This window comes from Amphiprion ocellaris, chromosome 4 (genome assembly GCF_022539595.1).
Source record: "Amphiprion ocellaris isolate individual 3 ecotype Okinawa chromosome 4, ASM2253959v1, whole genome shotgun sequence".
NCBI lineage: Eukaryota > Metazoa > Chordata > Actinopteri > Pomacentridae > Amphiprion > Amphiprion ocellaris.
In genome coordinates this window covers 8,708,743-8,832,641 of record NC_072769.1, presented here as the reverse complement: position 1 = coordinate 8,832,641, position 123,899 = coordinate 8,708,743, and the positions used below count along the sequence as shown (strand labels likewise).

General features: G+C 39.0%; 4 protein-coding genes across 12 annotated transcripts; all 4 read left to right on the top strand.

Moving 5' to 3' along the window:
* The first annotated feature begins 26,248 nt into the window (after positions 1–26,248).
* Positions 26,249–28,673, top strand: LOC111583513 (homeobox protein MSH-C-like). Its single transcript, XM_023292658.3, has 2 exons — positions 26,249–26,769; positions 27,321–28,673. Exons 1-2 carry the CDS (start codon positions 26,349–26,351, stop codon positions 27,731–27,733), a joined length of 834 nt encoding a protein of 277 aa, XP_023148426.2. The 5' UTR covers positions 26,249–26,348; the 3' UTR covers positions 27,734–28,673.
* A 1,149-nt stretch (positions 28,674–29,822) lies between these two features.
* On the top strand, positions 29,823–33,681 carry LOC111583510 (ATP synthase subunit d, mitochondrial-like). The gene is made up of 6 exons (XM_023292656.2): positions 29,823–29,957; positions 31,587–31,717; positions 32,307–32,403; positions 32,984–33,055; positions 33,330–33,392; positions 33,498–33,681. The coding sequence occupies exons 1-6, from the start codon at positions 29,829–29,831 to the stop codon at positions 33,627–33,629; spliced, it is 624 nt and encodes a 207-aa protein (XP_023148424.2). The 5' UTR covers positions 29,823–29,828; the 3' UTR covers positions 33,630–33,681.
* A 692-nt stretch (positions 33,682–34,373) lies between these two features.
* On the top strand, positions 34,374–66,201 carry pnpla6 (patatin-like phospholipase domain containing 6). 6 transcript variants are annotated; one of them, XM_055009741.1, is made up of 37 exons: positions 34,374–34,444; positions 39,454–39,542; positions 41,030–41,083; positions 41,395–41,482; positions 41,569–41,651; positions 41,797–41,888; positions 42,025–42,165; positions 42,857–43,016; positions 43,539–43,619; positions 44,069–44,197; positions 44,412–44,492; positions 46,862–46,997; positions 47,144–47,212; positions 48,365–48,465; positions 48,747–48,926; positions 49,331–49,408; positions 49,641–49,846; positions 50,135–50,266; positions 50,452–50,575; positions 50,942–51,055; positions 51,133–51,208; positions 51,327–51,476; positions 51,663–51,726; positions 52,015–52,183; positions 52,279–52,461; positions 52,550–52,668; positions 52,960–53,116; positions 53,322–53,438; positions 53,551–53,620; positions 56,388–56,504; positions 58,237–58,353; positions 60,242–60,390; positions 60,611–60,763; positions 62,610–62,726; positions 62,848–62,935; positions 63,275–63,417; positions 64,349–66,201. In XM_055009741.1, the coding sequence occupies exons 2-37, from the start codon at positions 39,495–39,497 to the stop codon at positions 64,421–64,423; spliced, it is 4,161 nt and encodes a 1,386-aa protein (XP_054865716.1). In that variant the 5' UTR covers positions 34,374–34,444; positions 39,454–39,494; the 3' UTR covers positions 64,424–66,201. The 6 variants fall into 6 exon arrangements, with proteins under 6 accessions (XP_054865716.1, XP_054865715.1, XP_023148412.2 ...); XM_055009740.1 differs by having other exon boundaries at positions 63,272–63,417; XM_023292644.3 differs by lacking the exon at positions 56,388–56,504 and having other exon boundaries at positions 63,272–63,417.
* A 139-nt stretch (positions 66,202–66,340) lies between these two features.
* Positions 66,341–86,683, top strand: LOC111583502 (ependymin-like). Of its 4 annotated transcripts, none has more exons than XR_008601387.1 (7): positions 66,341–71,088; positions 71,662–71,696; positions 71,801–71,932; positions 73,971–74,154; positions 74,689–74,776; positions 77,031–77,189; positions 83,202–83,340. XR_008601387.1 is itself a non-coding variant. In XM_055009744.1 (6 exons), the coding sequence occupies exons 1-6, from the start codon at positions 71,013–71,015 to the stop codon at positions 86,370–86,372; spliced, it is 666 nt and encodes a 221-aa protein (XP_054865719.1). In that variant the 5' UTR covers positions 66,341–71,012; the 3' UTR covers positions 86,373–86,683. The 4 variants fall into 4 exon arrangements, 2 of the variants coding, with proteins under 2 accessions (XP_054865719.1, XP_054865718.1); XR_008601386.1 differs by lacking the exon at positions 83,202–83,340 and adding an exon at positions 78,103–78,740; XM_055009744.1 differs by lacking the exons at positions 77,031–77,189; positions 83,202–83,340 and adding an exon at positions 86,222–86,683.
* The last annotated feature ends 37,216 nt before the right edge of the window (positions 86,684–123,899 follow it).

Sequence of the window (123,899 nt, the reverse complement as noted above, 5' to 3'; positions counted from 1 at the left end):
GACTTGGCAGACTCACACTTGGAGCAGCTAAAAGTTCGTCCTGCGAGACAATCGGAGTTGCAACGAGTCTGAACGGAGGAGGATGAAGTTCAAGGAGGATGTGCACGTCAACCTGTCGAGGTGAGCAAGAGGAGGGAAGCATTATGGCAGAAATGTCAGTTTACTTTCTGAAAATATCACCTTAAGTCAGAACCAAAAACAAATGTTCAGCTGGAACAAGAGGAACATTGTGTAATTCTGTACTAACAAACAAGCACAGAGGTAACTTATCTGGGATTTTAAAAAGCTTAAATCTATTCCCCACAGGTGCATAGATATTACTTAAACTGTATTAGTGGCATTTTGTGTTTATGATGCACAATGCTTTAAGTACTGGGCAATTTTATGTATGATACCGTCCAGTTTGTTGCACCAAAAGCTCACTAAGGTAAGTTCAGCTATAAATGATCTCTCAAATTTAAACAAAATATATTACTGTTAAATAGACGGTAGAAAAAAAATCTTTTATTTGCACATCTTTTCACTCTCCTTTCCCCTCAACCGGTCAGAAGCAGCCACCCACCCTCAGTGTGTTTCAGTTGGTTTATTCCCATAAAAAGGAGGTTTTCCTCCTCACTGCCACCAAAGAGCTGCTCAGGGGGAGGTTTGCTTAATTTCTCTCTATATTACTCTAGGTTTTGATCTTCCAGTATTATATATAGTGATGAAAATGCACTAAAATGACATATGGTATGAGTTAGCTCTTTAAACCTTAAATTGTCTGTTGTCGTCTATCTACAGATAAACCTATAGCTGGTTTAAGAAAGAAAGAATATATTTCTAACTGGTAACCATTTACATCTTCAGTAAAAAATAAACTCACACTGGATTTGCTGACAACAAGAAGAATACCATCAACCTCAATCCTCAATAGCACAAAAATTAGACTGAATAATCATGAATAGTAACATAGCTGCTGTCTCAACAGTTTGATTTTCAACTTCAAGCCCAAAATCTATGCAGTTATTTTTGAGGCGACTCCTGCTGCAAACACAGAAGCTTTTGTTAATGCTGCCGTGTCGCCCGGGTCGACGGTACAGAGGGTCACTTTTTCTTCTTCTTCTTCTTCTTCTTCTCTGCTCATCTCCCGGGGCAGCGCAATCATTCAGCTGATCAGCAGAGGAGATGTCTAATTCTCCACAGTGACGCTCGGCGCGGTGCTATTGTGTTGCTGTGCGCTAATGTGTGTGAGTGTGTGTATACGTGGGGGTATTACTACCATAGCACTGTCATTTGGTCCTGCTGACATGGCAGAAAACCGTCTGGGTCACAGAGTCAGCTGGCACCAGAGCTAATGGGCCTGGCCTCCGTGTGCATGTGTGTGAATGTGGACACACCAAGGCCTTGTGTGTGTGCGTGCATGCATGTGTGTGTGTGTGTGTGTGTGTGTGTGTGTGAGTCCCTGCTCGGCCCCCCAGCTCTGCTCTCCATCCACAATGAGCCTCGCTCTGTAACGTGGAGCCGTATGATGACAGGCCGATCGGCGGGAGACAATGTGCTGTAATTTGTGAGGGGCCTTGCCGCGACAGGAATGATGGGTAATTAAGAGGAAGACACTGAGAGACGCGGCGGGGGCTCGGTTACAGGCAACAGGCCATTGGCTGTATGTACCGACAAGCCAACAAACCCTTCTCTGGTTCTCCAATAACATGCTGCTCTCCTGCTCTGCTTAATGCATCCACACACACTCAGGCTCCATCCCTGCTGTCCCCACTACATACTGACAGCTGAGTGCATTATGTGTTTATTGTGATAAAAATGAAACATATATAAGAGTTTATTCATTGCATATTTTAAGTGTACCTAAAGGGTCATTCAATTTCTTGCAACTTCTGCTTCATTTTCAAAGTTTTGTCCATCTTTTGTACCAGTTATGATGAAATTAGTACATCGCTATTACAAAGTTCAGTTGGACAACTAACAGATTCAGAGGGAGGACTGGTCAAATCAGACAGATTGGAAACAAGCGTGATTTTTTATTTATTTATTTATTTTTGTCCATCTCAGTGAAGGGGAAGTTTTTTTGTTTCTTCCCACTGTCGCCAAGTGTTTGCTCAAAGCAAATCCAAAGGAAACAATGTAAGGTCTTATCCTTCATAGTGCTATGAAGGTGATTTATGTTGGGTATATAAATAAAACTGAGCTGAACTGAAGTTTGTTATTTGGATGTAACTACAAGTGAGAGCTGTGAGCAGTAAGTAAATACAGATAGTGGATGTTTTACATTAGATAGTTTGGAAAATAACTCATTTACCAAAACTGACAATTAGTTTCAGTTTCCATTTCAAATAATAAACATGATGCTTGTATGATCTCCACACTACTGATGCTTCCATTTAGGATTGCCTCCACTGCTCAAGATCCCATTAAAGTGAGTACAATGACCAATAAGAGCGATAGCAACGACAGCAAAAATGAGGCAAGTGTTGCAATAAACTTAAGTCGATGTGAGAATTTTTTTGTGGTGGTGACAAGTTGGGTGAAGCTGAAAATACATTCAGTTGCCAGTTTTTTAGGTTTGTTATAGCTAAAACTGATCTAACAATCCTGCAATCATTTCCACTTTCAGTAATGACAGTATAATGTGATGTGTTATTGTTACAAACTGCTTTATAGAGATGTTAATTCACTTTTATGGTCATTTTTGAGGCTGCAGTTTGTGGTTCAGTTGAGCTACAATATGTAGTGGGAGGTTATTGTGAATGTTTTGTAACCAGTAACAAGGGACAGTTGACGATTTGAGTCCAACTTTGGGAATAAGTAAAAGGTCAGATAAATCTTCTGTTGTCAGTTTCATTTTCAAACTGTGAATAACAGTCATTTCATTTAAAAAGTGCACTTTTATATAGTGTTGACATTGAACTGGAGGCCATTATTTCGCCCTCTCTGTCTCTCCCTGTGGGTGAGACAGTGCCAAGCCAAGGCCTTTGTTAGTGAACCTGAATGAAGATGATGACAGAGGAAGCAGTGATATGTTATGTATCAAATGATATGAAGCCACGTGCTCTCTGTGCTGGTAGTGAAACATAAAATACACTTACTTACATACTCTGAACAGATCTCCAGGTCTGACAGCAACATGCTGCGTGCTACTGTAGAGAACAATAAGTAACACCTGTGAGTGTGAACAAATCCGGTCTCTGGGAAATGTGTGTGTGTTAATGCATGTTGAAACGTAAAAAGCCTGGACACACAGAATTTTCATATTTGATATTAGAAGATAAATGAACCACCTGGCTAAGTTTTTATTCACATTTTTTATTTTTTATTTCTAGTACATCATGGCAATTTAAAAATATAGTTATTTTGGAAATGCAGTAAAAAGTTCTGCTTGGATGAAGAAAAATATTTGGCACATTGATAAACTGAGGAACATAAGATTACTTAAATAAGTTGCAGTGTTTGCAGGTTTGTGGTTGCCTCCAAAAAAAAAAGCATTATTTTTTTTTTAGCATGAATTGTCACCTGTCGTCAGGAAAATTCTTCAGTGGAGTCCTGACTTCTCCAAATTAATACTCAGTCGTCTCTCAAGTCAAAGTTTTACTTGCGCAAGGAATCAACATGCACAGAACATAGATATAGAAAAACAGAAAATGGCACAGCTTTTATACAGACACATAAACATGAGTTACACATCTTGGTGTTATCTCTAGGTGGCTACAGAGAGGCGGTTAGCGACTGGTTTCTTGTCCTTCAAACTTCTGTGTGAGCAGCTTGTGTCCTTGTTCCTCTTTTAGCACACATCACACAGCATTACAGTGAATGAGAACATTCAGTCATCAGGTACAATAATTTTCAGCTGTCAAGTATACCGCGTGATGCAGTGGCTTCAAGCTTCGAACATCTAAATCTGATAATGTGAGCTCTTTCTTGTGCTCCATTCTCCCTTTTTTCCTTTGAAAACTTACTTTCCTCAAGCTGAGAAGCTTCTGATTCAACTGCATTTTGCTAGAAAATGCATGAAGAACCCCGTTTTTAGGGTTCTTTTTTTACCAGGAAAGATTTGCTCACAATTTTTGCACAGTCGTTTCAGAGGATGACTTTTTCAGAATTCTGAGCGACAATCCATTGAAAAACATGCATGAAAATATGTTTTGAAAACAAGTTTTGCCCCACATAATTATCTTGTTTCTGCTGTATTGCAGCTTAAGTCCAAATTAATATAAGCACGTTTTCTAAGGTACATTTATGCCTCTTTAACTGTTTCAGGCAAATGTCATCACAACCATTAGGTTTTTTAAGCTAGTAAGCACACTTAAGGAAATATATCCATGTAACATCTTATCATATGCATTTGGTCATTTAAAGCCAACTTAAATCCAAACTAAATCATTCATAACCATTTCTGACGATGTCATGGTGATTGCATTTTTTTCCTTTGTAAGCAAAATCCAAAATAAATACTCAACATTTATGCCTTCTGTTCTTGTTTTTTTTTTCATCTTAAAACATTTTCATACGATATCACAGGACTGTGACTCTTGCAGAAAAAAATGTGGTGGTTGAAATTCAATCCATATGAAAAGAAGCATTTAGCTGTTTAGAAAATCTCAAACATTTTCTCTTTCCTTTGCATTTCTTCTCTTCCTCTGCAAACCTTTTCATCTTCTGGAGGTTTCACCGCATTACTACAGAGACCTGAAACCACAGGACCAAATCCTCAAGGTACACAGTGCAAAGGTTCCCACAGACCTAAAAAAACCCAACATATCAGCCCATGTCTGCACATCTCTCCTTTACATCTCCCTCACAGCCTGTAAATCACCAAAACTCATTCCTGGCCTCATTAAATAAATGTGCTGGAGTCGCTGACTAATTGATGGCGTTACAATGTGAACTGCTTCATAGTGGCGCTAAATTGAAAACAGCGGGGGAGGAAGACGGGGATGTTGGTGGTGCAGAGAAGAAGGGAAGGACTGCGAGGAGGGAGACCCAGAACAGAGAGACTGATGGGAGGAGACAGAGGGAAGGAGAGGAAGAGGTTTAGATGAGGAGACAGAAGAGGAGGAGATGATGGGGAAAAGAGGGTATTGATCACAGCCAACATCTGGTGAGGAGTCCACAGAAACTGGCAGGTTGTTCTACAGAATTCAAGATTGTTGACCTTTTAAAACTGCTGCTACTGCCCCTATAGCCTTAAAATAGTCTGAATCATGAGACTTTGTATTTTCACATAATGTGCAAGTGAAGCCAATACTAAATAGAACACAGGAGCAGATGGTCTTTGTAAAGCTGAATTTACTTCCTTTTAAGGAAAACATGTTGATTCTAATTTGATTAAAATTTTTGAGAAATTCTCAGACTTTAATCTGTAACCCTGCAAGCCTCAAAAAATTAACTGCTCAACTTGTCGTTCAAAATTGCCCTTAAATGTGATTTCATCCCTCAAAAACCAAAGTAAGATTATTTCTCAGTTCCTTCCAAACGTAACAGTTTTCGGAGTTCCTCCTCTGTTATAAAAGTTTGGGTCCAGGGCTTTTACATCTAAACAAACGCCAACAGAGGTAAATTTCTATATTTCTGGAGACTGGAGTTTTAAATTTTATTTCTGTCCTACACTGGGTCATCAATCTGATGCATTTCACGCCCACCAGCAATGATTGGTTTGCAACTCTAGCAACACAGACTGGCAGCTACAGCAAATAGGAGTGTAGCTTAAAAACCTCGTCAATGTACGGGAAAAGGTTCTGATGCTCCATATTCCAGAAATGGAAGGATTACACTCTAAAAAAGAAAAAAATATCAGAGATATAGCATAAGTCACAAGTACACACACATACAGTGAAAGACTGTCAGTTAAATGGTAAAATGAATATGTTGACTGGTTAAGCTGGTCAGCTATCTTCAGAAAGTTAAGGCTAGATAGGTTGAGAACATCAGAACTGATGTTTTTTTTTTTTTTTTAATTTATCTCAGAATATGGCATGAGCATCTTACTAGCATTAGTTGTTTCTTCTATAGTGGCGATCAAACTGCCAAAATCAGAAGAAGGTATTATCGTCTAACAAGACAAGCAATCAGTGCCGCGGTTTAAGTCACAAGCACACATCAATGCCATTTATGCAATTACTCTCACTGCCAGAAGGGGGAGACAAAAGATACACAGTCCAGGTTAAAGTGAAAGGATTGTGACAGTTACACGGTTGCAAAAAAATATAAACTAGTTCTACTGGTAAAGCTAGCTATCTTTTACATGCTTAACAGGTTGATAGCATTAGCTCTGATGCTAAGTTTTTTGTTCATGTTATTTGCAAAACTTGTGGTGAGCATCTAACTAGCTAACTCTGACCGTCTTTCTTACAGTGGTGACTAAAATGTCAGAATCCTAGGCAAGTTGTGTAGTCTGTACGTTACACTGTGATTTAATTCATGAAACAGATCAGGTGCCTTTGCAGCAACAAGATTTCTGGCCTGGACCCAACAGTTACTGCTGAATGTTGAGCAGAAAAGTAAATATTAACTTAAATGTCTTATTGGTCGTTATAGTTCTGCTCAAATGAGTGAAGATAGACATTAAGGAAATATATGTGTTGATTTCTTATCAAAATGGATTTCATTTCGGTTTGGCTTTAAAGTCTGGACATGCTCTTAGAGGATTTAGACAGAGGCGGAGAGAGAGAAAGACAGAGAGGTGGATGTGGAGGAGGAGGAGGGAGTGTTGTCTTTGATCTCAGTGCATGTCTGCCGTGCTGTTTTCCTTCAAGGCTTCCTGGTAAGTTTCAGTAGACACCAACGAGTCCACTCTCAGGGATCGGACACTAATGGATCAGTTAAAGGGGCCTATTCTTTATGGCCGGGCTAAGTGTTATCATCTGGGGTTAAAGACACTGACCACGGAGCACACTCCTGCCAGATAGCCGCTCCTCTGGGGGATTACTGTAGGCCCTTTGCCAAAGTAAATCCGATTGAGAGAAAGTGGTTCTCATTCTTTGTTTTGTTTTGGTTCATTTATCTCACTTAGATCTCTCTCTTCATCTCATTTTTCTCCTTTTTCCTCCTCTCCCCTTTGTTTCTCTTCACTTTCCTCTTGTTCTTTCTGCAGACACACATCAGGGAATACCTCTCTAAAGCCCCCTGAATGCTGTTTGAGACCATTTGTCAGCTGCGCAAGACAGAAAGCTGACGATGGATTCCAGAGGTTGAGGTGACCCCTTTCATACAGCGGTTTATCCGTGGGACCTGTCAGGGCCGACTGGTTCAAATATGATGCAGGGCCCGTCAGATAAGGATCACAAAGACAGATACGTGCCTCCTAAAGTGATCATTCTCCGCCTGCGTTTTGGTTTAATGAGCGAGCCGAGGGCTGGATTGACAGCTCATTGACTCCCTCTAATTGAATATGATAGCTTCAGTCATTAAGTTAATTGGCAGCTGGTTTTGATCAGGACCTGTCACACTCACTCAAAGATTTTATGGCATAATTTTTGTAGTCAATTTCAAAAAAGCTCCGTCTCTCTGTGAATACCAGGCCTGTGAGAGGAGGCCACACTTTTCACTTGTGCCTTTTCATCACGTCACGTTAACAGTGTTGTACCAAAGTGTCACTACTGACCTAAAAGTAACACAGATGCATATTTTCACAATCTGTGAATCAGGTAAAGGATTATTTAAATTCTTTGTTAACTACATGTTTGGTTTTTAAATATACGCCATAGTCTGTACGAGTTATCTGTTTGCAAGTAAGCTGCAACTGAACTTAGTCTTTTTTAAAAAAAAAAAAAAAAAACGAATAAAAATCACCAGAAAAGTAGAAAAGACCCCAAAACTTAGCAAATCGCACCAACAAGTTTGGTGATATTTCTCTCAGAGATCAAAAAAACGAGGAGAAAAACTAAACCAAACCAACAATAATGTGATCTTATTAATCACCTGTAGACAAAGTCTGATTTCATTGATCCCTTTGTGTCATAAAGCTTAATTGTTATCCACAAACTAATTTAAAAAAAAAAAAAAAAACTAAAACATTTGTAATCGTTACACTGGATGACATAATTTAATTTCAGTGTAGGTGGACAGCTATAAGTACAAGAATCCCCAGTGTGTAGTAATCTGTAGCGTAAAAGTGACACTACAGGATATGATTGTGAGCTATTTTTAAAGAATTCTGAATATCCCCTCCCCTATCCCCTAACAAATGACTGACACAGTAGCCATAACATATTTACATCTGCATTTTTTAAATAACACATCAGAAAAAAAGTTAATGGGAACGACAAAATTTAAAGTCTAAATTACACTTGCTTGTGATGCTTTTGGACTTTTTTTGAGAAGAGTGTTGCAAGAAATTGTGAAATAGCCTGCATTTAACTCACAACCAATCAACTGTTTCTATTGAACCATGGCCAATACCAGCCAACATGAAATATAATTACAACTTTCCCTATTTGGGAACTGTTCCTGAAGACTTCTTTCCATTTTTCTTTCCAAACTGTTAAAGTTTTGTTTGTTTCTTCTTCTACTTTGAAGGTTTTAGTGGTTCTCTGGCAGCTGGTTTTCTATGTCTGTCTTCTTCTACTCTGTTTATTACAACCATGTGTGATGTGGCCTATAGCGCCACCTTCTGATGACACCATGCAGCCTAGTTGATTTGATCTAAAGCAGTTGATAGAAACAAGCCTATCTCACATTTTTCTTTCTTTGCTTGATAAATATATGGAAGCACGTCTAGTGTCACTATAACAGCAGCAGAATGTGCAAAATACTGCTACAAAAAGTTAAGATAAGACAAGATATGATATGACAAGACAAGATGAACTCTGCTTATCACACATCAGGAAAATTCACATTGTTCAGCAGTGAAGTATATTAAAGATAAACATACAGATTTAAAAAAAAGGTAAAGATAAAAAAAAATAAAAACTACAAAGTTAATTTCAACAAAAACAGAAATAGGTTTTTTTTTTATTTAAAGGGCAGTTTCACTTTTATTACAAAAAACCATCATTTTAGATTTATCCATTCTAAAATAAATGATGATGTTTAATTTTTTTGCAATAATTTATATATTTAACATAAAGTGTGTTGAGCATGAAAAGCTGCAGCAAAAAACACCTTATACCTGAATACCTTACCATTTTAATTTAGGTAAACCACTGCCTGAAGGTAAAAGAAGATAATTTTGAAAGTAAGTTTTCCCAGCACTTGTCAGAAGTAAGATGATCTGATGCACTGAAAATACTTGCAAGTCACACTTTCTTTTCTCTTCCATCGTTTCTATTCGGCCTGTCAATCAGATTGTGCTGCCGTCTGAAGCTGAGGACGTCCGTCTTTTACGCCAAAACATCTCAGTTGAGCAGAAGTGGGGACCTGTTGTAAAATAGCCAATAACACGTGTTTCAAATTGGCCATTGGTTATAGATTGGTTTACAAGGCTGGCTGGTTATCGGCCCAGTGGCATTTCCCTGTGTTGATAAAGCACCAGGGAGTTGTGGGTCAATTAGTTTGCCAGAGCAGAAATTCCTGCAGACAGCCAATTAAAGCTGCTGGCCTGTAGTCATGAAGCACGCTCTTCCTGTTGACGGCTCACGCAGTTATTCTGAGCCCCCGGCAGCTCCTCGCTCTGCCAGTGTAAAACCTTATTCTAAGTCCAGTGCTATTACGAGAGAGCGCTTTAGGAGATCTCCATAGTTAGCTAAAATTACTTTGAAAAAAAAAAGTTAAAGCATGTGTGTTTATGAGCGGCCTGCAGACAGCACAATGCAGTGATTGAGCTCCTTTATTTTGTGCTTTTAAGTCGCTGCAAGTGTATGCGTGAAGATAAACAGAACATATAAGGAAATAAACAAAATCAAATGGGGTTAGAACAAGTTCATGCGTTCAAAGGAGCATTGTGTATGGTGGATGATTGGAGTGAAGGCCAGAGTGGTGCAAAAAGACGGCAGGAGATGATTGCAGGGAATCAGTTTTCCATTCTGCTCCGGCTTTTCTTTGTCACAATGACCTCAGAGAGCAAACCTATCTTCTGCAACAAGGAAGATAAACTCTTAATTTTTTTTTCCATTTGCTTTTTGAGTGAAAAAAAAATGGAGCTCTCTGTCACAAGCTTTTATTATGAAGCCTTTTGTTCGGACTGCAAACTGTTGTTTTTGTGACGTGACGCAAACTGAGCGTAACGGTAAACATTGGTCCATTGTGGGATGTCGGTGGAGGTTTTGGAGATCATCGGCGTCTTTGTGAAGGGCAAGAAGAGCAGCAGCTGAGTCAGAGAATGTGCAAATAGCAACAGGCGCTTTTTTTCCTGCAGTTTTTGTTTTAATCATCAGCATCATAACTAAAACTTGAAAAAAAAAAAACACGTAACTGTGCATTTTTTTGTGCACATTTTACCACGACGAACACCAGTTCTGCAGAACGTGTAAAACTTCAAAGATGAACCGTATAATGTGGTCAGACTCAGTCACACACCATATGAGCAGCGTGTCCGTCCGTGTGTCTGTCTGTGTGCCAGGGGCCTCAAATAAAAGAGGGGATCACTGTCATCCCTGCAGCTACGACGACATACATAACCACTTATGATCACTGATAACTAGTCTGTGGACACGGCGGGCGTCAGCTGATCCACGCCGACAGGCACAAGAAGCGGCAACCCGGGAGACTACCCCTTTAAAACCCAATTATCCCGTGGAGCCGGTGTCCTTTCAAAGGCCAACAGTAGAAGATGTTGGCCCCCGATAAGGGACACATGTGTTCCATCACACTTAATTGAAGCAGGGTTTCCTGAAAAAGAAACAACCCTGCAGCAATATGACAAAACAAACAGATTTAAGGACATAACAACTGTATTTGTAATAGGAACATTTTTCATGGTGCATGGAAATTGCTTTTTGTGGGGTGTATTTCTTTTTTAGAAAGACCTTTTCTCATAGTCTAGCACAGCATGATGAGTGTGCGAGCGCATTTTGACTTTTTTTTTTTTTTTTTTTTTTTTTTTACTGGACATCATTCTGTCTTGGAGAGCACACCATGACGATAGGTTTCCAAACCTTCTCAAATTTGATTACAGGTCTGCAAAAACCTCAAACAATGCCGTGGCAAGCATGTCACATACGGTCGCAAGCCAAAGTCCTTCTCTGCTTTATTTTTCCTTCTCTCCATTTTCTTTTCATCCTTATAATCTGAAGTTAAGAATAAAGATGTAAATCATGTGTTTTAACAGAAAACACGCAAAACAAATTTACAGAAAAGAGGAAAAAAAAGAGTTAAGCTGCTTTGGAGGAAAAACATTGATTCAGATTTATGTGTAATGTCAACAAAAAGAGTAAGCAGCATATTGTGGCTTTAATTTTGGGAAACGTTAGAGCAGCAGGAGCAAACCCATGTTTAGAAATGTTATAATCTTTTTGTGCATTTATAACTTAATATTTAGAAATCATTTGTAGGAAGGAAAGTGAGAAAAGAAAGACTGATGTCAGACATTCTTGTGCATTTCTCTCCACGTATCCTTTGTAAAAAAGAAATACAGAAGTCTTCTGTATCCCACTGCACAGTGTTGCTCCACAGTCTTTTCCCATCATCTGTAGAGTGTATTTTGCATTTACAATTTCTCATTTACAGGGATATTATTACCTCTCTGGCACGGAGCCCCGTTTTTGGAATCTGTCCCTTTAATGTTAAATCATGTGGACATTAAAGTCTTTCCTTGACTTACAAGACATGACATGTCTGGAAACATACAACCCAGGTCAAAGATGGAGCTCATTAAAGGATTGCACACGACCACAAATTCACTGAGCGAAAAGAGGATAAAGAGAAAAAATGTTTGGTTAAGTCAGACTTCAGTCAACTGGGGGGGAAGCTCGGCTTTGTAACTGGCCGCTGGAGATGAGAGACAAAGACAGTTTTGTGCAGACGGCTCGATGAGGCTCCCCTGTCTTACTCAGTTTATCACAGGAAAATTGTGTTTGTTATCAACAATGGCTTCTAACAAGCACCACAAGCAACGAGGGGATATGACTATGAGGAGATAAAACCGCAAAATAATGCACAGTGTACTTTCCTTCCTCTGATGTTAAATGAAGACCACGTTTTTTGAAAAGGTCAGATATGATTAAAAGCCGGTGCAGCTATGTGATCACAAACTATTTTCTGCTGCTCTAACTGATGGAATATTAACTGTTTTCTCGTTCTTTTAATCAAGAAAATCATCCTTTTTTCCCCCTCATGGCTTAGGTATTCATACTCTACCTTCAATCCCTGCTAAACAAACTAATCTAAAACACGCCAGAGAGCCAATGAGTCTCACCTACAGAGTACAAAGATGTCTCAAATTGACTTGTTTAGCATCTACAGCCAACAGTCAGCCGGGGATAATTACAGCTAACTATTTGTCTCATTAACTGCCGTTTGTATCCCATTAAACCAAGCCAGGGAGACACTTAATGACCCCACAGACGAGCAAATTACAGAGTTAATATTGCAAACTTTAATTAGACGTTACTAGCTGCCTTCAGATTTTGGAAAGTTATTTTAAAGTCTCCTTTTTCCCCAAAGAAATTCAACAGACAAGGCTTAGCTCCTCGAGACTACTTTACACATCCCATAACTGGTCAATAATCCCATTTGCTTCATTTGCAGAGTGTTTTTTCCCCCCCTCTTCTGAATTGCCCAACATCATGATGCAATTTGGGTTTTTAATCACCACTTTAGCAGTTACAACGCGGCTGTCCGATTTCCTGCAACAAAAGTGTGTAGTGCCATTAGTGCGAGTAATTCCACACAGCAGGCCTCCAGTTGTGGATGTGATCGGAGCAGAAGAAAACAACAAGCCTCACAATGGAAAACCTGAGCTAATGTCCTCGATCGTCCCACCTTGTTGTGGTTGTTTTCTCGGGCAATTACATTCTTTCAACATTATGGAAGCAGAAATACCCGCAGATGGGATATAATCCTTCAGCTCTGTTGTTCTCTGCAGTGTGTGTGTTTATGCGGACTGTTTTTCAGGTGTGTTTAGTGTTATACCATGTCATACTGAGATGTGTGTCCCTTAAGATTTGCCTAAATGGGTCTAGAGTAGCGCCGGGAAGTTATTGCAAGGTCAGTGGTGAGTCATGGAGCTGATGGCAGACCACTGGGGAGTGTGGTGCAGCGCTGGGATACTTTGCTACTGTGTCACTGTTACATTAAGAGACGTCAAGGTCTGACTTTTTAAGCACTTCTACAAAGAATCCCCTATTCTCTCACACAAGTCACTTTGTGGGCAGCCGCGCATCTGTAGTTAAGTGTATTTTTACATATACCCAGTGCCGTATGCCTGTTGGGTATGTAACACAAGCAGTCCTTACTTGATTTCTTTACTTTATTTCAAGCCAACGAATAGCATGGAACAAACCTGCTAGCAGGGTCCTCATTTCAGCAGCGCTCTTGCCCTGCTCTCCTTCCTGCTCACTCTGTCCTCGAGCGCCCTCAGGTGGTTAGGCGAGACACCACATATCCCCCTTAATTAAGCCACCATTATATCTATATGAACATTTTAGCTGTGAAGGTGAATGAATTACAAATGTTATTCGTAACTGGCATTAGTATTTAGAAATGAACTTAACTCATGCTCTAATGTTCATAAAATCAGTGAACCCTTCTTAAAGTCTGCATAAAGAACATGAATAAAGTAACAGTAACTTTGCAGTCTATAAGTTTCTAACATTATCCTGAGCAGTTAACTATTCGTTTTGTTCAACGCACAAAGTCTTTAGTCCACTCAGGCAATCGTCTGAGCCTGACTGGTCTGGTCGAGGGTGTAGGTGTCACTGGTGGTGTTGGTGGTGTGTTCACAAAGTCCAGTGGCGGTAGTTGACCATTACTACCCTTCTCCGGACATGAAGCAGGCGCAAGGTAAGATGCGTTCCAGGATCTTCCGTCTGACAGCAGGTAAGTATACTGTCCTTTTTGCTCCATTACTCTGAGTGGTTTGGAAAACTTGCTCTGGGTTTTAGGAATAATGCCAGGTTTTCTGACCCGGACATATGATCCACATTTGAAAGACACTGCTGTTGCTCCTCGCTTTCTATCCGTGTACTCTTTGCTCTTCTTTTGCATTTCACTCACTCTGCGAGCCACCTGTTCTGATGACTGTGTTTTATTGGTGGTCAGTGGACGTCCAGCCACGTTCAGTTTTGTGCGCATGGGTCGACCATGTAACAGTTCAGCAGGCGAACATTGGGTTGTAGAGTGAGGAGTTGCACGATAGACATGTAGAAATTCCCTCATAAACTCCTTCCAGGGTCTTCCTTCGAGCACGGCTGTCTGCAGAGTGTCTTTAAGGCTGCGATTGAAGCGCTCAATCTCACCATTAGCTCTCGGATAATAAACTGAAGATTTCCTGTGTATGATGCCTCTGTCACAGAGAAATGATTCAAACTCTTGGGACACGAACTGGGAACCATTGTCCGAGACTAGCTCCTTGGGGTCACCTTCCCTGCTGAAGACTGCAGATAAAAACTGGATAACAGTTCTTGAGGTAACCTGTGGGACAAAGGTTAGTTCTGGCCACTTACTGTAGTAGTCAATAAGTGTTATTGCAAAACGACAGTCTATAGGTGCTCTATCAAAAGGCCCCACCACATCAATGGCTACCTTTTCCCAAGCTCCATCTGGATATGGCACAGGTTGTAGAGGAGTATTGTGTGTGACTGCGGACTTGTCGTGTGACTGGCATGTAATACATGCTTTGATGGCTGCTTCGACTTGTACATCCATTTTTGGCCACCAATATGCTTCTCTGAGTCTCTGCTTAGTTCTCACAATACCCTGATGAGTGTCATGTGCCAGTGAAATCATTTTTGGTTGAAGACTGTCAGGTACCACTAGTCTGTGCGTGCCACGCACGATTAAGTCATTTTGTAGGGAAAGTTCATGTCGCAACTTGTGAAATGGTTGGATATCAGGCGTTAAGTTTTTTCCTGACTTTGGCCATTTGGAAGTAAGCAGTTCACGCAGTTTTGTCTGTACAGGACATGCAATACAAGCAGCTTTAAAAGCAGAGTCAGAAATGGCCGTCAATGTAGAGGTAAGTGCAACCTCTGTGTCCTCCTCTGAAGTTGGTTCTGAGCTTGGCAGTGGGAGTCGAGACAAACAGTCTGCAGTCACGTTTTCTCGTCCCGGTTTATACTGAATATCATAGTTGAATGATAACAGTCTAGAGGACCATCTGGCTATCCGCATACCTGCTCGTCCTTGTCCTTTTGATGCGAGAAGTGTGGTGAGAGGGCTGTGATCAGTACGTAATGTGAAATGTCTCCCCCACAAATACGTTCTCCATCTTTCCGTTGCCCACACACACCCCAGGGCCTCCTTTTCAACAGTAGAGTATTTCCTCTCCGCCTGGGTGAGTGTACGGGATGCAAAAGCAACTGATTTTTCTGATCCATCTTTATGAATCTGGGTGAGTACTGCTCCAAGTCCGTAATCTGATGCATCTGTAGTGACCAAAGTAGGTAGTTCTGGGTTAAACAGAGAAAGTGCAGGACTGTTCACTATGAGCTTTTTTACAGTCTCAAAACTCTCTTGGGCTTCTGGTGTCCATGTGAATGTGTCTGCTCCCCGTAACAGCGCTCGAAGTGGCTCGACAACAGCGGCATATCCTGGTATGAATTTAGAATACCAGGATGTGAGTCCAAGAAACGACCTCAACTTGGGCAGGTCTGTAGGAGGAGGAGCTTGAGAGACTGCAGTCACATGTGAGGCATCAGGCTGTAATCCTTTACCTGATACTGTGTGCCCTAAGAAAGATAGTTCTGTTTGCCTGAAGTTGCATTTTCTGTGATTTAGTTTAAGTCCAGCTTCATGTATACGACGAAGTACAACTGAGAGTCTTTTGTCATGCTCCTCAGTCGTTGTTCCCGAGACGATAATGTCATCAAGGTAGCATTGGACACCTGGTAAACCTTTGAGGATGGTGGACATCATCCGTTGAAAGCAGCTGGGCGCAGATGCCAGTCCGAATGGCACCCGCTTAAAACGGAATAAACCGTCATGTGTGATGAAAGTTGTTAAACTACGGCTGTCCTCGTGTAGTGGCATTTGATGGTACGCACTCTGAAGGTCCAATGTGGAAAACAGTGTTGCACCTCTCAGCTCTGCAAACATTTCCTCCATATGAGGTAATGGAAAGCCATCAATGACAACAGACTTATTTGGTTCTCTTAAGTCTACACAAAGTCTTGGCTCAGGTCTGTCTTTTCTTGTAGTGACTACTATGGGTGAAATCCATTCTGATGAGTCCACTGGTTCTATAACATCCTGGTCCACAAGTTTCTTTAGTTCTTTAGACACTGCTTCTCTCACAGAGAAAGGTAATCTGCGTAGTTTTTGTTGTACTGGTGGTACATCTGGTCGAACTTTAACTTTATGGACAAAAGCTTTGGCACATCCTATTTCTTCAGCTTTCACATTTGCTACTGTAGTTTTATTGGTATCAGTAGTGACTTTTCCTCCAGCGACTTGCATCTTTAGTACATTGAACAGGTTTCTGCCTAGGACTGCTGAACCTTTCTTAACAATGTAGAGTACAGTGTTTGCACTTAGGTCACCAAATGTCACATTAGCTTGTAGACAACCCTTCACAGGAATAGAATTTCCACCATAATCCTTCAATCTTAGTTTTGGTTCTGTGAGGGAGGATGCAGGGAAGTACTCAGTGACCATAGATTCTGGTAGGATGGATACTGCTGAGCCTGTGTCTAGTATTAGCTCAATATCCTGACTCTCAGATTCTGCAGTACTTACTTTAACTGTACACATTATGACATTAGAGCCTACACTATTCACATTCAAAATAGTCACTTCTGGGACAGCGTCAACCTCACTCACATGCTTGTTTCCTCGGCAAACTTTGGCGAAGTGCCCCTTCTTTTTGCAGGAATTGCAGTGTGCCTCTTTTGCAGCACATCCTTTGAAATTTGCAGTGTGTTGGGTTGAGCCACATCTGTAGCATGATTTCTGTAGTCCCGTTTGTGATATTTGTGGTGTAGGTTTTCCTCTTTTAAACTTTCTGTTTTGTTGTGGTCCTTGATGAACAGCTTGGACAGCGTTGTCTGTTGCTCCAGTGCACACAGTCATAGCTTTAGCTTCTGCCACCGCAGTTTCAATTTGGCGCGCAATGGTCAAAGCTTTGGCGAGTGTAAGGGGAACTTCCAGTAGTAGCCGCTCCCTGAGGCGGGCTGAATTAGTCTTTTCAATGATTTGGTCCCTTATCATCTCTTCTTCCATGTTCCCGAACTGACATGTTGTGACCAGTTCTTTCAAAGCGGCAACAAACTGATCCGTAGTTTCCCCCGGGCGCTGGCTACGTTGCCTGAAACGGTAGCGCTCCGCAACCACATTCACAGTTGGGGTGAAAAAGTCTGTGAGGGCCTGCAGTGCTGTGTCATATTTATCATCAGCTACTGTCAATGTATAAAAGAGTCTTTGTCCTTCTGCCCCCAGACAATGTATTAGTAGAGCTCTCTTACGTGCCTCCTTCAGATCAGCGTCTGACAGTGCTAGTAGGTAGTTTTCAAAAGTACGAATCCATGCTTTGAATGGGACCGGCGGTTCCCCGACATTTTGTAGAAAAGGGGCCGGCTGGCTCAGGTTCAGGGCCGTCATCCTCGTCGCCAATATGTTGGGTATGTAACACAAGCAGTCCTTACTTGATTTCTTTACTTTATTTCAAGCCAACGAATAGCATGGAACAAACCTGCTAGCAGGGTCCTCATTTCAGCAGCGCTCTTGCCCTGCTCTCCTTCCTGCTCACTCTGTCCTCGAGCGCCCTCAGGTGGTTAGGCGAGACACCACAATGCCCTGCAACACGGATGCTACCCTCACCGTCGCGGCCCGCTACACATTTCAGCCCCGACGCAAGAAGTCAAACAAGCAAAGCCACGCAGCAGGTTACATATTGAAAATCGTGCACTTACAGAGCCTAAAAACAAAACAGCGAGAATTCTTGTCCTGTTTTAAACTTTGTCTTATATAAACGTAGCCAGGGCTGGGGTGATATCTGATAAAATAGATCAGAATTACATTATTGGCTTTTATAGCCCACTGAAAACATAGCCCAAAGGTATGCTATTTGGCAGAGAGCAGCTCGTAATATGTCTAAGAATTGTTACCATCTGGCTTGACTGCAGGGAATGCTTCTCTCTTAAAAACCTCAAAGTCAAAATGATACAAGTAAAACGCAGCATTCATAACCAGGCTGGCTTTTTATGGATGCCTGTCCACATTGATTTGGCTCCACTGTGTCTTGAAGATAACTTGCGCTATTTAGAGGTAATCATTTCTCCTTCTAAAAGTGGGCTAGGCCTTCTCTGTGGTACTCAGTGTATAAGATTCATGTGACAATTCCTGCTTCAAGGAGGCGGAATTTGCTATTTTTGTTCTAAAAAGTGGACATCACTTTTTAGTAATCCTCTTAGTACCAACATGCTGTGAAGATAAGGAAAAGAACCGAGCACCAATACAGGCTTCCAAAAACAAAACCTTACAATACGCAACCCCTCTGCCTGGACAAGAAAATGCTATCCCCTGACATTTTAACCTTTTTTCCCTGAGCTACACCCTTCTAATCGCACTCCTGTACACAGTTTCAACCCTCCATTACCTTATTATGAGATTACAATGTCAATGTGGTCAGAATTGTGACAATTACAGTAAGTGGTGGAGTAATTTTCGGCATTAAATGGGGCCTTTGTGTGTTATGTTGCCGTATATTTCCGCGGCCTGTCATTGGTTGAAAGGAGGCGAGTCCCATACATTCTCATATGTACAATGAGGTGAGCAGGTATAAGGATGCATGTGTGTGTTTATGTACGGGAGCGTATACGTTACTCATTCATATTAGCAAACACACATGCAGAGTGGCACTGACAAGCTGCCGTGGAGCAGGAATGCATGTGAGTGTGTGCGTGAGGCCTGTGGCATATGAAACATGAGTCCCTGTTTAGCAGTGTGAACCGTGGGGGAGAGAGAAGGGGGGAGGCTGTTTTCTCAATGCCTCCTTGACCTGTCACTATTGATGATGTGTGCGCGGTTGGTGTATGCGTGTGCGTGTGAGTGTGTGAGCATCCAGCAGACATCTACGGGGGGAACAGCCATCCCTTCCTCCTCCTTCCCCCCCCCATCGCTGCCGATATCCTCTCATGCCACCCCCCCCTTCCCCACCTCTCAGCCTCCTCTCCTCCCCTCTCCTGGCGCCCTGGTATGAGAGAGAAAGCTGTTGTTAATAAAAAGTTTTCAAAGAATGGGATGAAAAGGGAGGTGAAATTGAGCGGCCCTGGCCGTATTATTTCTTCTCCGTATGGGAGCTGGCCTCTCGCGGTCTCTCCGACGCTCTCGGACCGGGAGGGGGTCGCTAGCTCGGTGACCATTACTGCCCCGGGGCCAAAGCAAATGATTTGCCTCTCTGAGGCTTCAAAGGGGAGCAATTACACTTAAGTAACCAAATGAATAGATAGCCCAGCTTGGCAGCAGTTTGGGGGAAACAGTGGAGGCCTTTGAGGGAAGAGGCACCACACCTTAGGAGTAATATGTAACAGCTCGCATCTCAGAGAGAGGAAAAAAAAAAGATGAAAAAAAATAAACAAGTAAATATTCTGCCACTGAATTCAGAAGACAGAAGGTGCTGAAACCTGCCCAAACCAAAACAACAACATCCTTCAGAGTGGCTCACCAACCAGGCCAATAGCTTTTAAAGTAATTGTGCCTTGCAGAAATAGAGACCTGACCATTGGCCACTTTGGCTAGAATGTCACATAAACGCATATTCACAGCAGCACCATATCATGGCAAATTTGGGAGAAATTTCATAAGAAAGTAGTTTTTGGTCGTCATTGTTCTTCAAGTGTGCTGTATGTATATCCACTGATTTGTTTTTGTAAATTGTTTATCTGAAAAAAGCCTCAGAAAAGGTCCAGTCTCTTTACCACAGGCACAGTGTGTTTTGCATGATGCTTGTTTGTTTATGGGTGTTGCAATTAGCATACAGGCAAACATCAGAGAGGCTTGTGTCCAAATGTGCCCGAAGAGACGACGCTAAAACAAGATATAAATCATCCGGATGCTGAATTGAACTGCGTGTGTTACACAATGAATAACATTAATTGCAATCTTGAGAGCCATGAATTGCAGTTGTGTGAGTGGCACACACATAAAGTCAGCCTCTCCCCACTGATAAAAGACTTGAAAAAAGGCCCTATTGAGTGAAGTGGAGACTGGGAGTTTGGTAGGGGAGCTCACCTGTGGAGAGGAGTCTATAGCTGCATAGAAGGCCCAACAGCTGCCAGGGTTGTAAGTCTAGGCACCTAGCAGAGCTGCAGAATGGGAAATGCAAGAAGCTCTTTCAATGCACTGCCACTTAGTAACAGAAGGCATGTGCCAAACTTGCAGAATGAGAATGAAAACTCCCCCTTCGGAGTTCACTAAATATCAGCAGAGACTCTCTTTTTATCCCCTCCCCTCTTCTCCCCCCTCCTCCCTTTCTCTTTTCTCCTTCTCCTTTAGTCTATTATAATTCCTCCATAAAAGAACAATGGTTGACTGAAAGACCCCCAAACCACAGAGATATACCAACAATCGGCAAGGAGAAGGAAAAAGGGGGGACTCGGCTGAAGTGTGGAAGCCATCAATTACTGAGGGCCTAAAGTTAACATCCCAGCAGGATATGTGCATTAGAATGCAGATATAAGCAGGCAGCAGATGCCAAGCGGAGCGGTCAAAAGAGCATCTCCAAGCTCATAGGAGGACATATGCAATGTGGGAGACTCTCGCCTCCGCTGCCTCGCCTTGGAATCTACAGAAGAATAGAAAATTAAATTGAATGATGATTGTAGTAGTGGCTCAAAAGGGGCCATTGTGTGGAACTAACTGGAATTATGGGTTTGAAATGTGACAAACAACTGACATCGCGCATAATGGATGCCAGTGCACATGGCTGTGGTGCAGTCTCAATAAATCTCACACATCAGCAGCGAGATCGTACCACTGCAACAAGTGGCCCTCCTTCCTGTGAGCTCCAGTCGAGTCGAAAACGCACCGTGATTCCTCCACATGCACTGCCCTAACAGGATTTTCCCCTCTCGCTGCATCTCTCTATTCTGGCTGCTCAGCAAGACTCAGCCCTCCAGGCTTCCTCGCACGGCTAATTTACAGTAGCCTGCAGGCTACCTTCACAGTCAGGACAGTGCAATTGTATTTTAAGGGTCATTAAGCAATAGCAGGGAAAAAAATGGGGGAGCTCTTACCCCCCATCTACTTTCCCGTCCACACTCTGTTCAGAGAGAAAAGAAGGGGAGACATAAAAGGTGGGATAAAGAAATGGAGTAAAATTATAGTTGTGAGGCTATATGAGGTTGTTTGTGTTTACTACATCAGTTTGTTTGGGAGCTGAGGAGGAGGAGGAGGAGGATGAGAGCCTGCACAGTCGCTGCTCTCAATCTGCTGAGAACCAATCCGGCTGCTCGGTAGCAGCTCTATTCAGGATCGACCCATGCTTGTTTATTTGAAAGAGATCCCGCTTTTTTAACTTCCCACCCTCTCCATTGTTCCACTTCTCATGGGGAGGACTTTGAAATTGTAATCTCAGGATATTCAAACACACACATTTGTTCTGACCTTTGGTGCCTGCAATAACATTATTACTCGGAGACAAGCGGTGCCGTGTGTATTCAGCAAGTTTTCACTCAAGAACTTTTTATTGACTTATAAAGATTTTTTATAATCAGGGGTTTTGGTAAGAGAGTGATAAACAAAATTGTCATTAAAATAATTAAAAGAAGGAATCTTAAATTAAATACAGAGAAAGATTAGCTTGTTTGAATAACCAAGAAAATTAGCACTGACTGCCAGAAAAGAGCTCCAAGGAATTTGCTTTTTTAGTGAATTTATAGAAGAACTGATAAAGCACAGATTTTTATTCTAACGCTTGTTTTTAAAAATCTTTTTCTGAAATTGCTGCCACTATTATGATTATGATTGACTGAGTTATTATGATGACTATTATGATTGTTATTTTCCAAAATGATAAAATGTGCTACATCTACAAATTAGACATCTTGCATTATGATTTGACTGCATGAGTTCAGCTATAAATAGTAAATGATCATCCCAGTTGTAGGCACTTAAAATTAATAAAATAAAATAAACCAAAATAAGAAAACTGGTTGAAGGAGTTAAATAATATTCACCCTGTTTAAATGTCAGCTAATGCTTTTTTTAAATTACGTGAACGAGAAAATATAAAATCGACCAAATTGCTGTAATTTATACAATAGTTACTGGTTTTGGCCTTGCTGGGATTTGAAGCCAGCAGTAAAAGAGAAAATTGATGCTGCTGCCTTGGTTTTCTTTTTCCTCAGATATACTGCATCACAGCTTTGGCTGCTAAGAGCGTATGAGATTGTGGTGACATTCTTCGGTTTGTGAATGAGACCACAGAGTAGCCACACAAAGTTCCTCGTCCCCAGTGCTCAACCTAACTCGCCCACTCGCATTGTCTCGAGACTTTCCTCAAGAATGTGGATTTCTATGGCCGATGGCAAGCCAGATGAAATTGCCGATGCATTGTCACCTCTTGCGGTTTTTCTCCTTAACAATCTCTATTGGCGATAGAGGTGAAGAGGAACCCTCTCAATGAAAATATCTGTTTTTGGAGATACTGTAGCGGTAGACAGTGCTAAAGATGTTGCTTAAAAGAATTTATCTAGTATCTGCATATGAAGAGACGTTATTTAAAAATTAAGTTCCCACCACTGCTGACGAAAGAGAGCAGCCCTGTCGTGTTTGAGTCAAAAAAAAAGGAGCAACCATAGAACCGCAGGACACTCCATCACCCTGATTGCTTTTTTACGGCCCCAAAAAGAAGCCATGATAAATGCAATTTGCTTCCTTTACTTTAGCACGGCAAGAATATTTCCCTCATTACCCAACGTTCAAACACGGGGCACTCCGATGCCACAAGAGGAAGTGGCTTTGGCAGAAAATGTCAAACCAACGTTTAAGTGCAGCATTGAAGCCAGTCTGATGTGGACTGGATCAACTTGTTAAGTCAAATGAAAGGTCAGAGATATTTTCCACTGCAGTGGGCAACACAAATAACTGCCACTTTAAGCTGCTGGTAAATACAGCGTGCCATGCTGGTCACCTTATGTGAGGAACAAATTGAAATGTAAAAGTTAAAATGTTACCTCTTGCTTCTTGCAGAAATGATGGCTACATTTCCCGACAGAATATTCCTCTCTTACATCTAACATCCACTTACTTGAGGTGGGGATCTCTGGCACAATATTTCACCCTTCACTTGCCAATTTTAGACGAGAAAAGTGTGAGTAAAGTGTTGCGATGTCGCTCAGAGTAGCTCTCGCTTGTCCCCATCGACGCTCTGTCATGTCAGCAAAGTGTCCATCCAGTTGAGGCCTGTAGCTGCAGGTCTTTGTGCTGCCTTTGACACATCTCACAGGGATTGGGTTCCACAGCCCACTCACTCCTCTAAATAATGTGTTTGTTTGTCAGAGGGCCTGTCTACAGTGGGGGAATTCACATAATGTTGATGGAAGACGAACATCAGCTCACCTGGAATCACAAAAGCTCAAGAAAACTCAAAAATTTGGCTTCCGAGTGCCTCTGAGCTAAAAATGTGCCACCTCAGAATCTTCTTTAAAGCCTAAAAGTCCTTTTTTTTTACATAGCTTACTGTGCCACCACTTTGCCCTTTTGCACTTTCTGGTTTCATCGAAGCATGAGTGTACTGGAAATGGCCTTGCACTTGCATGTGAAAAAAAAAGTTTTCATTTCTGGTGCCAGCTGAGGGGAAAGTGCTTCCCATCGCGCTCGCATCGACCTTGAAGAGCAGATCTGCTTTCAAACTCACTAACACCTTCTGACACAGTTCACTCGCCTGCATGCTGTTACAGAAATGTCTTTTGTGGCAGGGGAGAGGGAGGCCCAGAGCTAAATACACTGCACCAAAACACCAGGGGAGGAGAGGTAATTGTGCTTCTCGTGTAGATTTATCTCTGGGTGTACCTGTATCAGATGAATCTCTGTATGAGTCCGTGCACTCTGCAGCCCCGGCTCTCATCCCCTTCTTGCACGGCAGCATGGAGATGAGATAGAGTAAAGGGGTGCACATTCATTGGGGTTTAAACACAAACCAGCTGGGTGACGAGAGGCGTGTGAGGAGACAGAGGGCCAGTTTTGTCAGATAGGAAATGAAGGAGCGGACTCAACATCAGGATTTACTCAAGTCAAATCATCAACCAAAAAAAGTCATGCCTCTTACCTGATGAGAGGTAAATTGCTCTTTGCACCTGAGGGCTTTTGAGAGGGCCAAACATCAGTGATCTCAATAAAGAATTTTGTCAATCACACACTGTTTGTCCTCCAGTTGCATGACAGTCATGCTCAGTCATATGAGGTACAGCTGTAAAACACAACCAATTATGTATGGTTCCTTAACAAGGCAAGTCTAATAGATGAATTATTAATGGTTTCACCCAGTTAGGTGATTAATAGTGAAGGGGGCTAGTAAAGTAATTTGATGGAAAAATTCTCAGTCCATCTTGTCACTAATCCGCCTCTTGTGTATCTGATAGCGTTGATGACTGTGGAGTTCTCAGTGGGGTCTTGTGTTGGGTTGGAGGCCGCAGTGTGTCGCTGACACATTTAATGAGATCTCAGCTTGTTGAGAGAGAACAATTCAGATGATAAACTTTCTTAAATTCGAGGAAGTTTTGCATCTCCTGTTGCAAAATTGTAAGCGTCCCACAAGGAGATAGATACACGTATATTTGCTCAACTATATGTATAATTTGGGTGTTTTGTGCTCTGAGTGCTTTAGTTGCAAAACAAATCTCTAAAGTGAGATTTATCATATAGCTAACTGTCTAAATGTCTAGTTAACGCTGCCTATGTGCTCATTCAACTGTAATAGTTCTAATGATGTAATAACTGTGATAAAATGAGATCTTTATGCAACTATTTTTGACACTTTAACACAAAACGTGCAGGACATTTACTTGGAAGAGACTGGTTTTTAAACTGTGGTTGACACTAAATCAAAGAATCTACACGCTGACTGACTTTATGAACTTTCATAAAGTCGCAAATTGTCAGAAAAGTGACCTCTAGTCATTCCAGCAGCTCATCATCAAGTGCTGCATAATAATGGCATATCTGGAGAAAAAAAAATCCCTTGATTATTTACAATTAACATGATTACATTAAATTACCTTTACCTTTAAAAAAAATGTCCTGCTCTTTTTCTGAATCCAGAACAGTATGATGTGACGTTATTGCTGCTGCAGATGTTACAATCACACAATAAAATACGTCCACATGAACTAAATTAAACGTCATCAGCTTTAACCGTACACATGAAACAGTTAACTGTCAGCGCCTGCTTCCTCCTTCCAGCTTCTACGCTGCGGACTATGAAATATTCGGAGGACAATTGGTTAAGTGGAGTTAACCGTTGCCATTTCTCCCCGAGGTATCTTCCTTTTTGATCCTGCCGAGCCTGGCGCCTTGCAAAACACAACTTGTCTGGCTTATTAAATAGTATGACCTGGAGAAAAGAAAAACGCCTGTTGCTTCTCCGCTGAGGCCATTGTGAAGGAGAAGAGCTCATGACAGGCCTTAAATTGCTGTGACGCTGTGTGACCAACAGTCATACCTAATCAATTTCTATCCTGACTGCGCACGTTTTCTTATCGGATGCGATTTTCTTTATAGCTGATTTGCTCGTTTGATTCTATATTCATTTATTTCCTTTTACTTCTACTGTTTATTTACTTACAGATGCAGTTCCCCGTGTTGAATTTCATTATCCGGATTAACGATTTTTAAAATCTTTCTCACATCTCCTCTAAAAGTATTAATTTGGTATTTGCATGTAACTCCTCAGCTACTGCTCAGCTTTACAGTAGGACAGCAACTCACGGGACAGAACCGATGGAAGTGCCCTGCTAATGGATGTAAATGGTCAAGAGAGTCCTCCCCACTGGTTAATTGCGCTAAAATTGGTCTAAGCTACTTTGTGAGAGCCATCAATGGCCCCGCACCGCATGGGGTCTGTATGATTAACGTCTCCTTCCTTTCAAAGGCCTCTTGATGTTCCCTTGGAAGGCAGCGGGCCAATCAAAACCACACCAGGAGACGTCACGGGACCAACTCCAGGAGCTGATTGGTGGGAGCAGGTAGCGAGAACAGCCTCTGCCCTTTTATAGACGATCCCTTCCAGCGCGTAAAAGCTACTGGGCACCGCTGACAGCGCAGAGACGCACATTGGACACTGTACACCTCAGCCACACGATTCCTCTGAACGGGCCACACGGAGGTGCATGGCCCCATCCCCTTGTATCAGGATGAATCCTGTGCAGGGGTCGCCGTCCCAAGACGCCAAACAGCTTCATCAAAAGGAAGAGACGGATACGGAAGGCGAGGAGCTTCAGCCCAAAGACATGACAACTGAGAAAGGATACAAACTCCAGCGGAGCAGCCTCCCGTTTAGCGTCGAGTCGCTGATTTCCAAGAAGACCACCTGTCGGACTTCTTACTCTCCCGCAGATTTAACTGTGGTGCTGCCGAAGCCCGTGGCCGGGCAGGGCGCACAGTTCTCTCCAAGGACTTTTTACGCGGAGAGGAAGGCTTCCGCGGAGAGCTCGCAGGGTGTTTCCAGTAACTCCAGTGAGGACAGTCCGCAGTTTTGTGAGAAAGATCAGAGCACTTGGTTCCAGACGTCCTCCTTTTCTACACCTCCTCGTAAGTCCGTCCCTCCGCTGTTATCAGACACAAGAATACACTGATTTATTAGTTGTACTCGAGGCTAAAATAATATAAAGTTCAACTACAACTGAAGTTCACTGTAATATCATTTTTATCGTATAGCGTCATAGACTGTGCGTACAATTGCTGTTTCTTACAATGAGTCCTGTGCCACTTTGTCCTGTGCCACTTATTTGGTTGTTGACTTTACTCTTTGTCATATTTGTTGTTGTATTTTTATATATGTCTTAATATATTTATACGGAACTAATATGTAGAAGCTGAAATTTAAAAGCTGTGGATAATACGCAATTAAACGTTCAAACTTGTATCTGCAGGACGCAATGTGATGTCTGTGATGCAGCTAGACACAGAAGGTCAATTTGTCAACAAAAAAATATTAAAACCTATTTATTGACGTGTGTTTGCCTGCGTTTAGTTTCTGTTTGCTCGCCAAAGCTCATGTGTTCACCTGCTGTGATAATCCTCAGCTGAAGCTTCAATCTAATCTAACAAATGTTGTTTTCTTTGCAATCTTTCTGTAACAGGGAGCTCAAGTCCAACTCAGTGTACTTTAAGGAAACACAAAAACAACAGAAAACCTCGCACGCCCTTCACTACCTCCCAGCTGCTGGCGCTGGAACGCAAGTTTCGCCAGAAGCAGTACCTCTCCATCGCCGAGAGAGCCGAGTTCTCCAACTCGCTCAACCTGACGGAGACTCAGGTCAAAATATGGTTTCAAAACAGGAGGGCCAAAGCCAAGAGACTGCAGGAGGCCGAGCTGGAAAAGTTTAAACTGGCCTCCAAACCCGTCCTGCCCGCCTTCGCGCTGCCTTTCCCCCTCGGAGCGCACATGGGCTCCCCAACGTGGGGCCAGTCGAACGCGTTCCCGAGGCCCGGTCTGCCGGTCCCAGGACTGTTCAGTGGACCCGTCACTTATGGGATGTACTATTTGTCTTAGTATTCCTGTACGTGCATGTGCGTGTGTGTGTGAGAGAGACTCAGACCATGGTTGCAATACACTTATGAATGAGGATGGCGCGTCTTGTGGCCCATATCTCGGAAAAATAAACATCTTTATTTTCACTTTGGAATTCTTGATTTTTCTCAAAACTCCAATGTGAAGATAAAATTTCCTCTGAACTCTGAACTCCGAAACTGAAGTAATTTAAACACGTGCCTTCACATTATACTGTATAAATGTGTGCGTAATCCAAGTCCGCTCACTTGCTCTCCTCATTTCTGTCCAATTCTGTGGATTGTGGATTCACAGGCATAAATTACTTCTCCAGAAGTAAATATCAGGTTTTAAATGGCATGCCTTAAACTCTCCATTCTGGTCCATTCACAGTCCACACACACTGGACATTTAAAAGTGTCCGGGCATGAAGGCAATAATCCACTGAAGCGGAGGAAGGATCCTTAAAAGCAACAGAAAAGTACTTAATCGGTGCCTTAAGACCACGCAGTGTCTTTATTATCACTTGAAGTATTTCTCTTCATCCGGCTTTGACTGTTTTCTGTAATTCTCGGGTAAAAAAAAAAAATGCAGTTTCCCTGCGTTATTAATGTTTCCTCACAGCAGTTCGATTTCTATATTTTGTAAAAAGGGGACAAAATTATATTTTAGAATAATACATGTATTAGCGTTTTTTTGTTTTATTTTTTACTCTCACAACGTGGCCTTTAAGGGAGTGGTATTAGATATTTTTGAGGAATTTTGCTGTAAATGTAAATAAAATGTTTAGTGTTCACAAAAGCCTGCAGCCTCTGAAGAGCAGGAAAAGTGGTATTTATTGAATATCTTTGTATCTGTACTGTGTACATACATCAATCTATCTAAATGTTCAGTTACTTGTAAAAACTGATTTTAGTAAATAAACATTATACAAGACCTGAAAGTGGCTGACTCTTTGTATAACCTTTTCTCACTGTTTTTCCATTTTTTTATATAATAATCTCTTACAGTTTGGCCTTATGTATTATTAGTTTGCACAGATTGATTGTGGTATTATTTACAGCAAAAAAAAAAACTGTATTAAAGGTTGCCCATCCAGATAATATTAGATTATTGTTTTTTTTTTCTTGTGTATTTGCATGACAAACATTAATTTGCCAAAAACCTCACAGCCTGACCTACATTTCCTACTTAATTGTTAGGATCTAATTTGAGAATTGCTAAATAATACTGTGTTTTTTCCAGTCTGGTGCCTTTTGCTTCACCTACTTTCATTAAAATATATAATCTGTGGTATGAATTACGTATTTAACACTCTGAAGGGAAATTTTCAGGTATGTCTCAACTGGAACCTAATATTCAACCCACAATTCTGTTCAACTCTTAGCTCTTCCTGCTTGTCTTCTTGGGACAGTTCACATTAATTTTTTACATCATTCTTTTAAAAATTAAATGAAAAACACATTTTATCCAACTTATTTTGTCATTTAACAAATTTAACAGACAGCGCAAATATTTATAAATAGTGCAACACGAACACATGCCAACACACATGCACACCTCTCAGGTAAAATATGAAACAATTTCACAATTAATTTATTAATTTATTTAAAATAACGTTCATGTAATGTACTTGTGAGATCATTTGCATCCTTGCATTTCTGTGTTTCAGTTAAGCAGCATAAATATTGTAAGAGGAACACAAATTACCTGCTTCATTATGCTGCAGAAAATAACCTTTTAATGGCAATTCCTATTTTGGAAAGTGGTGCGTTTTGTTTATTTGCAATTATTGCCGGTTGTTCCGCACTTTAAATTTGCATTGTACGCGAATTATATCAAGATAAGCAAATGCTTAAATCAAAATTGTCTTATTTTTAAAAGAATAATAGTAACGCTCCAGTTTTCTTTCAATTTTTACATTTCTTCATGTTATTCCACCTCCAATTAAAGCAACCCGGTGTCTTCATCTTCAGTAAAATCCCGTGACTTTTGGTTGGTGGAATTTAGTAAAACCTATAGCCTATTTGGTTTTTATTTACCATTAAAGCACTGAGATGCAGATATCGACCCACAGAGCTGAACTGCGGAGCTTTCGATGAATGAACGCCGGCAGTGTGAATCTTCGGGTTGGCCGGCAGGTGGCGGTGGCGCCTCTGTGCTGCTACTGCTAAGAAAGAAGAAGAAGAACTTCCTCCGTCCTGTCACAGACGACTCTTGCAGCGAGGTGAGTACAGCAGCACACCGGGTTATTGAATGAAAGAAACTCTCCTGAAAATACTGTGTTAAATACTAATTTGTTGAGCCGACACATGTGTCATTTTCCACAACATGCCAAAGTGAATTTAGCTGTTGGCTCCGTGTTTCGTGAAAATAGCGGCGTCAGAGAATTCTCTGACCTTGGCTAGCAGGCTAACAGAGCTAGCTAACGTTAGCTAGTCCTGCAGCGGTCTGAAGTTGGAACAAAATGTCAAGGACGGTGTTATTGATGGCTTTCAGACAATTCTTTATTTTATTAGCCTTATTAACGATCCTTAAATGCTTTATCTTTTAGCATATGCGTTTAGAAGGCCTTTATTGGCACTCTGTGTAAAGTGACAGCACTAGCTTGATTTCTGCCTGCGTTATTTATCACTGTGGTTTAACCTAAATGTGTTATTTTCTCATCATGACACAGAAATCCTGTGATAAGGCATCAAAAATGAACTTGACTTGAGGCAGTGCGTTATGATTGACATTTGAGTGCACAGAAACCTGGAGATGACCGTGTTTTTGATTGTGTCTAAGCCCAAAGTGGACTTCATTTAGTGAATAAAGAGTATTCCCAGGTTTCAGCACCATGCAAATGTCCTTTCGTGCAAGTCTGTATATTTAACATAAAAAACACAGTGTATATCCAAAGGTCAACCGGAGTGGCTACACATACATATGTGGTCGTGGAAACAATAGTTGCATTTTCTTTGACCACATAAGATCAATTTCCAATTTAAGTATGAAGGCTAATTGAACGGCACTGTAAGAATAAACAACAGCATCTAGAATCATCATGAAGGTAAAAAGACAGCTCCCTGTATACCGAGTGTTTGTGCTGGTTTAATCTTGGTAAAAATGGTTGACATAAAAATCTTGTAAGCTAACTCAATAAGCAAGCAAGTGAAGTTAGAGTGAGTTCTGTTTTGCTTGCGTGAAAACAATTTGTGCCTAATATGTTTTTTTTGGTAAAGAAGTTAAACTACCCAGCTCGAAATTAATTACGTTATGTTTGTGCCTCCTGTGCTAATAATTTTATATTTTAAAAGTTTTTTTATTGCATATATATATCTATATATATATGCAATAAATAAACTTTTAAAATATAGAATTATTAGCACATATATATGTATGTATATATATGTATGTATGTGTATATAAATGTGTGTGTGCACATATATGTGTATGTATGTGTGTGTGTGTATATATATATATATATATATATATATATATATATACACACACACAAACAAAAAGTTTGCTCAGTGGAGGTTTAAGTTTGCAAATCATACTGCTTTAAGTTGCCCCAGGATGGGTAGAGTAGGCAACTAAACTAAATGGCAGCTATACTGGGTGTTTAGTTGTGATGCCACATATCATGCTTGATAGTACACACCATAAATTTGTCACTTTCAGCTGTTTTATGAAATTATCCATCTACTGTCAAACTGAACATACATCATCCTATAGAGTGAAACTCAAAGAAATTAAATGAGGTAACATTGACCAAGACACATTTTTGATTTGAGGGTTTCTCTACAAAAACCTTTTCACCTTTGTGCCCAAGGGTTCATTTGGACTAAAGAAGATTTCCTTCTATTTTCAGACAGTGAAGATGGCAGGCCGTCGTGTAGCCCTGAAGGCCATTGACTGGGTGGCTTTTGCCGAACGGGTTCCACCCAACCAGCGTGGCATGTTCAACGCACTGAAGACCCGCAGTGATGCCATCGCTGCCAAGTATGTTACACACGCCCTGCATTGTTTAGAAGTGAATGGTTGGCATTGGTCATATTCAGTTATATTGTGAAAACTGATTTTCCTGTTTCCTTTTGTGTCAAGTCGACAAATAGTGCTTTTACATATCAAGAGTTTATAGTGGAGGATGTGTTTTGTTGCTGATTAACAAAACAACATTGACCTGATGTTTTACAGTAGTGTGATATGAATTTTGTATGTGCAATGAGAGAATGACACATGTGGGATACAAAGCCAATGTGTCCACTGTTTTCCTGGCTGAGAAGGTTTACAAGATGCTGGAAGGACAGTCAGACTTAAATGCACAAACAAGTGTTTGCACACATCCTGTTTTTATTCACAATGTGCAGCACTTCTTTGTATTTAGATTTTCTTTTCTGACATATCAGGGCTGTAGTCAGCATTTAATTACTTCAAGATTTTTCCTTTCACACAATCACCTACCTACATAGCCAATTTCCTCACTCTTGATGAATTTTTGTATTCATATATTTGTTTAGTGTACATCTTTTGTTTGCCCATTGTACCTCCATTGCCATCTGTCAGCTTGAATTTTCTATCTTTCCACCAGACTGAACTCCCTGCCAGAGACTCCTGCAGCCATCGACTGGAGTTACTACAAGAGCGCAGTGGCCAAAGCTGGGATGGTTGATGAGTTTGAGAAGAAGGTGAGCTTTACTCAACAGGTCATGAGGCCTAAGTATGCTTCTGATTAGGCATGTGTGAGAATCCTTGTTTTGACATAGCAAATCTCTCCTGGAGTTGTATGTAAATGCTGTAACTTAACAGATGTAGCGGACAAATGTTAGTTTGTCACTCTTAGAAGTATGTTTTTGTCAGAAAATTTGTGCATGAAGATAAACGTCATTGCAGCTCCTCAAAAGTTAAGCCAAAATATCTGGCTTATGGGCAACTGCCACTATGCCCTGCTGACATGATTTATAAGCATAGTTTGCACAATATTAACTTAGAGAACAAAAAGATGCATCTGTCCCCCTCTTTTGTACAATGGGAGGAAGTGGTGATGCTTTGTCCATCTTTTTATGCAGTCTGTGGTCTGAACACTTCTGAGAATTACTGTGCTACTGAATAGCACATAGCAAGTAAACCATAGCTTAAATTGCCTTGTTGTGAGTCTGCAAGATTATGCCTTCCTTTTAGCAGGTGGATGTTCAGTTGAGTCATAATTTTATAATTTTGCTGATTTTTATTACAGTGGTAACACATTAATGTTCGTCCTACACACAGTTCAAAGCACTGCAGATCCCTGAACCCGTTGACACACAGACAAGCGCCATCACTGCCCAGGAGGCTGAGGCTGTAAGTAGTTACACCAAAAACATCATGTACTGCGTGCATTTTAGCTTGAACTTTGGCAACTGAACTTATGCTGACATTTTAGAAATGTTTTAGCATTTTAGCAACACTTGGAATGTTGAAACAAGATTTCACAATCACATTGAATGTGTAGTTTTTCTAACTATGGGGGAATTTTGATACCGATCCCCCATCTGGAATTAAGCAGACTGCAGAGATTAGATATGCAGCTATTGTTTCACTTTTTCAGATGTATGATATCACTTTTCTCTAACAGAACAAAAGTGCATCAGCCTACATTGAAGGATCAAAGGCCCGCATTGCTCAGTATGAAAAGGAGGTGAGACACAAGTTGTATTTGTTGCTTAAACACCAAATAAACATCTTGAGGGAATTTGTAAACATGCTACTATTTTTCTAACTTTTCTGCTTTGCGTGTTCACAGCTGGATAAGTTTAAGAACATGATCCCCTTCGATCAGATGACCATCGAGGACCTCAACGACACCTTCCCTGAGACCAAGCTGGACAAGGTCAAACACCCTTACTGGCCTCACAAGCCCATTGCGGATCTGTAAACCTGTTTCTGGACACTCACCTCACAATAAAGACTATGTATTTTAAAGAGAACTGTTTGACTTCATTATTTTATACATGTGTGAAAGGAATATTGCAGCAGAGTTGCTTAATAGTAGTTTGTGAAGTTATAGGTCGCGCCCACAAGGAGGCATTGTTGCTCTAATTTTAATTCAACCAAAAGGTTTAAACAATAGTTTTCTAACATGCTGTTACGCCTTACAACGTTGCCATTAATCGTCGTTTCTTTTTGATTAATGACATTACCTTTAAGTGCTGACCGAGGCTAATGCTTCTGTAGATATAAAATCAAACCTGTAAGACCTGAAACGTTTTCTGTTTCAGGTAGTGGCTGATTCAAGATACAGTTGAGTTTAAATGTAAAGTATGTAAATGACAGAATTGTCGTAATCTCATCATTAAAATTAGTAATAAGGCTTCAATGGTGCATTAACATATTGCTCACGTATTTACTCATCTCAAAGTTACTGCAGTGTGCAGACGCTTTACGGTCCTGTGTCGAAGTCCAATTACAGGTTAACTTAATGTCAATCATTCGTAATGTTGCCCAATCATGGATCGCCTTGTTGTTTCGTTCAACGCTGATTGGACGCCGGGTATTTATTTACATAGAAATGGGCGGGACATCGAGGCTTCACCCCAGCATCGGATTTTAATTGGTCCAGCTTTACAGAATTTCATTTGTTGATTGGTCAGAGTTCTTGTGGAAGTAAATCAGGAGGGGCTTCACGGAAGATGATTTCCGTTGTATTTTACATGACAGTCAGCGGCTATTGACGGTAGTCCATCAGCTCAGGTAAATGGCCCTTTTTAATAACCCAATCTATAATTTGATGACTTGTCGTTAGTGTATATTTTAGCACACGGCTGTGAAAGAGTTTTCCTCTGGTGTCGGTGAGAAACCGGAGGTGAAAACAGGAGCTATCTGCTCAAGTGTGTCAATAACCGTTAGGGCTGTTGTCAGATTGCTCGTGTGGAGGTCAAAAAGGGAGGGCAGAAAACATTCGGAACTCGTTTTCACTGTTGCATTTCTGATATTTAAAAGTTGTGTTACTTGCATGTCCGTGACAGTGACCACAGTAAATCGCTGTTAGTAGCATCGACAGCTAGCTAGCCAGTGACACTGTTAGCCTTCAGATTACGGTATAGATGGGAGAGTCAGTCAGGTGCCCTCTGCTCCGAAAGATGGAAAGATGTTCATTTTGACGTTCTTACTTCATTAAACTTTAAGAAACATTTAGCATTTGTGGCGATTTTCATATATTAGTTACATTCGACAAGCTCATTGTCTTTAGTATAATCAACGAGGCCTAACTGTTATTTTATCTATTCAGCCACTACTGTATAGGTTTCATATGACGGTACACTACTGCGACAAAAAAAAAAAACAAACTACACTCTACTGGTGTCAACTAGCTAGTTAAATGTCGAACGAGCTTACTGAAAGAAAACATGGTTTTCTCGTATTCTGCTAATAGCATTCACACCGGCCTAGTTTGTTTACAACAAACAATTCTGCCAAGGGATTCACCAGAGGTCAGTAAGCCAACGCCTGTGTGGGTGCAAATTATGCAAAACTATTTTGGCTGGAGGGAAATATGAGCTGATGTCGTCCTCAGAGTTCACCTTGGTCACTACTTTGCTGCTGTTTGTGTCAGGGCTATTGGAATATTTATTATATTTTAGGTTCCCATTTGTGCAAACCTTAAAACCCCATCATTTTTTTTTTTTTTTGTAAAGGCGTAGTGTGAGGTGAAATTTAAAAGCTTGGCTTGTCTACCAGGTTTAAAGGTGACAGACCCGCTTGTGTGTATATATATATGTACATATATATAAACACATAATTTATACATAAAAGAATGTGAGATATTAACTGAATTCTGTACCTGAGCCGGAACCAATTCAGCGTACTCAATTCTATATATGAAATAGATTAATGAAGAATATTTTTTCTTTATATTCAACTATATAGTCTGGAGTAGCCCATGGCGAAATGTCTCCTGTCTTCCTTACATAGTCTACTCCATGAAGCCAGCTAAAAAATTCATGCTACAAATTGGTTTCCACCCATTATTTAACCAATACTTCATTTTCATGTGCAATATTTCATTATTATTTTCTTCACTACTGCAGCAGTATTGCCACTTTTACTTGCAGCTCAGTTCAATTAAAGTTTTTAATCATCTATAGTATTTATGTCTTAATACTTTTCTATGAGGCACTGCATTCATTCTCATGTTATTGTAATTTTCTCCGAGCAATATCTGGCACATAAACTACTGTTGGGAGTTTCAAGTTCTATCTTGTCTTTACTTATCTTTTTAAGTGCATTTAACATCGATCTTAAGCTTTTTTTTTTCTTGCTTATGTTGTCTTAAGCACAATATTCCTGTTTAAATACACGTGCCACATACAGTAACTCATGATTCGCTACTGCCTGGTCGAGACATGGATAGTGCCTCTGCTCTAAACATTCTGTCTACATATCTGGTGGAAAAACAGGCTTAAATTTTAGCTTTCGTAAATGCAATGACTGGAATTGTTTATTTTGCAGGTTTGCTTGTCACATGGGAGTAAAAGATGGGAACTTTATGTATTACTTTCCAGCATTGTCTCAGCAACTAGGTGACAACTTGCTTAAAGTCAGCGCTCAACAGAGTCAGTGACAGCAGAATTAATGGAAAGAGAAGATTTATGCATTATGTTCTGTTCAAATAAGCTTTCATTTTCATATATGCTGATACAAATGTATATCTGTGATAGGCCTCAATATGCCAATGAATCATCAGGCTCCACATGTAAACTTGTTTCTTGTTTCACTGCAGCTTTCTGCGTCCAACTTTCTGTCATTCAGATGTGATTTCAGTGCAGAGTCACATCACTTTGCAGTGTTTTTAAGATGGTTTCCAGCTATTCATCGTCTAAATGTGCCTTATGATGTGTAAGGCCTTGTGAACCTACATCCTTGTTATTGTTATTTTGAATCTCATGGCCTAAAATGCGTATTGTGTGAGGTGACAACAGACATAGTTGTGCGAGTAGTCGGCCCAGGTCTGACCCTGGACAGTGGAGTCAACAGTAGCTCCATTGTTCATAAAGGACAATGGGAGTAGGTCTGCATGGAGGGAGGCACTGCTAGGAGGCTAGAGGCTGGTTAGTGTCTCATCCCTACCGGACTGCAATCCTGTGCTTTTCTTGTAGTGTTGTTAGCAAACACAAAGCTATGTTGAAAGAAAAAAGAAATCTGAAGTCATGTGTCACATGTAGCAACAAGTTTTCAATCTGGAATGATGGAAGGTTTGTTACAGCAGCTGCTGCACCACAAAGTAAGAAATGGTTTTTCACACTAGGGATAACAGCATCCTATGTCGGTCCATAAAGTTACTTGTCCTTGACATTTAGATGTAGCAATATGAGATCACAGTTTCAACTATTTGTATTGAATTTATTAGTTTTGAGTAATAGTATTCAAATTTTCATTTACAGTTTCTGTTGAAATGAAAACCCCTTTTGTTACAGATAGATACATATAGGGGAGATCATTATTATTTTCAAGTGTTGAATGGTCAGCATAGATGCTACAGATTTTCTTTTGTAATATTGTGGCCCTGAAACTGTTTGTCCTTCACAGCAGCATCCTACAGTGTTTGTTTGAGTCGCAAGGTTGCTTCATGTAACATGACACTCCATCCTCAGCTTTTCACTGATTGAATTTCATCTATACAGCAGTTCAGCCACCGTCTCCCAGTCACTGATGGCATAGATTAAGCAGGAAATGCACCAGACCAAAGCTGCAGCTGATGCCAGTTCATGTTGTCACTTCATATATTGCCACGACAATCTTGCAACATTGTTGGTATGATTGACCCATATGTTGTGCAAATATTAGCGGTCAGTATTGGCACAAAACATAGTCATTGTTATTTCTAACCAACCTTCATCCTTGAATTGAAAAACATTGATTGATGAAATGATATGAAATGAAAAACAACTAATGGTTGCTTTACAAGTTCATTTATAATTTTAGTCCTTTATCAAGCAGAAATAGTGAATGGTTGTGAGGGGAAGATAATAGTGGAATAATAATTCAAATAATAATTAGTTACTGCTGTCAGACCAGGAAAAGAGTAAACAAAAGGTTTTGTTGTTGCCTTTATTTATTTATTCTGCAGTAGAACAATATGCAGTATAATGAATTATATTGAATTAGTAATTTTGATTTAATTGCATAACAGTTTATTATCAGATTAAATGGGATTTTCCCCCCTCTTCACCCAACACTGACATGCATTCAGGTGTCCTTTAGATGAAAGATGTTAGAACACAGAAAAAAGGGCCTATTTGTATCCCATGGCTATTGTCCTGTCTTTTCTTAGCCATGTGACAGTTGCTTGTTTATAGGCTTCTTCATGCAAGTGCAGTAGCCTACTTTGTATGCCCTCAGCAAACATAGAGTCTGTGTTGTTCGCCAGCTTGTTTTCCCTTCAGCTTCACTTTCTGCTGGAGTTGCCAGAGTAGGAGTGGGAAATCGGTTGACCTCAGTGAGCTAAGCTAGTATAGCTGTTTATTTGTCTGTAGACGGTGAATGAAGCTTGTTGTCCCTGCTTTAGCATGTATGCCTGTGTCAGCTGAATTAGTTTGTATTGACAGACGTGGGCAGTGATGGTGGTATGCAGCCAGCCTGGATGAACTTTAGGAATTATTGCTTCTGTGCATTACCTCACTGTGTATCTCCCAGGGTAGGTATATTGCACTAATTCATAATGACATTAACTGACAGGCACATCCAACAAAAGAAACTGTATTGAGACACTATGCCAACAGACTCTTTTTTTTTTTCCAACCTGATTTAGTTTCATCATATTGTGATGCCTTAAATATCCTGTCTAAATCCCTAGTAGAGATGGGACAACAAGGAGATCATCTCTTTTGGGGTGAATGGGCAGGGATGGATAAAACGAGGGGAAGGGGTTACCATCTGGATAGGTTTTTATCTGTTATCTTGAGAGCCTGCTGTGTTTGTGTGTGACAGAGACAAAAGCCTGGCTCAGTGTCCTCAGCAGTATGCTGTTGTAGGATGCAATAATTTGATCCCTCTCTGTCTGCAGTGCACAGTTAAAGTGATTTTGAAGGAGAGATTAACTATGGTTGTTACAACCAGACAGTTAAGAATTCAAACAGTTTAGTCAGGGACATCCATACTGTCTGCCCGAAGGCTATGCTAACAACATCTCTCTTTAACCAGATTTTCTGGTTTCTCCTGACTGGTTTTGCTGAATCTTAGAACAATTTCTTCATCTGCGTGCGTGTCCACAGTAACAGCAAGGAATGTTCTTGATTGTATAAACTGCAGTGTGGTAGGAGATGTCCCTGAAATAGCTGTGATAGCTAGGTGTTTGTTCACATTTGTGGGCTGCAGCTCACACAAACTCTGCTGAGTCCTGACATTTCAGTGGATGTTTGATGATATTGAATCCCTGCAGTTAAGGTGATATCCTTCCATTAATGCAGTTGTAAAGTCAAGACCAGGATATTATTTTTCTTTATGTGTTTGTGCATTAGTAAGCATGAGAACATGCATGGTTTCTCAGATTTTTTCCACAGCAGACATTCTAGCTTGTATTAGCAGGGAGCATACAGGCCTTACTAATTGAAGTATGATTGACCGTGATGCACAGTAATGCTCCCCTGAAGCAGCTTAATTGAATTCAGTCACCATTAATTTAATTCTTTACTCTCGTACTTTTCATGCTGTGACATGTCAAAAAGCTTTTTGTTGACAATACATATCTGTCTTTTTTCCAGTGGCCGTTGATGGACCATCCCTATGAAGAAACAGGCTTACAATGGGACAGAGTACCTCGGAACAAGAGGTCCAAGGAGACATTCCAGAGGTTGCTTTGTTTACTATATTTATTTTCATATATATCAAACACATGGGGTCAAGTGATAAAACCTTGGTGTTCAAGTAAATACATCCCTGAATTATCAGTGTGGCATGTGGGCTGACAAGAAGGAGTGTTAGAAAAATGCAGAAGCGTTGTCCATCATGCCAGTTTTACAAGTTCGACCCCAGATTATGCTTTCGCAGAGAAATGCTTACTTTAGTAAACAAAAAGTCTCACAAACAAAAACATAATGTGGGAACAGCCATCGTGCCAGCACAAAAAACTATGTGGTAGCTTGTAACAGCCAGTATCTCTAAGGGTACATGTTTAGGGACATAAGCAGAACTAAAATGGCAGCCAGTTAGCAGCACAGGATGCAACAGCAGGTGATAATAACAATGCATCTTGCAACTTTTAAAGTCAGTATTAAGCTCAACTTTTCCCAACATTGGTCAGATAAACATGGCTTTTAAATTTAGACGTTCTTGAGTTCAAGCAGCCACAGTCGCAGGTCATCATAGACCCACAGCGAAGCAGAATTCCCACAGTCACTGGGGATTTTGAGCGGCTGTGCCCTCTTTGTTTCTGTGTTTTCCAGACACGCATTGTTTCTTATGCATGCACTGTATGATTTTTTCTTCTTGTCAATTTGTTGTAGACATCGCTTTCAGACAATTGTGCACGCGTATACACTTACCACACTTATACTTTGATTTTCAGGCTCCATTGTTTGTACTTGAAGTTTCCAGCTGAAGTGCATTTCCGTGTGAACATATTTTCTATACTCTCACCATTTGTCAGCCCCACTGTCAATATCCCCTGAGTCCAGCTTAGGCCTTTTACTGCCAAACAACCCTTAGCTCATCACACTAATCAATAACCACGGATAACAGATATGTAGTCTCATTGGCTGTCAGCCAGAGCACTAAAAACCTATCAGTCTTGCTCTTACAATACTGTATCTGATGGTTAGTCAAGCACACGTTTACACACACATAAACACACACACTAATAAAAATAAGTCTGTTCAGCCGGCAGGATCTTTGCACTCCCTGCACTGACAGTGTTGGTTTGAATAGTAAAAACATGCTTAGTTTTATGTATTATAACATTAGTGATAAATGCCTGCTGGGCTTTTTGTTGCCTGTGAGCTCAGCAACTTTGCAGCTGGAGCCCCGTGTCTATAAATCCTGGGGTGAGCTCGGAAGTTCCGTGTAATGTTCTGTTTTTAATATTGTGAAAAATGGAAGTAAATGTTAAGTAAAGTGTTGAGAAGATCTGATGAGATGTTACATTCTTGTCCCCCTCTCCTAGCCAGACATTAATGCCTCCAGGACAAATTCCCACATTCCATTACACTTCAGTGAAATTGAAGCCTTTGGGCTCCAGCTTCATACAGCTCTGTTTCAGCAGTTAGCATGCTGATTGTACAAGTTATGACATTTTTTCTTTCAGATTAGTAATATGTCTCTGCAATTTTCTTGTTACATTAGGACGGGTTTAATAACATCAAGACATTTGTGGAGGAAGAACTACAGACGAGCATGGTGAGTGTGCAAAGAGGTTTCACTGGGATTGTTTCTCTTTTCTCATTGCCCTCATTTAGCTGCTGTTTGGATACCCCAGCAGGGAATAGCATTACCACCATACATGTCTCGCCTTAGTTAAAGTCAGAAAACAAGGGAAGACATTTTTGCTCACTAATACTTAGATAACACGGATAGATTAAATAATAATAATGCAATATTAGACATTAAAGTTGATAAGGTATATGCACTGAAACAGTGGACATAAATTCAGTATATTGTTTAATTATACGCACATATTCAACTTACTTCTTTTGGTCCTCTCTGCTCAGATGGTGGGCATGGTGATTGGTGCAGGCATCGCCATAGTACTCATCGCTATCCTCATCTTCTTCATTTTGCGGCGGATCCAGCTTCGAAGTTAGTAACTAAGAAGCATGTACTGAGAAGACATCAATTAGTTTTATGTAGTTCAAGCCTAACTTTTCATTTATCTCATTTCACAGACCTAGAAGCTCAGGAGGCACCCAAATACCGCTTTCGCAAGAGGGACAAGGTCATGTTCTACGGTCGAAAGATCATGCGTAAAGTAAGTGTGCGACTGAAATTGATCATTTAAAAAGCCAATTCGCAGCTGGAGTCACATGTCAGACTTTTCCACCATTCCAGTATAGAACATAACGCAGAACTAATACAAAGAGAATAACATTTAAACTACAACTGTTTCCCAACAGGTTTCCCAGTCTACCTCCTCCCTGGTGGGTACGTCCTCCTCCTCTCGGCCACGCCTAAAGAAGAAGCAGAAGATGCTGAACATTGCCAAAAAGTACACTAGACAGCTCACAACAGCCAACAGCCATAAGACTTTTTCACTTCACTGACATGTTGATAGCTAGCAGTTCACCTTCATCCCCATCTATTAATCTCTCTCTATCTCATTGTTTCCCTGTTTACTTGTTTAGGATCCTGCGCTTTAAGAAGGAGGTGCCCACCCTTCAGGCCAAGGAGCCTCCACCCTCAGTGCTGGAAGCAGACCTTACTGAATTTGATGTGGCCAACTCCCACCTCCCCTCTGAGGTGCTCTACATGCTCAAAAATGTCCGGTAGGTTTGTCGTCTGTATGTCTTTGTACTTGTGTTATTATGAACTATAAAATGTGTTCAAAATGCCAGCTTGTTTATATATTACAGTATACAATTATATTGAGATGATTTGCATGATTCGTTACTATTAAACATGAGCAAGTTTTCCTATTGGAAAGCCTTTGAGGTGTGTGGTTCTGCTATGAAGCAACAGCTGAGCCGGATTTGAAAATCGCTGTTCACTCACAGTCCATGTGCGATCTGACAGTTTTACAAAAGTGAATGGAGTAAAATTGCAGTGTCCAGTTTTGCAGGGCTGATTGGAACCTTGTCTACACAGTCTTATTGATCTAATTGTGGACAAAGGTGCATCTACTAAATACTGACATGAAGGGGATGAATACTTATGCAGTCACTTATTTTACGTTATATATTTTAATTCATTCACATTACTTTGTAGAAATTTGTTTTCACATTGATATAAAAAAAAAAATCTCTTTTTGTAGACTCTTGTCAATGAAAGCCAAGTGATCATGATTCAATGCCGAAAAGCAATTAAAAAAGGAAAACTTTTCTGAATGCTTTGTATGGGCATTGTAAATACACAACTAAACTCAGACAGACCACAATACTGTTTACTGCTTATTTGTACAGACCAGGTAGTTGCAGGTATGTGTGCACCTCCTAACCTGTCTTTTGTCCTCCACTGCAGTGTGCTGGGCCACTTTGAGAAGCCCCTCTTCCTGGAGCTCTGCAAACACATGGTGTTTGTGCAATTCCAACAAGGGGAGTATGTCTTCAGGCCAGGCCAGCCCGACAGCAGCATCTATGTGGTTCAGGATGGAAAACTAGAATTGTGCCTTAATGGAACGGTACACATGTATATCCTTTTTACTCTTTTTACCTGTAAATTTAATGTATATTTGTAACCTAATATAAGCACTCTCTCTCTCTCTCTCTGTCTCTCTCTCTCTCTCTTTCTCTCTCTCTCTCTCTATCACACACGCACACACACACACACACACACACACACACACACACACACACACACACACACACACACACACACACACACACACACACACACACACACACACACACACACACACACACACACAGGAGAGTAAATCTACTTAGGTGCTTAACAAACGGGAGTTTTAGCTTTAGCAACTCACTGATGCTAAAATCTGACTTGGACAATCTCTTGCTCTCTAAGTATTGTAAAGCCAGTATTATTTAATTTCAAGGCTATTTATCAAGTCTTACCTGGGATTTTTGCTCCGTCTAAGATACTGTTACAGGCTTTATCTATAGCTAGAACACTATAATACCCCCCAAAACACCAACTGGTTGATGTGTACACCAATATGAATGTCTTATTACTTTACTTCCAGGATGGCAAAGAAAGTGTGGTGAAGGAGGTTTACCCAGGAGACAGTGTCCATAGCCTCCTCAGCATTCTGGATGTCATCACAGTAGGTCACACCCACTTCTTGCCACACTCACAAAGCTGCACAAGCAAAGGTGATGCGCCACACCTATGGGCTTCCTCACTACACACACCTACACATAATTTGCATATTGTCATATGAGACACATGCTTTTACGTCACTGTGTTTGACCCTACCCACTTTCTGCCAGATTCTTTCATCCTCTGATGACTCAACAAACCATTTCCACTGCTATGGATATGGCTAACACGTTGATCAGCAGTTGTAATTTAGTTATAATTCAGTGTTTAACCATTGATTACATAGTCTATCTGAAATGTAGAGTGCTGCTATAATATTACCCCTGAAGACTTCCCTTTTTTCAAATGTGTACGGACACAATTACTATAAGAAGCAAAATCCCATTTAGGATCTTCTTTAACTATAGGTAAATTCAGAAAATGTAAGGTGTTTTTTGGGATCTTTGTGTGCAGGGCCACCAGAAGCCTTACAGAACAGTGTCAGCACGGGCTGCAGAGGTTTCCACTATTCTCCGTTTACCTGTAGAGGCCTTCCTGTCAATATTTGAGAAGTACCCTGAGAGCTTAGTGCGAGTAGTACAGGTGAGTTGTGTTTGCTTTGTATTCATTTCCCAATATTTACTCTAGTTTTCACTTAGTAGATGAACTAGACTCCTACATATGGATTCATGTTCATCATAGTGTACTGTAGACTAGAAACCTATGCTCTCAAAGACATGATATGGCTTTAAATGAAAGCATCTGCCTGTTTTCATTTGGTACATTAAATCACTCATTTCCTGTTGTATCTGCTCAGATTATCATGGTTCGTCTCCAAAGAGTAACAGTCCTAGCCCTGCACAACTATCTGGGTCTGACCAATGAGCTCTTCAGTCATGTAAGTTTTCTTATACGCACAGAGACACATTCATACGCAGTGCAGTAGGAACTCCCGTACAAACATCTGTGCGCATTGTGGTTTGACGTTTGTCAGGAGTTTAACACCGTCAGCTTTATTTATGGAGGTCATTTTAAACACAGAGACAATTCAAAGTGCTTTAGAAAGACAAAGAACAGCAACAAAATAAACAAAAACAGATTGTTGTGTTCCTTTCAGAGTGGCAACTTTTTCCTTGCAGCATTTGCTGATAGCTTTCTTCTGTTTTGGGTTGTGTTTACTGAAGCCAAGTGTGCCCACAGGACTGCCATGGCTTCGTCTTTTTATGTGCCAGTTCTTCCTCGTCTGCACCAGGGACTGCTACTGTTTTTCACAAGACTGATTTTCCCTGTACGTGCTGTGCCTTATACTTACCTTACATGACTTAAGAATCATAGCTAGGAGCTAGGAAGGAGCATGCCTGCCGCATCTGTGAGTGGATATGTGTGAACATAAAGACACGCTAACTGACAGCTCTGGGATGGGCTAACTGCCTGTGTAAAAACAAGTTCTCAAATGTATCAACATGAGTAAAATGGGGTTTGTTCCAAAGTTATAGTATAGACTTACTGTTTTATTTGAGTAATTACCCACTGTTAATGGGTTCATATTCTTCAAGGAGATCAGAAATGCCAGAAGTGCTTCATAAAGCAGCATCAGGTACTGGAAACCAGTGGAAAGATTAAAGAAGAAGAGTAATCTGCTTAGTTGTCTTGTGTCTTGTTAGAACTTTGGCAGCAGTGCTCTTCATTAGCACCAGTTGTCTAACGAGGTAAACAGTACATCCTGCTTGAGATGGAGGCTGTGAATGAACTTCTCTAGATCTTGTTCAGTCCAGTTATTGCTGTTTGTTTGACATGCTGATGTATTTACTGCCCTTGTGTTGCTGGTGATGCTTACAGAGATTTGTGATGTGAGTTTTCATCTTTACAAGTCAGGAATCAAGCAATAACTTTTAATGATTTTATCCTTGCGTCAGTGTCTTCCAAGCATTGAATAAAGTAAATCTGAATGGTGTGTGAATGGCTGTGATAAACAGTTTTACTCTCATGTATTTTTTGATCAGGATAGAGCATGTACAGGTTAAACAACACTGACCCAAGAATTGAACCTTTGGGGACTTTGCCTGTCATGGGGATGCCCCAGATACCAGTTTAACAGTACAGCCTTTGCCAAGCTATGATCTAAACTAACAAAAGACTGTAGTAGATAAAGCCACCTGCCTTTTCCTGAATCAGCATTCAAACAAATGTCATTTTACACATCTATCAGTACAGTGTTGGTGCTGTGATATCTTTCGAGACCAGATTGAAATCTATTTTTAACATACTGTAAATTCTACAATTGCATGTGGAGTGAATTTTGAAGTTAAAATTTCTTCAGAAGTGGTTTACCAGCTGCAATACTGAGTGATTTTTAAAAAAAATGTGTGATTGGAGTGACCTAATGACAATTTCCAGCCCATCAACCCACACTTTAAGACGTTTTTGAATATCTGGATGGCAGGATGTCAAAATAGAAGGCAGAGTAACTACAATGCTTCACTGCATCCTCCAGAGTGTTATTATCAATAGAAATAAATAGAGTCTGTGTATCCAAATTGCTTCTGTATGGCTGCAGTAGCGCTCTGGTAGTGTGCTCATTGATATATGTTCTTTGATCTGGTTTGGGTATTAGGAGAAGGGCCAACATTCCTGACGGCAAATGCTAAATGTGTGTGGGCCTTTTTACATGGTGGAACAGATCAAAAGTTCCAAGTAAACCACAGAATTCCTTCGCAGGTTTGATCTTGAGATAATCAGTGTGTTAAAATCACCAGCTGTGACAAAATAAAGCAGCTCAGTGAAGCTGTCAGCAGATTTATAGAGAACCTTGGATGTCTACAAATTCCTAACAAGATGATTATTTGTGTGAATATCAGTGTAATATCAATTTTTAATTGCCTCCTGGGGACAAATAAAGTTTTCTGAATCTGAAGTACTGCAAAGTTATTTAAAGGAGCCAAAATCACCACATGGTAACTGCTGAAACACTGATATGTATCATTGAATATGTGGGCTCAAAGCAAACCAAATGTGGCAACAAATTAGCCAGATTTGATGGAACAGACAAGTTTCTGGCACACTTGGTCCCAGCTTGTCCCAGGAACAGTCATGCATTTCATTGCCCTTGGAACCTAACAGGCTCAGTAGTGTGCAGACAGTTTTTTATTATGACTTGAGTCATCAAATGCTATGTTTGTGTCTTGTTTTCCACTTTCCCAACACACACTCCATTGAACTGTGTACCTCACATACATTATTTATATAATACCCACATTTGTCTTATAGGAAATGCAGCCCTCACGTCTGCCACCTCAATCACCCCACGCTACTCGCACCAGTCCTGTCCGACACGGCAAGCGCTTTGGCAGCCTAACAGTGCCTGAGGAGCATCGAGAAGCTGCCATCAAGGGTGAAGTTGCAGGTAAGGTATAGGTGTACAGCTAACTCACACGAGATATAAGAAACTGAACCCATGTACAGGTTTTAAGTAAAGCTTTATATTTTTCTGCCACTGCTGGCTTTGCTTTTTGTTTACTGGTTAATCCTGCCTATTTTATTTATTCACAGGAGAACAAGGGAAGGATGGAACAGTGCCAACTCTTAGTAGGACAATCTCCATGCCTGTGGACATTGCTGGTGAGAGACTACTCTCCTGTTTCGAGAGATGATATTGTGTCGCTGTTCTTTAACTTTGCCAGTACCAGAATATTTTGTTCCTGTGCAATGTGCTACTTTGCGAAATTGTGCAAAAACATAGCTGAGATACTTGGAGAAAATGATTAGCTGAATTAGGTGACAAAACGTTTGGCTGCTTTGACCTCTCCGGATGTTATATGGATCTCCAATGCACCACATGTACTAATATTAAGGCATGTTCACCTCGGTCACTTTCTGTTGTATTTATTCTATGGATCCCTTTTAGGCTGCTTATTTTGGTCAGGTATGAACAGTTATTAACCTCATTGTAGCTGCTCCACAGATAGAAAATAACTCCATTTAACAGGGCGGTTAAATTGGCAAACAAAAGCAGCTCAACCTTTTGCAGATAATGACATGTAAAGTCAGAAGGGTTTATGGCTGTAATGACAAAGATGTTGAGATGTGATAACAGCGAAGTTGTCGAGCATGCAAAGTCTGGCACGGGAAATGAACTCAGGGTTGTAATTGAGTAATGTTCATGCGACAGTAAAGACAGGCAAACTCATTTTACATTTGAAATTACACAGATTAGGATTAGGTTTGTTTAAACATGTTAGACTCTGCTCTGTCTGCATTCAACTTTAAATAATCAAAATAAGTTTTTTTTAGCACCATTTAGTTTCTGTTTCTAAACTTTACATGCCTAAATTTTGGGACTACAACTACAACTGCAACTACAAGATGCAAAAAGGTTCGCTTTCCTACTATTGTTTGCACACAGTGAACAGAGATGTGAATACAATCTGGACATTTCTGATTTTGCTCACAAAAAAGGCTCATAGGACAATTGGATGGCATGGTTTAAAGATGGATTTGTTTGTTTTTTTGTGATTTTTAGATATATTTTGACTGTTATATTGCGTTGGATGGAAATATGTGTACAAAAAGCGTAATCTAGGTCAGGAAGACAGCTGTAAATTGTCAACTTGGTTTTTCAAATATGCAATACATTTTCCTTTTGGACTATTAAGCTGTTCATTTGTTCTCCTCAAACATAAACGTCCACCTATGTTAAGATGGATTGTTTTTGCCTAACCACGCCGAGTATTTGATTCAAGACTAAAAAATGCTTTTGCATTGTTTGTACAGGTATACAGAAAGGTCTGAGATCAGACTTTGACATGGCATATGAAAGAGGAAGGATTTCTGTCTCTGCAGAGGATGGCAACACTCCTCCTACCTTTACTCGGGTCAGTACACTGCAGAATCTTGGGACACAAATGAGATAAGGTCAACTTTATTGGTTCCCTGACATGAAACTGGGTAGCTGCCTAAACAACTTCTCTGTCATTAGTGAACAAAGAATAAAGATTACTCAATAGGGTATGAAAAACAGTAAAGTATTATAAGTAACTTAACAATATTTACATTTTATTTAAATTTGGCTACATATATGACAATATCTGAAACAAAAAAAAAAGAATGGAAGGTTGTACTATTTCGGAATGAATGATTGTGTATGTAATTACAGTCAGTATCCCAGGACCAGCGTGAAAGGAGAGTCACAGTGGATGAAGTTCCATCAGGGATCTACCTTTATCCAGAGGAAGAGCCAGTTGTGGATAATATTTTCACACCTGTATCAAGTCGATCCAGTGCCGCTCTGTTTGAAGAAGCTCAGAAAGAGGTCCTCAGACTCATGAGGATTGAGGTTTGTTTTTCGTTATTTTGTTACTTAGGCAGTCTCTTCACATGACATCATCACCGTTACCAGCTGCAGCTATATTGCTGGATGCATTTTGTTGTGACAAAATTATGTTAGCAATGAGTTTCCACGCGTTTGCATTAGAAAATCCAAAGACTTCTGTGCTACATCTGTGGTGGGAAGTTTTATCTCTGTGCCTCGGAGTTGGTATTGCTGCACTTAATCTTTCAAAATATCACATTACTGTAACGAGATCAAAGTATGATAGATTAAATAAATGTCACAGAATTATCTACAGCAAAGGACAATGAAGACATTTTGTCCATTTTGTTCTTCCACTCTACTTCACTATTTATTGCTGCCTGACTTTATATTTTAGACTTTTTCTCTTTCTGTCTTCTCTAATTCAGGACCCAGCCTTGTTAAATGGGAAAGTGACTCTGCATCATGCAAAAGCTGGAGCTGTCTTAGCAAGACAGGGAGACCAGGTACTTTACACAAAACACACTGGACCTGCTTTTTGAAAACTAAAAAGAATCGATCTGTCTCCCTAAAGCTGCAATAGTAAAGCAGTAGCAAGAATAGTAATCAGATATAGTAAATATAGGAACTCAATCACTGCAAAAAAAAGAAAAGATCTAATGTGTGAGATAATTCAATAAAAGTTATGTTTGTCCTCCTGTTTCTTCTTTCTCTCTCTTCCTGTTTTTACTTCTGAAGGACGTGAGTCTGCACTTTGTCTTGTCTGGTTGTCTGCACGTCTACCAGCGGATGATCAACAAGCAGGAAGCCGTCTGCTTGTTTGTGACCCACCCGGGAGAGATGGTGGGTCAGCTGGCTGTGCTCACTGGAGAGCCCCTTATTTTTACCATCAAGGCTGTCCGAGACTGTACTTATTTGAAGATCTCAAAGTCAGATTTCTATGAGTGAGTCATTCTGCTTTACTGTCAGTAAACATTATTGTGCAAAACGTGCAAATTGTGAGATTTTTTTCACTGACGTACTGATAAATCACCACTGGCCATTTATAAGCTGCAATTCTTACATTATTCCATCCAACCAGAGCACAAAATTTGGTAGAAATTCAAACTGAATTTCTCTGCTTTGTAAGAGTCCTAAAGTTTTGCCTTTTTTCTTCACTTTGACCATATTTCATGGTGGAATAAGCAATACTTTGTTATCTCTGTAACTTGTCTGTGTGCTGCCCCCTGCAGGATCATGAGGGAGCAGCCCAGTGTGGTGCTGAGTGTTGCCCATACAGTCGCCATCCGCATGTCTGCTTTTGTCAGGCAGATGGACTTTGCCATTGACTGGATGGCTGTAGAAGCTGGCAGAGCCCTCTACAGGTACTCTGCTCTCAGCTTTACCCTGGACAGACTTTTTTTTTTTATAATTATTTTCTAAGTGAAAACAATGCTTGATCAGTGACCTGTTTTATCACAGTTATTTTCATTCTCTCGCACTATTCATTTACAATTAATGTGTAGTGGTTACTCTAAAATCTATTTTTTTTCTCTCTTCACATCTACAGACAGGACGACCAGTCAGACTGCACCTACATTGTTCTGAATGGACGTCTGCGTTCAGTCATCCGCAAGGCAAACGGCAAGAAAGAACTGGTGGGAGAATATGGAAGAGGAGACCTCATTGGCGTGGTGAGAACAAGTTAAAGTGTAATTCTGCCTTTAATGTAATATTAATTGTGTTTAAAGGTTTCTTTTGTGGATATCTGTTTTTGGGAGTAGTGCAGTGTAGCAGTTTTAAACCAGAAACTGCTCGTAACGTAACATGGGTGGGTGCAATATTCTACATTAGGACAATTTGGGTCAAATGTCTTTCTTATACAAGATCAGTAGTTAAAACAGACATGTTGTTTCATATATTTTTGCCCAGTTTTGACTGACTGACTAGCCCAGTCATGTAGGTTTAAATGCTGACAACAGTTTATTATCATTACTAATTTGCTATCGCTAATAATAGCTTTAAAATAGAACCTTTTGATGTTCTGCTTCACATGTTAGGTGGAGGCCTTGACCAGGCAGCCAAGAGCCACCACCGTCCACGCTGTGAGAGACACGGAGCTGGTTAAACTGCCCGAAGGAACACTCAACAACATCAAAAGACGATATCCACAGGTGTGTGACTTCTTTGATGAAAACTTGGTTAAAGTGACGTATACCATGTAATACTAAGGTTTCATTTCTGTGTTTAGGTGGTGACTAGGTTGATCCACTTATTGGGTCAGAAGATTCTGGGTAACCTTCAGCAGGGTCGTGGGCCATTCTCAGGTAAGATTGGGATGGGGGGGGGGTTTCCTGCACATAAACTTCCTCCCCTTGTCTTTCTTACTCCACCCTCGAGCTTTTCTCACATGCTTCCTTCTCACACTGTGTTTCTGTCTTCCAGGTTCAGCTTTCAGTCTGCCCAGTATGGCAACAAGTGCAGATGTCACCAACCCTGCCAGCAACCTCTCCACTGTGGCTGTGCTACCTGTCTGTGATGAAGTGCCGATCAACGCGTTCAACCTGGAGCTCAGCCATGCCCTCAGTGCCATCGGTAGACACACTGATTTTCTATTTGTCCAGAACAACTCCATTTTTCTGTGACATTGCTGGGTTTCTATGTAATTGCATCGTAATTGAGTATGTTTAAGTTAAACGGATTGAAAGACCAATGGATGTTCTTTTCTTTTCTATTCATTGTATACATACAGTTTAAACTGCCTCTGTTTGATACTCGTAGGGCCCACTCTACTATTAACCAGTGACATAATCAGAGAGCGTCTGGGTGCTTCTGCTTTGGACAGGTCAGTCTGATAATGAGAGAATAATCTCAGTCAATCCTATTATCATCACAAAAGCCACCTGCTATTATCATTACCTTCTACTTTATTTTTTCCCATTTTAGTTTGACTGTACTTGCTGTATCACTTATTTGTTCTTATTGTTGTTGCCTTTTCCCTTATACATAAACAGTTGTTAGTATTTTGTTGTTTTTGTTCATTATTATCCTCTTAGTCACTGTCTGTGTGTGTTTTAATAAATTAAGACTCTGTTCCACATCCTCACCTCTACCTTTCTTCTCTGCCCATCAGTATACATGAATATCGTCTCTCCGGCTGGCTGGCCCAGCAGGAGGACATCAATCGTATTGTCCTGTACCAGACTGACAACAGCATGACCCCATGGACACAGCGCTGCATCCGCCAGGCTGACTGCATCCTCATTGTTGGCCTGGGCGACCAGGAACCTGCGCTGGGAGAAGTATGTGTGTGTGAAGCCGAGGAACTGGGAAAGGAAAAAATGTAATGGTAACCGTTCAACTCTTATTCTCTTCCCACTCCTTTCTTTCCATCCAGCTGGAGCAGATGCTGGAGAACACAGCAGTCCGGGCTCTGAAGCAGCTGGTCCTTCTGCACAGAGAGGATGGACCTGGCCCCTCAAGGACAGTTGAGTGGCTCAACATGCGTAGCTGGTGCTCAGGGCATCTCCACCTCAAGTGTCCCCGCAGGGTCTTCTCCAGACGCAGTCCCAGCAAACTGGTATGGAGCCGATTTTTACAATATCTAGCTGTTTGCTGTCAATTTACTATTACTGTATAATGCAGATTTCATTTTAATATTTGTGTAGAGGGAGGTATATGAGAAGGTGTTTGAGAAAACGGCAGACAGACACAGTGACTTCTCTCGGCTGGCCCGAGTCCTGACTGGAAACAGCATTGCCGTTGTGCTGGGAGGAGGCGGAGCTAGGTGAGCAGAGTCACTGAGATCTGAGCCACAATAAGCTGTTCAATCCTGTTAAGCAAATCAAGCTGCCTTTCATTTACTTTTGTGTGTGGTGTTGCAGGTAAAGTGTTCTAATATGAAAATACAGCTTTTTGTGCTCCATATACACAAAGGAATCTAACATTAGAAAAATTAGTTCCTGTTGTCTGTTTTGAAACTTCAGTGATTTGTACTGTTCAGACTGTAATGTTAGAAATGCATTTGTCATCTTATACACCTGCCTGTTGTCTAAAGTATTTGCTTTCCTTCATGCAGAGGTTGTTCACATGTGGGTGTGATAAAAGCTATGGAGGAAGCAGGGATTCCTATTGACATAGTGGGTGGGACCTCGATTGGCTCATTCATTGGTGCACTGTATGCTGAGGAGAGGAGTGCCGTCCGAACCAAACAGAGGGCCAGAGAATGGTCCAAGGTGCAGTACACATCTTTACTGTTATCAAATAATTTATCTGTCTGCGAGGACATTTTCTAAATTTGCTCCAAAAGTTATGTTTTTTTCAAATTAACACAGCAGCCTTTATCAAAATGAAAATGATAAGAAACAAAAACTTCACAGTTCTAAATATGAATAGGTAATCAACTTGTGTCTGACTTCTCTGTATTTTGTTCTTTAACAGGCAATGAATTCAGTGTTTAAAACAGTCCTGGACCTCACCTACCCTATTACCTCCATGTTCTCTGGCTCTGCCTTCAACACCAGCATCTATAAAGTGTTCCAGGACAGGCAAGCTGAGGTGAGAGGATGTGACCTAAAATAACTGCAATATATTCTGCCGGAGGTTTTTGAATGAGTCAGTGAGAAAATACTTATAAAGATGATGACACTGAAAAACTTTGTGTCTCCAGGACCTGTGGCTGCCATACTTCAACGTCACCACTGACATCACAGCCTCAGCCATGCGTGTTCATCAGGATGGTGAGTGACAGCTGATCTAACTGTGGGGCCAGCAGCCCTCCCTACTGTTACTACTGTTTTGATAGGTTAAATGTATTTTAAACTTTAGAAAAGCTCAGGGCAGCACTTTTATATGTTACAGCACTTTTATATACAGTACAATTACTTGATAGGACACATGCTTACCCATAGACAATAGCGGGAATGATCGATTGCTTAGGTCTTTTCCAGCCTTTAACACAACTTAATCCAATTACACTACCCTGAGTGATGGAGAACTAATGTGTGAAATTGGCACTGACATCAGTATGTTTCAAATGTAATTAAACAGCGAGTTGTGCTTGAAGCAGTCAGAAGTAAAATGGCACAGTGACTAAAGCTATTACATAAGTGAATATACTGGCATGCCGTTGCCCTCGATCAGCTCTCAGAAGCTACTTCCAGCACTGTAATGTGTCTTTTTCTTTCGTAACAGCTCTATGAATTATATATTTGTAGTCAAAACCTGCGGCAGTACACAAGAATCTAATTGACTTATGCATCATGTAGAGTGACTGGACTGCATGTCCCATTATGGGTATACTCCAAACTAAACTGAAGGTGTTGTGTTCTCACACTCTATTTATTTTCTAGTATAGTAACAGTGACAAGAGGTGTGTTTGTTTAATAGTGTCCGCACCAACTGGAGAACAATTGAAGTTATGCTCCCTACAAAAACATTTTAAGCACCAGCATTGCATCGAGCCATCATAGCCCAAATTCATATCTGCATTTTAGCTGCAATCCTACTGTTTTGCCTCCACAGACAATGGCAGTTTTCATGTAGTTTGGAGTGTGCCGCAGCCAAATGATTGGAGGTTAATGGCACTGAATATTTACAAAAGAAAACACTTACATTTCTGTGCTTGTGTTTGTATTAACTGAAAATGTGTTTCTGTTTGACTGGCGTAAAAATGCACCATCACTAACATTAGTTAAAGTAGTTCAGCTCAGTAGTGTCCCCTCACCCATAAGCCCCACAAATCCAGTGCTCCGTTTTCTGCGCCGTATATGATCAATGTAATGCTAACTTGCAATTTGTAGCAATGTACATCAAATGAAGATGTTGCTAGTTACACTGCAAAATCAGTGTTTCAATTTATTATAACACGGGCTGACTGCTGGATTTGGGGAGTTTTGGGGTTTTCAGGCGTGAGTTCTGCAGGGAAACACTGAATGCATTTGTTTGCATTTTGGCATGTGTATGAACTAACTGCTGGAGCAAAGCCTTTTCCTCTCTCAGTTCCATTCTTCCCAATCATTTGCCTCTTTTACTTTAATGGAACATCTTTCTTTCTTGCTTACTTTCTTTCTTTCTTTCTTTCTTTCTTTCTTTCTGTTTAAGTATCTGGGTTTTCTTTTCTGCCTCTGTCACACTCTTCGTTTTCTTTCTCTGAACTTACTCTTTTTTGCTAAATTGATAAAGCTTTTCCATTGTTTTGTCTCCATCACATTTGCATCTAAAACTCCCAGATTATGCCCTAGATATAACCCTTATGTCAGATCTCTCTGGACATGTATAGACATCGTACAGATGCTCATTTAAAGGTCACGCAGTAGGCAAAATAACCTGTGTAGCCGCTGAAGCCCAAAATGCTGAATCCCCTCCCATGTCCATGTGAACATGTAGGATCCAGAACACTTCACCTTGCCTTTTCACTCCTTGCCTTTAATGACACCCCATGTTGCTTCCCTCACTCCTTAGCCTTCATTCTGTGCTTTCTGTAGATTTCTGGTTTGTTTTTGTTCAACATTTATGGTCTGTTGTTATCTTGAATATGTCACCTTGACTCTAGTCATTGAAAGGAAATAGTAATGGAAGGATATTTTGATGGACGTAAGACACAGAGTGTTATGGGTTTGTATTATTTCCTTTGCTTTTATCCAATGAGAAAGAGTGTCAAGACTGAGATTTGAAACTTGTCTGATGCTAAACAGAAATTACAAGACTTTAATGTCAAATCAGATTCATGTAGCAGTTTTCTCCTGATTTTACTGTTTGGAGAATTTAGTCAAAGGCCCACCAGTCTTAAAGTGATGGTCCTCTCTCTCTCTCTCTGTCTCTGTCTCTAACTCTGTCCTATCTCTCTCAAGATATCTGTTTCTGTCTCACATTTTCTCCCTCTTTCTGCCTCACTTACACTTTCTCCCACCTTGTTTGTTATACCGGTCATCTAACAGTGCTACTACTATTTTTTAACATGCTTAATCAACACATCAAACAGACAGTATCACTATTTTTAGGCAAATTAAATGTCCATATATATGTCATTGTATTTTATTGGTTATCAATTATAGCAACAAATTTTGATGATATTCATTCCTTACTTTATTGTATCTAGCAGTATTTTTACCATATTGATATTTGTAGTTTTCTGAAGAAAGCCTGTGTTTCAAATCCTTCAAATAGCTAACTCAAATCAATTGTGGAGCAGATCTATAGCATGTTTTTATATTAAATTGGGTCTGTATTAGATTGTACAACATTTGATTAAAACCGCAGGCACAAGTGGCTAATTTTGTTGAGATTATGTTGCGCTTTGTCTCTTTTGCTCCTTGCAGCTTTTTGCATTCTCCTTCACAACATTGCAGGCATTTTTTCTCTGTCCTCCTCTCTCTCTTTACTGTTCTCTTTTTCTGCATTCTTCTCTGTTTCTTCCTCTGTCCTTCTCGTTCTCTTTCCATCTGTGATGTGGAGTCCAGCCCATATTTGATGTGTTCCTCCTTCTCCATCTCCATTTCCCGACAGGCTGCGTCTGGCGCTATGTTAGAGCCAGCGCCTCCTACACCCCCTATTTACCTCCCCTGTGCGACCCCAAGGATGGCCACTTGCTTGTGGATGGTTGCTATGTTAACAATGTCCCAGGTCAGATTTTAAACACCCGCTCACCAAAACCTCGTCCCCCATCCCTAAGATGAAAATCAACCACTTGACTACCCTCCACTTCTGTCGTGTCCCTTCCAAGTTCTTACCCGTAACTAACCCCACCTTGACCAGCTGGACATTGGGAGCCCATGGTTTGGAAGGAAAGACTAAATCCAACATATATCTTAAGATCGATGCAATTAGTGCCTCACATTTTATGAAATAATCACCAAAAGCATATCATATTCTGTCTCCTATTGGCTTCATCATTTTACCCACACAACACACTTTCTCCAGTTGGCTTGGTGCCATCTGTGAATAAAACCCACTGACCTTCACTTTTACTCCTGGATGGGAGGTTTTGCCCCTGCATGTTTGGGCATTTATAGGCCGTAGAGTGATGCATGATCATCCAGCTTCTTCTGGCCCCTCATATTTGCTGAAATTTTCCCTTCACATAAAGTTGTGGATGTGGATTGTAAACAAAGATGTTCTAGGTTTGTAAGTCAAACTCGATTGGTTTGGATTTAACTGTATTTTCAGTTGGAGATCCTGCGTAGACAACTTGACAGGCGCTGTATGCTTAGATTAAAGGAAATGGTATTGGAGGTGAGATTTGTGCTTTACTGGAGAGAGTGCAGGGCTGCACCATGTCAATATCATACCAGTCAGCTGTCACTGTGCGGGCCTAAATGCAGCTGTCCTGTGCAACTTGTTTCCCACGAAGTCGTCCTGCTTCTGTTTCATTTCAGTCATCTCTATCTCCAGGAACATGTTCAGTCTCTCCCACCCAGCTCCTGTCCTCTCCCCTGGCTTTGCTTGCTTTTATGTGCATGCCAGTGTAAAATACAGTGAGCCTATGTACACATTTAAAAAAAATAAATAGACATTGATGCATGTATCGCTTTTTATTTTGAGAATATGTGTTCTGGATCCTGCTGTTACACATCTTAGACCTGTCTACAAACTCAGTAAATCCCTTTAAGCTACAGTAAATCTAGAGTGAAGGAATGGAAAGCTGTAGGTGGTAAATCCTGTAAAGTCACGCTTCAATAAGATGATTCTGCCTCAGCATTCACATGTACTCCATGCAGTTGCACCCCTCGCTTTTCTCTGCGGTGCTCCTTATCCTTCCAACCCATGCAGCGCCCAGCCTGCCCCTGCCCCCTGCTGGCACCGGGCGGTACTGCAGGACTGGGTAGGCTGGTTGCTTCCCTGTCATGTTCATGGTGAAAGATCTCCAAACATTGCCACATCAACATCTGCTGCTGCTCTTTCTCTACACAATAAAAGTACATCAGTTACACTACTATTTTGTAATGCTTCAGACCACTTAGTAATTACTGGATTTTGATATCTCTGTGGAGTTTTCAGAGACATAAGATAAGAACAAATCCACATGATCAAATGCAACAAAGCGTTGTTGTTGTTCCATAGTTTGGAGATTGGAAACAACTTTGGTTCTCTGTGATGGTTGCCATTTACTTTTTTACCTTTCGCACACTGGGTCTCTGTGCAAGGTAACGAGGTTTGCAGTGGTGCACAACAGAGTCTAAAGGTGAGCAGAACTGCAGTCCTAGCCTTTGCAGGGGTCGGCAGCCGTCTTCTGTCCGACCTCCCTCTGGTGTTTGGATTGCGGTCTGTGTCGACACTAATCTGAAACATGTAGCGAACATTATTGAGATGTTATTCCACCCCTTCCTCCTCCCTCCTTCCCTCCCTGGTGTGCCAGGCTCTCTGTGGCGCTATGTACGGGCGAGCATGACCCTCTCGGGGTACCTGCCGCCTCTCTGTGACCCCAAAGATGGCAACTTGCTAATGGACGGTGGCTACATCAACAACCTGCCAGGCAAGTACAGGTGGTAACCCCCATTCCAAACCCCACCCCGCCCTTCTCCAACCGTATCCCACCCTACCTGCCAACCAACGTATTCTACGGTCCCACCCAACTCTTGACTCCTAGAGGAGAGGGAAGGTGGAGTGATGGTTGGAGATGCTTTGAAAAGGGGGTGGGGTTAGTCAAGTTAGTAATATTTAGAGGCTGGGTAAGTATGTAGATGTGGGCTTAAGGCTATTGGAGGGAAGTCCTGTGGTAGTGCTGAGTTTTCCCCATCTGAATATCAAGCCATTTGAGATTGTTAATTATTACATCTAATGAGACAAATTCAATCAAAAACTCAAAAGAAAAAAATGTAATTGTAAAATCTGAACTTGCCTATTCTCGATTACTAGATGGGGAAAAGCCAGCATTTAGAGTTGTACTGTGAGTGGATTCAACTGTACATAATGACAAAGTGATTTCTCAAATTGAGATTTTCTGAATGCATTTGCCTGTCAAACAGCCTGGTGTCAGATAGTTAATGGATTAAGAATGGTGGAAGGGTTGCCACTAGCATTACATTTGGGGAGAAAAACAATATTGCTTCTAGTTTTAAAACCATAATGTAATTCTGCATTTTTTATGCCACAAGACACCAGTCTGTTCTGAGATAAAGGTCTGATTCCTCTTATGTTGAAAATTAGCTCTTATCTTTTCATAGGGCTAGGTGATAGTATTTTTTTGTCAAGTTGTATTTTGAAATGCAAAGTTGGCTATTTAAGTATATGTTTACATTTATGAATAAGTTGCCCTCATGTAAAGCTTAATAGTGGAACACTCTTACCTTGTTTTTCAATGTGATTTGGCACAAATTTGCTGTATTGTTAAATATGTCTAAATCAAGTAATGTCCGCATCCTCATTTATATTGTGTTGCTACCTATTTATTGCCTCACCCCACATTTATAATTATCATACCTAGTTTAATATTAAAATCAATATTTTCAACCAGAGGAAAACAGTGGTGTATGTTTAGACTCGGGGGAGGTGCTTTTTCATAGTTTGAAAGCATTTAAAACTGCACCAGGCCAAATACACATATTCCTGTAAAGTTCAGGCAATGTCAAACTTTAAACATAAGCAGTTTTTAGCTTTCATTGTATTTTGCAAATGAAAACTCCCCTAAGTCTGAGTCTGTGTTGTTATGATAAAGAATATACTGTCTGTTGATGTTAAAGCCATATTACACAAATCTCAAGACTGGCCTAATGCAATACTCTATTTGATATGGAAATCATGTGTCATTACGTCCCAGGCGATTCTCTTTTCTAAGGTTTGTGAAATATGGTGCTTTGTTAGGCCAAAGATTGATCCAGCTGAAGGGAGCCTTGTAAAATCATCATCCTTTATTTCTGGATTTTATTACACTGCCTTCTCCCTGAAGAGTTTGTGCTCAGTCAGCTGCTTCTATAGTTGTTCTTGGCACACTGGATCGGTGCTTGGGGCTTGTGGGATGCCTTTCTGTTCTTATCTTCGAATAGGCTAAACACCACAAAAATGCTTGCTACCACAAGGCTTTTTTAAACACTAACAAATCAAGGAGAAAGGTTTGGACTTCAGGCCCTGTGCTGGTTGGCCAGGAAAGTATACAGTTTTGTTTTTGTAAATTGCAGTGTTAAATGTTACTAATTGGCCTGAATTATGTCTAACAGCTGGCAGAAACTGATGTTTTTTGTGGTGTAAGTCTGTTGGAACATTGTGCACTCCTAAAATGAACCTGTAAAGAAAGTGATGTCAACCTGAAACCACACAGGATTCATTGTCTTGTCATCTCTGCTGCTGGATTTTGTCCTGCTGTGTTTGTGTACGTCTGTGCGATTGTGTGCATGTGGGTGAATACTGGTGTTACGCAACCACAGCGGACATTGCAAGGAACATGGGTGCCAGAACAGTCATCGCCATCGACGTGGGTAGCCAAGATGAGACTGACCTCTGTAACTATGGCGACTGCCTGTCTGGCTGGTGGTTACTGTGGAAACGGATCAATCCCTGGGCAGAGAAAGTGAAGGTACAGTAAGAGTTGGCAGCACAAAGCACTGGTAACTATTCATGACTCAGCAGCTTAAAGTTTCGAAAACTACTTTTACGTTTTTAGTTTTTCTGATGAATATGTAGCATCAATGATTCTGATATCAGATCAGTAGGATTGACTAATTTTTCTTAGTGTTAATTGTGAATTATGATAGCCTGTGGTGTACATATATTCTCTGTGCTACCCACTTGTGCAGGTGCCAGACATGGCAGAGATCCAGTCGCGGTTGGCCTACGTGTCTTGTGTGCGGCAGTTGGAGGTGGTGAAAAAGAGTGCCTACTGCGAGTACATCAGACCGCCCATCGACCGGTTTAAAACCATGGACTTTGGCAAGTTTGATGAGATCTATGTAAGTTACATCCTGAATGTGGCTTTTTTTTTTTTTTTTTCATAAACTTTTTTTGGAAATATGGTGCACATTATGGGTATTACATTAGTCTCTCACATCACAAATTTACCATTAAATGTAACTTGGCCACTAATTAAAAAGTACATTACAGGGATTTTTTTTAATGTAGGGGATCACTGCATAAGCCAAGGTCCGAATGCTTGTAGTTATGAATCCACATGTTCCGTTGTCAGCTGTTGTAGCAAGCTTGAGATGTGTTTCACTTTGTGTTTCATAACAAATGACTGCAAGCTGGTATCCATTCGAAAGGATACACAATTGACTATTAGCATCAAGAGGGCTAATAATTTTCACCCTGGTAGTTTTTGGTTTTTGTTAAATAATTTTGTTTCGTGTGCAAAGTAAAATAATGTAAGCATCCACAACAAAACTAGGATGTTTGGAAAAGCTGTGTTATAAATCTCTTGATCTGTTTCACAGCACTTGGGAATTTAAAAAAAAAAAAAAAAACCTAAACTAAAATTTCATAGGTGGGCTAATAATTTTGTCTTCAACTGTATGTTTGCAAAATCCAACCAATTTGTAATGGACGTTATGCTATACGTTATACGCCTAGCTTTCTCTCCCTCTCTCCGTATGTTTGTTTGTTAAATTGCCAGAAACCGTCTAGCTGGACTCTCTAATTAACAATTTAAAATGTAAGTGCTTTGGACTAAAGGAAACACCCTGCAGTTATTTTTATTGCTCATTTAAATGCATTTAGTACAGTTGTCATCATCTCTTGCTTTTAAAAAGACTTCACAGTATTGGTTTTAATGAAAATGGTTCCAGAGTTACCTCTTGGACAGACATTAGTGTGTGATTATCAGAAATTCAAAGTCAGAATCTGTCATGGTTTTAAAGGTGTCCCTCAAGGCTCAATCCTTAGGCCTGTGCTGTTTGCTGTGTACATAGATGATAATTGTTTCCTCTATATCCTATTGTCAGCACATGTTTATGCATATGTTTATGCTGACAGTACAGTATTGTACTATAGTGTGGATACTGTACATAGTGCTGTACGTTTCCTTCAGGACTGCTTCTCTCAGTTACAAGTTGCACTCAATAAGCCTAAAGTAGTTCCCAATACAGACAAAACCAAATACACAATTTCCAGCAGAGACACCAACAAATATCGCTATTGAAAGTCTGGTCATCTCTACTCTGAATGGTACAAATATTGAAAGAGTTGTAGATTGCAAATATGTAGGAATTTGGATTGATGATGAGTTGAGTTTTAAGTATGTTTCCACCCTGTGGCTAACTCATTTCTGTCTTTTATTGTGGGCGCCCATCAATGACGCTCAAATAGCTGGATTGCATTGCAGGTGCTGGCTGTTTCACTGAGCCTGAAAAATCTAGTTTTATTCACTAGGGTCCTACAACCTGGAATAACCTGCAGAACAATCTAACGCTTGATTAATTTTTAGGCTCTGACAATTCAGATTTGTAGTTCCATCTTATTTTGCCTCCAACTGCTTTTGTTTTAATTTATTCATTTGTTTTGAAAAATAAAATGGTGTAATTAATGTTTTTGTTATTTTACTAAGTTTGCTTTTAGTATTTTTTATGTGTCTAAATGTATTATTTGTGTGTCAACATCTCTTATTCTCTTTCTTGGCTACATTGTGAATGAGACCTTCATATCTCAATGTACTCTGAGTGTAAATAAAGGTTAAATGAATAAATGAATGAGAAATGTTGGTGAAAGATACATCAGATTCAGAGTTACAGCCAGCTTTAGCTCTGAATATACACGCTATTTCCACAAGCTTTGTGCTTCTGTTCAAAATACTTTGTATTTCAGGATGTGGGCTACCAGCATGGGAAGTTATTGTTCACCGGCTGGGCTCGAGGTGACATTATCGAGAACATGCTGAAGGACCACCGTTCTGCTGACTACAACGACAGCAAGAGAACTGACGTGAGAAGGACACATATATACACACTTAATACCGTTAAATGTGATATGGTTTGTGTATAACGTACATGTTAGCCATCAAAGTTATTACTGCAATATATGATAATAACTTCTTTCCTATTAGTCCTGCACATGTCCAGGAGCCGACTTCACTGACCTTGCAGAGATTGTATCCAGGATAGAGCCAGTCCAAATCTACGTAGCAACAGAAGGTGAAGGTCATTATTGTCTAGAAAGAATTCCTTTAAAACTGATTGGAATATGTTTTTCTCTCTATTTCAAACCTGTATGAAATTACTTTTAAACTATTGTTGCCTTGCTAGCTTGTACATGTTACAGCAGTCTCATCTACTAGATGTGCAGTTCCCCTTTGAGGTCATGTCAGATTAATCAGTGTAATAAATAAGGGGTCGTATCTTTCATCTGGTCTGTTTTACTGAAATACAGCAGGGGATGTTCCTGATATTTTATGGCTGCTATCTAAATTGGGTGGGTCAGTCACACAATAAATTTTCTCTGTAATATCTCCTCTAAATCTTTCCACTCAGCGGAGGAGTCAGACTGTCTGACAGAGTACGAGGAAGACGGGATGGACACGGTGAGAGAGGAGGAAGGGGAGGAAGAGGAGTATGAGGCAGAGGATCCTGAGGACCACTCCCCTGGAGAGTGGGGACAGAATGGAGTCTTTCAGACTGTGAGTGCACGCAAAAACAAAGTTTGAGAAGAAGAGTCAGGAGAATTTACTCCTAAAAATGTGTAGTTTAAATAAATCCAAATTTAAACACCAAAACTCAGTTATGTGTACCTGTCTAGTCCCTCTGTTTAGCTCAACCTCAAAGGACAGCTCTTGTGCTATTTAAAATTAAAATAACAAAAATAACAAAATCATCCTATTACATCCTATATACAGGTGCTTTTTGTGCAACTAAAACCTGAAGTAGCTCATTCCTCTGTTCCATAGAGCATTAAAGTTGTCCAAAAATAATTAACATAACTTTGCCTCGCTGGTCCATTTTGCTTCATTACAATAAACACACACATTAAAGTTTATATTGAGTCAATTTAATATGCACTGACCTGTTTTTTTAATTACTCACTAAAGCACCAAATATGTATTACTCCACAGCTAAAAATAGGCCCCGATTTCATTCTATTTATTTTACGAAGGACAAAGTATATTAATAATGCAAATGTACTACAAGACACACAAAAGGTTCATTTTCACTGGCAGTCCCTTTGATGTTATTGTTGAGGCTTCAGTGTTATTTACTCCCCACAATACAAAAGTGCACAGAACAATAAATAGTATATTGAGCATCTTTTTTACCCTTCTGGGTAACAGTTAACTATACAAATTGAACAGTCAGGAATACACAGCTACACTTCTGCCTTATTCACACTTCTGTTTTCATTATTCTGCATAATTATTACAATAAAATATTTCTTCAGATGACCTCTCTTGACAATCAAAAATTTATTTTAAACAGAATAATCAATTACATCTTTTATCTCTCTAATATCTTGTGTAGAGATGCCGTTTTGGCACTAGAAAAACCCGTAATTCTTCTCGGCAACCTTTATATAGTTCCAAACAGATAAAAACAGAACTATCCTCTGCTCTGCAGGATGAAGAGAAATCTGTGAGACAACGCAGGAAACTTACCAGTGACTCCAACACCTCCGAAGTGTCAGACTGCTGACAGAGGGCCCCGGAGGAGTAGGACGATAAGAGCAAGGGTCACGCTGTGGGTCTGTAAACTGTCGAGGCTCGAGAAGCTGGACTCACACTCGGCCCCTGCAACTACTGAAACTCTGTTTCTATTTTATTTCTGGAGAGAAACCACTTTTCATCCACTAAGCTGTTGAATTTTCTTTGCGTCAAGTGGCTTCCTCCGGATTTATACAGTCTCAAATGAGAAAATAAGAGGCTTTGAAGGTTTACGCCAACCAGAGTTTTCTCTCATCACTGACCCATTGCCAGAATCCCACCGACAAAAATAACATGACACTAAGAACTTGAAATTCAACAATTCAAATCACTTGCATGTCCCATCTGTGTCTCTGAATCTTAATGTACATCTTTAATGTCGGTACAGCGTCCCTGCCCTCCATCGCTGATGACACGGTCTTCATTTCTTGTTCAGATGAGTGTTACCCGTGTGTCAGGATGACTGGTACAGATGAGCAAAATTGTGATTTTTTAAAAAAAAAAATCGTAGCATGACACTGAAAAGAAAAGTCAAGAGTACAAACAGAAGAACAGTAATTACTAAGAATCATGTAGGTTTAGCATAGATGTTGTAGCGGACAGTATAGAAAGAGGGAATATTTATATAAAAACCAAAATAGATTTGATGTTGACTGAACTAGAGGTTGGACCAGAGTTAGGAAGCAGGGAGAGGACAGACTAAATGAGAAAAGAAAGAGGCGTGTTTGTGATTGTTGCAGAAAGATGAAAAGGCAATAATGGGATAAAAATGTGTAGACAAGGATGAAGATGGATCAGTGGGCATAGTATTATTTTAATTTCATTTATTTATTGTTCACGCACAATAGAATAGAGTGAACCTGATGCGCTGTAGGCAGACTAAACCCAACAGAGGATGTAAGAAAGTGTAACGGAAATTAGGGATGAATGAGATTATTTCAGTGAGTGGATGACACTGTGTCTGCATGCTTGAAATGTTGTCTTTCAGTAGTTCTTTTTTTTTTTTTTTTTAATGACGCCAGATAATTACGATGCCTTTTCGACTACTGTTCAAACCGCTCAGAGTGAACATGAGTGTGGTGCGATCATTCAGCTGACAATACACAACACAGGAGTTTGTGCTCACCTCTGCTTGCACAAGGTCACATGCACAGTATTCAGGGTTCCTGCGTATAACTTGACATTATAACATTCTCTGCTGGTGGATAAGGATATATGAGAGTGTATCTCAGACTGTAAAGTTACAATAAGCTCAAAAATCATGCCAACACAGTACTGTCAAAAAGTTATTTTGATACGGATAGCACGCAGAAATCCTGAGTAAACCTAAACCTCTAACGGGCAGATATTCACCTCGTCTAACACTTAATTCAAATGGACCTCTTGTAGAAATTGTAACAAGATTATATTATAATATACACAATGTTAATATTCATTTATGTATATGAGGTGAAAATTTGTATGTTGATGCTTTGCTGCAAAACAAGGGAACTTACACCGAAACAAAAAAAAGTGTTTGTTCGTTTAACATTAATTCATCATTTTTTATTTATACATATTAACAAATGGCTTTTTAAATTGGGTATTGGGGGGGTGTCTTATTCTAATTAACTCAGCTTTAGCTGTTTTGCACTGAAATATTTGAGGTATTCCTTGCTCAAAAGCTGTTTGGTTTAACAATTGCCATATACCTTGATATGCCAAGGGAATCTAGAAAAAAGAGGTTAAAACTGAATATGCATATTGGGAAATAAACTTAATATGCATCCACCAATGTGTAACTACATGTTTTTGTTCTCTCTTAAACTCTTGAATGCATCCGATCAAATTCACTGATAAACATTCCAGATGATTTTAAACTGATTTTTAAAAAGAACATTTCTTTTAGTATGTTTTTCCAGACAGGTATGTGAAGCTTTTCAAGGTGCAGAAAGTCCACATTTGCCTTAATTTGTTTTTGAAAAGTCCTTCTCACTGTGAAATAAGCTCCTGTTCTTATACAGTAGCCCCAACACTAAAAGTAAACATTATTAGACAACAGCACCTAAAAGAAAAAAGTCCTTAATAGATGACTACATAATGTAAAGGTTAAATATGGTCATGGAAGTAGGACATATATTCCACATTCTTGTAATGTTTTTAGATATAGATATCTGTCCATCTGTCTGTCTATCAACTAATTTTAATGAAAATTAACTAATGAAAATCAAACGTTGCTTTTGAATTGTGGTTCAACAGAATCATTTTTAAAAGCAAACTAATGAAACTGGCCTGGACAAAAATGATGGTACCCTTAACTTAAAATTTTGTTGCATTTTAACACTGATTTACCTTGAACTTGGAGTTCACCTCCAGTCTCTTTGGAATCTTTTCTAGGGGTACCATCATTTTTGTCCAGGCCAATTTCATTAGCTGTCCTATGCTATATTTACTCCACCAAGGAGGCAAAGCCTCGGCGGAGTTGTGTGACAGTCGGCGTTGGTTTGTCTGTCTGTCTGTTTGTCTGTTAGCAACACTACTCAAAAACACATTAACGGATTTGGATAAAATTTTCAGGCAAGGTCAGAAATGCCACAAGGACCAAGTGATTAAATTTTGGCAGTGATGCGGCTTATAGTCTGGATCCACGATTTTTAAAAAAGCTTTCAGCCGTTGGAAATGACAGAATCACTGAGCATCCTTGGCGGAGTACTGCACTCTAGCTTTTCTAGTTTTATCTGACTACTATAAAGGGACTTAATCTGTAATTTCATCATACGACAATGAGAATTAAACTGCATCTCGAATTTCAAAAAAGAAAATCACATCTGAGCAACTTATACACAATGGCACAGCCACATTGATAAGCCTTGATTCATACAGTCTGCAGTTTTTTGAGGACATTCCTTCCTGCTTTGGTTGCAGGAGCTTTGTTACTTTCAGCCTGTATTGTATTTTTAAACTCCTTATCTTTTGGTTTAGGATTATAGTTTGTTCTCCTTGTGAGAAATATGCAGCTCTACACCTGTTCATGGTTGTGGAAGTCTGAGTTGATATCCAGCTTTGTGTAATCGTTGAGCCTGACTGTGGTTGTTAGGTTTAGTAAAGCCAGATAACAAAAGACATCAGGGGTATGTTGAACTTGCTTTCTGGTACAGGCTGCTCCAGTCTGGACCCTCACTGCATTAAGTGTGAGGTAGAATAGGCCTATTGTGTGTTGGGGCCCCACATCCTTACACATACATAAACACTGTAAATCTGGATTAGACACCAATGTCCACTCTGGGATCACTAGCTAACATTTGTAGTTTATTGTGTGAGCTTAGGGAAGTTTCATAACTGGTAAGAAATATTAATAAATTTGCACATATTTAGTCCTAAACCAAATTCTTGGACAAATTAAAGTTTTGAGCTTTAGTATTTAGATTTAATGAATGTCTGCACCAAACTACATGACAATGAAATTGTTGAAATGCAGTATTTCAGTGACTCTGCAACAAAGTGGATGACCAACACCAGACGAAAGTTTACTGAAATGGAGCAATAATCAGTTCAAACCTGTTCGGAGCAAATGACGTGTTTGTGTCTCCTTTGATAAACTGCTGTCAGTCTTTAGATAACAATCAAACACTTGACTCTTTATAATCATCATCAGTGTTTAATAGCATTTTTTTTTTTACCTCTGAACATTCATGTGATGCAGGTTTATCAGCTGGGCATACCTTTTTCCTGTTACTGTACTGTGATGGCAAATCTGTTCTTCTTTATTCTGGACACCAAGATAAAAGCATTAAATCATACAGAAAAGAATAAATCCAGTTGACAGCTGCATTATAAATGGTATCCAAAAAAAATTTCTCCTTAAATTTATCACAACTTCTTGATGTGTCAATGTTTCTAAACTCTGAAACCTTGTAATTATTTCCAGGTTTGCATTAGACATATGATAGGTTTGTGATGTTTTCTCAGATTTTTGTATCTTAGCATACCTTGCATGGAAACACATTTACCAAAAAATGTAACATGAGTTTACAATTTCCATGCAATGTTCCAGGGTGAAGGCGCATCAGCTGTAAATGGTAAGTCCTATTTTGTTTTCCATCTACTACATATTTCATTTAATTGGGCTTAAAGGTGAGAAAAGGCATAGGAATATTAATTTTCAACAAGGCCACAAACTGCACAGCTTCCCCCCCACAATGTCCAGATGTCAGCTTTATTTCACATTAAGCACATTTAGAATGGAAACTGAGTTAAACAACTCACTTAATTTCATTGCATTTAATGCTGAATGTAGCCATATGAAGTTTTAATCTACATCAGTATATACGGATTAATAACATGACAGATCCCCCACAAATGAAGAAAAAGTGTGCTTGGCATGTTTGTTTTATTGACAACCAGTGAAATGACAAAGGACGTTTATTTTTCTAATTATTTTATACTGTGTTTCTATGTGGCCACTTCATGTAAACTCAGCTGGTTTGTGTTTTTTTTTCTTTTTACAATACAGAAGCAGTTTGTCCCACGGTACTGACTCTCTACTGTACTGTTCAGCTCTGAGATGGACACAGATGGAAATTGTTATTGTTTCAGTTTTCTCTGTTTATCATTGAATAAGCTAAAATAGGCTTGTTACTGAGGGCACTTCTTTTTTCTTTTTTACCTCTAAGAGTGCAGTATCATTCCTTTCTTATTAAGTTGAAACGTCACACATGTATACATTAGGGAATTAAACCCAGTGTAATTTAACATCGGCAGAATTGTCCTCATGATTTATTATCACATCTTTGCTTTATATGAACACTTTGTACTTGAGTAAATGTTCTGTAAACTTTCTCTGTTTTGACTCCAAACTGACAGAAAGTCCTTCTCTGTTTTCTATTACCTACACATTTCATCTATTAGGGCATATAAAGGAAATAGAATATTCATGTCTAATTAGGAAATTATTATAAATCAAGGCGTATAAAAGAAAAAAAAGTGTATATGCAGTTTTAAATTTTGAAAGGGAACAGAATTAAATTAAATTTGATTATAATGAGATAAATTTGAAAATAGTTGCAATTTCATGGTTGTATTACATTTTTTTTATGTATTCATATGATCATTTATTTTGAAATGTTGTATTTATTTCCTGAATTTTGAACACTTTGGAGCACTATGTAGTGTATCTTAGTGATTTTAATCTGCAGATAAGGAAGCATCACCTGACTATGACTCTTTGATCTTGATTAGGATCATTTTTGAGATCAAGGCACACCCTGCACACACAGTATTACAATCAGTAAACATAGCCTTCGTATGCATGCAGTGGAACCAGTTTACGTTGTTTGTGCACTAACTGATCGCTGTTAGTTCAATAATTTAAGCTCCCAACTGCTGTTAAAAAAAAAGTCTGAACAAAAGAAACAATGTATGTTTGAGGCCCAGATGACGACACAAAAGTGATGAGGAATGCACAGTATTTAGCTTTGATTTCACTCATCGACAAAGGGGGGAAAAAAACTATCCAATTCAATACAACACAAAAACAAATGCTTCCAAACTTCTGAATGAAAGGGAGCAGAAAAAAGAATAAACTTATGTAATCTGTATCTTTATATCAAATAATCAAAAATCATCAAACAACAAACAAAATGACTATAATGTCTGAGAGGCCTGTACAGTCACTCTCACTCGTATCAGAGTTTTCTCTCCTGACAAACACTATGATCCTCTTAATTCATTTCTTTGTATTTTAATAATATGCTGGTTTTAATTCCATTTTTAAATCTTGTGTGTCATTTTGATTCTTTTGATTCCTCATCTAGACTGTTCCACAAATTGACCCCCTTCACAGAAACGCAACGTTCCATTAATTTGGTCCTAAATTTTGGAAGAGTGTGTGAGCAGGTAAATACAGTCTGAGAAATGAGCAGGTGGAGTAAACATGGGATCATTTACACCTGTTCTTAAAGCTCTGGAGCTGACTCTTAAACTGGAGGGTTTAAATCCGCAAACTTTTCCCATCAGCATGTAAATGTGATTTTAAGCAAGACATGGAAATCCAGATGTGTTGATGCTCACTATTAGAAAGTTAAATAGGACGTTTCTGAGAAGAAAATCAATTAAAAGTAAGAATATATTGTATAGAATTAAGCTACTATTCATTTTAACCAATTAATATTAACATGGCAAGGTGAAAAATGGCAATTTATACCAAAATTCCTAAAGATATTGACGTTTTCAGGGTATGCTGTAAGTTTTTTTTTTGCATGTGTTTGACTGAATATCATCCCATTTATATGATAAGGTGCAATGTCTACAAGTGCTAAAGGGTAAACATAATATTTCCAGAATATCTGCCAACCTTGGTGCTCCAACAAAAACAATAAGCATGTGTTGCGTTGCATATTCTTTTCAAATGTCAAAGGACGGTTGTTAATAATTTCCTCATACTTTCCATCTTGGGGACAGTCTACAAAAAAGGCATGAGTGGTTGAACCAGGTGGTAAACAGCTGTGGGCAGGGATAAATGGAGGCCTGTGCAGTTCCCTGAATCAGATTGCTCTCAGGATTTCCTCCTCTGGCTCTCCAAGCTTCTTCTGCAGATTCTCACCATGAACTTCATCTGCTTGTTGTCCTGCTTCGGCCTGCTGCTGGCAGCTGCTGCCGCCCAGCACCCCAAACCCTGTGGTGAGTATGTTGGTAACCACAGAACCTTTATAATTTATTTGTTTCAATTGAGAGTTACTTGCAGAGATGAAAAAAAGCGATTTTTAAAAATTTTTTTGGTCTCTAAGAGTCTCAGAATAAATGTGTGAAAAATACATGGATAAGTTCACGGTGTTGTTTTCTTTTTACATTTGTGAAATGTTTATTTTCTTTTTTTCTTTTTTTTGACATTTTTGGGGGGAGCTTGCTGCAGGTTAATTGAAATAAATATCTGTACTGTGCATGAATATTAATTTACTCACTCTATCATTTATCAGTTTATTTCGATTGATGAGCAGCTGCGATACTGAAGCTTGTAAACGTGTTACTTTTTTGGTCAATTTTTTGTATTTCGATCAATCTTTATTTATCAGCAAATACAAATTAGGAAGGTAAATTTGTTGTTTGCCCATGTTATTGTTGCTTCAAATTTTAAAAAAATGAGAGTTAATTTATCCAGTATGCTATGATTTTCAAATGGGCACAGATGTATGTCTTATTTTAGATTGTGACACAAAGAATTTCTTAGTTACTCAGAATTTTTTTGTTCTACAGTGTCCCCTCCATTGATGAGCGGAAGCCACACTACGGTGAGTTGAAGGACTCGCTTTATAGATAAACTCCCTCCCATGTAATCTCTCCTGGTATCTCGCTTTCTACGCTTCGTCTTTTTTTATTTATTTTTTTAAAAAAGTTGCTTGGTGAGGGAATGACGGCAACAGGAACAATCGCCTATGATGCCTATGGTCAGAGGGTGCGGATTAGAGAGATAGGACTGGTAGGCAATGGGACCTCTTTTATGGACGGGCTGCTGCTTTTCTCACAGGTAATTAAAATATATTTTTTTGTTCAAATCTACACACATACTGAGTTTATGTTTTCACAAACATTTTGCACAGAATTACGTCAATCTCGCGGATAGCCTTAAGAATAGAAATTTATTTACATTGTTCTCAAACAAACGCTGCCTTAGTTTCTGATCAAACAAGCAAAACAACATTAAACAGGGCAGCAAACAATTAATAGTTTAGAATCATTTAATAAATATACACTCTTTTGTGATGTGTTTGGCATAAAATTCCACAAAAAAATCTAATTATCTCCCATATAATTTTGCTATGGTCGGTGTCATACTTTTTGGGTCTGATTGAGGTAAATTTTGTAATTGCAAAACAATCCTGCACTGACCCCTCTACAGTTGAGTGCAGCCCAAAGCTTGTGTACATGCAGCATTAATGTCACAAGTGTAACAGTATGCAACGTGCATGTATGGAACAGAGTCCTCCAAATAGACTAGAGAGTAGTATAATATTAACAGCCATCTGTCTGTGGTGTCTGTGTGCATGTCTGCAAGGGAATGCAGTCAAGGTTTAACACTATATTCACCTAAAATAAATTACCTAGGCGGTAAATGTCCCTGATGATAGATGTAATCTTCTTACTTTTGTCATTGGTGCCTCTTGCTCTGTTGGGACTCGTTGCTGAGCTCAAAGAAACAAGGCAGAGTTTTCAAAACTCCTGTCAGGACTACATGACATGAAAACTATACATCTTCACATGATAAACTCAATGAAGAAGTTTTGTAGAGCTCTGTAGATGGGAAACGTGACAAACTGAACTATGTTTGCATTGTTGCTACCTACAACAAGCTACCTGACTGTTAAAACACAGCTGACATCCCTATTTAGATGGAACCCTGCTTTTAAGACATGACCTTCCTTTCTATGCAAACATAAACTTGTGTCATATAATATAAAGAATTCACACATACACATAACATCAGCTTTTTTCCCCCCGTTTTGCCCGCCATGCCAGGCTGGAAGTCTTTTTTCTATTGGCTGCACAGGGATTCATCACAGCATGCAGTGGTCAAAGTTAAAACCAAAACTGACAAAAATAAAAGTTATAACACAACCAACTTGTGGCCTTTTAGTTAATGTACATTGCAAATATTTCCAGTTTACCTCTAAAAAAGAATACTATCATGTAAGAACTACTACTTGATAGTTTGTATGTTTGAGCACACACCTGCTAGTAATTTTGCTGTAACCACTGATTGACAGTGACTTGAGCAATGAAGAAAAACTGGCAATATATGATAAAAAAAAAAAACATACTGATTTTATATCAGACTGATGCAGCATGCAATGACATCACCCCTTTGTTGCCACGGCACTTTACAAATTCTACTTAGTGCAAATATTAAATAATAAAATGCAATAAAATTTAAATAAATAAATTTTAATAATAATTTGCTCAATGAAAACACTAGAAATTTGAAACCATTGGGGGTCCGTTAGTGCAATTAACTGGAAAATAAGCCACAATTTTAGTGGAAACAGACAACAAATTAAAACAAAGGCAACTGTCTGTGGAAAATGTATCACAACTGAATCAAAACACTAAGCATCCATGAATGATCTTCATTGTCCAAACGATTAAAATCCCTCTGGCATGTCAGTCGAGCCACTGTCACCTCCAAACATACCTCTCTTTGGACCCTAGTATCTACTTAATTATTAAATTATTTTTGGACACTATCACAAGAACACTGATCTGAAGTGGGGAGTTTAGCCAATAACATCCAAATAACTTTTGTTAAAAAAAAAAAAAAAAAATTATTGACTTAGTATTTTATGAGGGAAATAGATTTTTTTTTTGAACAGGAGCCTATTGGAGTGAGAGAGTTTTAGGCAGCAGCACCCACTGGCCATTAGTGGTATTGCACTTTCAGGTACTTTTGCATTCAATTTCAAGCCATGGAAGGGTTAACTTTGCTACTCACAAAAACACATTAAGCCACAGTGATAGGGTAAAGACAATGTTGTTGGAAGGAAATCATGCGATTTCTTTCTTCTTTTCAGTATACCTACTATGAGATTGACTGGAAAAGGTTTACCTGCTCAAAGTGGAAGCTGGTGGACGACTTCTTTCCCATGGAAGTGCCCAAGGATGCTAAACTGACGGCTCAGGTTGTCATGGGAGCCTCCTCCTTTGGCGGAATGGGTGTGCTGGTCAACAACTGGTACGGAAGCCTGCCAGGAAATGGTAAGATGACACAAATTTTTAAGCATTAAACATGATTTAATTCCTGGTGGATATATTTTGGGTTTTATTTGTATATTGTTCAGTAATTTAAGCCAATAAAACATTTTGATTCTGCTTGGAAGATATCAGTTTCATCTTGTGTATTCACTAGAGAGACTAGTTAGGTAACAACCGAGAAAGTACAACAAAAATAGAATTGGTTAAATTTGTGATCAGACTTGCTGTTAAACTGCAGTTTTAAATGAGACATGCAGGTGATGTGACTTTGTTAAAATTATACTTTTGAAGGTAATGAATGACAATAATATAACAAAGAATTTAGTTCTTAATATTTTCTTGCTGTGTTGAATAGTTTCTACATTCACATCAAGCTTTCTGTGTTACTACAGGTTAGTCAGTACTGCTATTGGATATGAAATCCCGACTTCTTTCACTAAAAATGAACAATAAACTTCCATTTATAATAGCACTTGGTTGGATTCTGGCTGTTTTGTACAGTTCAGTCTTCAAGTAACTTCATGTTCATGTTTTCAGGAATGTACTCCTATGTCTTTACTGAGATTGGCTGCATCCCTCTGACCTTCACCACCTATACTCCAGCAGATGGATGGGCCACTCTCAGGTAAGAACACAGAAGTAAAAATAAATCACCCAACAATGCAATTTGGAAACATTAATAGCGTTTATTAACATTACCTAAACTAAATCATATTCTGGGAATACCTTTAATAGTTTAGTTTGTAAAAATAATCTCATTACAAACTGTCGGACAATACCATGTATAAATATACTGTATTTTCATGACTGTGCTTCACAGTATGAGCTTGCAATGAATGTCTTACTGTCCTTTGGGTTTCATAGGTTTGAAAAAGTCAATACAGGGAACAGCTCCCAAAACAACTGTAAATCAATCAGTTTTTAATACCACCTTAGGCATCACTGGAACCATAACTGCAAGGATCACACAATATTTCTGGCCTTAAACCACCAGTGTGGCAAAATGGTATATGCACTGATATGCTGTAGGCCAGCCCTATTCAATTAGCGGCCCGCGGGCCACATGCGGCCCGAAAGCAACCCTCGAGTGGCCCTAAAGCAACTGCCGAGTGATTGGGACTTGGGTCCGAGAAAAACAGAAAAACATCTTTCAGTAACACTGACAAGTTCTTACAAAAATTCCAACATTATTGCAAACATTGAATGCAACACTTACCGTAACCTAGCAACTAACCCACAATGCATTGTGTTGAGGAGTCGCGTTTGAAAAGTTAACATTAGCGGTTCTATACAGGCGAAAATAGCAGCATGTCTTTTTCTATCCTGAAACGACAAATCGGTGAGGAAAACCGTCGGTTTAATCCTGCGTGGACTGACAAGTATTTATTTATTTACCACCAAGTCCGAACGCCAAACCAATGCGTTTACTCTGCAACGAGTGCTTTGCAGCGCTGAAAGATTATAATGTCCGAAGACACCACGTTGGAAAAACATGCCGCGTTTCGGACAAACTTTCCCGAGAGATGTCATGAGAGAGCGGCTATAATTCAAAGTTTGACTGCATCTTACAACCGGAGCTGTACTACAATGAAGCGGACCTGCACAGCTCAGGAAAGGGCCACGAAAAAGAGGCCGTTCACAGACTCAGAAACTGTGAAGGACTGCATGTTGGCTGTCGTGGATGAAGTTTTAACGGACGATAAAGTTAAGACGAGTGTGACATCTGCTATCAAACAGGTACTCCTGTCTGCACTGTTCCCTCTAAACTGCGCGCGTGCGCAATTGCGCACTGCTGACACGGTCTCCGCGCACAGAAAATCTGCGCTGCGCACAAAAAGAAAAAAAAATCCAACCCAAATTGTAAATAAAACAAACACGTAACAATTCATTCTGTGCTATTTTTCAGTGTGAGTCAGTGAGTGACCGGTGACTGGCTGCTGCAGCCAATGATGCGATTCACATACGTATTTACCATAGACTGTATATAATGGTATTTACGCAGCTAATCAACGTCAGGCGTCCTTATGTGCAGCCACCCTTGTTCTCAAAGATATGAATGAGTAGATAGGACACGCCCCTTTGAGCTGCATGCTACGGCGAGGCTAAGCTAGTGGGGACAAAGTTTCAGTGCATTCCGTTGATGTAGACGGCGTGAAAACGGAAACAAGTATGCCGTCTCACTGTGCTGCATACAGTTATACACTGCGTCGTACGATTGAGACAAGGAAACTTGACTTGACTTTTCACAGGTAAGAATAGTTTTTGGCTCTTTTTTCATTATGAAATCTTGTTGAGAGCTTCCAGTCTATGAGAGCTAACTAGTTAGCCTCTAGCAAAATGCTAAGGCGAGCTAGCAGCTTGACAACCAAACACCAGACGATTAATAGTAGCTGTAGTATAGTTGTACAAGCAGTAGTAGTAATACTAAAAGTACAAGCAGCAGTAGTAGTATAAACAGCTGTTAGAGTCGTAGAAGTAGTATCAGCATTTGTAATAGTATTACAAGTTGTAGTAGCAGTGCGAGTATCAGCAGCAGTAGTTAGTGTACTACCACTACTACTAGTAGTAGTCACATTGCTATTACTACCACCAATACTACCAGTAGTAGTTATAAAGCCTAACTCATGTATATCCAGATTACCATCTATGTTCTTCCTCCAAACCCATTTTATGATTGGGATTACAGGCAGTTCTTTAGGACGGCTCTCAAATAATTGAAATGTTACTAAACAAGGTTATACTTATCAAATTAAATAGCTCTGGTCTCCAGTATATTGGCGAATTCGGTTCTTTGTACTTAATTTATTAGCATGATTTCTTTTTAATATGTTGTGTACAGACTTAATTACTTCTCTGTCTACTTTTCTTACTCCATGTAGGTTTCCCAGAGACTATGGGTTGAGGAGGAATTGGAAGTTTGTCGGCTTAGACCTGGTGTCATTCCATCAGTGTTAAACTTCCTGGCTCATCTTGGAAGAGTACGTGCCAGAAAGACCACGACCAAGCAGCCTTGAGATCTTAGACAGCGTCTCCCTGAGGTGGGTGTCGACGGTGTTCACGGTCAGGTCTGTGGTAATCCCGTCAAAAAACAAAACAGAAAAAAATCTAGATTATAAATCAACATGTAACCAAAGCACTCTGTGTATAACGCCATAGTATAGGATGTAGTTCAGAAAACGTCAAAGTATAGTATGCTTTACTCAAGAATAAAATAGTATGGCCTGTAGTTCATAGTACAGCATGTTGGCAAGAAAAAAAAAACAAAACAGATTATTATGTGGTTCAAAAAGCGCAAAATGATAGGATGTTGCCTAAAATTGTCATGTATGATATGTGGGTCAAAATAGTATGTAATTCAAGAAAACATCAGAGTATAATATGTCATCTAAAAAATGCCATAGAATAATAATTTCATTGCACAAGTAAAAGTGTAGTAACTTTTAAAACTGTTCGAATTCTTATATGTTGCTAAAAAAAAACACAAAAAAACAAAAACAAAAAAAACGTCACAGTAATACGTCAATTAAAAAAGCCTATAGTATAGTGTGTCGCCCAACAAACATCATAGTATAGCATGTCGCTCTAAAAACGTCACAGTATAACCTTTAGTCCACAGCTGTCAGTAGGTGAGGAGCAACACAAAAACAGTCCAAACGCTAGTTTCCAGAGGGTTAGATGAGAATTTATTTGAAAGAGTAAGTTTACAACAACACAACATGTGAGGGGGTTAAAAACAAATGGGTGTTAGTAAAATAAAAATAAATCAACAGAACTAAAAGTGAACTTCATGTTGACATTGATGGGCATTCCAACCAGGAACAAAGTAAAAGATAATCACTACGAAAAAAAACTCTTCCTGTCCACCTCTTAAAACCCAAAAACACACCGCAGTAGCACCCTAAACTAAAACTACCAATGGGTTCTTTGTTTTCCTTTCTGAACAATTCAAAGGTCCCTCTCTATCTTCCCACACATCCACCAACCACTGGAACACATCTCCAAAGTTCTGCTGGGCCAGCTCAGCTTCCCCTCAGAAGAAGTGCCGCCACCTGCCAGATGAAGGAGCCTTTTGAGAGGCAGCTGGCATCGTGATTGGACTGTACTTTGGTCTGTTCCAATCCAGCTTCAGCTCCAGAGACGGCAGGCGGGACGAGTCAACGGAGGCCGGGTGGACGAAGGCATGAAGCTGAGTACAATCCAGAAAACAACAGAGGAGGAGTGCAGTGGCCCAGAGCCAGAACAACCAGAGTAGCATCATATGTCTCTTAGAAGACATCATAGTATAGCCTTTGGTATGAAAAAACACCATCATATACATCGTATATTGTACAAATAACAAGTCAAAGGAAAGAGACATACATTGTAGTAATTGTGGGCTGACTGATTTACTGATTATCAGTATTTTATTTTTACTGATTTACGGTAATAAATAAATTTAAAAATGGCGCTACTTTGGCTCTGAACCTTTATCTACCTGTGGTGGCTCTGTCTTCTGGAGTGATTTGATTGGTTATACGTCATGAATAAAACTCCTTTAACTTAACATCTGTAAACAAAACAAAAACGTATCAATAAAGTTTTCTGTTAGAGTTTGTGTTCTTCAAAGTTTAACTCCAAGATTTTAAATACTTTCATTTACTGCAAATGAATATCTACTCCAAATGTCTCACTAATAATCATTATCAGCCTTAAAAACCCACAAAACATCCCTCTATACTCGACCACACTTAGTACAGTCCGGTTCCCCCTTCCATAAATCTGCTTGGAATCGTCCACTTCCTGTTTGTCAAAGTGGCCTTCGACCTGGACAGGTTTTGTTGGAGCTCATGCAGCAAACATTTTGGGTAACTGCACTTTAACATGGATGGATGACACTGAATTAGAGTCTGTTTTAATGAGACTGAGTTAAGATATGTAGCTCTGTAAATTATTTCTCTGAATTCACAGAGAAAAGTCTGAAATGTTTGCTAGGTTAGCGTCCCACATGTACTTTGGCTCAGCTAAAGCTAACTCTCTCCAACTTGTGGATCTCTTGAGTTGCTTGTTGTTAAATTATCTTGCTGTAGGTGCTGAAGCTCAGAAAGTCTGAGATGTTTGTTCAAAATAAGCTCATTCTCAAGTCTTATCTAAACTGTTCTCTTTTGTTTGAACTTTCCCTAAACTTAGGAGTTAATGACAGAGCAGCACATCCAGACTCAGTCTCATTTATGTAGAGATTAAACTTCAGTGTCATTCATTGATGTTAAAGGGCAGTTTTTCAAATGTTTGTTGCACATGCTCCCGACCAAACCAGTCCAGGTGGAAGATGATGTGAAGAGAAAAGTCCAGAGGATGAATATCACACATTTACATTGGAAATTAATGTCCTTTAATTAGACATTGTCATGCAAAAGTTGGATTTCCCTTTAATGATGTTCAAATCTTTGAGTGTTTTGTTGATGTTGGTTTCTAAATGTTTTTGACACTCGCCCCCAAAGATTAAAACCTTCTACGGCTCACAAGCTGCAACAATTCACACATTATCAACTATCCTTCTGACTAAACTAAGATAAAAAGTGAAAAACTGCCTGATTCCTGCATCATGAATGTAAATCTTTTTGGTTTTTATGACAGTAAACTGAATATATTTAGGTTTGACATTTTATAAACCAAAACAAGAAATGAATTACTGGAGAAAACAATCAACAGATTAATGGACAAAGAAAATGTGTTTTCCAACATATGTGGCTGAATTACTCCAACATTACAAGATACATACAGTTTTAATTCAATTTTATTTATATAACGCCAAATACAGGTCAAATTGTCTCAAGACACTTTATTTTTATATTTTTTATCATATTTAAAATATGACAAAGTAAGAAATTTAAACCTCTTGACTAATCCAATTTATTACTTGGTTTTTAAGAGACTAAAATAACTTTCTCCACTAAAATTAATAAATATGAGGTCAAATAGAAGGAACAGTTTTAAATACTGCAGTCCCACGATGACAAGAATAAAGTTTGTCAACAAAAAGTAAATCTGCTGGTGGATTCCATGAAAGTCCTAATAAAGGATAATAAAGTGTGATACTAAAGGTTTGTGGTGCTAAAAATGTCAAAGATATCAAGTTGAACATCTGGATGGAGGTTGATAAAATTTGACCTTTCATTTCTCTGGAGCGACTCCATGGATTTTATGGATGGTGGTTAAAGACCTGCTCTTCTAGTCGTCTTCCTTCTAGTCGCTGTAAAAAGTCAGTCCATCCTGGCTGACTTCAACACCTCTTCATGACAGCTTGTTCTGCCTCCGTCCTCATGGAAACTCCAGAAACTCAGGAAAACCCATGGAGACTCGAAGAACTCGTGGAGACTCGAAGAACTCGTGGCGACTCGAAGAACTTGTCGGGCGAGGGAAGGTGTGGTGGGTGGTGGGGGGAGGTGAGGGAGTAGAGGGGGGAGGCCACCACCCACCTCCCCGCCTACTCTCCGCCCTGACTCCACCCAGACTCCGCCTTGGCTCTGCCCATGTGGTCACTTCACGAACTACGATGCCAAAGGGACGACGAATTTATTTCTTTTCATCTGATCTGTAGCTCAGTGAGTTAAGGATTTGCCTATGGAGCTGCAGGTCGCTGGTTCAAGACCAGACCCTTCTTAAATTTTTATCAAAATCCTGACAAAGACAAAGAAAGAAAATTGCCGGTGGTGGGTCTTGAACCGGCTACCTTCCAGTTGGTAGTCTGTCTTCTAACCCCCTGAGCTACTTGCTCAGATACTAATTCTTCTTTTTTTTGCACATTTATCATCTATTTTTTGTCGTTTTCGAGTTTTTTTTTTTACTCGGGTCTCGACTCGACCGTTTTTCTCAGGAGGTTGGACTTCTGCTTTTGTGCTGGAGGGTGGAACCCTCATTTCCAAGACTTTCCAAAGCCTCCACACCTCCCGAGTCCTCAGGACCTGAGCTTTCACACAGTCTGAGGGCTGAAATTTTCTAAGTCCCCCTGTAGTTGTCTGTTAGACTGAACTTTCAGACAGTCCAAGGACTGAAATCTTCTAAGTTCCTGAGTACTTCTCTGTTAGTTTGAACCTTCAGACAGTCTGAGGGCTGAAATTTTCTAAGTCCCACAGTAGTTCTCTGTTAGATTGAACTTTCAGACAGTCCAAGGACTGAAATCTTCTAAGTTCCTGAGTACTTCTCTGTTAGTTTGAACCTTTCCACAGTCTGAGGACTGAAATTTTAAAAGTTTCTCAGTACTTCTCTGTTAGTTTGAACTTTCTGGTTAACACAAGCCTTAAAACTTGTGACCATGAGTCTTGATTTCACATTTAGACCATCCATCCGAGTTCTTCTCAGACCTTTACCTGTGGGTTTTTTAGAAATCCTCAACAAACTTTGATTCTCTTCACTGAACAGTAAAGTTTGTGGAGATCAGAAGGTAACATTAGTTTGATAAATGCCTTCAACTACTAGTAGACTTTATCTGGAAAGCAGTTTTCTGAAATGAGTTCTTAGTAAATCTGTCCACAATCAAACCAAGAACATAGAAAGAGGAAATGTTTGAAGAAACAACTTGATATTTTCATTTCAGACTAGAAAACGCTTTCAGAACTTTATCTGTTTTTGCTCTTTTTGATCGTTTTATTGTCTCTTCTGTTTAATTTGATCTTCTAAAGTCTAACTGGTGTCTTTTCAAATGTTTTGTCTTTAGTTTGATTCTTTTTAAACGTTTAGTTTTGCTCTTTTCTCACCTTTTATTCTTTTCTAATGTCTGATTTGATTTCCAAATGTTTTGTCTTTCTAATGTTTGTTTTTTTCCAAATGTTTTATCGGCTTGAGTTTTTTTTCCTTTCCCAATATTTAATGTTTCGATTAAATCTTGAAGGTTTTTCTTTTTAAATGTTTTACCACCTTTTAATGTTTATTTCTTCTTTTTAAATGCTTCATTGTATTTTCTGTTTAATTCCTATTTGAAGTTTTATTGTCTTTAAGATGTAATTTTCTAATTAAACATTTAATTTTTTAATTAAATGTTTTGTCTTTTTAAAGGTTTAATAATCTAATTAAATGTTTTGCATTTTTAAAAATGTTTAATATTCTTCTTGTTTAATTGCATTTTTTAAATGTTTAATTATGGAAAATATTTTATCTGTAATTTTTAATATTTGTATTTTTAAAATTTTGTTTAATTTCATAATGACATGTATTGTATCTTGTTGAATTATCTAATTCAATATTTTGTCTGTTTAATAGAGTTAAACATTAAATACAATTAAATTATATTAAACAGACAAAATATTGAATTAGATAATTCAACAAGATACAATACATGTCATTATGAAATTAAACAAAATTTTTAAAATACAAATATTAAAAAATACAGATAAAATATTTTCCATAATTAAACATTTAAAAAATGGAATTAAACAAGAAGAGTATTAAACATTTTAAAAATGCAAAACATTTAATTAGATTATTAAACCTTTAAAAAGACAAAACATTTAATTAAAAAATTAAATGTTTAATTAGAAAATTACATCTTACATTTCATCTTTTTAATAATAAAACTTTTTAAAAGTTTAATTGTATTAAAAATTTTTTCCTTTGATTTAATTGCTTTTTGTTATGTAGTTTATTTCTTTAATCTTCTGTTTCTGTCAAGATTTTAACCCCAACCTTAAAAATGAAATAAACCCTTAAATCACAATGAAAATACTTCTGTTGTCACAATCATGAGTTAGTCAGTTATTCAGTTTATCAATTCAACTTTATTTGTTTAGCACCTTTTACACAGATGACAAAACTAAACAAGCAAAGAGAAAAAAAACTATGCTAAAACTATGATTAAAACTCAAAAACATTTAAAAACAAAAAAAGATTTAACATGGTAATAAAATATGTTGTGTCCAGGGGATGGAGGGAGTTTATTGAAGTCTTCTTGGGCTCACATGGTAAATCATTTAATATATAAACTTGATATTCAGTCTAAGGAAACTGCAGAGTGACAGAAGAACCAACAATATCTCCTGTTTTCTCCTTTAATGAGTCGACTCTTCTTGTGCTTTCAGACCAAAGAACTACAGACTCTTCACAACCTGCTCAAACTCTTGGTACAGGACCTCACCACACGGATCAAGAAGGTTTCCATCTCATTTCTACTCTGAAGCTCACCTTCTCCTGCTCAAACTGCTGACAAATGTTTCTGCTGCTCTAAAGTCTGGTCTCCAGAACTTCCTAAAAACTCTCAAAGTCTCTTCTGCTGCAGGTTGCTTTGTAGAACTGTTACAGAAAACCTCACTAAACCACATGGAGGGGCCTCAAGATAGTCGTCCAAATGAAACCATACAAAAACCAAACTAGCACAACCCAAACGCTAAAGTCTCCTGCAGCCTACCAGAGAACCTCTGAGAACAGAGAATCAGGACAGGAACTCTTACCTTCTGGACAACCAACGTTGGTTCACAAACAAGAATACAGAATGTGTCTGACCAAAAACCTCTGAAGACTCACTACAGCCAAGATAAAGACACAACTCAGCTGCACCAAATCCACTAATCACTGCACACATTAGCACCATGTGCTAACTGTGGCTAAAGAACCACATTTACCAAGACAACTATCCGGTACAAAGCCCTAAAACACACCAAGAAACACGTTAAAGATGATTTTACTGCTGGAAGCTGCAAGCCAATGCCTAAAGAACAAACTAAAGCAAGAGTCAAACCCGGTTCATTGGTGAAGACAAGCAGAGGAAATGTTTGTCTGCAGCTAAATAAAGCAGGAAGACACTGAGCTGCTCAGGTGTTCCTGATAGCACCAAGCTGCTCAGGTGTTCCTAATAACACCAAGCAGCCACCTGGACAGCCAATAGGAACACAGCTTACTGGAAGTCCAGAGGGCTGGGTTAGTGAAGGAAATTTAATTTAAAGTTGAAGCAGAAAGTTAACAAAGAAAGTTGAAAAACACCTTCTGATACTCTGAGTTTTCACACAAAGAACACCTGAACATGTCAAACTGGTTCCATAGTAGAACCATCATTGTGAAAATATCATAGTATGGTGTGTTGCTCAAAAAACATTAGGACCCAGCTGTCAGGAGACAAACATGTAAGAAACATGAGAACAGAGAGAACCCAACCAGTAGGTCACAGTTTATCATCCCCCAGTCATCTCCTGAAGTCCATATGGTGAGAGACATCAGTATCTGGTTGTTAATTTACCAGAGGATGCTTATAATCATGCTGATGTGGTCCTAGACTCTACAGTATTTTAGTGACTCAATAAATGCCTAAGTTGTTTAGTTTTTAATGAACATTTAACAGCCTATATGTAATCAATAAATGGCCTTTGCTTATCTTAAGAAAAATTCACTCAGAACTCTGATATGTTAACAGTACTAAATAAATCAATAAATACATGCATACACACAAAAATAAGTTAATACATTAACTGTATTTAGATAAGATTTAGATTTTAAAAAAAGTTGTTTATGTTTTTGCAGAATCCAGTATTACTCACTGGTTGGTCATTACATTTTATTAGTTTGATTTCACTGTTTAAAATGATGCCACCTCTTTTCAGACAGAACCTGTGATCATAAAACAATACAAAATTTTTAGTTCTGTGTTAATAAAGCACTTAAAGCTTTAAGTATGGCTAAATGCTTTTTTTCAGAATTAAATATATCACTCCTTAGGTGGTAGTGGCCCCAAGTTCAGTAAAGTTGGAAAGATATTCACAGATTCACACTTCCAGCATCAATAACTCATTAGATATAGGTTGTCAAAACATAAACGGTGCCTCTTTCCCATTGTTGCAAGGCAGACAATGTGCTACAAGCCCAGTTTTATCAAAAGTAGCTGTCTTTCAAGCTACAGGAATAACATTGGTGTCTATGGAGTGAACAGAGTCCGTCTGCAATTTGTAAAACCGCTGCAACAGTAAAGAGAGACAAATATTCAATAACTTCACTCTTATACATTGTAGTGTCACTAAAATCACTGCAGCCTTCAACTGGCTCCTGTTGACAAAGTGTTTTAACAGAAATGTAAATGCTGTAATTTGATTCTTTTAATGAACCATGTAACTTGAATGGATGTGATGCTGGTGTGACCACAGTGCACACGTCTGATGTTGCTCACAGTGGTCCAAGGGACGCTCAGGGAGTTTGTGTGTTTGCTCACACTCATGAAAAATTACAGGGAACATTGCCTGTCTGACACGTCAAACATTCGCAGGGTTGATGTTCTCACCACAGATGTCTTCGAGACATGGTAAGTGCAACAAAGCAGCGTGCTGTAGCAGACACTAAAGGTAGTTTTATGTATTTATGTGACTATTTTCTGTTCACTTATTATAAGTTTAATATTTAAGAAAGACATTTTGTTTTGACAGTTATTTCACTTAGTTGCACTTTATTATGCACTTTGATGTCAGCTTTATTTCGTTTCAAAGGGATAGTAACTATCACTGTGCCCACTGTTTATTTTTTTGATTATATGCACTGAAGATGTGACTGTCTCAGATGAGACCAAATATGGACAGGGACAAACTCTGTTTGTTGTTATTTCAAAAGAAGAAAAATGTCTCAAGTTCTGAAAAGTTACTGTTAAGCAAGTTACTTTTTAATGCACTTTCAGATGTAACCAAAACAAAAGACGGTGTTTCTAATCTGCACTTAGTTTTTATGTTCATATGCACCTTAACATGTGCTTATATTTACCTATCAAAATGTGTTGAAGTTGTGTGTTTGAAATGTAAAATTTAAAGAAGCAGTATTTCAGCACAGGTTTAGTTTAAGTACTGCTCTTCTATTGTGTTTATGTCCTTTTGGATGTGGCAATGCATTAATAAACATCCAGTGTGTTTGTTATCTTATCTGTTTGTGTTTATTTTAAATGGTTAACTTTGCTCACTGTCTGCTAAAAACGTCCGGCCCAGCTCATGTTCTTAGTCTGAAAATCCGGCCCGAGTCAATTTTTAATTGAATAGCCCTGCTGTAGGCCATCAAGACCAGATTAAACCAACCTTTAAACTCTGTGTTGAATCAAGTCTAACAGCATTCTCTGAAAACTTTGTTTATTCTTCAGCACTTTCAACTGGGTCGTGGGCCTCTCAAACCCCATGGACTTCACCCCCCCTAGCATCTGTGACAAAGCTCAGTGGGAGAAAACACAACAGACACACACCTTCTTCACTGCCCTGAAGTCTCTGTCCCGTAAGAGTATTCTAGACGAGTAAAAACCTGGAGCGTTTCACCAAGATGATCACACATGCTGCTCCTGTCGAGGCAGCAGAGCTAAATTTGACCCAAATGATTCAGCTGTCATGATGAAATGTAAAATGAGTCACGTAAACAGGATTTCCAAAGTAGTTTTCACCTGCTGTGCCCCCATGTAGCCACCAGACAACACAGATAGCAGGGATGCATGTGATTGATCTCTCATCCTATTTGTTGTTGTAATGAGGGGAAATCTTGTTCTGTTGAAGTAAACCATCACAACCAAGCAAAGGAGGTCTCTTTATAACAGTTTAGGTACCATCTGTGTTGTCTATCTGTCTACTCTTTTACTAAAATCCATTAAAAGCATTAAAGCAAAATACTGATCTTAAGTTGTATTCTTGAATGGAATAATGAATAAGACGGAAAAATGAACACCAGCATAACATACTATAGCCCAAGTAGATGCATGTTGTTGACAAAAGCTTTTTTGTACTAGGAAAAACTAGGAATTATACTATTAACTAGTCAAAAGTCAGTCTTAAATATGGAAAAGCACATTTTTGTTTCACCTCCAGAACCTTTACCTAAGTGTTTAGTACCACAAAGTCCACAAACTTCACTCCTCCCCCTCTAAATCTGTGAAAGAGCTCAACTGAAGACGACAGACACACCAAATATCATTTTTTCCACCTTTGATTCTCTGGCACTCAACATAAATCCAGTGGTGTAAACATCTGGCCAATACACACGGATAATCACTATTAATGTTCCAGTCTGAGCTGCAGAATTACATTTTGCCCTGATCTGATTTACAGGATTGTGATTAATTGTATTATCATGTGATTCGCACGGTGTCTGCATTATCCTAATGAAAAGAAACTACTGTATATTTTTCAGGTAGACGTGAGATGCGAGACTGAATCTAATGTGAGGCTGATAATTGGAGAAAAACTGTTAGAATTTTTTGCCTTTCATCAAATAAATTAATTTTTTTTTGAATTTGTTGGACATTTTAATGTGTAGATGAATGAGACAGCAGCAGTTACATGATTAAGTATTATAATTTGGAACTATTTAAAGTTTAAAATAACATAAACCTCTCACCAGACATTCCTAAAAAAAGAGAAAAAAAATAAGCAAATGGAGAAGTTGCAGGCACTGTGTGTACCATAAGCTGTATGGATATATTTTTCAAAAAGTGTACAACTGTTGTGAAATGAATGAAAGTCTTTGTAAGAGTTGTGGTTATGTGTTTCAGATGGCTGCTTGTGCTTCCTTAAATCCCCCTGCAGTACTTATGGTCCTACAGCAGATGGAGGCAGCATTGCTCTCTATATGTCAGCAGGTCCTGCTGTCATTAAAGCATTTCCACAATTTCTTTCTGAATTTAAAGGTTTAATTAACACCATGGGCCTTGATCAATTGTTTGAGAACCTTTAAGTGATTGCACTTTATTTCAAGGCTGTCCACCCTCCATATTTAGCATTCAGAAGGAGTTAATGCGTGTTTCCAGCACAGTGTGGCTGCATTTGTTTATTAATGTTACTGTTTTCAACTGTGAATCTTCCTGTCAGGCATAAATTACTGCTGTAATATGGAATAATACGTTCGTCTGTTACTATATGAAGTAGGTTTTCATATATGAATTTAAAAGTCTAAATAGGTGTCTATCAATGATTCATTTATTAAAAATCTCCTCAACTTCCTTGACAAGAGAGAGAACTTAGATTTTTATTTGTATTATATTTATATTATACTTATATTTTTTTTAATATTTTTGTTTCTTTCTTTAATTAGTTTTTTTTTGATTGATTACTTTTTCTGAGGTCAACAATTCATTTTTAAAGTCAGAATACCCGAATGACTTCATGAGTAGCTTGTGAGACTTGTGTTGTGTGATCATATATCAATATAAATGATTGCGCCTATGTTATACCACATTATCAATCATTCACCTTTATAGAACACTGCCAGTGCCTCATAGGAGAAGTCATATTAGTTGACAAATACATCAATAAACCCTTAAAAATGTCCTTATGTCCACGTAAAGTGTCACGTATAAGATAATATATGACCAGTTCTCCACATAAAGTAAGTAAATTGACACCAGTGTTAAATCAGAGGCTGCAGAGCTCATATCATCTGTCTTCTGCTGCCACTTTCAGTTCTCTGCTGTTAGGCAAACTGAATTTAAAACTCATCTCATCTTTTCTTTTAGTTCAACTTTTGAGTTCATTTGAAAACAGTTTCCTCTTATGGTAACAGGTGACTAACCCACTGAGCACCAGTGATGAGGGCATTTCTTTTTATCATTAGATGTTCTTCACACTGGTTTCACCTCAGGGATTTGTGAGTCAACTTCTGGTAATCAGCATCATGTTGCTCAGAGGTGGCTACTTAACCCTGCTGTCAAAAACTAGTCATCTGTCCCGTGTGATTAAAGAGATGAGGGCCCTGCTCTGGAAGCATTAGCAGAAATAATAGCCTTGCTAGTCCGTCCAGTTATCAATCTAATGATTCCCTAAGCATGCTGGGACTTTGGCTTAGAAATGTGCAGGAAGACACAAGGCTGAGTGTAAAGTCCCTGTTGTGACAAGGAAATTACATTGTTAAAGTCAATTCTACCTTCCAATCTTAGCAGATTTAACTGAGCCTAAATGTTAAAGCAGGAGATGCTGTATGCAGATTTTTTAATTTTGCGCCTGATTGCCAGTCAATGACAAAATCACTGAGAAGTGGAGGCAATTTCAAACTCTGTCGCCTTGAAAGTCTCAGCAGTGTCACATGAACGGATTTGAGTTAAAGCAAAATAAACAGCGTCACAATAAGTCCAACATAAAGGTAAATAATGTACATTGAACATCTGTGTTTAGTGCTGACACCCACAGAGAGAAAAAAGTAGTGCCGACCAGACTGTCATGGAATTTTCTCAAATAATCAATCCTAATATTTCTGATGGTCATCTGTACCTGCAGCACCAATATACCTGCATGTTCTTCACAGCTTTTCCTCAGCTGCCATCAGCACGCTATTCTTCGCACAACTGATAGTGTAGCATAGATGCAGCAGGTAGTGATTACCTTTGCCTGTGTCATAGATTAAGAACTGAGCGCAGCTAAAGCTGATGGGAATGTTTAGCTGGGATTTGGTCGCACCAAACCTTGTTATTGGACAAACTACATTTTGGCCTGTTAAATGAAAAGCCAGACGATCACCAAAGGTATTAGGATTGGTGGAGATCAACCAAATGTCCAGCTTTCAGCTTAGCTACAAATATATTATAAACAGGACACAAACGCAAAAGTTAGCAATCAGTGTCATGTCTAATAGATAACTATGTTACTCTATGAATGACTCAAATTAAACATCCAGCATATGAAGCATGTACAAGTATTGAAACGTCCAGCAAAAATTTTCCTCTAACACTTGAAGAATTTAAGACCCTCTCTGGTGAAAATCTAGTTATTTTTTTTACTTTGTTATCATGCACATATGATGTTTTTTATTAAATATACTCTATATATGCTACATTATACATCTTGAGCAAAATGAGGAGTCACAGCTGAGCATTTCCACCTTGAAACTGCTGATTACAGGCTTCAAAACAGACTTCATATGCAAAAAAACCCAAAGGAACCAACGTGTCACCTTACAGTGTAGGACTTTCTGTGTCATAATTTATCTACAGAACTGGTTTCCAGCTCAACCATGTGCGGCTGAATCTCTCTGATTCTGTAGTGTAGGAGCAGATGAGCTGGTGTGCTTGGCCTGCAGTAAATAAGGAATAGGTGAACAAAGAGGTGCATACTTTATCGCTCCACACGTTCTTTCGGAAGCAACAGTGTAAAGTTATTTCTAAGCTGCTTTGAAGCATGGAAGAATTATTCTCATGGGAAAAGTTTCTAAATATGACAAAGAGTTTTTCGGAGTTTAATCAGTGACCGGAGGGGGACTTTAATGAGCTGAAATCCAAAGCAGGTGCAAATCAGGATAATTTCTGCTCCTACACCTGGTGTGTGTGATTGTAAATCCAAGCAGCTCCAGTGATTACAGGGTTCTCCATCCACAATTGAGGCTTCATCAATATGTCCAGATGAAAATTTGTACACGCTGTCTGGAGAATTTTGGTGACTTATTGAGCAGCACAGCGGTTTTCTTCGATCAGGCTCTTCTCAGTTACTGTTGGGGGAAAGAGTTCATCGCAGAGAAGAGATAGCTGACATTGTTGGAGTCAGAGAGGTTAATAGAGGTGGAAGGGTGGCGATGGAAACAAAGATCTGTCATCTTTTGGCACGATGGATGATTGTCCAACATTGGTGGAAAACAGTGAATGTACAGAGAAGCTCTTTCTGTTTGATTCCACAGTTTACACAGAAAAAAATTCCCCCTGATGCAATTATGTCTCCCTTTTGACCAGTTTTCCAGCTGTATCCAGAATCTTTTTGTGTGCAAATGTATTAAAAGTTCCCCTTTAAGCATCTTTTTTTTTGCACCACTGTATATTATTCAGTTTCATCTGCAAACGCAAGGTATGAAATAGTTCTTCTTTGAGAATTCCACATCTTGGGATAATCTCTAAAGATTATGAACCAGTCGCTGTGCATGAACATCCATTGCACATTATTCTACATGATCTGACAGGTTAACTTTCATCTCTGAGCACCGCGTACAAGGGGAGAAAAAGTAGATCAGTAAATGCATGCATGAACCCTCTGTTTCACTCAGCGCACACAACAAATGGCAACAACACCTCTTTTATTACTACTCAGTGTACTTATTGAGTACTCATCCAGGCTGATCAAAGAGCCCTAATTACACGCATTAGCGAGTGATGACTCCAGTGAGTGGGTACTACACATACAAATAAGACTTTGCATGCAAGGTTACAGATTTTAATGTGTGTGTATGAGAATTTGTGGGGGTGCTGGGTGAGCTCGTGTGTGCACGTGATGCAGCAGAGCGGTGTTAGTCATCGTCACCGAGCTATTCAGGAGTGGATGATGGACGTCAGAGGGTCAGCTACCAATTATCCCCTTTACGCTGATGAGAGAGGCTGTTCCTCCTTTACATACTCCTCAGTCTCGTCTCATCTTTCTTTATGCTTCTTTGATTTCAAATTCTCTCTGCCTCTCAGAGTGTGTTTTTTTCTGTTAGGAATACAAAGAGCATATTAAACCCTCTTTGGTCTTTATTCGTGGAGCAGATTTTACTGTCTGCAGACACAGATAGATTTATTTCTATTTCTTTGGCAAATAAACTTAGAATCTTATTTATTTATTCATATCAACAACTGGAAGGTGAAAAACACAACAATTTAGCATTTTATACAATGCTATGTGCTAATTATGCAGTGGGTTTGTGAGCTTTAGAGATTCTGTAACTGGTTCTTAGCAGTTTGTCACTGTTTCCATTCATTAATTTAAGATAACCATCTGCTGGTTGTAGCAAACATGCAAATCATTGTTCTCATCTGTTTGCAAAGAAGCATGTTTCCAACATTTGTCTGTCATTTTTAGTCACCAATTCCCAAAATGGGATGCAAAACATCTGAGGGCTGGTTGTGAAATGATTTCCAGAACTCAAACAAATTGCGTATTCCAACCATAAATGTGACCAAAAAAATATTTTAAAATGCTAATATATTTCAAAATAAAAACATAGACGGAAAATAAATCGGTCATCAGCTTTCTGAATTTTCTTTTCCCCCACATAACCAATGAGGTGATGATGGATTAGCGACAGCATCGGTGACTGCAGGTCGATTTAAATTCGGATCGTGACGTGAAGGACGACCTCTGAGTGGCCGTCATCAAAATTAAAGCCAGAATGAACTCGCTGTGTTCCAGGCAGAGTGTCCACCCATGCCATTATGTGAGTTTAACTTTGAAGTGAAAGTAATGAGTAAAAAGCACATCAACAGTGTAGGAGTCTGCTGCTTGTTACACACAGAGACGTCATCCATGACTCTGCTGCTCCCACTCCCACTCAGCACCACACTTTATACACAGAGATTAATGTAACTGCTTTTTTTCCCAGCTACTAGAGTATATTTAATTATGGTAAAACAGTATTATGGCTCTTGTGTTCTTTTGTGTTGTCATGATGTTTGGATAGGCCTAGTAGCATGTGGATGGTGTGGGGTGTAATTATCTGGCCTTGTTTTGGGGGTTGAAAGCTCTAAAGAACCGTCTTCCTGACACACTTTGCCTGTGTGTCATTAGCTTGCTTGGGTCCTTGCATTCATGTGGATGTTACTTTGACATGCACTACTCAACTAAACACTGCTGCAGATCAAGACAATTCTACAATTGTACAGTTTCATTTAGCGCACGCTTTTATCCAAAGCAGCGTACCTCTGAGAGTAAATACAACACAAGCAAGGATGTAGTCAGGAGAAAACATCCTGGATAAGTGCCATACAACCATTTCATAGGACCGTGGCGTCTACAGGCAGTGCAGATGTGGTAGGACTTTCTTTTCTTCTTTTGCAGTCTAAGTGCAAAAGTCTTTGGTAAAGAACTGGATTTTCAGTCTTTTCTTAAAGACTGAGAAGGAGTCTGCAGATTGAACAGAGTTTGGTAAGTCGCTCCACTACCAGGGAACCACAGAGGAGAAAAGTCTAGCTATCGACCGGCCTTGTTGTTGTGGTTGTACCAGGAGCCTTTTGTTGGCCGAGTGTAGTGAGCAGGAGGGAGTGTAGACCTAAATGAGAGAGTTCATGTAGGACGGAACTGTTTTCATTGTAATTTTATATGCAAGTTTTAAAATTTTATGCGAGCAGCAACTGGAAGCCAGTGAAGTGATCTGAACAGCTGGGCGATGCGCTGTTTTTGGCTGGTTGAAAACGAGACGTGCCGCTGCATTCTGGATCATCTGCAGAGGTTTAACCGTGCTGTAAGGCGTTGCAGTAGTCGATGTGTGATATTAGAGGAGCCTGTACCAGGAGTTGTGCTGCATGTTCAGACAAGAATGGTCTGATCTCCCTGATGCTGAACGGGACGAATCGACACGACCGAGCAACAGAGGCTGCAAGACAGCAGCAGAATGCACCCAGCCACACTGCAAAAACTGCTCAAGAATGACACAAGGAACATAACAAATCGCCCTAGATGTTGACCAGTTTGATACAGCATGGGTTGAATAAACCTGATCTAAACTCAAAGGAACCAAAAGGATTCACTGCTAACATCGTGTTGCCAGAAACCACACCCCCACAGGGCACATGTCAATGTCCTGAGGAGGGGGACCTGCACAAAATCATAGTTGTAATGTTGTCAGTGATCAGTGTATGCACACCAGTGCTGTTTTTTGTTGATTTGTTTGTTTTTGTGTGTCTTTAAAACTGATTATTTAAAAAAAAAAAAACAATAATAAATGACCTCTAATTTCTCTCTGCTCTCCTATGCAGTAATTTTTTGAAAGTTTAGATTAATGGTGATGAGAGGCAACAGTGTTACTATGTTCAAATTTTTAAAAAAAAAGGTTTTACATTTTGTAATGTGTAAATGCACAGACAGATGATATATAATAAGAAAGAAATATTCCCTTGTTCCATGCAGTTTACTGAAAATAAAAAGAACAGTGAACGTCAGAGGGCTCAGTAGCTGTTTGCAGCTGCATTATTTAACAGGTCTTAAAAAATATTTCACCCTTATAAACACTCAAATAACTTAAAACTTTGTTTTTGAGCTTGTAAAGAAGGTATGTGTATTTATTGCACTCAAGCATGTGAATATGTTTTTTAAACAAACAGCTGCAGGGATGAGAAGGTAAGGACAGCTTTTTTAATAAACCACTGTGGTTCTGTAAGTACCTGCTCTTGAGCGCTGGGCCATCAAATGTTGTGAAAAATCATTGTTGTTCAAAGTGAGAAAAAAAAAGCAGAAGTTAATGGTCAATAAAACACTTTATGACTTTGAGTGGCTTGCCCTGTGACACGCGCTTATTCAAACAGCCCCAAGCATATTGGCACAGCATATGTCTATGAATATGTTAATATACAAACGCATGCAAAAATCCCAGGCGCGAACACCAAGCTGACATACACAATGTCTGCATCTAAAAAAAGAAGAGGAGGGAAAAAAAGGACGTCATTAATGAGTCTGTCTGGCATGAGCACTTACATAAGAAGTTGGCGAAACCAAGTACATGACGTGTGGATCATACATTGCTGTAGTAACCGGATGTTGAAATGAGGTGTGAAAGCCATAACTAAAGGTTGGACGGCACAAATAAAGGCAAGCATGCAACTAGTCTTCGTGGTATCCACTGCAGTTAATTAGAAATGCTCTGACAGAGAACAAAATGTCTCGGCGGTCCCCTTGAGGCAACATATTGTTCCTCCTTTCTACCTTTATCCCAGAAAATCTTGCCACATGGGTACCCCATCTGAGCTTGTTACCCTTTTACAGAGGGTGACTTTTAGCATAAAGTTAAACAGGATTAGAACAGCTTTTCCCAGAGTGTATGATTAAATTCAGCCCCTGGCAAAACATGTTGACAGACGGTGTTAATCTCATTACATGCTTGTTTTGAGGTCTCTCTTCCAGTGTGAACAAGTAGGAATTTGGACTCAAGATGCTGTGCCAGCTCCACTTGTAGATAAAAGGACATATAGTGTTAACAAGAAGTGACTGTAGTCACCTAATTTAGCTTCTACTTTGGCTGCTTTAGTTTTAGCATTGCTTTTTTAGTTTAAATTGTGAGTGCTGTGCTGCCTGAACTTTGTTTTGCTGTTTAAGATTCAACAAAATATACCCATACTTTATTTCTCTTTATGAAGAAATGATTGGATTATGATATGCTTTTGGCTCTTTGTAATGTTCCTTGCATTGTCCCTGGGCAGTTTTTGTGGTGTGACACTTTGTGTTTTTTGGTTCTTGGTCTGGAACAATGTTAAAGTGATCCGTGGTTTAAATGTTGCGACTGTATAAATTCTGTAATGTGTACTACAGAAAAAGCACTGCGTCCTGCAAAACTGCAATTAGGCATTTGCAGAACAGACTGTCACCTGTGCAGGAAGAGACAATGGCTGTCATTCATGATATGCATGTTGTCGCCTTTGCTTCATCTTGCAATCTGTTGTGTTGCAATATCTGTACCTGCCAGCTTGTGAGCTTAACTAGTTTTCAAAATAAAGTTTCCGGATTGCTCCTGTCTGTCTACAGCCTGCATTGAGGACCTGAAATCATGTTGCCTCATACAAACCATAAAAACCCACATGGAACTCACATTTCTAGATTTCTTCTTCTCTTTCCCTACCGGTAAGCATCAAATGGGTGGAGAGCTTTAAACGCAACTCCTACTTAACACTAATTGCTTTGTAATGGTGCTTAATGAGCTGAATGCTCAACATGAATGGAAGAATGGGCAGGGAGAGGGTGTGGAGTGGAATTAAGTCTTTGTGTTTAAAGTCCATCTATCCATTATCTATACACCGTTTAATCCTCTGTAGGGTTGCCGACTCAGGGTGAAGGCAGGAGACACTCTAGACAGGTCACCAGTCTATCACAAGGTCACACAGAGAGACAGACAACCAATCACACTCACATTCACACCTACGGGCAATTTAGAATCACCAGTTAACCTTAGGATGATTTTGGACTGTGGGAGGAAGACGTAGTAAATGCAAGCTCCACGTAGAAAGATCGCAGGACGTAAGCCGGGGATCTTCTAGCTGTGAGGCAGCAGTGCTAACCGTCGAGCCACTGTGCTGTCCGTGTTAAAAGTCAGGCTAGAAAATGCTAAATTTGAGGAAAGATAGAACTTATCAGTGCTTGTTTTTTTTTTTTTTTTTAATCGGAGCAGCAAATAGGTTGTTGGATTAGATTGAACTATATTTAAAAGCAAAAATCAAAGCAAGTTCGACCTTAATCTAACTAATAAGGAGGGGAAAAGTAGCTGTCCACATTTTTTTTCTCTTTACACTGATCAGTGTTCAGGATTTGGTTACAGCCTTTATATTTGTCCTCTTTACATTTTCCTGGTTACATCTAAGAAACAGCCTTCAGATTAGTCTTGACTTCACGTTACACATAAAATCCTCAAGTTCAGCTTTAATCAAAGTGAAATGTCCGCCTTGTGAAGAATTCCACACCAGTGTTTGAGATGAACAGTAAGAGAACAGATCATTTTGAATCTGTGAGGCTTATACCCCCCCTTTAATACATCCTGAGTCTAATTAAAACACTTTATGGGCTCCTGGCCATGACCTGCCCTCTTTAACAGATGAGGATGTGTGTACAATCAGCAGCTACAGACAAGGACAGGAAACAAATGTTCTAATTGATTTCTGTGGTTGTATTGAGTCTGAGCTGAAGATGTCATCATCAAGTATAGGGACAACAAAAAAAAAAAAAAAACGGCCAGCAGGCATAGGTATAATTACGGAGGGTCTGGAGGGGTCTGCACTAATTCTCTAATGACTTGTGTGTGTGTGTGTGTGTGTGTGTGTGTGTGTGTGTGTGTGTGTGTGTGTGTGTGAGGACATAGTAGCCATGGAAATGAAAAACACCCACTGCACTGACACACGCAACCACACATGCAGTACAGTGCTTCAGGGCCTTTTCATCTCCAACACCCAGAACATTAGGAATTAAACTGATCTTACACTTGGTGAAGCCCACACTGTTATTTAAACATCAAATACGTTTATTCCAAAGTCCGCTTTTTTCTTTCTTGCTCCCATTTTGAAAGGTCACTCAGCTGTAACAATGTATTCAGAGTCATTTGGACTAAACTCACACTTGAAAAGCCATTAGAAAGGTTACCGCAATGTTTTCGGCAGGTTGAGCCATCAGGCAGGTTAGAATGTTTCAGATGGTAATGAGAAACTGCAATTTGTAAAGTGCAGATTACCTTAACCCCTTCCGTCCTGCAGGTGTTGGTACCAGGACCAGGACTCAGCTGTATTAAAAACACAAAGCCATTTTTCAAAGGTTGCCGAGCGGGGCACTTTACTGAAGAGGCCGATTGGTCCTGCTTTAACTGAAATGGATGAGACATTTGTTGTGCTTTATTACTGATGCATTAAATCTGTTGCAGTTCAGAATTTCTAGAGCAGGTTCAGTAGCATCTCTGGTTACTCCCTTACAGTAACAAAGCAGTTGTTTATTTTCTAATTTACACTTTTGGTTTGGCAGAAGTAAAAATGTAAATTCTTGCAGGTCTTTTTCATCAGTGCTGAGCATTACTGTATTTCAAATTCTACCACTGAGCCAAAGGTTGATCATTTTCACCTTGCAGTGTTGCGACTGTTATCGATTAATCTTGGGGAGGTGCTTTTAGCCCAGGGGTTTATAGATAAAGTCTGTGATTCTGGAGAAAGATTGTTGATATTTAGTTATTATATTTATTTGTGTCACCTTTCCCTGTTGCGTGCCTGAGCAAGGATATGCCACTTTGTTCATTTACAGAGTCGCAGCTTCGGCAACACCGCTGCCACAGAATTACGTTGCTATAAAACAAAAATGCATTCGCAGTTAAGTTTTAAGTGAGATGTATTTTCTGCAGGATTACATTTCTTTGCGACATTTTACAAATGGTGTTTCTAATCAACATGTCTTTGCCATATTTTAACTTTATTGCTTTATGGCGGCTCCTTTTCAGCCAAAAAAAAAAAATCATATATTGGACGGGAGGAGACTTGTCATCCTGGTAATCCAGAAAAGCTTCAAACATTTTGTGATAAGCTCTTAATTTAACCCAAACCATGGATTTTTAAAACCTAACCAAGCCATCAAACACAACCAAACTTTCAAACAAGTCTTTATGTCGTAAAAATGTGAATTAAAGCATAATAGTTTCCTAAATGTAACCACATAGTTGTTTTGGTGACTAAACCGAACCAAAGCTAGTTAAAACTGAAAGTAAGTCTAAGAGTGAAGATCCCATATGGGATACAAACCCTGGTCTCTTGGGTAAATGTGCTGCTTCAGAATTATTCCTCCACCCTCCCCTCCAACCGAGAAAAAGTTCTTGGCCTAACCAGAAAACATCGCAGGAGGAACGAGTGTGAACACTGCATTGTTCACACTCGTTTAAGCTCACTGTCCCTTTGCTGACGATGGTCCAATCTTGAGCCTCCGGATACTCCCCAACAGCATGCACGACATGAGCTTCACTCTAAAAAATGGCAAACAGGTTTCACTGACTTCGGGGGACAGGGACTTCAGTTTGGGAAACAGATGGAAGTCAGCCGGCGAATGAGGTTCACAGAGCAACAGTTCAAAGCCACATTTGGTTGCTTCTGCCATGTGCATTGTGTGGACAGATCCATAGTCCTGGAGCAACAGCACTCTTTCTAACGCTTTCCTCTCATTTTTTCTTTGATTGTTTCAAACATTATATTTTTGGTCGACAGTGATGCAAGGCTTTATAGTACACAATTATAACCCAAACTGGGATTTACGCCTGTCGTTTCTGGGAACATTTGTGGTTGAAAATACAATCGGCTTGAAAAAACAGACAAAAAATATTTATAATGTAACTGAGAATGCAGGTTACTTGTAAAGGAACACACATTAGTGGAGACAGAGTTGGCTGTGGACAAGCTCCAGATTATTTTTCAGCATGCACACAGAATGTAAGATATTCACTGAATTTGACAAATCCTGTCTTGGATTAGTATCGCTGACTGCTCCTTTAAAAGATTAAAAGGGAGCCGAAATAAAAATCAGCTTCTCTCAGATACACTCTGCATGTGTTTCATTGCCTCCGACTAGCCCTCTTCAGATGGGATGCTCACAAGAACGCAGCCAGGAGAGACCTGGCGTTGTGTTTAATGTGGCACTCTCTGTTGACTGTCCTGCTGGATGAATGAACACGCAGTGCAGACGCTGTGACGTTTGCTCTGCAGCTCAACATTAACTTGTGCGGTCACCGGTTCACACGGTCTGGAGTTTCTGTTGATTTATGCACCTCTGCTCAGCGGACAGAGGTATCACACAGTGGTGGTAAGAGTTCCGGCTTGACATCCGTCCTCCAGGGCCCATCATTCAGTATGTCAATGCTGCATAACAAATTACAACCTTCAGTTGGACTTGCGTGGGTGTGAATGTGTGTGTGGCACTGGGTTTCTGTTTATATTTGCGCTGAGAAAGTGTATTTGAGCATGATTGTTCTTGTTTGTTCATGTGGGAGGATTCTGTTTCAGTACTGGCAGGGATTAGCAACATCCTCGTGATGGCTGTGTACACTTTTGATGCCTTTTTACGCTCCAGTCCGCGAGTAAAATGGTCACAAAATGTCTTGCTAATTACAGGTTTTTGACATTTTCATAATGCAAAACTGTTTCTGCAGTAGATTTAGCTGCGCCTAAGAAGAGTACTTAAATGTCATGAAAAATCCAAGAAAAAATTAAGTGAAGAAAGAAAAGTTATTATTGGTGACTATTAGCATGAGTTTTGTGTGTCTTTTTTAAAAATCTTGCACACATGAGGAAAACAGCATTTTGCACAATTAGGTCCAACACAGGCACTTATATGACTAAACTGTCGTTAATTAAACCTTTGTTTTTGGACTCTGGCTTAAAGCTTGGCATCATTAAAGGGTCTAAAAACTATTTTTGCAATCAGCTCCTTACTGTGAGTGAACACGACATTTTCAGAGTCAAAGCAACTTTTCTTATTTTACATGAGTTGCTTTTTTCTGTGCTTCTGTCACTGTTTTGAAGTAGATGGAAGTCAAGTGCAAAAAGGTGATAGCTCATTCTTTGGTGCAACAGTCACATCTAATGCATACCTGAAGGACATCAGGTTGTTTTTGAGTGCTAAGCCCTTAATAAATAACACTTAAAGATGTTATGAAAACTCAGCTGTATGTTTTGGAGCAATCGTGTCACGTTTTAAGCATAAATGCTAAACACACAATTTGCAGCTTCTCAGATGTGAGAGTTTGCTGCTTTTCCTTGTCACTTGTGATGAGAAAGTGACATGTTTCCTACATCTAAACAATGAACTGACTGGTTGTAAAAGATATTAATTTACATACAGTATGAATGCAGATTGAAAACAGTTTTAGTACAGAACGTTTTGGGTGTTAGTTTTAGTACAGACAACAACTGTTCATAGTTGTTGTCTGTAACGTATTTTTATAAATGGTAATTTGTTCCTTTATAACATTCAACTGTTAAATTCCAACACTTTTCACTGTATTTAAATCAGCAAAAATATTGTTATCGTACAGATATTTGTCATTATATGAAATAATAATTATGCGTATTCATGACTGATCAATGATAAACATTTTGTAACAGTTATTTTACAGGTTTTCCTTGTTTTGTAAAGTTGCAGATAATAATAATAATAATTAAAAAAACTGTTTAAAGCCATACTTTTTAGTAGTATTTTTTTTCCACATTGTGTGACCTTAATAATACATTGCTTTACTTTTTAAATCAGTTGAAAATATAATCATTTTACAGATATTTGTGGTTATTAACACAGTTTTTTTAGTTTTTGGATGTTATTGCATTCTTCCGTGTTTGAACTTATTTTTTCAGGCAATCTTGCTGCTGGATTGTCACATTTTTTCTCACAGATTTAAATTTTTTTTTAAAAGATTTCCCTGTTGTAGATACTAATACCTAGTGAAATCACAGAAAATGCAGGTCAGAAATAATTTTTTTTACAAATACTAATTTGTTCTTTTTACAATGTGTAAGTAAAACCATCATTCACAGTTATTTGCTGGCATATTCATTGTTTTTTCAATTTTGGGGCATTATAATATTTTAACCTCCTTGTTCTGGCATGCTTGGTGCCAGATTGATATATATATATATATATATATATATATATATATATATATATATATATATATATACAGATAGATATAGATATATAGATAGATATAGATATATAATTATTATTATTTAATTATTATTTTTTTTCTTTACATTGCACTCTGACATGCTCTGGAAACATGTTCGTAATGGGAAGAAAATGTGTTAAAACGCCACACACTGATATGACTAAAAGCATTTCAGTACATACTACGTGACACAATAGTATTGACATTCCACAATCCTACAATTAACCACTTGAATTTAGTAAATTTCTCAATTTCAAAATAAAATAAGAAAAATCATACAAAAACAGGATATAATGTCAGCTAGCCAGACTGTACATCAACCTACAGTAAAGGCACCTCATCCAAAACAAAAACATCTGCCATTACTGTGAGTGTTACACAAATACAAAACAGCAGATGATGGAAAAAATAATGGAACCAACCCATCAACCAGCAGCCATTATCCACTCGTTAATCCTCACATATTCGTTTTAAGTTCTGTTTTCGTGCGTATGTGTTTGTCTCCCCATACCTGCAGCTGCTGAAATAGCTCATTGAGTGGATGTGTAATGGGGAGTCGAGGTTAAGAATGGCTGGCCTCCATTACCTCTGTTTTGCTTCTGCTCTCAACCAATTTTGTTCAGATGTTCCTTAATGATCTGACACACACACACACACACTCACACACACACACACACACACACACACACACACACACACACACACACACACACACACACACACATATGCGCACATACACACACACACACACACACACACACACACACACACACACACACACACACACACACATATGCGCACATACACACACACACACACACACACACACACACACACACACATATATATATATATGCATACGCACATGGACATGCATCATGTGCTGCATGTGAAGGAGGTTCTCTGTGATCTGTCTTCATCGCCTTCTTCCACCTGCTTCTCATAATGTTGACAAGGTCATCTTATCTTTTGTTTGCGTCCATAATAAACTTGTTCATTTCACATGTGCATTTTTTTACTTGATTCATGCATGATTCATCACTGTGGTCCTGGTGGAAAGCTCTGAAGTTGTTACAATGAACGCACCACTGAAAAAGAAAAATAATACCACAGTCTATTCCAATGAAGCAGCAATACACTAAGTAAAGTCTTTTAATGTGAATGCAATGCACATGCAGTATAGAGTAACAACAATATAAACATGGAAAGTATCTTGTTTTATTTGAATAAATGTACTTCACTTTCCATCAAAAGTTTAAAGTAATATGTTCTTAAATGCATGCACTGTAAAAAAGCTGTAATTTTACATAATTCTACAGAATTTTTTTCACATTTGAATTACAGTAAAATATTAATGATAAACATAAACTGCAAATTTACACATCTAGGGTTTAATAAATCTCAAAACTTGGAAATGTGTATAATCATAAAATGTAATTTTTATGAAGAAAATTTTAAGTAATTTATAAAATTACATATGCAAATTTATCGCAATTTCACAAGTATTTCCTTTTAATTTCATATAGTGCTTCTAAGTTCAAGCAAAATGCTGTAAATGATTTTTTTTAAAACTAAATATAACTAGTCACACTTAACAGAACCTTTTATAATTACAGATGTTTTCATAACAAAATGTTTAATCAAGATGTTTTCTTCAGCACATAATATCAATAGGCATGATATTTTGTCAAAAATACTGCTCTTATTACTCAATTAGCATTATATCTATCATCTAACTCATTTTCTAGAAAACAGACATGGCCTCACATAAATTTTGGCTAGATAATGTATTTTTAAATATGTAAAATGACTGTATTTTTAAGAGATTCTTATTTTCTGTTATTGTGCAGTAACTTTTTTTGGCGCCCCAGCTTCATAAAGTTTAGCTTTTTGTTCCTTTTTTTTAAATAAAGTGTGTAAACTGTGTGCAGAAAATGAGCGTCAGCAAATGAAAAAATGGCAAGTTTATTACATTTCTGCAATTAATTTTCACACCCTTGTCATTATGGCAGAAATCCATCGATCAATCAATGAAAGTTTATTTCTATATCCCTTTACAACAGCCCAAAGGGTGACCAAAGTGCTTCACGGTAAAAAACAAGAAAATAACTTAAAACAATACATTAACTTAAAACAGGACAACCAATCACACTCGCACTCACACCTATGAGCAAATTTAGAAAAATCAATCACCAAATCTGGCTTTTGGCACAAATGATCACAGCCTGCTATAACACTTCATTTGTAGCTTTGCTATTTTCACACATTTTTGCTGCACATTTAGTTGTCCTTTTGTAAATACTGCCTGTAATTAGATGGTATATATTAACTGTCTTAACCTATAAATATATAGGCTGTTTTTCTGACACAATATATATCTTTGGAGGCCTGACATTCATGTAAGGACACTTAAGTCAACCCCAGCCTCCTGGGTGAAAGTCCTGCTGCGGACTTTCCAACCTCTTATTATAAACTTTGGAGCCCTTTGAAATTGCGTCTTACTATTACCTTCTGCGCAAAGTGATGTCGATGAATTAATAATTTAAAATGTAAAATAACTGATTGCGTACGTATTCTCATGCTTTAAAGTGGCTCGCTTAAGTCAATTCAACAATTTGTGGCAGAAATCACAGCACTATAGAATGTGGCCAGATGTACACACAAACAAAAACACGTTGCACTGAGCACAGGCGTGTGTTCTGCATGTGCACGTTACGTACAGATACCAAATCACGTGACCTAAATATGTAGCAGGAGGTGGTAAACTGATGGGACTTGGAAGCACCCCCACAATTTAATCAATTCTTCCTTGTTTCATTTCAGACAGATAAGTCCTGATAAGTCCACAACAGTTGATTTGTAGTAGGATCACAATCATGTGATCCTCAGCAGGCAGCTGGCGTAGCGTTCGCTTGTTGTCATAGTTACAGTGACGCCTTACCGCTATCTCGCAATGATACAGAAATCTTTAACAAATTAGTGGATCCAGGCTATAAGCCACATCACTACCAAAATCTAACCAGTTGGTTCTTGTGTCATTTAGGACCTTTTGAGTAATGTTGTTAACAGACAAACATATGTCGATCATCACATAACTCCGCTGAGGCTCCACCTGTTTGACGGAGTAAAAATACTCGTATCTTGAGGTTCCGGTCACTGATGCATCAATACCCCTGCCTGTAACGATACCATGAAGAGAAAAGAACACTTCATGCAATACTGTTAAACAATCTGAAAAACGTAAGTCTGGGGATGAAAGCAAGAAAATTTCACAAAATATCTCTGGTAGTACAATTAAATCCATCATGAATTAATGGAAGCAATATGGCACATGTACAAATTTGCATGGAGTAGGCTGTTCTCAAACTGTCCATAAAAAGACTAATGACAAAATAAAAGTGGCCACCAAGACACCTATGACTCCTCTGAGCGACTCACTGGTGTCTTGGTGGCCATAGAAACATTAAAAAGCAATAAAAGGGGTAAACTTCCAAGGAGTGAACACTTTTCAGTGATACTGTAAAGTGAAAAACACAAAGTAACCATGATGACTTGTGATGAGAGCAAAATAAACATGCAAACATTGTGCAGTGGTCCGAATAAAATACTCTTTTCTATGACAATGCACACCACATTCACCCTTCCAGCCCATACAAATCCAGCTCTTCCACAAAATCTCATCCCTGCACAAACACCCACCCAGCCGCACAGAAGGACAGTCGATACTCTACAGATGGTGTCCAGTCAGGCAAAACAACATACATATGCAGGTTATAACTCAGCCAAATCCTGTGCACTGAGACCTGGCAGAACTCTGAAGGTCTGCAGCCAGCTGACTAACATTTACAGGGAAATCACCCACCTGCACTCACAATCCAGTTACAGATGGTACTGAATATCTGCTCAGGGAAAGCAGAAAGGATGTGGTCACCGACTCTCTCAGCAGCCTTGTGTTTGTTTTCAGACATAAAGAAGAGACAGATGGATGTGGCAGATCATTACAGTGAGGACCATATAATGTTTTCTTCTCAGGGCCACCGGAGTCTTTGAATTGTTCGCTGTCAAGGTGTTTCAAGTGATACGATGGTGGAAGTGGCCTTACGGTGAAAGACAAGTTGGGGGAAGAAATCTGTTCAATTTCTGCTATTCTCTGTACAGATGACTGGTTACATTTGCAGTTGCATAAGGTCAGATCCTAAAATGAAGAGCATCATCAAAGAAGGACAATAACAGTTGCTTTGAAATGAGTTTTCATGGGTAAAAACTTTTCACCAATCAGACACAGTGACGAGAGGATGCTGACGTTCACCAGCCAGTTTTATCTCATCGCTGCCAAAGTGGTTTCAAGGTAGGAAAAAAAACATCACCAAACATCAGCTGGCTATCAGTCAAGGTTACAAGTGTTTTGACAAACTCTCACAAGCCACAGTCTGCCAGGACCTGGCCTGATGTTGGTTTGATGTTATTCTTCTGCATCAGTTCACAGAATGGGAGAGAGATAACTGCACACCTAATGTTATTTTTTTAATGTTTTATCTGTGTTCACTTACTGTGTTTTCATCTCTGTGAGTCTCCTGCGAGTGGATAAGGATAAAACAAGGATCAAAATGTTGTGTTAGTTGTTCCTACCCTACAATGTTTTTGGTTATCAGCCTTAAGATAAGATAAGATAAGATAGACCTTTATAAAGTGAGGCAATTTGCATTGTTCCAGCAGCAAAGGGGACAGCGCAAACATTTAAGGTACAATAATAAAAATAAACAAAATAACAAAATCACAACATTGTGCATATCAGTCGTATTGCACAGATTCTTTCATGAATAGAAATACTGCACATATTATTTATATTGCACAATTCAGTAAGTGGGAAAATAAAAATAGAGAATATATTCTAGTATATGTAGTAAAACAGATATTGTTTCTTAAATGTGGGGCTGCACAGTTGCTCAGTGGTTAGCACTGTCACCTCACAGCTTGAAGATCCCCGGTTTGAGTCCCGGCTTGGGCATGAGCCTCTTTCTGCATGGAGTTTGCATATATTCCCTGTGCATGTGTGGGTTTTCTCCGGTTTCTCCGGCATTCTCCCACAGTTCAAAAACATGCTGAGGTTAATTGGTGATTCTAAATCGTCGACGACCTGTCCAGGGAAGGGTAACAGTTTTTTGGTGCACAGTCTATTGGGAGAAGTGCTGATTGTTAAGTCTGAAGCCCATCTGCCAATGTGGAAGATACAGTATTTTTTTTTTTTTTTTTAAAGTTCACAAATATATGTATTTAAAAAAGCATCAGAAATGTTCTGAAACACGTGGTCACTGTAGTTTTTAGCACACATTTCTCAAACTGCTGTAAATAGCACATTTTTAGTGGACTACTTTCAGCTGTGGACTAATGCACTTTTGGTGTGCTGGTGAGTATTTATGTACAAGAGGAATATGCTGCATGTATGATTGTAATAACCAAAATGAGCTCTATCAGGACTATGATTCTGAGAAAGAATTAATGGCTATATTGGTCCTCCATTGACAATAAGATGAAAGAACATCATCAGCCTCATCTTTTAATGTCACAACAAAAGTGACCTCGATTACATCATGCTAGATAAAGCAACATGAGCTGAAAAGACCATTATAGATCAGGGGAACGTGAATACAGATGAGTGGAAGTGCTACATTGATTGATGCCCATTGTCACGGAAAAAATAGGCATAGAACATGCTATTAACTATTCACCAGTCAATCACAGTGACTCATACGAGCTCTGCAGCAGTTTCATTCCTTCGCTGCCAGATGTTATTTGCTGTTGGTTGGCTACCTGCTGCAGTAGCAAATACAGTAAAACAGATTTCAAATCAAGGATTCAAGGATATTTATTGTCATTGCATTTCTGCAACAAAACTTTGTTGGCAGTTCCAAAAAAACAAAAACAACATAGTATGACAAACAATAAACAGCTGTATAAAACAAGTATATTTATATATATATAAATATATATATATATATATATATATATATATATATATATATATATATAAAACAAGTATATTTATATATATATAAATATATATATATATACACACACAAGTAAATAGAACAAGTAAAAGTGTAGTAGTGCGATGAGGTGCAATGTCTGCTTTAAAGTGTCTGATGCAAGTAAAATGCTCGGTATGAAACGATTATTGCCCATTAAATGATTATTGTCCATCAGTGAGTCTCTGTTTGAAAGCAGGGGGTGAGGGGTGGGTAAGAGTTCCATCTCTGGGTTGTTCATGTCTGTGGGCGGGGGAGAAGGAGGGAGGAGTCTTTTCACTATTTTATTATTGTGATGGACTATTGTGATTTCTTCCGGTTAAAAACTCAAACACAAACGAGAAAGAAACAAATAATTGTTAATATCAAGTTATTGTCCTGTCTTAAAGGTACAAAGAATCCATTGCAAAGATGTATTATAAGGCACAGTCATGTGTAAGCTAAGGTTAAACCTTGATTGCAACCAGATTATCAACCATCAGTTAACTTTCCCACAGGGCAAATATTTTAGGTGTCCACAGGTCAAAGCCCCTTAGGGTGTCCTAAATGTTAATTAGATGAAAAGAGGATATTGTCAATTTCAGTTCTGTCACAAGAGGCCCCTAAAGCCCTATTCACATGGGGCTAGTACCACCTGGGGACCTCTTTGAAATTAGTGCAAAGGTTGTCAGTGATTGGAATTCCCTTCGAATCTGCAACATCAATAATTTCTATAATTAAAACTCTACACAAATTCTAAAAACAAAACCAGATGTCTTGTGCTGATACTTGTTTTTTCTGTACCTGTCTTCTAGGGGGTTCCTGCCCAAGGATTATGGAGGTATTGGCAAATACAGTTTAGGTGCAAATTCTCAAGACTCATGTCACTGCACAGCATGGAGACTCACTCACGGAAACAGCAAGCTAAAGTACTTAAGAAAAGCAAAATCTCCTAGTATCATGATCTGGATGACACACGTGGAAGCATGTGTTCAGGAACATTTTGCTGTATTTTCACAGACTCAATAATTACTATTTTGCAGCCTAATAATATCACATCCAGGCATAATGTCTATAAATTCGAGTACAACACAGACGTATTTCTAAATTACATGAGGTCTCGAGGTAACACTAATCTTGTGTAATTAGATCTTCTTGTTTTGTCTGTGTTGCTCACAGATATTCAGGCACAATCTGTATCTGTCAGTGACAGTATGCAAATCGTTAAATTCCCAAAGAGAACAACATGTTTGTTATGTGGCGATGATCCTACTTTAAAAAAAAGAACAGCCTGGCAAAAGCGCAGTAATGCTGGCGATGATAGTATCATTGTTTCTTTCGTTTGGGATTGATAGTGAGTGTCCTTACTGGTGAAATTGAAAATATTCTTCGATGAACACAAGCCAATTTTCAGTGACGTAAAAGGATGCAGAATAGAGTAGATGCCTACTCCCATAATCATTAAAGATCCTGAACATTCAGAGGCTACCGTGCAAAGGTTCTTGGTTATGTAACATGTACATTTACACCTATAAAGGCTCTGTTTGACTGCTGATTAAGAGGAGTAATGAAGGATCGTGTACATCCAACAACAGTTGGAGGAAAAGAAGCTTGACTGCTTCAAAATAAACAAGAGTAAAAAGAAACACTATCAGTTCACTATAAAAACACCACTTTTATCAAATTAGCTACAAAAATCAGAGTCCTGCTTCTTTTCCTCCAACTGTTATTGGATGTACACAATTCCTCTTTATTCCTCTTAATCAGCAGTCAAACGTCTGTTAATATAGGCACAAGAGCAAACAGCAGCCACAAAGGAATAAGCGAATGTGTGCACAATGCAGTTTGCAAGATCCACAGCTTTTATGAATGCAACACTTTGACCTGAATGTCCATGTTGGGCCAACAAGGGAAGTTAGAATCTTAGTCCCCTACACCGCTCAGGTGCTTGTCGAATGGTTGAAGTCCCTTCTTTGTTTCATAACAGCTGAACTTGGGCTGCATCTAAAAATGTTTGCAAATCTAACAAGCATGCGGACTTCTGTTTTTTCATGCTTCACATAACCAGTGTGTGTGTAGTCACATGAAAAGTGACACAGGGGTTATGTGAAGCATCATGTGTGACTCTTCATGTGACTGCACACCACCAGGAATACATTTGAGCTGAAGAGTGCCAGAAAATATGTGCAGCATTTTTGCCTCGCCTTTGAGTGTGACCATTCAGAACCGCTTCAAATGCATTTGCCTGCAGTTGTGGCCAAACAACACGTCATACATACTAGTTTGTTTCATGCCTACTCCTACTCTAGTGGCACAACAACAGCATTGGATCTGCATAAAAAAAATACGTCACCCTCTTATTCACAATGTTGGCTTAACTTCAGCATAAAAACACACGTTGTTACACAAGCCTCGATATTTCCTATTTTGTTGTTAAACTACAACTTATGAATATACCTCACAATTTTGTGTTTTCATGTCCAGTAAGCTTCCAAACTGATGAATCTCTTATGCAAGTTCTCCTGCATTATATTTCATCATCTCACTGGTGCCTGTTGCACCAATCGAGCCCCTTGTGTTCAAACACAACGACACCTTTTCGGTCTGAACACCCACTTAGTTCGTACTTGTTCCAGTGTGTCTCAGTATTTCCTGATTTATACTGAGTGTCACGTTGTGACAGCAGAATTTCTGGTCAATAAATGTTCAGACTAAACCTCTTAAAGCGTGTATGTGACAGGCCGTGTTTGCAGACCCAGACATCAGGGGTTTGTTATTCCTAATCGGTAGTAACGTCTGCAAGGTCAGACCATGAAGCAGAGAAGTCTGCAGTCCTTGAAAACTTTGACTGTTGTTGAGAAATGAACCATGTTAGACTATTTCTTTCTCTCGAATGGTGGTGAGTCAAAGCCATTTGAATCAACACACACCCTGTGGCTTTGTGATTCTTTGATGTTTAGATGGAAAAACAGTGATCCTTTTCACCTATTAGAATTGGCTGATGATTTTTAAAGAGTTTGCAGTTGTCTTACTGAGGAGAAATGGAGGCTGGTTGTATTGTTAAACCCAAATAAATTATATTTCATGATTCAATCCACAAATCTAAAGCACGACGAGTGCTTACTCGATATCCAGCCGGGATAATTGTCCTGTTCAGTGTTTGGTCATTGTCATAGACATTCACTGAGTCCTCAAACTGCAACAAAAATTCATTAAAACCTCTCACACATAGATGAAACTTTAGTTGCATTTGTTTGTTTTGTTTTTTTAAATAAAAAAAATAATTTAATGAAAGGAGCACAAATTGTCTCACTCATGTGTTTTCCTCCGAGCCACTTGGAAATGGAACAAACTGATATCAGCCACATAAATATCCTGCAGGGTTATGAGGCTATTTGATGTGAATTTCTTAACAGTTCTCAGCCTGAACATGAATGTCATTATCCAAAGCACTAAACAACAAAACTCATAAACCCCCAGAGGATCCTTCCTGTCCCTCCACACCCTCCGATTTTAAATGACGGCAGCCAAGCAACCGTCCGCTAAGTGATTATCATTCAAGCAGTAAACTACTTACTTTTACAGAAAAACTATTTTCCTTGCTGCCATGACCTCCTCAGTTCCCAAACACAGATGCTGAAATCAAACAGTAAAGACTGAGACTGTCAGTGTCACGGATGGATGACGGTAAATACAGTTCCCTGCTTTGGATACTCAGCATTTTTTCTCTTGTGTATAACAGTCTGGAGGATGCAGGAATGAAAATGGTACATCCACAATACACTGCAATATTTTTGCAATGCAGAATGTTTGTCACAAGTATCTGTCTGCTTTAGCTTCGACCTGTTGACCTTGTGTTGGTAGCAACAACTCCATAGAGCCTTTAATTCACTGAATATTAAGAACATTGCCTGCAGGATGAGAAAAAAGGCTTCATTTTCTAGACAAATTCTTTGAAAGTGTTTTATATTCTCTACAGCTGACTATGTTGTCATGCAAATGAGTTCTGTGATTGCTCTGTTTTTATATCTGCACATAGACAATGCAAAATTTGGCCACTTCTATAAACATCTGTTCAATCATTGCAGTGATTTTGCCCATTTGAAGCTATTTAATTACAAATTGCACACTTCAACATCATGCCTGACCATTGTCCAGGGCAGATTGTAGACTGTGTATTGATTTCCTTCCAGGGTGCAGTTTTGGTGTCAGTTTTTAATTCCAGTATTCAGTAAAAAACACCTTGTAATGACTTGATACTTGCATGTGAGTACTTTCATTCCAGTTGTCTATATTTTGTGATAGTTGCAAGCCAGAATCGTGTGCTTTATTAAAGTTTGGCACAGACATTTCAGTCCCACTTGAGACAGGTGGCTTTATTTGTGTGTCACAGTTGCAAGGATATGCATTTTGTTTTGGTTTTTTTAAAATAAAAAAACATTGCCTGTTGATATACTGAAGGACCTTTGAGTGTGAGCTGCTAAGTGGCAAACTTTGTAAAATACACAGTGACCAAATTCACAATGTCTTTTTTACAGTGACTGTCAGTGTTTGTTTTCTAGATTCGATTTTATGACATAACTTATCAAGATGACATTGTTGTTTGGAGGACAAATATCTCTTTTCAGATGTCTAACAGAAAACAATGTGGAGCTCAGAATGGAGCAGTTATACATAATCTGAATTTGTGTAATACCAGATGTATTAGTTCAGAAAAGTTCCAGAATCTGATACAGTGGAGTGAAGTGTACACTATAAAACCTGCTGGGATGTAGAAATAGCTGTTCAGAATGGATGTCAGAGGAGTAAGAGGTCATGGTGGAAGAAGAGGACGTGGACGACCCAGACCACAGCCAGAACCAGAACCAGAACCTGGACCTGCCCCTGCACCTGGTCCTGGACCACTTAACATGGTGTGTAAATGTTGTTTGTCACTTCAGTGACATGTCTTTACTGTAACAATACAAGCAGTCAGAAATGTTCTAAGAATACTGTAAAACATCTAATGCATAATTCTGGTTCAGAAGTGCAGGTAAAAAGTGTACATGACTGACTTTTTCTCTGTCGGTGTGTGTTTGTTCCAGAGAGTTTTTCAGTTGGATTCTGATGATACACATGAATACATCTGGGACAATGTTAGTTTTCATAGAGGACTGTTGATTCGGGAAAGTTTCAATATGAACCCTCAAGTTATTGAGGTTTTTCTGCCACCATATTCTCCCTTTCTGAATCCTATAGAAGAATTCTTGTCTACATGGAGGTGCAAGGTATATGAGCAGCAGCCATACTTTGGGAAAATCTCTATCAATCAGTGGTCTTGGCATGTGGTGATGTTTCTGTTGATGCATGTCAGGGATGGATCAGACACACTAGGTCCTTCTTTCCAGAGAAAACAGCTTGTGATGTTGATGAGGTCCTGTGGTCTGACCAGGCTGAAAGAATTGATGCAGACGTGGTGTAAATATTTGCATACTGTACTGTGTACAATACAGTGCTGTATTTCTGTCTAACATTATTTTTATTTTGTAATGTACAATCAGGCCCCTCTGAGTCATTTATAGGATGCATTTGTGTTCAAGTTGTCATTTTTGAGGACTGTATCATTTTTTACACTTCATGTGAAAACACAGTGAGAGAAGAGTGTTTTGTATTTAGCAGTGCAGTGTCCTAGTTTTACTTCGTGTGTCTTAATTTTGAAAACAAAGTTCAGATTTTGACAATAAAGTGCACTTTTGACACAAGTGTGCAGTGCTTTGTGAATTGTGTTCAAATAAAAAAAATAGTGTGCAGTGTGTTGGGAAATGTGTGCTATTTTTCAGGAACAGTGTCTTATGAATTGAGAAAAACTGTAAACGCAGCTTCGCTTCTGTTTGAACAGAAGAAAACAGAATTTAACTATATATTGTTTATATAGTTTGTGGTCGTGGTCTGCAGATGGTCCAGAATGCAGCAGCTTGTGTTCTGACCAGAACGAGTAGAGACAAGCATGTCACTCCAGTGCTGGCCTCTCTGCACTGGCTACCAGCTCATGTTAGAGCAGACTTTAAGGTGCTGGTTAGTAAATGGAATTGCCCCATTGTACCTATCCAATCTGGTGAACCCGCATGTCCCCATTTGTGTTCTCCATTCCCAGGGGACTGGGCTTCTGAGTGTCCCGAAGGTCCGTAAAAAGACGGTTGGGGAACGGGCTTTTCATTCTGTGCACCAACATTGTGGAACAGTGTTCCTGTTGAAATCAGGCAGGCATCTTCCACTGATGTATTTAAAACTAAGCTGAAGACCCCGTTGTTTACTTTTACATATGAATCTTAAATTGTTTGTTTTACTGATGTCTTTTTTATTGTTTTGTTTTTATTGTTCTTATCAGTTTTTCCAGTTTTTATCTGTTTTTATTGTTTTTATCTCTGTGTACAGCACTTCGACTGAAAGCGCTTCATAAATAAATGTATTATTATTATTATTGTTATTATATGTGAGTATTTTTACCTTTACAATGACTCCAGGGTCCATTAAAACACTAAAACATTATTCAGGCTATCGCGATGTATATGCAGTTCCAGAGCATTATCATGAAAAGTTTGAATTCATCATAAACATTCTCTTGCAATATGAGATTAGTGCCCCGAAGTAGTCATTTTAGTCAGTTTCCAATCATAAAAACATCTATTATTAATCTTTATGTAAGATACATAGCATAAAAGGCGATGCATACTTTATTAACACTTTAATTATTTACCAGGTACTACTGCACGACTGAGTAGTGGAAAACAGAAATATTAGTAAAATAGCTTGTTTCTCAGGACAGCTGGGTGTCAAGATGTAGCTACTTTTTCTTTGACGGTATTTGTACCACATCCTGTTTTATAGGACTTTGTTAGACACAGAAACATTAAAACCACTGACGGATTAGGTGAATAACACTAATCATCTTGTTAAAATACAATGCCGTGCTGTGAAACCTTGAGTCCTGGAATTCACGTGGATGCTACTTTGACACATCCCACCTAATCACTGTTGCAGACCAAGTATACCCCCCTCATGGCAATAACACTCCTTGACACCAGTGGCTGCCCCCAGAGAGATGACGCACAACACCATACCACAAAAAAACGATTAAGAACAGCTCGAAGAAACTAGAACCCAAAGAATCTGCTGATACCATCCTGGTGTCTAATACCACGGGAAACTCCCAGAGGTGTGAGATGTTTCGGTGGGAAATGGGACACATATACATTATTTGACAGCTGTATTAATATTGATGCAGATAGGTGTATTTAATTCTCTATATAACTTTGCGATACAACACCAGTGTCACTTACTTGTGGGAAACTGCTCATACTAAAGTCAGTTTAAACAGAGAAATTCTGATGCTCCCAGTAATTCATGAATGTATTAAAGCTATACTGTTTTAATGGCATAGTAATTCATACCTCACCGTTAGTTACTAACCATTATCACAACTTTCACAGCTGCTGCTGAGAGGCTGTCACCACAAAGCAGCTTCAAAGGCATCTGGTAGCCTGAAAACAGTGAGGGGGGGGGGGGGGGTCTGTCAGACTTGAAAATGAATTTAAGCATGCAGAGAAGTGATTATGGTTTCTAATATTTTTTAGTCAATCCATTTAAAATGCTTGCTTTGAAAATAGAATTTAACAATATCTTGCCATCCAATTTCAAAAATGTCAGGGCATGTGACCCTTCTAGTTGAATCTGTGCAAGTTCTCTACTGCTACCTATCAATTCATGAACAAGTATGGGACATAGCACGTATTTTTATGGATTTGGGGCATCTGTTGACATAAAATCAGCTTCATAATCAGCAGTTTTTCCCATTTGTTTAAAGCTTTTGTCAGACACATAGCAGTTTTGTTTATATTGTATTTTGGTGTACTAATATTATATATTATATTGGTACACTAAACCTGAATCCACAGCCACAAACCTATCACTGTCTGTACATATATACTTTAAAGGAATGTAATATGAAAGAAGTTTGTCGTAGTCAGGCTTTCTATGTGTTTGTGTGCTTGACAAAACTTAAAACCCCCATCAGAAATAACGGGTATCATGATGGTGGAGATCAGCTTTGTTTGTTAATCCAAGTTTTCTTGATCATTTACTCATTTTATTGATTAAAATTCTCTGTGATAAGTATTAATAGATCGATCAGTTTCTAATCTGTGTTCTATTAGTTTCTAATGAGTAGTGTAAAACTGACCTGGCGTTAAACTACAAATAATACCTAGTAAATCACATCATAGAAAATCAATCATAGAAAAAAGTAATAATAATTTTTTTAATAGTAAAACAAAAAAATAAATAAATAAAACAAACAAACAAAAAACAGCAGGCCAAAACTGTAAATAATGTCCACACACACACACACACACACACACACACACACACACACACAAAAAAAACATTTTTACAAATAATAACTGGTTCTTTTAGTTTGATTGGATAATTGTACTGTACAGATTTACCATTATTTGGGTGGAAAAAATGCATATTCAGGACTGAAAAAATGGTAGATCATTTTGTTAGTATTTGTTCCTGCTATTTTCCAAATTCCAAAATTAAATTTCTGACAGTATCAAGTTAAAAAAAAACAGAAAAAAGTATTAATTCATACATTAACTGAAAAAAAACCAAACAAATAGAACATTAGACCAAAACTATGGACTGTGTGAAATTAGTGTTTCTGCTATATTTAACTCACCAGCTAAAGCTAAAAAATGGTATTTTAGATGTTTGCCATCATTTTCAGAGTTTATTTATTTATCTATATTTTACAGTTTTTTGAACATCACAGTGTTTCACCATTTATTAGCATGTTTTTTTTGTTATGATAAATTTTCACAGTTTTTTTTTCTAGAATTTTTCTTACGGTGCATCTTCGTCACATTGAAAACTCTGGCTTTAGGCTCCACACAGCTCGTTAACTGCTTGACCTCACTTCATAGTACATCCTCAGCTTCCTCAAGGCTTAATGATCATAAACCAACATGGCTGGTGACCAACTTTGACTCTGCCAAAGTAAACCCATCCAGTACAGCAACAGGAATGTATTATTTGCCATTTCTTGTTTTATGCTGCCAAAAGGATACATTGGTGTTTCCTGCCAGTATCTCCCTCCCACGCCGTCTTCTCCTTCCCTTTACCCTTCTCTTGTTTCACAGAGTTAATTGCGCCGTAAAGTTGACTCAAGTCGTGAAGCTCAAATAGAATTAGGCCTCTTCTGCCTCATTTGGCAGAGGCAGAATGATTCAGCCCTCTTTTGCTGTGCCGCCGTCGACCTGTTCAGTGGGTTGATCCTCTCTGGTTAAACAACTGTGGGCAAACATGGAGGAGGCAGAATCCCAGCAGCCTCCTGCAGTCATTTTTGAATGTTCAGTACACAACAGGACGAGCTGCTCAGGTAACACAGCTGCTGGGCCAAAACAAACATTCATGATTTCTCTGGTTTGTTGACATCTGATGACTCATTTTAATTCTAATTATGTTTCAAAATTACCTGAATGTAAGATTTTAGTTGAACATAAATCCACTCTAATCTCTAATAGGTGATATTTTAGGCATCATGTCCCAGATTTGCAAAAAATATCGCTCTCAGTCTTCTGGTATTGATATTAATTACTCATTAATTAAATGACTGGGATGAAATGGAAGAGGTGGAAATTAATAATGACAAAAAGCATGAACTGTTTCACATCTATTCACAGTTGAAAAATTCAGAAATGCTCTGTTAAAAGTAAAAAAGAATGCAGTTGTTTGTACATTTAAAAAATACTAGTATTGTCTACAAATTTACTGACTCTTCACATCTTTTAACGCTATTGGGTAATTAAAACTTTAGCTGTCAATTGTATGCTATGAGCTCATCATATCATTATGTTTTCAAAAAATTGTCACATTCAAGCTGTGAAGTGAAAAGAGCATTTTTCATGTAGTGGAGGTTAGAACACGATTTATTCTCTTGTTCCTAAACCTACTGCAAGTCTAGTGCTAACTGTAAGGTGTTTCAATGCTGCTGTGGTGAGTCTATTCTACACAGTACTTTAAACAATCATCAATAAAAATTGAGCAACAGTTATGTTTCCTGAAATTATTGCAACACAGAAAAGGGGTAGACAGAAACCTCTGTGTCTAGCTGTGAAAGCTGAGAAAATGGGAATATTGCATATGGCTGTATTGGCACAATGCTGGCTGTTGTATTTGCATTATGAGCAAGCCAGATACAATTACAGTCTATTGCGTGGTGCATTTTATTTCACAGAAGTGTCATCTTTACGCAAATCAACCAATCAGTGACATGTAGTGACACAAGCTATGTTCTGGGGAGTCTCACATCAGGTAAAGGATAAAGGATATGTGATAATGTCATACTTAAGACGTAGATTTATCACAGAAGTAAGCTACAGTATAAAGTAACAGAAACTGAAAATACATATAGATAAAGTATAACCACCTGAAAGCTGCTAAGAGTTAAAGACATCTTCCCACTGTTAAATCCAATGTTACTGAATTATAAATAACAGATTATAGAGTATATTATTTTATAGACTGCTCATCATTGATGGCACGGTGGTACAGCGGTTAGCACTGTCACCTCACAGCATGAGAGGTCAAGGGTCAAACCTGCTGGTCAGCTGGGGTCAGGCACAGAGACATTTCCAGGTAACTTAAGGGTCTCTCTAGGCTGTCATGAACATTCAATGTGGACAGCAGGAATTAGTTACCTGACTTTTCCGAATGCATCATCAAGAGTGACCCTAACTCACGTTGACAGTACGTCCAGGTAACATTCTCACCATGTGAAATGGATGGTCTGAAGAAAAAGAAAAGTGGAGCAGAGAGGGAGAGAATAACAAAGAATACTTAAAAATAAGTGACGTGTTCGCCAGTTAAGTTAGTCTGAAATGCTATTGAGTTATACAATAGAATAGAATGCTATGTGTTGGCTACCACTGCCAGGTTGGTAAGTAGCAAGTTAGCCAAGGTAACGTTTTAAATGGAAAAGTGAAGAAAGTATGCTATTTAGTAAAAAGTGTGAAATTTTTGTTTAGTAAAATTTCAGGACTCTAGCTACATTATTTCTGAAGTTATGGCACTTCAAACATTGCTCCACAGATTAACGCAAAGAAAACAGCATAAAAATCGGCACAACCTCGCTCTTCTTTAAGAATGTTAAACTCACAAACTAATGTTACGTATGACCCCAGATTTTGCACATGGTCAATCCAATCAATATTCAATGCTTGAAAAAGGAATCTGTCAGATTTAAGATGGTCAGGTGTGGGGCATTTAGTGAATAGAGGTGACCCTACAGAAAACCTACACAGTTAATGGTTCATGTGGACAGGGTGGCCCAAGATGGAGTGAGATCCTTGGTCTGAATTACTGTCACATGGTGATGCTAAACACTCTGCAGGTGTGAGTGTGAGCATACATGGTTGTTTGTCTTGGTAAACGCTTCCTGCAACCCTATACAGATTGAAGCAGATATAGCTACTAGGTGGATTACTAATGATTAATAGTAAAAAATATCATCACCAGAAGCGCATTAGAGTGTCAGAGTGCTGCAGTTTTTCAAGACAGATAGGAAAGTACAACACCTGAGTAATAAATGGTTTTTGCTCAGTAAATACAGTCGTGCTCGTTGGGTTGAGCTCTGCGTCACTGAGGCCGCCTGCACTGCTGACTTTGGACAATTGCTGTCTGAGGACCTACTACAAGTACATACACTCTGACTGCTCTCTACTTTCCCGGGTCCCACTTTAAAATCGTATTCCTTTAATATGCTGTGCTGTGTACATTTCTTTATGACATTGCAGGTTTTACAGTCATCCCTCTTATTCTACAACCCATAAATTTTTATCGATATCTCAATTGCACTCCCAAGTTATTTGAAAAAAGAAAGGGCAACAAATAGTTCACATTCCCAGCCTGAATATTGTGAGAACACTGAGGTCTTCCAGAAACAGACAAGGCCATGTGCATTTATGCAAGTTGGACATGTTGACAATAACATTTCTAATTTGGGTGTGCTGCCTGTTTGGCTCCGGATTCTGGAGGAACCGTCTCCTGGTGACACTGAGTGGGAGCAGGTTGTACAGAGCAGTGGAGTATTTGTATGAAATACTATCCCGGAACATGAGGAGGAAGAAGAGGAGGAGAGAGGGAGGAAGGGAGGCAGAGAGGAACAGGCAAAGTTGGTAAATAACACTTTCTGGTGTAATGAGCTGCAGGCTGAGAACCGACATCCTAAATTTGCTATTGATTTATATGCATCAGCCCGGTCTGGACTGCTGCTGTCAAATCTAGAGGTTCTTAGACGGAACAAGAGTAACGTGTTTTCATGAATCTGCTTTAACATCTGCTAGTCTGCTCATTCTTTGGATCTCCTGACAAAACTATACACAGAGTAATGTGTGTTTGAAGGAGGCTGGTACAATGTGCTTTGTAAATCATTTACCTGCATGGACAAAGCTCTGTCAGCTCCAGTCTTCTATTATATTCCTAATACGTCAGTCACTGCACAAACACTTTTAATGTGTCGCACCACACATTACAACAGCAAAAACAAAGAGCAGCAGAGTGACTGAGACATTGTCTGCCTCTTCCCAAACATTAATAACCTTTTCATTGACACGGTCACTGTTGCTCCACCAGCTCTGTGGCTCTTGTGTGCTATTTCGCACCATTAATCTTGTTCTGTTTACTTTGGTTAAAATCACTCACCCAGACACCTGTTGAGAGGCTGTAATGACAGCTCCCGTGGAGAGACTTGTGTCGTGAGTCAAGGTAGATGAAGACCAGCTAATGTGGTGACTATTAGCCCACAGGCTGCCTCCATTTTTTTATCCTACACTTTATGGGTCTCTGTCTTTTTCTTTTGCATACAGAGTTTTATTCTCCTTGCATCTTTTTTGCCCTTATTACTCCGCCGTTATGTGACGATCGGCATACGTTTGTCTGTGAACCCGTCTGTCTGTCTGTTTGTGTGAAACATTACTAAAAAAATGGACTACCAAATTTGGATGAAATTTTCAGGGGAAGTCAGAAATGACAGAAGGACCACCTCATTAAATTTTCACAGTGATGCGGCTTAAAGTCTGGATCCACAGCTTTGTTAAGGATTTCCCATTGCAAGATATAGCTGCTGACACAGTGTTGCTGTAACCATGACAAGTGAATGCTGTGTCAGTTACCTGCTGACGATCACATGATTGTGATCCTACTACAAATGGACTGTGATTTATCAGTTGGAAATCATACAAGGAACAAATGATTAAACCGTGGGGTGTTTCCGAGTCCCATCAATTCCTGCCATCCGCTACATATTTAGGTTGCGTGATGAAGCAAACCCCAGCCAGACAATGGTGAAGCTCCTGGTGTTTCACAAAGCCTTTATTTACGTTCAGCCGTCAGCCTTATTTTGAACACAAATTCACCTTTCTGTCCTTCACTCCTTTCTTCAGGAAACACCATAAGAGCTTGTCCCCATTGCAGCTAGGTGCAAAAAATGTCATAGTTTAGTATGTCGTCCAAAATGTCACAAAAACGTTATGTTTAGTATGTCGTTCAAAATGTCACTAAAACGTCATAGTTTAGTATGTCGTCCAAAATGTCACAAAAACGCCATGTCGTTCAAAATTTCACTAAAACGTCATAATTTAGTATGTCGTCCAAAATGTAATGAAAACGTCATAGTTTAGTATGTCGTCCAAAATGTCGCAAAAATGGCATAGTTTAGTACGTCGTCCAAAACGTCACTAAAATGTCATAGCTTAGTATGTCGTCAAAAATATCACAAAAATGTCATGGTTTAGGATGTCGTCCAACAACTCAAAAACAAGGTGCTCAGGTAGCTCAACTGGTTAAGAGGGTGACTCCTAAACAGAACTGCATCAGAGATGCAGGTTCGATTCCAGCTAACGCCTGTTTTCTGCAGGTCTGCATGTCTTCCTCTCTACTCACCGTACGAAGCCAACAAAATGGCCCAAACAAACATTTTTAGCAGTCATGTGGAAAAAACATCATAGTTTAGTATGTCGTCCAAAATGTCATAAAAACGTCATATTTTAGTATGTCGTCCAAAATGTGGAAAAAACATCATAGTTTAGTATGTCGTCCAAAATGTCACAAAAACGTCATAGTTTAGCATGTCGTTCAAAATTTCACTAAAACGTCATAGTTTAGTATGTCGTTCGAAATGTCACTAAAACGTCATTGTATAGTACGTCGTCCAAACTGTGGAAAAAATGTCATAGTTTAGTATGTCATCCAAAATGTGGAAAAAACGTCATAGTTTAGTATGTTGTCCAAAATGTCACTAAAACGTCATAGTTTAGTATGTCGTTGAAAATGTGGAAAAAATGTCATAGTTTAGTACGTCGTCCATAACGTCACTAAAATGTCATAGTTTAGTATGTCGTCCAAAATGTCATGAAAACGGCATATTTTATAATGTCGTCCAAAATGTGGAAAAAACATCATAATTTAGTATGTCGTCCAAAGTGTCACAAAAACGTCATAGTTTAGTATGTTGTTCAAAATGTCACTAAAACGTCATAGTTTAGTATGTCGCTCATAATGTCATAAAAACGTCACAGTTTAGTATGTCGTCCAAAATGTGGAAAAAATGTCATAGTTTAGTATGTCATCCAAAATGTCACAAAAACGTCATAGTTTAGTATGTCGTTCAAAATGTCACTGAAACGTCATAGTTTAGTATGTCGTCCAAAATGTGGAAAAAACGTCATAGTTTAGTATGTCATCCAAAATGTGGAAAAAAGGTCATAGTTTAGTATGTCGTCCAAAATGTGGAAAAAAGGTCATAGTTTAGTATGTCGTCCAAAATGTGGAAAAAACGTCATAGTTTAGTATGTCGTCCAAAATGTGGAAAAAACGTCATAGTTTAGTATGTCGTCCAAAATGTGGAAAAAACGTCACAGTTTAGTATGTCGTTCAAAATGTCACAAAAACGTCATAGTTTAGTATGTCGTCCAAAATGTCACAAAAACGTCATAGTTTAGTATGTCGTCCAAAATGTGGAAAAAAGGCCATAGTTTAGTATGTCGTCCAAAATGTGGAAAAAAGGTCATAGTTTAGTATGTCATCCAAAATTTGGAAAAAACGTCATAGTTTAGTATGTCGTCCAAAATGTCACAAAAACGTCATAGTTTAGTATGTCGTCCAAAATGTGGAAAAAACGTCATAGTTTAGTATGTCGTCCAAAATGTCACAAAAATGTCATAGTTTAGTATGTCGTCCAAAATGTCACAAAAACGTCATAGTTTAGTATGTCGTCCAAAATATCACAAAAACGTCATAGTTTAGTATGTCGTCCAAAATGTCATGAAAACGTCATATTTTAGTATGTCATCCAAAATGTGGAAAAAAAATCATAGTTTAGTATGTCGTCCAAAATGTCACAAAAACGTCATAGTTTAGTATGTCGTCCAAAATGTGGAAACAACGTCATAGTTTAGTATGTCGTCCAAAATGCCACAAAAACATCACAGTTTAGTATGTCGTTCAAAATGTCACTGAAACGTCATAGTTTAGTATGTCGTCCAAAATGTGGAAAAAATGTCATAGTTTAGTATGTCGTCCAAAATGTGGAAAAAACGTGATAGTTTAGTATGTCGTCCAAAATGTCACAAAAACGTCATAGTTTAGTATGTCATTCAAAATGTCACTGAAACGTCATAGTTTAGTATGTCGTCCAAAATGTGGAAAAAACGTCATAGTTTAGTATGTCGTCCAAAATGTGGAAAAAACGTCATAGTTTAGTACGTCGTCCAAAATGTCACAAAAACGTCATAGTTTAGTATGTCGTCCAAAATATCACAAAAACGTCATAGTTTAGTATGATGTCCAAAACGTCACTAAAATGTCATAGTTTAGTATGTTGTCAAAAATATGGCTATAATGTCATGGTTTAGGATGTCGTCCAACAACTCAAAAACAAGGTGCTCAGGTAGCTCAACTGGTTAAGAGGGTGACTCATAAACAGGACTGCATCAGAGATGCAGGTTCCAGTCCAGCAAACGCCCATTTTCTGCAGGTCTGCCATGTCTTCCTCTCTACTCGCCGAACGAAGCCAACAAAATGGCCCAAACAAACATTTTTAGCAGTCATGTGGAAAAAACGTCATAGTTTAGTATGTCGTCCAAAATGTCATGAAAACGTCATATTTTAGTATGTCGTCCAAAATGTGGAAAAAACATCATAGTTTAGTATGTCGTCCAAAATGTCACAAAAACGTCATAGTTTAGTATGTCGTCCAAAATGTCACAAAAATGTCATAGTTTAGTATGTCGTCCAAAATGTCACAAAAACGTCATAGTTTAGTATGTCGTCCAAAATATCACAAAAACGTCATAGTTTAGTATGTCGTCCAAAATGTCATGAAAACGTCATATTTTAGTATGTCGTCCAAAATGTGGAAAAAACATCATAGTTTAGTATGTCGTCCAAAATGTCACAAAAACGTCATAGTTTAGTATGTCGTCCAAAATGTCACAAAAATGTCATAGTTTAGTATGTCGTCCAAAATGTCACAAAAACGTCATAGTTTAGTATGTCGTCCAAAATATCACAAAAACGTCATAGTTTAGTATGTCGTCCAAAATGTCACAAAAACGTCATAGTTTAGTATGTCGTCCAAAATGTGGAAAAAACGTCATAGTTTAGTATGTCATCCAAAATGTGGAAAAAAGG

What these genes read in the sequence shown, in the direction of transcription:
- LOC111583513 (XM_023292658.3), top strand. Translation starts at nt 26,349, where the DNA reads ATGGCCCCATCCCCTTGTATCAGGATGAATCCTGTGCAGGGGTCGCCG. An exon ending in CTCCTTTTCTACACCTCCTC is followed by an intron (nt 26,770 to 27,320) that starts GTAAGTCCGTCC and finishes TTTCTGTAACAG; the next exon opens with GGAGCTCAAGTCCAACTCAG.
- LOC111583510 (XM_023292656.2), top strand. Translation starts at nt 29,829, where the DNA reads ATGAATGAACGCCGGCAGTGTGAATCTTCGGGTTGGCCGGCAGGTGGC. An exon ending in AGTGATGCCATCGCTGCCAA is followed by an intron (nt 31,718 to 32,306) that starts GTATGTTACACA and finishes TCTTTCCACCAG; the next exon opens with ACTGAACTCCCTGCCAGAGA. An exon ending in TTGCTCAGTATGAAAAGGAG is followed by an intron (nt 33,393 to 33,497) that starts GTGAGACACAAG and finishes GCGTGTTCACAG; the next exon opens with CTGGATAAGTTTAAGAACAT.
- pnpla6 (XM_055009740.1), top strand. Translation starts at nt 39,495, where the DNA reads ATGGGACAGAGTACCTCGGAACAAGAGGTCCAAGGAGACATTCCAGAG. An exon ending in TAGCAAGACAGGGAGACCAG is followed by an intron (nt 49,409 to 49,640) that starts GTACTTTACACA and finishes TTACTTCTGAAG; the next exon opens with GACGTGAGTCTGCACTTTGT. An exon ending in GGGTCGTGGGCCATTCTCAG is followed by an intron (nt 51,209 to 51,326) that starts GTAAGATTGGGA and finishes TCTGTCTTCCAG; the next exon opens with GTTCAGCTTTCAGTCTGCCC.
- LOC111583502 (XM_055009743.1), top strand. Translation starts at nt 71,013, where the DNA reads ATGAACTTCATCTGCTTGTTGTCCTGCTTCGGCCTGCTGCTGGCAGCT. An exon ending in CCAGCACCCCAAACCCTGTG is followed by an intron (nt 71,089 to 71,661) that starts GTGAGTATGTTG and finishes TTTGTTCTACAG; the next exon opens with TGTCCCCTCCATTGATGAGC. An exon ending in GGCTGCTGCTTTTCTCACAG is followed by an intron (nt 71,933 to 73,970) that starts GTAATTAAAATA and finishes TCTTCTTTTCAG; the next exon opens with TATACCTACTATGAGATTGA.